Source organism: Acomys minous (genome assembly GCF_964271855.1).
Source record: "Acomys minous genome assembly, chromosome: 9".
NCBI lineage: Eukaryota > Metazoa > Chordata > Mammalia > Rodentia > Muridae > Acomys > Acomys minous.
The window spans coordinates 39,733,445-39,865,910 of record NC_140490.1 but is presented as its reverse complement, the minus strand read 5'-3'; the positions used below and the strand labels follow the sequence as shown (position 1 = coordinate 39,865,910).

General features: G+C 45.0%; 4 protein-coding genes and 2 long non-coding RNA genes across 7 annotated transcripts; 4 read left to right on the top strand and 2 right to left on the bottom strand.

The window, feature by feature from the left end:
* The first annotated feature begins 16,450 nt into the window (after nt 1–16,450).
* TMED9 (transmembrane p24 trafficking protein 9) lies at nt 16,451–20,119 on the top strand. The gene is made up of 5 exons (XM_084795832.1): nt 16,451–16,671; nt 16,828–16,928; nt 18,184–18,309; nt 18,953–19,099; nt 19,240–20,119. The coding sequence occupies exons 1-5, from the start codon at nt 16,488–16,490 to the stop codon at nt 19,387–19,389; spliced, it is 708 nt and encodes a 235-aa protein (XP_084651958.1). The 5' UTR covers nt 16,451–16,487; the 3' UTR covers nt 19,390–20,119.
* Nucleotides 20,120–21,768: 1,649 nt separating this feature from the next.
* B4GALT7 (beta-1,4-galactosyltransferase 7) lies at nt 21,769–32,238 on the top strand. 2 transcript variants are annotated; one of them, XM_084794855.1, is made up of 6 exons: nt 21,769–21,909; nt 26,278–26,637; nt 28,888–29,113; nt 29,989–30,072; nt 30,348–30,452; nt 30,862–32,238. In XM_084794855.1, exons 1-6 carry the CDS (start codon nt 21,860–21,862, stop codon nt 31,015–31,017), a joined length of 981 nt encoding a protein of 326 aa, XP_084650981.1. In that variant the 5' UTR covers nt 21,769–21,859; the 3' UTR covers nt 31,018–32,238. The 2 variants fall into 2 exon arrangements, with proteins under 2 accessions (XP_084650981.1, XP_084650982.1); XM_084794856.1 differs by lacking the exon at nt 29,989–30,072.
* Nucleotides 32,239–34,204: 1,966 nt separating this feature from the next.
* Nucleotides 34,205–39,881, bottom strand: LOC311604786. The gene is made up of 2 exons (XR_014781678.1): nt 39,559–39,881; nt 34,205–39,389 (listed from the first exon to the last, which is right to left on the bottom strand). It is a non-coding gene; the product is annotated as an uncharacterized lncRNA (long non-coding RNA).
* A 13,808-nt stretch (nt 39,882–53,689) lies between these two features.
* LOC311605362 lies at nt 53,690–59,037 on the bottom strand. The gene is made up of 3 exons (XR_014781907.1): nt 58,898–59,037; nt 54,672–54,763; nt 53,690–53,996 (listed from the first exon to the last, which is right to left on the bottom strand). It is a non-coding gene; the product is annotated as an uncharacterized lncRNA (long non-coding RNA).
* On the top strand, nt 58,806–68,746 carry CAMLG (calcium modulating ligand). The gene is made up of 4 exons (XM_084795824.1): nt 58,806–59,099; nt 61,176–61,636; nt 63,510–63,575; nt 68,172–68,746. The coding sequence occupies exons 1-4, from the start codon at nt 58,934–58,936 to the stop codon at nt 68,361–68,363; spliced, it is 885 nt and encodes a 294-aa protein (XP_084651950.1). The 5' UTR covers nt 58,806–58,933; the 3' UTR covers nt 68,364–68,746.
* Nucleotides 68,747–73,833: 5,087 nt separating this feature from the next.
* Nucleotides 73,834–128,428, top strand: DDX46 (DEAD-box helicase 46). Its single transcript, XM_084797162.1, has 23 exons — nt 73,834–74,045; nt 77,688–77,876; nt 79,586–79,729; nt 86,701–86,797; nt 88,600–88,765; nt 91,328–91,479; nt 98,712–98,825; nt 99,258–99,423; nt 99,829–99,949; nt 100,515–100,690; nt 101,550–101,671; nt 105,701–105,779; nt 107,425–107,507; nt 111,019–111,183; nt 111,614–111,776; nt 112,763–112,956; nt 118,236–118,373; nt 118,740–118,889; nt 119,709–119,882; nt 121,786–122,004; nt 122,460–122,604; nt 123,369–123,442; nt 125,712–128,428. Exons 1-23 carry the CDS (start codon nt 74,029–74,031, stop codon nt 125,757–125,759), a joined length of 3,096 nt encoding a protein of 1,031 aa, XP_084653288.1. The 5' UTR covers nt 73,834–74,028; the 3' UTR covers nt 125,760–128,428.
* Nucleotides 128,429–132,466: the final 4,038 nt, after the last annotated feature.

Sequence of the window (132,466 nt, the reverse complement as noted above, 5' to 3'; positions counted from 1 at the left end):
TCTTCCAGCAAGACTCTGCCTCCTCAAGTCTCCACAGTCTTGGAAAGTAGTGCCACCAGCTGAAAGCCAAGCTTTCGTTTTCTTCACACTGTAACACACAGTCTTCCTCTGTGTGGTGCAGTGGTCCAGGAAATCTCAGAGAGAGCCTCAGAAAATTTTTCAAAAAGGAAGTCTACAAGACTGAAATAAAGGCGGGGCGGTGGTGGCGCATTCCTTTCATCGCAGCACTAGGGAGGCAGAGGCAGGTGGATCTCTGTGAGTTTGAGGCCAACCTGGTCTACAAAGTGAGTCTAGGACAGTCAAGGCTACACAGAGAGACCTTGTCTCCAAAAAAAAAAAAAAAGGCTGAAATAAAGAAGCACAGGTTCCTGGGCCTTAGGTAATGGTTTGTTTAGCTCACTAATCAAAGACTTGGAAGGAAAAAGTCTGAAGAGTTAGAGACAGGAAGTTGTGAGGACAAATGCAGATAGGCTTTCCAGGATAGCTTCAGAGCACATGGTTGTTTGTATCTCAGACATTTATCAAAGAAACTTCTTCACATTAAAAAAAATGTATATGTATCTGCATGTGCCTGCCTGTTTGTATGCGTACCACATGCATGCAAATGGCCCAGAAGCCAGAACAGGACACCAGACCCCTTGGAACTGAAGTTACAAGTGGATGTGAGCCACCCGCTGTGTGCGCTGGGAACTGAACCTGTGTCCTCTGCAGGAGCAGCAAGTCCTCTTATCTGTTGAGCTGCCTCTTTAACTCAAGGAGGTAATTATATATACGGTTTTGTTTTGTTTTAGATGGGCTCTCGCTATGTAGTCCTGGAACTCACTATTAGACCAAGCTGGCCTCAAGCAGAGATACCTGCCTCCTTCTGCCTCCAGTGTGCTGAGATTACAGGTGTGCCCCACCATGACCAACTCAAAAGAAACACATTATCTGTCTGTCTCTCTCTTTTGTTTTTTGTTTTTGTTTTTTTTTGGGGGGGGTGTTGTTGTTTTTGTTTGTTTTTGAGACAGGGTTTCTCTGTGTAGCCTTGGCTGTCCTGGGCTCACTTTGTAGACCAGGCCGGGCTCAAACTCATTTCAATCCGCCTGCCTCTGCCTCCCGAGTGCTGGGATTAAAGGAGTACGTAAAGGAAACTTTTGGCAGGCACCATAAGCTGTCCGATTCCCCCATCCACATCATCTGTTGCCTAATGGGTCCATGACACACATGGCCCCAGTATGGGTTGTCTCCCAAGCTGACCAGTCTACTGTCTGCTGAGCAAATATGCGTCTCTGGGAACTAGCATGAATCTGTGTGGAACCTTACTTTAGGAGATCAGCCAGTTAACTTCTTGGAGGAGGAGGATTATTGTCTATGCATTAGTCAGTGTTTGATAACTGCTATACCAAATAGGACTCAAATGTCAAAGGTTCAACACCTTACTTTTTTGTTCATGTGTTGGAGGAGGGTCTTGTGTATTGTGTCTTCAGATGCTGATTTCAGTGCCCTGAGATCTGGGTACCACCCATGTGATATAAGGAATGTTCCCCAATTATCCCTGATTGGCTAATAAAAACGTTGAAACCTATGACTGGGCAGAAGAGAGGTAGGCGGAGTTTAGGCCCCTGGGCTTGGTGTCGAGAGACCAAGAGGATGTGGGAGCAGGATCAGAAGATGGAGAAAGGGGGCGTGGTCTGATGGAGCAGGTCCTGCCCAGAAAGACGACTTATTGGCAAGTAACTTGAGTTGTGTAGCTGAGAGATAGAAGTAGCTTAGAGAGTTGATACCTGCCCGATTCCACTGCTTTAAGCTTATAAAAATAAATCATTTGTGTCGAATATTTTGGAAGCTAGCAAAGTTAAAGAAAACTGTACCTTTATGAATTACTCTCTTACATTCATGCCACACAGTAGCTGAATAAGAGTATGTTCATGAGGTCATTCAAGTCTTCTGCCTCCTGGCTCTGCTTCTCCTAGGTTCTCAAAGTCCTCCTCAGTCCACTAGAAGCCGGGAAGGGAGACTTAGGGAGGGCTGCATGGGTCACGGTAGCGAGCTACACAGAGGACTGGCTGACTAGATACCCGTTTCAGTCACGTGCTGTTGATGAGGATTCTTGCTCCACTGCATTTCCTCTTGTTAGGCAATAGCTAATCTGCGCTCAGTCTCTACAGAATGTTTTGTGCTTTGTACAGAACATAGAGTATAGTTCACACAGTACCTGGTGGTGGTGGCAGTGCATGGCTTTAATCCCAGCACTCAGGAGGTAGAGACAGGTGGATCTTCAAGTTGGAGGCCAGCCTGGTCTGCAGGGTGAGTTTCAGGATAGCCAGGGCTACACAGAGAAACCCTGTCTCAAAAAAACTAAAAAAGGCCAGGCGTGGTGACGCACGCCTTTAATCTCAGCACTGGGGAGGCAGAGGCAAGAGGATCACTGTGAGTTGGAAGCCAGCCTGGTCTACAAAGTGAGTCTAGGACAGCCAAGGCTACATAGAGAAACTCTATCTCAAAACAAACAAACAAACAAACAAAAACTTAAAAAAAAAAAAAAGGAGCTGGGGAGAAGGTCCTGTGACACAGTACACATTTTGCTCTGTCTGGCTTCTCTCCCTTAGCACAGTGTGATAGTTCATTATCCAACAGCCCTCCGTGTGTGGAAGCACCACTGTACGTTATGTGTTCACTGTGAATGAGCACTTATGATAGACATTTCCCTCTATATTACATTAGCATCTTATACTGATCTGAGAATTTGAAAGAAAATATATTTAAAGTATGTGCAGCCGGGCGTGGTGGCGCACGCCTTTAATCCCAGCACTCGAGAGGCAGAGGCAGGCGGATTGCTATGAGTTCAAGGCCAGCCTTGTCTACAAAGTGAGTCCAGGACAGCCACGGCTACACAGAGAGACCCTGTCTCAAAAAACTAAAAACAAACAAACAAACAAACAAACAAAAACAAAACCAAAGTATGTGCATATGTATATGCATATATGCAAATATATTATGAGAATCACATCTTTTGTAACTGTTTAAAAATTGTGTGTGTGTGTGTGTGTCTACACGTTAAATTAGAAGTGAATAAAGGGGGCTGGGCGTAGTGGCACACGCCTTTAATCCCAGCACTCAGGAGGCAGAGGCAGGCGGATCGATGTGAGTTTGAGGCCAGCCTGGTCTACAAAGAGAGTCCAGGACAGCCAGAGCTGTTACACAGAGAAACCCTATCTCAAAAACAAACAAACAAACAAACAAAAAGTGACTAAAGGTGGGAAGCCAGCCTGGTCAACAAAGTGAGTTCCAGGACAACCAGGGCTATTACAGAGGGAAACTTTGTCTCAAAAACCAAAAACAGAACAAAACAAACAAACAAACAAAAAAGTGAAAGTGGGCACAGTTGCTTCTGCATATAATCCTGTTATGGATTATTGAGCCTAAAGCATATTAATAAATCTAATAGGTCTTTGTGTCACTTATTTGTGAGCTAGAACCGGTGATTAGAAACACACACACACACACACACACACACACACACACACACATACACACATACACACGCACGCGCCAGGCGTGGTGGCGCATGCCTTTAATCCCAGCACTCAGGAGGCAGAGGCAGGTGGATTGCTTCAAGTTTGAGGCCAGCCTGGTCTTCAGAGCGAGTTCCAGGACAGCCAAGGCTACACAGAGAAACTCTGACTGGAAAAACCAAAAGAAAGAAAGAAAGAGAAAACCCCAAAACCAAATAAACCAACAAAAACCAAATAAATATCTTCAATGTGTATTGGCATGGATGTGAGTGATTTCAGGCTTCTGATACGTACTGAAGTCGAGTGACTTGCTGGGAATACACTGAGTAGCCACTGGGCTCTCAGCCTCGGCAGAGTATTGACAGCTGCTGTTAGAATACAAGATCCGTCTAGATTCGGTCCATCTGTTCTGTTCCTCTGGAGCAGCGGCTCTCAGCCTTCCTAACCCTGCAGCAACCATAAAATTATTTCATTTCTACCTCATAACTGTAATGTTACGAATCATAATGTAAACATCTGACGTGCAGATGGTGTTAAGACCACCCCAGTGAAAGGGTCTTTTGACCACCAAAGGGATTGTGCCTCACAGGTTGACAACTGCTGCTCTAGAGAAGCGTGCCGGATGCGGGATGTGATACCTAGAAAAGCAGAATTTAAGGATGAGTTTTCCTAATGGCTTGGTAGTATCTGGAGCCGGGTCTCCACCTAGGCTACACCCACCTTCCTAGTCGCGTGGAGAAGGATGGTATGCCACGGAGTGAGCTGCTTCATGAGTTATGCAAGATAAGCCAGGCCTGGGGGCTCACACATCTAATGCCAGCCCTCTGGAGGTAAAGGCAGGTAAACCTGTGTGTTTGGGGCAGCCTGGTCTACATAGTAAGTTCCAGGCCATAGACTTGCAAAGTGAGACACTGTCTCAAAAGAAAATTAGTCAAGATAAATGCATTGGGTACTCTTGATTCACTCTTTGTGAGAAGCAAGGAGTTTAGTGACTTTATAAAACTTGAATATTTCTGCACAGTTAAAGAATACAATGTTCCTTCTCCCATCTCCGGGGGGAACATAAATAATCTAACAGATTCTGAGTGTTCAGGAGCGAACATACATTACAAGTTCAAATCCCAGCAGTGTGGTGGGAGGCGATTAAAGGGTAAAGAATGGGACCTGTAACTTGGGATGGGGATGTTTGAGAGGGACCCTGAGAGGCTGAGAGGCTGACCTATCAGTTCTGTTGAGTTTAGTGTTTAAGTGGACGAGTGTTTTGTCTGCATGGATGCCCACAGAGGCCAGAAAGAGGTTTTATGTCAGTGTTGTAGGTTCCACTGCATGATTTATTGATGGATGGAAGAAAAAGAGATGCTGCAGTTTGAATTTAGGCTTCTCAGCAGAGGGAGATCAGCCTCTGAAGGATGAACTCTGACAGCCTGCTGCAAGCTCTTCTTATCAGTGCTCAAGAGGCACCTTTAGCAAGTCAGTTTCCGCATACCAAAACATCTTATCTCATCTGGGGATTGTCACCTCAGCAATTCTCAGCCACTCCCTGGTTTTCCAGGCCTGTCTGGGGACTAAGTTAAGCAAAGGCCCTGAGACTCCTACAGAAGAACAACCCCATAAAATCTCAGATAACAGTCACTGACAAGAGGCTATTCAAAGCTTAGGTGCCTTCACTCTGGATTCAGGCCAGATAATTCTGCTAGTGTTGGATTCTCCTGGAGCTGCTTTTCAGCTTTTATCTAAACTATTTTACATCTCAAGCTGACCCCAGACTCACCCGTGTCCTCCTCTGTCATAGAGTGCTAGAATTATAGGGATGCCCCACACCTACCCCTGTTCTAAAGATCTACTTTTTAAAAGTCTGGATTTCTCAGTTTTTTTCCCTTTGAAAACATTGTGTAGCAATTTAAAGCTGTCCCCAACAACTATCAATGCTGTACAACTACCTGTGCCCAACATGTATTAAAAAGCCCTACCCCAGGAGCTGTGGAGACAGTGGTCTAGAGCACTCGCGGCTCTTGCAGAGGACCTACTTTGGGTCCTGGCACTCCCGTGAAGCTCATAACCATCAGTAACTCCAGGTCCAGGGGGTCCAGTGCACTCCTCTGGGCTCTGTGGGCACCAGGCACTCATATGGTATCCAGACATATATGTGGGCAAAATACACATTGAAAATGAATAAACCTTTAAAAAAAAAAAAAACCTGACCAAAAGTAAGAAAATAGGTGAACACCACTTCTCAATCAGGCAGATAATCTGGAGAAGCAGGGTCTAGCTATGTTGTCTGACTGGCCTTAAACTCCTACCTCAAATCATCGTCCTGCCCAGCCTCTTGAGTAGCGTGGACTACATGTGCTTACCATTACTCCTTGCAGCCAGGCGTGGTGGCGCACACCTTTAACCCCAGCACTCGGGAGGCAGCGGCAGGCAGATTGCTGTGAGTTTGAGGCCAGCCTGGTCTACAAAGCAAGTCCAAGCCCAGGACAGCCAAGGCTACACAAAGAAACCCTGTGGTGAAAAACTAGCCTAGTATCTGATATGGCCATGAGTCTAATTGACTAACCATTAACCTGTATGATTTAATCATCTTAAACAGTTTGTAATAACTGGAAGTAAACCTTGCAGTTTTAAATTAGTTGTAAAGGTCCAGTACCTTATACCAGAGTTGAAATATACACTATAAAAAATAACTTCAAGGGGCTGGAGAGATGGCTCAGTAGTTAAGAGCACTGTCTGTTCTTCCAAAGGACTTGGGTTCAATTCCTAGCCACCACATGGCAGCTCACAACTGTCTGTAATACCAGTTCCAATGGCAACACCCTCACACTAAAATAAAATTAAATAAAAAAAATTTTTTTTAAACTTTAAATTTTGTATCAATTGATGACCTCCATTTTGGAGTTTGCTAAAACTGGACAAAAACTCCCCTAATGCTCACAGTTTAGTTATGGTTAGACAGACAATTACCAAAGATATGAGAGATCAAAATGCCCAATGCTATGGCTATCAAAGGTCAGGTCATTACCTAAAGGACTGTAGACAGGCAGTTCCTAAGGATAATTTTCCTTTATCTAATGATAATCCAGGAAGGAAGTTTTTTGGGTTATGTGAAAGATGTGGAAGGAATGGACACAGGGTTTATGAATGTAGATACTCAAGGCAATTCCTTACTGTTGGAAAATTAAGGGGCTTTGTTTGGGCCAGCCTGGTCTACAAAGTGAGTCAAGGACAGCCAAGGCTACACAGAGAGACCCAAACCAAAAAAGAAAGAAAGAAAGAAAGAAAAAGTAGAGCCTGAGAGAACAAACAGCGCTGCTCAAAACTTAACTAAACCATTTAACAGAGCAGCTCCTATAGATAAAACAAGAGATTATGAAGATACAATATATATATAAATGATAAAAGACCAAAGTTAAAATTACAAGTAGATGGAGTTGAGATTGAAGGCTTAGTTGATACAAGAGCAGATATAACAATAATTTCACAGAATTCCTGGAATCCAGTTTGGCCACTGCAAAAGGTATCTACTCCTAGATCCAACTCCTAGGAATTGGGACACTGTCTCAGGTAAAGCAAAGTCTAAAATAGATTAAATGTATAGGACCAGAAGGTCAGATGTGAAAATTAAAGCCGTATGTGGCAGATATAGCCATGAATTTATAGAAGAGGTCTAATGCAATAGTGGGGAGCACAGATTAGCACTTCTCCAGCTTCAGGCACAAACTATAAAGTAGGAGATGTTCCTGATGAACATATTAAAAATATTATAGCTGGGCAGTGGTGGTGCACGCCTTTAATCCTAGCACTTGGGAGGCAGAGGCAGGCAGATCTCTGAGTTGGAAGCCAGCCTAGTCTACAGAGTGAGTTCCTGGACAGCCAAGGCTACACAGAGAAACTCTGTCTCGAAAAACAAAAACAAAAAAGAAATGTTATCAAACACAGTTACAGACTGTTCAAGCTATCCATAAACAGGACACAGCAGAGATTGCCTCTCCAAATTTATGAGGAGGGCCACTGCTAATAGAGTGCCAACTGCCCTATCACTACAATGCTTAATAGGTCTGTACTCAGGAGGCAGAGGCAGGTGGATCACTGTGAGTTTGAAGCCAACCTGGTCTGCAATGGGAGTACCAGGACTGCCAAGGCTACACAGAGAGACCCTGTCTTCAAAACAAAGAAAACAAACAACAACATTTGGAAAATGGAGGATGCTGAAAGAGCCGAGAGGAATCAATAAAGTCATTTAGCCTATGGCTTCCTTACAACCTGGAATCCCTTTAAACTCTTTTGCTACCTAAGATATGGCCTGTTATAATGATTGATTTAAAAGATTGATTTAAGAGATTTTTCTCAATATGCTTTGAGGAATGAGAGGGAAAAGTTTGCTTTCACTGTGCCCTTGTTTGGTCATGCTGTGCCAACTAAGACATCACTGGAAGGTCTTGCCACAAGGACCCACCTTGTGTCAATATTTTGTACAACAGCCATCAGAATAATTGATAAATGCCAGGCATGGTGGTGCACACCTGTAGTGCCAGCACTCTGGGAGGCAAAGGCAGGCAGATTACTGTGAGTTCCAGGCGAGCCTGGTCTCCAAAGCAAGTCCAGGAGAGCCAAGGCTACACAGAGAAACCCTGACTTGAAAAAAAACAAAAACAAAGCTGGACATGGTGGCTCTTGCTAGGAGGCAGAGGTAGGTGGATGTGAGTTCGAGGCCAGCCTGGTCTACAAAGCAGGACCAGGACAGCCAAGGCTACACAAAGAAACTCTGTTTCAAAAAACCAAAAGAAAGAAAGAAAAGAAAAACAAACAAAAAATTCATAAACAGTTTCTGCCACAATGTTGGGGGTCAGTCTTGTGCACTGTGTAGTCAGATGCTGATTTCTGTGCCCTGAGATCTGGTTGTAGTCCGGACATGGCATGGGCATTGTCATTTCTTTCCCTCCTTCCTTCCTTCTTTCTTTCTCCCCCCCCCCCCACAGGCTTGGGCTTGACTCACATGAATCTGCCTGTTTCTGCCTCCTGAGTGCTGGGATTAAAGGCGTGAGCCACCACAGGGGCCGGGTATTGTCATTTCTATGAAGACTCTCCTGTATCAATGCTGTGTAAACATTACTTCCCTATTATCTCTGCTTAATAAAGAAACTGAGAGCTAATGACTGGGCAGAGGAGACAGAGAGGCGGAACTTCTGGTCCCAGTCTTGGAATCTCTGGTAGGGACCATGAGGTAGAGGAGGAGGAAGAAGAAGGAGAGAAAGGGGACGGCCATGGGCAGCTTGTGATGAAGGCTGACGGAACAGTCTGATGGAACAGAAGCAACCCAGGTTGAGAGCAATATGGCGAGTAACTCAGGGAATGTGGCTGGAAAATAGCAAGACTAGCATACACGGGTTAGAATAGAATTAATATGTTCCCAGCTCTAGTGTATTAAAGCTTGATGAATAAATGTAATAAGTCTCTGTGTCGTTATTTGGGGCTATAGCAGTGACTAGAAATGACCCTCCATATCTCTACAAATGGCCCCCCCATGGGGCATATAACCCAAACGTAGACAGAAGTCCAAGCATAGGGCCTGAGAAAGCTAGGATAGCCAGTCAAGAAAACCTTACAAAAGGAGCTGCTTTAGAGTATCTATTGAGCAGCCGCAGCCCCCCCCCTTTTTTTTTTTGGTTTTGGTTTTGGTTTTGGTTTCAAGGCAGGGTTTCTCTGTGTAGCCTTGGCTGTCCTGGACTCACTTTGTAGACCAGGCTGGCCTCGAACTCACAGCGATACGCCTGCCTCTGCCTCCCAAATGCTGGGATTACAGGCGTGAGCCACCACGCCCGGCTCAGCCGCAGCAACTTAAGAGGCTCTGCTGTACAGTGGAACAATTAAATAGCCGTGAGCAAACTCGACTGGAAGTTTCAGAGCTACACCATAATTTCTCTATGAAGCGCTGACCACATCATGGGCCTAGCAACTTCATGTAGCTGGGAACAGAGTTTAAAATTGTGGGCCAGTCCTGTTCTGTGGGGCTTGGGACATTGCACTGCAAGAGGGCTCAGAGAGGCTTTGTATGCTGATGCTGCAGCCCAAGGCCAACACAAGCAGCAGCAAGTGGCAGATGACAGGAGCACTTCCCAGATCTGAAAAGCCAGCTTCCTGATGTGAGTCTGGGGTCCTCATCGAGGTTCACTAAAGTGCTTTATGGCTCAAACAGCCACTCAGCCCAGCAGGGCAAAGGGCTCATCTGCACAGTCGTGCTGGCCCAGTCCAGCATGGCTGGGATATGTGACTGGGGACAACAGTGGGTAACGACTGGATCAGCTGAGGTCACCCACACCCCTAACCTTGGCACAAGGCTATGCCCTTGAAAGACAGGGGCGGGGCCATTCATAGCTCAGAACAGCAGAGAGAGACAGAACACACAAAAGAAACTTCTAGACTGAAATGTTTTCTTTCTTTTTTTGGTTTTTCGAGACAGGGTCTCTCTGTGTAGCTTTGGCCATCCTGGACTCACTTTGTAGACCAGGCTGGCCTCGAACTCACAGAGTGCTGGGATTAAAGGCGCGCGCCACCACGCCCAGCTCGACCGAAATGTTTTCTAAGGTACGTAGATACTAAAGAAAATAAACACACTAAACACAGAAGTAATAGAGGTGCTTGCTTTGGCAGCACATAGACTAGATTGGAACAATACAGAGGAGACTAGGAAGGCCCCTGCGCAAGGACAACATGCCAATTTGTTAAGCATTCTATATTTTTGCCCAGATAACAGGGTCGACTAACCTAGGTCCACGGGAGGGTTACAGAGACTGAAACACCAACCAAAGACTGTGCATGGGCTGGGCCAACACCCCGCCATATATGTAGCTGAAGGGACACTTGATCATCATGTGTGTCCCCTAGCTAGTGGAGCTGGGGCTGTCTCTGACACGGCCTCTGCTGCCTGCTTTTGGATCAGTTTCCCATAATTATGCGGCCATGTCTGGTCTCAGTGGAAGAGGATGCATTTGGTCCTGAGGCATCTTGATGGGTGGGGGCGGGGGTGTTGGTACAGGGGTGGCTCCTCTTTTCTGAGGAGAAGGGGGGATCAATGGGGAAAGAGGCAGGAGGGGCGAACCAGGAGGAGAGAGAGAGGGGACTGCAATCAGGATGTAAAGTGAATGAATAAATAAATATGTATTTTTTGAGACAAGGTTTCTCTGTATAGCCTTGGCTGTCCTGGACTCACTTTGTAGAGCAGGCTGGCCTTGAACTCACAGCGATCCACCTGTCTCTGCCTCCCGAGTGCTGACATTAAAGGTGTGCACCACCACGCCTGGCTAAATTAAAAAAATTTTTTTAAAGTAATACAGAGTTTAAAATAATAAAGTCTCTATAAAAAGGAGAAAATGGCCAGGTGGTGGTGATGCACTCCTTTAATCCCAACACTCGGGAGGCAGAGGCAGGCGGATCTCTGTGAGTTCCAGGCCAGCCTGGTCTACAAAGGCTGTGAGTCCAGGACAGCCAAAGCGACACAGAGAAACCCTATCTCGAAAAACCAAAATTAGAGAGGTTAAAAAGAAAAGTATTTTCCATGCTAAAAAGTGGACAACTGTATAAAGAGGGCACATGGGCCCCATATAATTTTGTTTTGACTGTCAGTATAGAAATAATTTCATGTTCAATAAAGATTATGATTTTACATATCCTCTTTAAGAGAGATCAAAAGAAAAAGATTGAAAAATTAAATGCTAGAATAGAGGCCACAGAACAGAGATTTGATGATTCTTTTTATCAGAATAAAAATATTCAGAGGAATGCAATCTGGAACATACAGCAACAGCAAAAAAGTAGTTCCATGTGAGAGAAATCCACAAAGGTATAAGTAAGTCACAGAATGGCAGCTCATAGAAATTCTAGATAAAAAAGCTTCAGCTGTAAACTATCCTAATCAGACTATATATTATATTTATATTGCTAAGGATCAATTACTAGATAAAGGTCTATATACTGAATTAAAAATACAGATTCTGTTTAATAATGTTATCTTGGAGAAATGTCATACAATACCTTCCATGTTTCATTTTACAGAGTTTGGAAAACTAAAAACTGTGCACCATGTCACAGATTCCTATTCAGAATCCCAATGGGCTTTTGTCTTGAATTCTGAAAAAACATGGTCTGAGATTGCACATTTATTAGAGATTATGATTGTCTTAGAAATGCCTTTACAGCCAGGCAGTGGTGGCACACGCCTTTAATCCCAGCACTCGGGAGGCAGAGGGAGGTGGATCTCTGTGAGTTCAAGGCCAGCCTGGTCTACAAAGCGGGTCCAGGACAGCCAAGGCTACACAGAGAAACCCTGTCTAGAAAAGCAGAAAGAAAGAAAGAAAGAAAGAAAGAAAGAAGAAAGAAATGGAGCCGGGCGTGGTGGCGCATGCCTTTAATCCTAGCACTCGGGAGGCAGAGGCAGGTGGATCACTGTGAGTTCAAGGCCAGCCTGGTCTACAAAGCGGGTCCAGGACAGCCAAGGCTACACAGAGAAACCCTGTCTCGAAAAAAAAAAAAAAAAAAAAAAAAGAAATGCCTTTACAGATGGAAACTGATGATGCTTCAATGTATGTATACATTAAAATATAACAATATTTTAGGCATTATAGCATAGAAAATGTTACAGCTATATCTTACAATCTTATAGGACAAACAATTTTGGTCAACTATAGCAGAACTTTGTAGAAAATGCTCATAGAACAGAACGGGAATATGTGATATCCCAGAGATAGATTAAAGAATGCTTTATTGACTTTAAATGTTTTAAATGTCAATGAAACAAGTAGCATAGCTGCTAAAAAACAAATAAACAAAAACAACACAGCAGCAACAACAACAAAAAACCCACTGGATTTTAGAAAGGACTGTTGAATTAGATCAGTCTCTCTATATATATCCAAACCTCAGAATGGAAGGCAGGAACAGTGTTGCATTGGGTAAGAGGCTTTATATTTGTGTCAAGAAAAACTATGGGCTATATCTAGACTGATAAAAATTAGATGTGATGGGGACCCCCATGAAGGTCTTGGTTGCAGACAGGAAGAAAGAAATCAAGAAAACAAACAAAACAGGTAACATAATTTGCTGATTGCTCTGCATGTGAACAGCCCTGAGACTGGCTGAGGTCTCCAGCTAAGACCTCAATATTGCTTGGCCAATAAATCTTATTGGCTACAGAGTCCTCAGGACTTATTATGCCATCTTTTCATATGGTATAGATAAAAATTTATATCACACTTTGGCTATACAATCTGGACTGGCTCATAAAGAAAAACAGATACCTTTCACCAAGCAGAGAATCATCCTTAGATAATTGTGCGTACTGCACATTCCATTTATGTGCTTGTGCAAAAATGTATATTGCTTATGAAAGTTTGTATGTTTACAGAAAAAAAAAAAGACCAGATACCAGTGAAGTTGAAGCAGCCCTGACAAGAGTCATTATGAAAGATGCTGAGATGCTGAGACATATATATTACAGCACTTTACTTGATTCGCCCTCACAGACTGCTTTAATAGCTGCTTCCCCAAAACTCTGAATCCAGAAAAAAATTCTATATGGCTAGGCAGATCATGAAGCTTCGCAGACTGTTCCACTCGGGACTTCAAATAAGCCTTGCCCTTTCCCAGCCCACAGATACTGGGCAATAAATGATACAGCTAGCTCTCCTAAAACTAGCCCATTGTCCCAGTGTTTTGGGGGCACCCCCCAAGAATGAAATATCCCCCCCCAAAAGAACAGAAAGAACTTTAAGAGAACAATGCCCCATTTCCCAAAAGGGGTGAGTGGTTCCTTATTGTTCTATGGCTGACAGATGCTAGTCATCATTAAAAGGGGGGTGTTTACAAGTTGAATGGTCTTGGTCAGGGACGAGACAAGGTATAGGAGCTTAGACTCGGGGATTTCCTCTTTTTCATTTTCTATCCTCTATTCTCCTTTTCCTCTGATCTAACATTACAGGGAGAAACGGTGGTTACAAAATATGAGGCCAGTGATGATCCATAAGAATAACAATCCCGGGCTGGAGAGATGGCTCAGAGGTTAAGAGTACTGGCTGCTCTTCCAGAGGTCCTGAGTTCAATCCCCAGCAACCACACGGTGGCTCATAACCATCTATAATGTGATCTAGTGCCCTCTTCTGGTCTGCAGTCGTACATGCAGGCAGAGCACTGCATACATAATAAATAAATAAATCTTTTTAAAAATTCAGAATCCAAAAAAAAAAAAGAAGGCCGGGCATATGCCTTTAATCCCAGCACTCGGGAGGCAGAGGCAGGTGGATCCCTGTGAGTTCCAGGACAACGTGGTCTACAAAGAGAGTCCAGGACAGCCAAAGCTAACACAGAGAAACCCTGTCTTGAAAAAACCAAAATATAATAAAATCAAATAAAAATAAAAATACCAAAATCCAGCCGGTACTCAGTTCTCTGCTGGTACAGCAATCAACCGTTTACTAGACAGAGGCAACCTTCACACAGTGCACAAAAGTTACCCCAACAGCAGCTTCTTTCTGTAACTCAGAAATGTGTCCTCGAGGTTCATTTACATTGCAGCATGTGCCAGTAAAATTCCTTCTGTTAAAAGCTGAATAACATTTTATTGTTCTTAGAAACTGCCTTACATTTAGATAGTCGTGTACTTTTAAAAATTGTTCCTTCCGGGCGTGCTGATGCAGGCCTGTAATTCCAGCACTTTAGAAGGCAGAGGCAGGTGGATCACTGTGATTTTGAGGCCAACCTGGCCTACAAGGTGAGTCCAGGACAGCCAAGATAATGCAGAGAAACCCTGTCTTGAAAAAACTAAAGAAATAAAGTTAAATTAAAAAATTGTTCTTTGAACTTATTTTCTGTGTTTGGTGTTTTGCTTGCATGTGTGTCTGTGTACCACGCGCCCGCCTGGGGACTGAGCAGGTCAGAAGAGGGCACTAGAGACCCTGGAACTGGAGTTGGTCATGAATCACCACGTAGGTGCTTGGAACTGAACCTGCGCCCTCTCCAAGAGCAACAAGTGCCTTTACCTGAGCCACCTCTCCATCCCGTTTAGCCGTTCATTTGATTGGCAGCGTCTTAGTTACTTTTACATCTCTGTGGCCAAGTACCTAACAAGTACCTAGCATCTTAAGGGAAGCACCTTGATCACCTTTTGGGCCATAGTTCCGTAGGACGGGATCCTTTAGGACAAGGAAGGCACGGCAACAGGGACAGCTGTTGGAGCGGTGTGTCTGTGTACTCTGTAAATATTGCCTCTGTATTATTCAAATGCTGATTTCTGTGCCAGCAAAATCTGACTACAGCTTAGACTTTCTATTGTCATAAAGCATCTCTACCACTGTCGTCTTCTTCCTCCTCCTCCTCTTCCTCTTCTTCTTCTTTTTGGTTTTTCGAGACAGGGTTTCTGTGTAGCCTTGGCTGTCCTAGACTTGCTTTGTACACCAGAGGCTGGGATTAAAGGCATGCGCCACCATGCCCAGTGACAGAATGGCTTTTTAAAGGAATGCTCTAACTGTAAGTTGACCATAAGAAGTTCTTTTTTAATTTTTGGAAACAGGGTTTCTTTGTGTAGCTCTGGTTATTCTGGAACTGCTGGGGTTCAGGAATAGCCATACAAACCACTCAGACACCAATCTCAGTCAGAAATGGATGGTTTATTAAATGCACACCCCAAGACTGATTAATAGAGTCAGCAGGGCTCAGGAGCCAAACTGCAATCCCAGCTGTTTCTGAGGCTGGCATTTATTTATTTATTTATTTATTTATTTATTTGGTGTTTCGAGACAGGGTCTCTCTGTAGCCTTGGCTGTCCTGGACTCACTTTTTAGACCAGGCTGGCCTCGAACTCACAGTGATCCGCCCGCCTCTGCCTCCCAAGTGCTGGGATTAAAGGCGTGAGCCACCACGCCCGGCTTCTGAGGCTGGCTTTTAAAGGGAAAACCCACAAATAGGTGCATTTGTAACATTTTGGCTATCACCAGGTTGTGTTGTTGCATGCCTTTAATCCAAGCACTCGGGAGGCAGAGGCAAGTGGATTGCTGTGAGTTCGAGGCCAGCCTGATCTACAATGTGCGTCCAGGACAGCCAAGTCTACACAGAGAAACCCTGTCTCGAAAAAACAAAACAAAACAAAAATTAAAAACAAACAAACAAACAAAAACCCAACATTTTGGCTATCTAGACAAAGCCGTGCGTGCTCTCTTACCTTTAAGCTGATTGGATAGGTCTAATAGAGGACTTCAACAAGATGTTAGGGCAAGGAACATTAGGTCAGATGAAGGTTATGCGCTAAAATGGTAGAAATATTGCCTAAGAGAACTTGCTCTGTAGACCGGCTGGCCTCCAACTCACAAGAGATCCAGCTGCCTAAGCGAGTACTGGGATTACAGTTGTGCACCATAGCGCCAGGCTAAGGGATTCATTTTTTATAGAAGGACATAAATAAATTAACAAGATATGGACAGAAAAGGATAAGACCATGCAAATAGTAACCAAAAGAGAGCAGGCTGGCTGAAGATAAGGTTGCATGCTTATATCCCAGCACTAGGGATGCAGAGATAAGAAGATCACTACATATTTGAGTCCAGCGTGGTTTGTATAGTATGTTCCAAGTTAGGCTGGGCTACACAGCTTGCAAGATCCAGTCTCAAAACAAACAAAAGTAACGTGGGATGGGAAGAGGGAGAGTTGTATTACTACTGGGCGAAACATGTTCGAATCTTGCCTCTGCTTATATTCGTTCCGCAGGCTGACAACCATTATCAGTCATCTTGCTTTTTGGCAGAATCAAAGGAAACCTGTCCACTTTGGAGACCCCCAATTTGCGCCCTGTAGAAACCGCCCCAATCAGGTATTGCCGCGCGGAGGCGTGGAGTATCTTGGGACTTGTAGTCCGCACGGCGAAACTCGCAGTCCCGGCAGGCACTGCGGGTGGCCTCCGCTGGGCTACGTGGCTCGTCAGTCTGCGCCTGCGCAGGCAGGTGGGACAAGATGGCTGAGGAGCAAGGCGTGCGGACTGCGGGGACCCCACCCGGACTCTTGCTGGGAAGAGGCATGCGGGCCTTTCTGCTGCTGCTGTGGCTTGCAGCCCGCGGAGACGCGCTCTATTTCCACATTGGAGAGACTGAGAAGAAGTGCTTTATTGAGGAGATTCCGGACGAGACCATGGTCACCGGTGCGGGGGCGAAGGGGAGCGTTCGGGACAAGTCAGTGGTATTGGGGCAGAGGGGTGCGGACCCATCCAGGGTAGTTGGCCTGGCATTGTCCTGTCCGCCGCGAACCCGGCACCTGGTCCAGCTCTTTTCATCTTCCTTTTTCCGCCTGTCTCCAGGACATTACCGGACGCAGCTGTATGACAAACAACGGGAGGAGTACCAGCCAGCCACCCCTGGGCTAGGCATGTTCGTGGAGGTAAAAGACCCCGAGGACAAGGTGAGCTGGCCCTTCCCCGCGCCGATCCCTGCGTGAAGCAAGCTCCGGTACCTCTTTGTTAGTTTCCGTATCTGCTCGAACAAGCGACACAGTTGGTGTTGTCGGAAACCGCCGGAGTTTTTCACTAGAAACGTGGGCCACCTTTGCTGGACAGGTGTTCTCAACTTTTCAGTGCCTGCTGAATGATTTCCCCCCAGTCAGTTACCGGCCTTGAACCACACCTCTAGCCTGTGAAATGGAAGTTCACTTTTTCTAGTGATAAGTGTATTAATTGTAGTGATGACTATCAAAAAGCTGCTAATGCTCAAGCTGTTAATTAGGCCATAATTTCGTAAAACAGCACTTTACAAAAAGGAGTGCCTTTTAATTTATATATGTGTTTATTTATTGTTTTTTTGAGACGGGGTTTGTCTTGTGGTCCTGGCTGTCCTGGACTCCCTTTGTAGACCAGGATGTCCTCGAACTCACAGAGATCCGCCTGCCTCTGTCTCCCAAGTGCTGGTAAAGACGAGTGTCACCATGCTTGGCTCGACAGATAATGTTTTTAAAAGGAAAGCCAAAATAGTTTGTTGTCACTTAGCATCAAAATAGTTGTAGTATTAACTTAACCATCACCTGTCATGAAGGAGCCTGGAGAGATGGCTCAGCATCAATTAAGAGTGTTTGCTGTTCGGGTACAGAACCTGAGTACAGTTCCCGGCACCCTCATAATGCCACTCCTAGGCATGCACATGGAGCACATACATGCATGCAGGCAAAACACTCATGAAGAACTAAAAATAACTAACAGATTCAAAACAAAACAAAGCCGGGCGTGGTGGCGCACGCCTTTCATCCCAGTACTCGGGAGGCGGAGGCAGGCGGATCGCTGTGAGTTCGAGGCCAGCCTGGTCTACAAAGTGAGTCCAGGATGGCCAAGGCTACACAGAAAGACCCTGTCTCGAAAAAACGGAGAAAAAAAAAAAAAGAAAGAAAGAAAAAAAAAAGAAAAAAAACAAAACAAAACAGCACCAAGAGCAACAAAAATAACACTGAAAGACCTAGAATAAGCCCTTCCTGGGAGTGGTCAGGTACTAGCCTGATGTCAGACCCTTCAACTGCACCCCAAATAGTTCTCAGCAGTTATTTCACAAGTGCAGCTGAGTAGCTTTGGTCTTTTAGTGTTGTGCCGTGCCCAGGGCTCTTGTTGCCATCTTTTGTGGAGCTGAGAACCTTGATCTCAGCATCCCTGACTGAAGTGCCTCCCCGTCTGTAGGTCATCCTGGCTCGGCAGTACGGCTCTGAGGGCAGGTTCACGTTCACCTCCCACACCCCTGGGGAGCACCAGATCTGTCTTCACTCAAATTCCACCAAGTTCTCCCTCTTTGCTGGAGGCATGCTGGTAAGTAGATCATGTGAGACTAAAGGCTTCAGCCAGGATACCCTGGATAGGACTGGGGACTATTGGTACTGGGAGGGTGGGGCATACTGCATTTTGTGCCTTTTAAAGCCGTTGGATTTCCAGTGGACACACAGGGTATAGTGGCTGATCAATTTGTATAGCCATTCCTTAGGACCCTAGTAGTTTATTTTTTATATACTCTGTGCATATCTTGCCATATACTTTATCATCTCTAGATTACTTATAATCTCTAATGCAATGTCAGTGATATATATGACATATATACATGTATGTTTGTATATGTATATACATACATATACACATGTATCATACTGAATTGATTTAGAGAATGATCAAAAAAGTCGCCATACTCAGTACAAACATATCTTTGGAAGCCAGAATTGCAGAGAACGAACTGTCTAAGCATTGTTTCGGAGCATCAGTCCAAGCTTATTATTTTTGCTGTACGCCTGGAGCCCCATAGCAGTGCATGGGGTCTCAGTCTGTGAGTTGAATCAAAACAAAACAAAAGTCCCCCCCCCCAAAAAAAAACAAAAGAGGGTAGGGGGATCAGCCACCAGTTAGGCATTCTAAGGCAGCGGGACCGCCCGACGAGTGTCCTATCTCACATGTCCATCCCCAGAGAGTCCACCTTGACATCCAAGTGGGCGAACATGCGAACGATTACGCAGAGATTGCGGCCAAAGACAAGCTGAGTGAGCTGCAGCTGAGAGTCCGACAGCTGGTAGAGCAAGTGGAGCAGATCCAGAAGGAGCAGAACTACCAGCGGGTGAGCGCTCGGGAGGAGTGGGAAGCTGCTCAGCCTGGAGCATTATGGGAGCCCTGGGGCATCCTTGTAAGCTGGGAACCCAGCAGTTACAGCAGTCAGTCTTGGACTACTAAGACTTGCCATTTTCATTTCCCCAACAGTGGCGAGAGGAGCGTTTCAGACAAACTAGTGAGAGCACCAACCAGCGAGTGTTGTGGTGGTCCATCCTGCAGACTCTCATCCTTGTGGCCATTGGCGTCTGGCAGATGCGGCACCTCAAGAGCTTTTTCGAAGCCAAGAAGTTGGTGTAGCTGTCCCAAGCCTCACGGGCAGTTTTTTTCCAGGCTGTGGAAAATGGACCTGTAATCAATTCCTCTCTGGGAGGGGGACTGGTTTTCAGCCATAGATGTTTCTGGAGGGGAGAGGGACTGACTGCAAGCATGTCACCATTCCTCAGGCTCAGGCTGAGGAAAGTGTCTTGGCTGGCTAATGCTGGACAGGTGGTGGGACAAGCCTGCCCCACCTGCCCCTCTGGACCTTCTGCAGTAATCACTCAGGGGCTTGTGATGCCCTTGGTGTCTTAGAATCTCAGTGTTACTGATGAGGGATGCGAGGCTACTGTGTGGGGTGGGTTGTGGGAGGGAAAGGGGTGGGCCAGCGAGCTGATTTTCCTTCTGTCTTCCTTTGCTAACATGGAATTTTGAGCAGGTCAGGGTATATCAATGATGACTCCTTGCTATTCTAGAACCTTTGCTTTTTTTTTTTTTTTTTAAACCTTTGGCTTAGAACCAGCCTGCTAATCTAGGGTGTGTCTGTGTGTCAATTTAAGGATGTGGAGGGGTTGCAATGTAGGGAAGGGGCCCAGAGGTTGAGCTTAGTTTCTTACAGTTGTCCTTTCTGGGGCTTGAGCAACTGGTATCAAACCAAGCAGAGAGTTTGGTGCTGGTTAGAGAGAGCCTGCAGAGATCTAGTTACTGAGTTTATTTTCAATGAATTTGGGGTTGTTACATTGGTTTCCCAATTAAAAGAAGAAAGACCGACTTCTCCTGTGTGTGGTTACTCTCAGGGGAATGATACTACATGATCTTATGAGAGTGGAGCATCTTCCAGTGGGCACAGGGCCTCACATTCCAGGATCAGTCTCCGCCTGTGGACGTGCTCTCCATCCTTTCCATGTTTTCTTGTAGCAGGCAGATGGTGACGGGTTTGTCAAAACCATCTGATAAATTTTGGGTTGCTGGTATTTTTCTCCTAGGGGTGTATAAGGTTTTTCAAGGAATACCAAGAAATAAAGTGCCGTTCTTACCAAGCCCGCCTTTAAGATCTGGCACATCAGTCGACGTGTTGGCACCACCTTTAATCCCAGCATTTAGGAGGCAGAGGCAGGTGGATCTCTGAGTTCAAGGCCAGCCTGGTCTACAGAGCCAGTTTCAGGACAACCTGAAATCCTGTCTCGAAAAACAAAACAAAAACAAAAAAAGGTGTTGATGGACTTGATGAATTTCTGATATGGGATGTGGAGCACCAAGAGAGCCACAGGGCCGAGAAGGGTTGAGTTAAATGCGTAAGGGCTTAAGAGGGAAAAGAAAGAGTTAAGGACAATTAACTTCTCACCAGTAGTGAAGCTCTGCCTTGAAACAATGCTTGGCATCATAAACTGTGGGTGGGAAAAAAGGTTATGCAGACAAATCAATTATCTGCCTGTGCCCCAGTTCTCTCATCTTTACAATGGAATATAATACCTATTCATAAGGACTGAGTAAAAGAACAGTAGTGGAGCTGGAGAGATGGCTGCTCTTCCAGAAGACACAGGTACAATTTGCAGCAACCACATGACAGGTCACAACTCTTTAACTACAGTTTCAGCTGATGACACCCTCACACCAATGCACATAAGAGTACAGTAATAAAGAATTTAGAATAATGACAAGCACAAAGTAGGACCTAATAAGTGTTAGTATTTATTAGAATATTGAATTTTGTCTGGAAGAAGAGTAGACATCAAGTCTAGTAACTGCCTCGCTTTTCCTGGGTGGGAAGCTGCCAATGGGTGAGGGTAAGGGAGTGGTAAATCCACACAGACTGGGCAGATAGGGAGTTCAGTCTCCTATTTATTCCTTCAGTTCTCTTTATTGGGCGACAGCATTTATATAGTGCTGACTGTGTGCCAAATACTGTACCAATGGTTTACATTTCCTACAATGACCATACAGAATAAGAACTATTTATATTCACAAGTGGTGAAACGGTCACAGGAAAATTGACATAGTTGAATTATCAGAGCATTGTTTGAAGTACAATCAGTTCAGTTCCTAGGTACTATTTGGTGAGTCTACCCAACCCAGCCCTGGATCCTGAACTGGGTCTTGTGCTCCAAGAGTACTTGCTAAAGGCTGGACTGACAATGAGAATGCTGGGCTGTTTAGCCTTTCACCAGGGAAAAAGGAGGAAGAGACACCTTATCTTAGAGGTGCTCTTCTGGGGTACACATCTTGTCTGAGCTAGCCTCTTGCTTTTTTGCTGGCCTTTAATCTGAGTGAGGGGAGGGAGCTGCTTTTCTTTTGACATTCCCCGGGCACCTGTATGTAGTGAGAAGCTAGCACATTGCTCCTGGCAGCAACAGAACCTTATAGGCTGCGACTCCGGGGTGCAGCCGGCCAGGCCGGAGGGACGGACCCAGCGGACCGGGGGCGGGGCGAGGGCGGAGACGCCGCGTAGGCCGGGTCGGCCGGGCGCTGGGTCTGGGAGCTGGAGCCCCATGTCCGGCTGTGTCCACCCACGATGTTGCCCTCCCGGAGGAAAATGGCCCAGCTTCCCTGGGAGGATAGCAGGTGAGCGGCGGCGGCAGCCAGCAGGACGCGCAGCCTCTTTTCCTGGCCTCCCGCATAATCTAGGAACGCGTCTGCATTTCTGGTTGTCACCCTGAGTGTCTGTGTTTCCCTGAGGCGCGCGGGGGGGTGGGGGGGGGTGGTCACTGGTATTGTCTGCATGGCTCTCTTTTTCTACTAGGTTCCATTTTGCGTGTGTCTCTCTCGGTCTCTGCGTCTCGGTGTCTATGCCTTTCTCTCTCCGTTGAGTGTGTCTGTTTGTTCCTCCAGCTAGTCTAGCGATTCTCAACTTGTTGGTCGTGGTCCCTTGGGGTTGGATATCAGATATTTCTATTACTATTCATAACAGGAGCAAATTTACAGTTATGAAATGGCAACGAGATTTATGATGGAGAATCACCACCATATGAGAAACTATAAAAGAGGCGCAGCATTAGAAAGGCTGAGAACCACTGATCACTAGTCCCTTTCTCTCATGTGTCCTGTGATTTCCTCTCACTGATTGGTCTATGTTTTCGTGCGGGGCACAGATTCTGTTCATTTCTTACAGTGAGTCTCTCTATGTTGTGGCGCTGAGGGTCTTTATTTTTCTTCTGCCTGTCCCAGTCACATCCATCACATCCAGATCCTGCCCCTTTCCTTCATGCTTTCTCATACTTTGCGGCTGTCCCGGAAGAGCACACCAGACAGAGCTTCCTGTGTTCTCTGCCTGGTTGGCTAGCCGTTGCCTCTCTTATACCAGACACACCCATTAGTTCATTTCCTGTGCTGTAGTACTTGAGTGAGGCCTGCCTTGAGTGTTAGGTGTGAGTCTGGCTTGGGCCTGAGTTTAAGATACTTCTCACTGAAGCAGACCAGGGGAGGTGATTCCCCTGCTTAGATTTATGGGGACATTACACTGCAGACTTGAAATATGCTCCCATCCCCACTTTTCTTTCCCCAAACACACGTTAGTGGATATTTACTTAATGAGTGACCTATTTGTTAGGTGTCATAAGTACCTTGAATTTAGTGGACGCAATTTGTTTGTTTGTTTGTTTGTTTGTTTCTGGTTTGGTGTTAAAACGTGACAGTAATATAATAGAAGCCTGGTCATTGGTGGCCAGAAACCAACCACCTAATTTTTCTGACCTCAGTTTCCCATCTCTGAAATGAGGAATCAATATCTGCTTGGAAGGGCTCCTTGAGGATTACTGATGGTTATATATGGAGGAAATGGAGAAGTTCCATCTTCTGATCATTTTTCTATTATTGTGTGCTCAAAAAAAAAAAAGATTGATGACCATTCTGTGCTTTTGACACAGTGTCAAAGATCCATGCAACAAATATAGTGTAGTGTAGTAATTGGGTACTAGCTCTTGAAGGAATCTGCTTTGGTTTGAAGCATCTCTAATCAGCCTTAGGCAGTGATTATAAAAGGCAATCATCCCGTTTCTAAATTGCCCCTGAGAACCTGGTGTGGAATCAGCCCAGCCTGCAGTTGTAGGGACTGCCACCAGGTGGCACCAGCAGTATCTGTTCTCACTGCTACCATCACTTTTATTGCTAGAATTGGGACCCTTAGTGGTTTTGGCCTTTAGAGCAAAGAATGAGAGTGTCCTTGGGCACGTGACCCTAACAGAAAGGGTTTTTTGTTTTGTTTTGGTTTGGTTTTTGGTTTTTCGAGATAGGGTCTCTCTGTGTAGCTTTGGCTGTCCTGGACTCACTTTGTAGACCAGGCTGGCCTCGAACTCACAGCGATCTGCCTGCCTCTGCCTCCCAAGTGCTGGGATTAAAGGTGTGCGCCACCACGCCCGGCTTCAGAAAGGGTATGTTGAATTGAAGAAACAGCACAAGAAAGTGCATGGATCATCCAACCCATGCCTTCCTCCTCGATAATCATCATTGCTTATTCTCCCAAAGGAGGTCTGTTACTCATTGCTCATCGTCTAAGTCTCAGTCCCGCTCCCAGAAAGAGCCCAGAGTGCAAGAAAGAACCTATAAAAGTTCCAGGCCTGTCAGGCCACTTGCAGGTCTGGGTTCTACTGCTCCACAGTGGAAACCATCACCACAGGACAATGGGGGGTAAGTCAGAGACCCTGGGAGGGGAGTCCTACTGGGCAACCTCTCAGCTGCATGCGGGACCTGGGCCTGGCTTCATGGCTGCTGGCTTCCAGATGTGCAGTTGTGTCTTTAGAGAAAGGTAGGCATGGATGTGGCTCCAGTGAGCATGCTTCCCCTAACTCAATTGACAAGCTCTTCTGTCTGGCTGGGCCTGAGGCCATGGATAAGATGACATGTTCTGAAGTAGGATTGTTCAGCCCATCACACATGAGTGCTGTAAAGAGGGAAGTGCCAGGTACACTGGGAGCATCAAAGAGGGAGCATCACAGCGGGAGGATCACAGAAGGACCAGTGAGGAGCAGGACATGGATCTTAGATCTTTGGCCTTAAAAGGTTGGTAGAAAACTGCTACCCAGGCATGGTGGCACACCCCTTTGATCCCAACACTTGGGAGACAGAGGCTGGTGGATCTCTGTCAGTTTGAGGCCAGCCTGGTCTACAAAATGAGTCCAGGACAGCCAGGGAGGACTCTGTTACATGGAGAAACTCTGTCTCAAGAAACAAAAAGAAAGAAAGAAAGAAAGAAAGAAAGAAAGAAAGAAAACTGTTAAGCAGTTAAAATACAGGGATATCATGTAGGAGAAAAAGGCAGGGTGAGAGAGGGCTGGAGCAGGAAGAAATGTGTCAAGGGGAAAGGCCTTCTGTTATCAAGATGAGAGTGAATGGTTGTGAGAAACTGGAGATTTGACAAAATTCCAGACTGCTTTGTCAGAGGCTTCGGACTGTTAGACTAGGGGTTTTGGCTTCTGTCTTGCAAGCAGAGGCAGAACAGCCGTAAGATTTAAGTGAAGAGCAGACCAAGGGCCGGAAGAAAAGACAATCACTGGCGAACTAGGAGGCAGAGTCCACAGGACCTGTGACCAGTCCTTGACCCTTAGATGCTACAAAGTAGGTTCCTTTACTGGTCACTTGGGCATGGGCAGGAGAAGGGAAGAAGCCACCTTGATTCTCATATCGTTTCCTAGTGTCCTCAGAAACTTCCAGAGGCGGGCAAAGGTGAATTTCACTGTTTGTTTTTGGTTTCTTTGTCTGTTTTTGGGACAGTCTCTCTGTTTAACCCAGTTTGGCCTTGACCTCAAAAGCCACCATGGCCACCATGCAAGGATTTTCTTTTCTTTTTCTTTCTTTCTTTCTTTCTTTCTTTTTTTTTTTTGTTTTTGTTTTTGTTTTTCGAGATAGAGTCTCTCTGTTTAGCCTTGGCCATCCTGGACTCACTTTGTAGACCTCACTGGTGCCCTTCTGGGAACTCACAGCGATCCGCCTACCTCTGCCTCCCGAGTGCTGGGATTAAAGATGTGCGCCACCATGCCCAGCTTTTTTTTTTTTTCTTTTTTTTTTTCTTTTTCTCAAAACAGGGTTTCTCTGACCTAGCTGTCCTGGCCTCACTTTGTAGACCAGGCTAACCTCAAACTCACAGCTATCCACCAGCCTCTGCCTCCTGAGTGCTAGGATTAAAGGCATGTGCTACCATGCCTGGCTTCATGCAAGGTTTGGCAGCTGGATTTTGTTGTTTTGTTTCGTAATTGATAAGCTAAAGGGCAGAAGCTGAGATATTCACGGGTTGTCCGGTTTCTTACATCTTAGGCTATAGGTGCTGAGCGCAGCCCTGTCGTTCTTTGCAGCTTTCTTCATCTCTTGTCCTGAGGGCTAGCTATCCAGTGCCCTGCCCCTGTCCTCTAGACCTCACATTGGGCAGTTTTGAGCTTCCTAGACTAAATCTTGGCCGTTTTGTGTGGGGCTTAGGTCAGCACACACCCCTACTCTTGGACCTTTCTGGGCACACTAGCAGCGTGACAAAATAACATTTCTGCTGGAGTGAGTTTTCTGAGGAGTGAGTTTGGAATTTTGAATCAGTGGGTTGTATCTTTCTAAACTGGAAACCACCACCACCCCTGCATTGGCTCAGGATCTCAAGACACTGTCTTAGGGAGAAACAAATATTAAACAATGAGCCTTGCCCCTTTCCCTGAGCATTCTGACCAAAATTCCATCAGAATGTAAGAAATCACTGAAGGACTGGGGCAGCCCTGACAGCTGTGAGTGGTCTGGAGGCCCAGGGGGTTGCACAGGCTGGGCCTACAGAGGTGAGTGGACTGATCATATGTGGTAGTCGCATGAGCAAAAACATTACACATTGCTTCTGCATGAATTCCCAGGGATGTAAGGAAGGCCAGTCATTTGGGCCTAGATGTAAGGAGGCCAGAGAAGAGTCCTGAAAGGACCTCAGCTGGCCCTGTCCTCCTGACGTCATTCCCGCTCTTATCCCAGGGCCAGGTTGCTTCCTGGAGGCCTCCGCCGGAAATGCTCCATCTTCCGCCTCTTCATGGCCTTTCTCCTGTTGGTCTTCTTCTCTCTGCTCTGGCTGCAGCTCAGCTGCTCTGCAGATATGGCCCAGGTGACCAGAGGGCAAGGGCAAGAGACCTCGGGTCCTCCCCGGGCTTGCCCCCCAGAGCCGCCCCCTGAGCACTGGGAAGATGAGTCATGGGGGCCTCACCGCTTGGCGGTGCTGGTGCCCTTCCGGGAACGCTTTGAGGAGCTGCTGGTCTTTGTGCCCCACATGCACCGCTTCCTAAGCAGGAAGAAGATCCAGCACCACATCTATGTGCTCAACCAGGTGGATCATTTCAGGTGAGCGCCAGCTCCTTAGCCCGCGTGTCCCAGGGCCTCTCCTTCCCCTTGGCTCCCAGCGCTCGGTAGGCTTCGGTCTGTGCGGGGCTACTGGGAGGAGAGAGGCCCTCGTCACTGGGTGGAGTGGGAGGCTTTGGGGTGGGCCCTGATCTAATAGCTGGTTTAGAAAGATCACTGGCTGTGGAATGAGTGAATAATGACACTGAGAAGCAATGACGCAGATACCCGGAGGCGCTCTTGGCTTGGTCCTGCCATCGCCACTCACCTCCCAGCAGTGACTGGCCCAGCCCTGGCTAGGACCGCCTCTCCCTCTCTCTTACCCAAGGTCAGTGCTCTGGCCACTGGGCCCTCTCTGCATGGGATGCTCTTCCTCTTTTCCTCAGCAAGCACAGAGACCACCAAGATAACTCTCTTCCAAACAGGCAGGATGGGGAGGTGAGGTGACTCAGTAGGCAAAGGTGATGAACCCAATGGTGGCCTCGAGGTCTGACTCTCACAAGTTGTCCTTTGACCTCCACCACTCTGTAACTTACATACATTCTAAATTAATGTTTTAAAGGAGGGAAGCCAGCAATGGTGGCCACTGCCGTTAATCTCAGAGGCTGGTGGTTCTCTGAAGTTTAAGGCTAGCCTGGTGTACATATCAAATTCCAGGACAGCCAGGGCTGCATAGTGAGGTCCTGTCTCCAAAAATATAAATAAATAAATAAATAAATAAATAAATAAATAAATAAGAAGGAAAGAAAAGATCAACAATACTTTCTTGCCGGGCAGTCGTGGTGCGCGCACACACCTTTAATCCCAGCACTCAGGAGGCAGAGGCAGGCAGATCTCCTGAGTTAGAGGCCAGCCTGGTCTACAGGACTGCTGAGGTTATAGAGGAGAATTCCATTTCAAAAAACCGAAAAGAAGGTGGACATGGTGGTGTTAATCCCAGCACTCAGGAGGCAGAAGCAGGCGATTGCTGTGAGTTTGAGGCCAGCCTGGTCCACAAGGTGAGTCGAGGACAGCCAGCCAAAGCTACACAGAGAAATCCTGTCTCAAAAAAGCAAAAAAAAAAAAACCCCAAACAAAACAAAACAAAAAACCCAAAAGAGAGAAGGAAAAAAAGAAAAGGAAAGAAAGAAGAGAAAAAGAAAAGGAGAAAGATTTCTCTGTGATACCCTCCCCATTGCTATTAACCTACTTCTGTATTCCTTTCCTTTCCTTTTTTCAAGGTGTCGTGTCCCTCCCCGCCCCCCCCCTGGTTTTTGGTCTTCCCCATCAGTGGCTTCCGCTAAGCACATCCTTTTCCTTCTAATGCCCCTATTAACTTCTGGCTTTCCCCTGCCAATGGCCACCCCTGCCCTTCTCATTATCCCCCCCCCATCCCATCTCTCATCGCTCATCCTGTTTCCTAGAGCCCAGCAGTCCCCTCTCCCTGGGGAGTCCCGTTCCATCTCACCTCCTGGCATTAAGTCCCTGAGAACTCCCTAATCTGTTTTCTGATCCAGGCTTGAATATTCTGCCTTCCCTTGCTACTCTCTGAGGCAGCCGCAGCCTAACAGTATCTATTGTGGCTGAGTTCCTGACTGATGCCCCTCACACCTGCTTTCTTTCTTCTCTTCCCCATTTCAGGAAGTGGAGACTGCAGACTTCTAGTTAAGAAAGCCAAAAAGGCTTGAACTCATCTCACCTGCTCTTTGTCACAGCATCCAGCCTATCAGCAAAACACATCTGGAATCTGCCCACCTCTCACCGTTTCCTCTGCGGCCCCCCTGAGCCAGGCCACCACCACCTCTTGCCTGTCAGCTTCCATCTAGTGCCCTAGTCTCCTCTCAGTGTGCTGACCTCAGCAGTCACTCTGCTCTGTGTGGAGCCCTGTCTCCCAGCTTGCGCATGAGCATTCCCTCAGGCCTTCAAGTTCCCAGTTAGCTGTTTCCCTGCCATTCTGGCCCTCCTGACAGCCCTGATTAGAAGGGCTGCCCGCCTCCACTGCCTGTTTCCTCTTCAGTGCCCTGTTTGACTTGCTTCTTCCTATTGGAAGGTCCTTGAGAACAGGGATTTGTTTCCTGCTTCTATTTCTTCCAGCATAGTTTTGAACCGTTTCTGGCTTATAGTTGGTGTTCAGCAAGTGAGGGGACAACGCCCCCATAGTGAAATCAGTGTTGCGTGGTGACGGCGAAGTAGCTCTCATGCCCAGTGCGGGGTAGGTAGAGCTCGGCTGTGAACAAGCTCGTTCCTCTACCCAGCACCATTTCTCTTGTGTAGGTTCAACCGGGCAGCACTCATCAATGTGGGCTTCCTGGAGAGCAGCAATAGCACAGACTACATCGCCATGCACGACGTGGACCTACTCCCTCTCAACGAGGAGCTGGACTATGGCTTCCCCGAGGCTGGGCCCTTCCATGTGGCTTCCCCAGAACTCCACCCTCTCTACCACTACAAGACCTATGTGGGCGGCATCCTGCTGCTCTCAAAGCAGCACTACCAGCTGGTGAGCCCCAGCCCTCCTTACGCTACTCATTGGCTGGGGATCTTCTCCACCGCGGGTCTAGGCAGTCAGGAGGGTGGAGGAGCCTGACAAGGGACTCAGTGGCAGCCAGAGACATGTGAGGGAGCCAGGAGTGAGCACATTAGCCAGGAGAGCCCCGGTGCCAGCTGGCCCCAGGGAGCTGGAGACGTGCCAGCCTGCAGAAGCTCTCCTTTTCATCAATGGCACCAGGCTTTCCTTTCTTCTTCCATGCTTGCTTCTCTCCATCCCTCGTAGGTGAGAAGGCTGTTTACAGCCTGTAAAACATGGCCCGGTTGGCAGGAGGGGGAGCCCCCTTCCCCTTCCCAGAAGTCTAGACAGGCGTCTCAAACTAAAGCGCACTGGCTCTTGCTGGGAAACCAGGGCACAGGCTGATGAGACCAGAGTGGCTTTTGTCTGTCCTCCATGGCTGAAGCCTGTTTTGTAAATGAAGCCCCTGAGCAGATGCCGATCAGGACTGTCAAAGAGCCAGTTGTCCCTCAAACAAGGAAGGGACCTGGGCAGAGCCACCTCAGGAGAAATGTCATGGGAGGAAGGCAAAAGGCAGTAGCAGTTGGCGTTTTTGCCCTCTGAAGAGAGCTAACACTTGAGACTCCAACCACATACAAGTTAGAAGTGGTAGGGACTAAGATGTGCTGAGCCTTTCCTTCTGCCCCACATCCCCATTGCAGAAGTGAAGGGATCGGCCAGCACCCTGTATCACTCAAGCCAGTCAGGGCAGGAAGAGGAAAGGGGAGCCTGGCCGGCTGGCCTCAGGCTTGGTTCTCCTGAGCTATAGGAGACAAGTCCACCCCTGGGAGGAGGGGGCATGTGACAGACACTGCCTGTCTTTGTGTCAGTGCAACGGGATGTCCAACCGGTTCTGGGGCTGGGGCCGAGAGGATGATGAGTTCTACCGGCGCATCAAAGGAGCTGGCCTCCAGGTAAGGCTCCTTTCGCGGCTCTGCCTGGTCCTGAGGCTCCCTTTACTTGCTGCATCAAAATTCTTGGGGTTTGCAGTTGGTCCTCGTGGTTCTGATCCTGCCTTCACCCTGACTTGCAGGGCTCATGTAGCCAGGCCTGTGCTAGAGTCTCCTCTCCTATAGGATGGCTCCTAAAAGCCTCTGCCTGTGGCAGCCAGGGGGATCCCAGAGGGTAGTGGTAAGGGCCAAGACTACACGCAAGGCAGCCTGACCCCTGCGTCCTTTGTTCTCCTCAGCTTTTCCGTCCCTCAGGAATCACAACTGGCTACCAGACATTTCGTCACTTGCATGACCCAGCCTGGCGGAAGAGGGACCAGAAACGCATTGCATCTCAAAAACAGGTGCTGGCTAAGTCTCCTCAGTCGTGAGGGATAGGCAGGAGCCAATAGGCTGGATTTCACCCCAAGTTCCTCTTTGGCCCAGATGGTGCTGTCCTCCTGTGCTGGGTCCGGGTCACTCATCGGGCATTCTCCATGTGCAGCTTACTCTGTTGGGTGCCTGCTGTGTGCATCTGAGCACCGTGCACCAGCCCAGACCTCAGAGACCTTACAGGTTGGGTGGGAAGGCTTGGCTGGGGTGCCAGAACTCCTTTCTTGTAGGTGTAGTCATCTTACAGAGAAGTCTGTGTCTTCCTTAGTGTGTTGCAGGCTTGGGCACCATGTCAGCTTTGGGCTCCTCTCTTTCAATGGAGGTGTGTGAACAGCTGGCATCATGAGGTGTGAGTTCATGCTGTCCTTCTCTTCTTTCCAGGAACAATTTAAGGTGGACCGGGAGGGAGGTCTGAACACTGTGAAGTACCGGGTGGATTCCCGCACGGCGCTGGCTGTAGGAGGGGCCCCCTGCACTGTTCTCAATATCATGCTGGACTGTGACAAGACAGCCACCCCATGGTGCATATTTGGCTGAGTGCTAGACTGTAAGGAAGCCTGTGCTTCCAGACCTCAATGCTGCTCAGGCTCAGGAACCCTCAGGCCTTAGGCCCAGCTCAGAGGATGCAGACTGGCCTGAAGGAATCGACAGCCGGTCTGTGTCTTCAGCATCCTGGCCCCCAGAACCAGGCTCAAGACCCGACACAGGCAGTTAGTTCCTGGGATGCTGCTGGAAAAATTTGTCAGAGAGAGGCTGGAGGTGTGGCTCCTGACTGACCTGCTCCACCCTGCCTTCCTGCCCACCCGTGCTGAGGCCTGAGACAATGGAAAGATGGGCTAGGACACCTCAGCAGCCTGCCCGCTCAGGAAGATCAGCCTCACAAAGATGTAGTCAGAAGTCACATGGCCAGTATGATGGCAGTTGCTGCTAGGAAGCTTAGAACATCAGAAGGCAGGCCATGAGCTCCATGCAAAGGAGCGGCTGACACTAGGTGTAGCTGGTTGTCACCACGGAAGAACAGGAGCCTTGTGTCACCAGATCTCACTTTTCAAAAGAAACTAGAATGCTGGATTATAAGCAGAATTTCCCGATTTTTAAATGGTAGCAACTAACGAAAAACTTTAAAAAGCTATGGCAGGCCAAACAAAACGTTTCGTGGACCACTGAGAGGGGATGCTGCAAAAGGTGATGCTGTCACTTGTACACTGGCAAGGAACTGGATCTGGGCTGGGGCACGTTGGCAGGTGTAGATGGAAAGAAGAGCCAAAGGCACCAGCTCCTGCACTCCCCTGACCTCATGGGCAGCCCCCTCGGCTTCTGGATCTGTCTGGTTGGGCTCTGTCTCTGGCATGGTGCCCATCCTGCTTTACAAGGGAAGAAGCAGAAGGAAAGAACTGAAGAAGCAGAAGCACAGGACCTGACTGGTGTGTAGTGAGAATTCAGGAGACAAGGCTTCCCTGAGGAACAGAGCTCTGGCTGTCCTGGACTCGCTTTGTAGACCAGGCTGGCTTCAAACTCACTGAGATCCTCCTGTCTCTGCCTCTTGAGTGCCTGGCAAGTTTTGGTTTCTTTAAAAAGACACTGAGATGTAAGAAGATGTTTTCACTTTAACCCCAGGTGTGGGGATGTGAGGATGCTTCACAGCAGCTGACTGGGAACAAAGGTGTGGTTTGCCAGCTGCAGATGGTTTCTGGGATTTTGTGACATTCGGGATTCTGGGAATTTTTCAGAAGGTATATAAATGCTAGAGCCCCAATAGGTGGGGTTGGTGGTTGTTGGTCATTCAGAGGGGGTTGGTTGCAACTTGTTAGTAGTTGTGCTCTAAGAAAGAAACTAGACTCAAGAATCTCTACTCTCTCCCCCGCTATTCTTTCTCCCTTATCTAGTGATAGGGGGTGAAACAGGTTAGGGGGGGCTTCCAGCTGGAATGCAGGGTGGGTGCTGAGGAAGAGCATGGGGTTGGGGTCAGCGGAAGCCTGCTGCTAATCCCACAGCAGAGAGTGAGACACTACCACAATTTTTGGAGCCAAATTTGAAGCGAGCTTTATTAAATACTGGCCAGGTCCATTCCTGGGATTCCCAGAGAATAGCTGCAAATCACATTAGGCCGAGGCCCATAAGAAAATGATAAGAAGATACCAGATATTAGATTATATCAGGTTTATTAAATAAGCATGGGGAGAGAAGGAAAGGGGGAGAAGCACCCCAGAAAGAGACAGAGACAGAGGAAGGGGGAGAGAGAAAGGGAGTATGGGGTGAGAGAGAGGGAGGGGTGAGGTAGGTCTGTCCTTTGATATACTGGGCAGGGCCACGCCCCCATGACAGATAGGCAGTGAGTCACAGGTAGGCAGACTGAAGCAGAATTCTAACAAAGACAAAGCCCCACAAGGTTACATACTTCCCACCTTTGCCCAATCAGGGCCAAGCATAACCCTGACATACTTCCTGCCTATGTACCTTCTGCCTACATGTGATCAAGCACATCCTGTGCAGGTGGAGCCACCAGGCTTCTTTTGGGGGGTGGGGTAGGGGCTTCAAGATAAGGTTTCTGTGTAGCCTTGGCTGTCCTGGACTCACTTTGTAGACCAGCCTGGCCTTGAACTCATAGAGATCCACCTGCCTCTGCCTTCCAAGTGCTGGCATTAAAGGTGTGCGCCACCACTGCCCAGCTCAGCCAGGCTTCTTTACAGAATCAAAAATATGATGCTCATTACCCTCCACGAAGGATAGCCCCAACATTCCAGGAAGCTGTCTGTCCTTGGGCAAGTGGGGCTCATAGGTTGGAAGCATGTTTGTGTCATAGATTTATTTCTTAAGCACAGTAATTGAGATTGAAAACGTGACATTAGTCCTCACACCCAGCACCAACAAGAGTGGGAAATGAGTAGCTCTGCAGATGGGGTCCCCAAGCAAGGCCCGCCTCACATGGAGAGCAGCGGCTAGAGGGCATCTGGTGCAGTTAAGGTGGTTGGTTTAACATTGGGATGCCGACATGACGTAGAATGAACAGGCTGCATTCCAGACTAGAGAAGTAGTGTCCACAGTTGTGGCTCAAGGCTCAGGGAGTGCCTTCAGGGCTGCTGTGTGTGGTTGGGTGGACAGTGTCCTGACAACCCGAATGTAAGTTGAGAGATGTAGGCTGAGACAGTGCAAAGTTGCAGCTTCCAAAGTCTAATTTGGGCTCATTGTGATTCTAAATTGAGCCTGTCCTGGAACAGAGCCTCACACACAGCAGAGACACTAGTATGCCTGGCTGACAGCACAGAGCTGTGGAGGTGGAGAGGAGGCACTGCCTGTGAGCTCTAGATTTCTCATCTTGGAGTTCCATGGGAAATCATTTCCTTGGGAAATGATTTGTGCCTCTTGGGATTGGTGGACACAGATGTGACAGCAAACCCCCAGCTCTGCATTTACCTGGCATGTGGAAAAACCTGAGTAGGTGTGGGTCCTGCTTACCTGTACTGGAGTTGTGGAACCAGCAGAAGAAAGGTCAAGAAGATACTCTGTCCCACATTCCTCTATAGCTGCTGTCATCACCACTGTCATTGTGCTGGTAGGCACCCTGGCAGGTGCTGGTGTGGCCTCCCTCCCAATCCTGAAGAATGGAAGACTGTTGAACCCTGATGGGCCAGGGCTGGAGCAGATGACAGCCTGCCCCTGTGTCTTCCGCACCCACGTTATGCACTAGTGCTCAACTAATATCCCTGAATTGCTACTGAGGATGTAGGTAAAAATGTGCCGGGACATAGCATACCTGGCCAGTGTGAGTGTGAGCAATCACCACTTCTCTACCTGTATTCGGGTTCTCTAGAAAAACAAGCTATAGAATGAATAATATGGGTTTTATTGGAGTGGCATACAGGCTGTGGTCCAACAACGGCTGTCTCAGGACACATGGCTGGCTGGCTCAGCTGGCCTTCAGCCTATGTTGGAATTCCAAAGAAGTAGGTTCTAAGACCAGTGAAGGAATGCTGCAGCAGCAGGGTAGATGAACTTCCCCACAAGAGTGAGGGCAAACGGGCAAAAAGCGGATTCCTTCCTCCATGGCTATAGTGGGACTTTCGGACCATTCAGCTGTATAAATAATAACACAGAGGCCTTTTAATACGTTAAAGGCCTTGAGCCTTTTAGCTGGGCAGATTCCCAGCTACCATCTAGATGTGACCTGAGCAATGCTAGCACTGCAGCCCACCATGGGGTTAGCTCTACTTCTCTGCTCCTCCTGGTAACTTCGGTCCACTCACCTCCATAACCCACTGGTGAACCTCCCACCTTTACTTTCTTCTTCCAGAGTCCCGAAATTCCACCTTTCATGTCCTGCCCAGATATTGGCCATCAGCTCTTTTTTTTGGAGGTGGGGGGTTGAGACAGGGTTTTTCTGTAGCTTTTGCTGTCCTGGAACTCGCTCTGGCCATCAGCTCTTTATTATAGCCAATAGACAAGTGAAGAAGGACAAATATTTACAAAATATAAGATGGGTGATGGTCCATAGAAATAACAATACCAAGATCTGGCTCTAGGCTTTCTGTCAGCTTAGCAATCAACAATTGAATATACAGAGACACACCTTTACACAATGTACCCCAACACCTGTCTTTTATGTAGGCTACCACCAGAAGGTGTGGCCGAGATTTCGGGGGGGGGGTGGGTGGTGGGTGGGTTGTCTTCCCAGCTCAAATGATCCTGTCAAGAAAAATCTTGCTGGGTGGTGGTGATGAACACCTTTAAGCCTAGTATTCAGGAGGGAGGTGTATATCAGTTCCAGGACAGCCGTGACGACACAGAGACCCTATCCCATAAGACAACATCAAAAAGGATCCAGGTTGAACCGTAAGGCTGCGTTTCAGAAGCAATGAAGCCAGAGATGACATTGTAAAGTGGCATGGGGAAACCTGCTGGTTCTCCACTCAGGAACTGCCCATCCCTGGCCCTCACAGGATCAAATGTGCACTACAGTGCCTTTCTTGACTGAGGCTGAGGCAGGTGGATCTCTGAGAGTTCCAGGCCAGCCTGGTCTGCTTAGTAAGTTCAAGGACAACCACAGCTACATAGTGAGACCCTGTCTTAACCAGCCCCCTGTTTAAAATAATCAATTTCCTGTATATGTACATTTTTTATTCTTTGAAAATTTTGTGCATGCGTACAATGAAATACCATATACACTCCCACTTTCCCCTCCAACTCCCTCTGTATCCACAAACACTTCCCCCTCCTAACTTCGTGTCTTCTTTATCTCTTTTGTTAGTTCTTTTTAAAACTTGATTAACTCACCACATCCAATTAGTGCTGCTCATATGTGCACGTGGGGGTTGGGGGGCGTTCAATGGAGCATGGGAAACCTACCATTGTCCACGCCCTCAAGGAATGATTCTCTTCCCCAGCAGCTACCAACTACCATAAGCTGCTCAGTGTAAGGTGGGACCTGGAGATCATCGACCCTGTCTATGCGGAGGTTTTAACTGGCTTGATCTGACTGTAGGTCTTGTTCAGCTAACTACAGCTGCCGTGAGTTCACGCTAAGTGCAATGGCCATGCCATGGCCAGGAGAGGGCGTTTCACAGCACTCCTTGCCATTCTCCCGCTCTTGCAATCTTTCCACTGCCTGTTTCTCCGTGTTTCCTGAGCGTTAGCAGGGGTGGGGGAGGCTAGGGGTTATAAAAATGTCCCATTTAAGCCGGGCGTGGTGGCGCACGCCTTTAATCCCAGTACTCAGGAGGCAGAGGCAGGCAGATCGCTGTGAGTTCGAGGCCAGCCTGGTCTACAAAGTGAGTCCAGGACAGCCAAGGCTACACAGAGAAACCCTGTCTCAAAAAAAAACAAACAAACAACCCCCCCCAAAAAAAGTCCCATTTAAAGCTGAGCACTCAACCTGTTCTTCTCGGTGTTTTGACGAATCAGTTATGTGTCTCTGCACTGATTGCAGCATGCTGTAGAAAGAGGTTTCTCTGACCCAGGTTGGGAGTAGCCCAGGTCTATAGGTGTAATCATGACTATAAGGCAATATCACAATGTGGCCAATCTGCAAAATAACAACAGGTTTTGTTTGCTTGTTGGTTTTTGTCTTTTTGAGACAGGGTTTCTCTGTGCAGCCTTGGCTATCCTGGACTTGCTTTGTAAACCAGGTTGGCCACAAATTCACAAAGATCCACCTGCCCATGTCTCCACAAGTGCTAGCATTAAAGGTGTATGCCATCATACCTGAATTTAAATTTTTTTAAAAAGTATTTGTTCCTCAGTTTCTCTCTTACCTCAGCTGGCACTAAAATAATTGAGCCTCTGTTATATTTATTTAATAAGGTTCACAACACAATAACCGAGCAGTTATTGCTCTATTCTTAACCCTATAAGCTACTATGACTTCCTTTTTTTCAAAATCCCTGATATATGGGGCTGGAGGGATGGCTCAGAGGTTAGGAGTACTGGCTCCTCTTCCAAAGGTCCTGAGTACAATTCCCAGCAACCACATGGTGACTCACAACCATTTATAGTGAGATCTGGTACTGTCTTACGGTGTACAGGTGTACATGCAGGAAGAACACTTTATACCTAATAAATATTTTTTTCTTTTTTAAATCCCTGATATACTTGTTCTTTGTGGCTTTTCCTAATCCAGCTCCTCTTCTGATGTCTACTGGCATAAAGGTAACTTTATTCTCCTGACTCAATTGTCGTCTGGGAGGCTAAATGCCTCCTTCTGCTGGCCTAGGCCTAGTCCTGGAAGCTTCTAGCTTCTGTACAATCTAACCTAGGCCTAGAATGTTTTCAGCCTCTGAGACTTACTCCTTAATAAGCTCACCCTTACTTGTTCTTTCTGAGCTCCGGGCTGGCTGGTTCAACTCAGCTGCTCTGGCTCAAACACTTCTCCCAGCTGATTTATTTAATCTGGCTTTTCTTTTGGCCTGGAATTGTTCTGGTTGGCCTCAAACTAACTCAACAATCTGCTCTAATCTTCTGGCTTTTTCTCATTCTATGGCTCAGTCTGTCTTCACCTGAGTTTTCTCTCTGCAACCTGCCTCTTTATTATTGTCCTTGTAAAACTGCCTCTTAAGTAGCTTCCCTTTCCTCTCTCTTCTTGTGAGAGTTGGGCGTATCCTATTCTGTCAAATCATCTCTGGTTTGTCACCTTTTCTGTCACTCAATTAGACATCACTTTCTTTTTTTTTTTTTTAAGATTTATTTATTTTATGTATATGAGTACACTGTCTTTATGCACACCAGAAGAGAGCACCAGATCACATTACAGATGGTTATGAGCCAACATGTGGTTGCTGGGAATTGAACTCAGGACCTCTGGAAGAGCAGATAGTGATCTTAACCTCTGAGCCATCTCTCCAGCCCCTAGACATCACTTTCAAACATAGGTGCTTCCTTCTACAAACTAACTTTACCTTCTTTGGGAGTAAAGGCACGTATTACCATGCCTGAATCTAAGTTTTTCTTTATCTGATATTTGCTCTATACCAAGCTGGGTTTGAACTTGGATATGTTTGCCTGTCTCCTGTATTAAAGGCATGTTTGTATTTCAGCCAGATCACATAGACCTAGAAGGCCTTTGGATGTGTTATCTTGCCAGAATAGCCATGTTTTGAATTAACATTCCTCTACATAATCAGTCTTCACCCGTGGCTGAATCCCCTACTTGCTCTTCCAACTCCTCCCCTGGCTGGCAGGAAGTCCAGCCCCATTCTCTCCTCTGTTCAGCAATTGGCTGTAAAATGCTTTATTAGCCCCAGTGCATGCCTTTAATCCCAGCACTCAGGAGGCAGAGGCAGGTGGATCACTGTGAGTTTGAGGCCAGCCTGGTCTACAAAGTGAGTCTAGGACAGCCAAGGCTATTACACAGAAAAACCCTGTCTTGAAAAACAAAAAACAAAAAACAAAACAAAAAAACAACAACAAAAAAGAAAAACAAAAAACAAACAGACAGACAAACAAAACCCCCAAAAAGAAAAAGCTTTATTAGCATATGAGGAGACAACTGGGGAGCAGTGTTTACAAAAACATTGAGACAGAAGATTGTCAGAACAGTGATTGCAACCAGATATGGGGTACAGAAGTTAGCATGTGAATTACACAATAACCTTGTGTCTACAGGTTTTACCTTAGGGCTTATGATTTCACCAGGTATGGGTTTTGACTAAAGTTGGAAAGCAGGAATAAAATCCTCTCTTGTCTGGTGGAGAGATGGCTCAGTAGTTAAAAGTACTGGCAGTTAAGAGTACTGGCCCCTTTTCCAGAGGTCCCGAGTTCAATTCTCAGCCACCACATAGTTGTTCACAGCCATCTATACTAGGGTCTGATGCCCTCTTCTGGCATGCAGGCACACGTGCAGATAGAGCACTCATATACATAAAATAAGCAATAAATATTTAAAATCTCCTGTGATTCAGGCCTCAAATCCAATCAGGAAGTGGTTAGTTATTCCTTATCAGTCATGCCAGCATTGCACCTGTAGACACATCTTTTTAAAAATTTTACTTATTTATTTTATGTAAATGGGTGCACTATCTGCATGTACACCTGTATGCCAAAAAGAGGTCATTAGATCCCAGTATAGATGGTTGTGAGCCACCATGTGGTTGCTGGAATTGAACTCAGGACCTCTGGAAGAGCAGCCAGTGCTCTTACCCACCGAGCATCTCTACAGCCCCCGCAGACACGTCTAACCTGGCAGGCCAGTACTGTGGCATACAGGGTCCAGCACCCGCTCAGTAGCCTGCATAGCGCCTCTGGTACTGTGGACACTAGCCAGTGGGAAAGGAGCTTTGCGATGGATGTTGGAGTATGGTATGGTGCTTTGTATTTGATAATTGTTTGCCCCCCAAGATTCTTCGTAGTTTTAATTGAAAATCCTAAATCATTCTATTTTACCAATAAGGACTCGGGAGCTGGATGCTGTGGTGAAAAACCTGCTAGCTGGCCGGGCGTGGTGGCGCACGCCTTTAATCCCAGCACTTGGGAGGCAGAGGCAGGCGGATTGCTGTGAGTTCGAGGCCAACCTGGTCTACAAAGTGAGTCCAGGACAGTCAAGGCTACACAGAGAAACCCTGTCTCGAAAAACCAAAAAAAAAGAAAAACCTGCTAGCTCAGAGAGGCAGAGAAAGCCCCCAGCTGCCCTTCCTACTCAGCTCGTGTCCCGATGGAAAAGGTCCAAATTCTCAAGCTAAAAAACTCAAGGCCAGCCAGGCATGGTGGTGCATGCCTTTAATCCCAGCACTCGGGAGGCTGAGGCAGGTGGATCACTGTGAGTTCAAGGCCAGCCTGGTCTACAAAGTGAGTCCAGAATAGCCAAGGCTACACAGAGAAACTCTGTCTCGAAAAACCAAAAAAAAAAAAAAAACCCAAAAACCTCAAGGCCAAACGCTTGTCAGCTCAAAACCCAAAAAGCTGAAGGCCAAGGAGCTGAGTGTTGGCTCAGTTTATTAACAATTAAACTTTATTATACAACCCAACTAGCATATACAAGAAGGAAAAAAAGGTTAAAGGGACAGAAGATTAAAACCTCCTGGAATCCGTTCGGCAGGACGGGTCCTTAGGTGTCTCAGTCCCACGAGCTGGTCCGGTCCTTTCCTCTCTCTCCGCGCCTTCTTCTTCTTCCTCTCTACCTCTTGTTTTTCTCTCTCCCCCACCTTCCCAGTCATATGCAAAGGGCGGTCCCTTCTCCCTTCGAGGGTCAATTAGGAAAACAATAGCCACGGTGGGGTTCCTAGGTAGGCTTCCTGAATTCCAAGCCCAGGAAGGCTCCAAACAGTCTCTCACAAGGTATTCATGGTGTGCCCCAAGGATAAAGCCCGTCAAGACTGCTTCCACCTGAGACAAAGCTTAATCTTTCCCACACCTCACCCTTCTCTCTAAAAAATTAAGAACTATATACACATATATACATATATACATATACACATACTCATCAGGAATTAAGAACATAACAAAGTCCTTTTATACTTGTTAACCTAAGGGAAAGTATACCACTATCCTATTAAAGAGAGTCCTTTTCTTTCATGAGAAATTGTAATTATTAATCCACTAAAGCTTCTAGTAATACTGTGGCTATCTAGTCTTCAATCCCATCAGAGACCCAAGAAGGAAAATCTATCTAATAAAGGAAGTGCTGGCAGGCAACTTCCAAGTTGCAGAGTACAGAGAGAGCAGACTGCCTGGATAGTCACCGAATTCTCTCCTTCATTGGGGCAATCAGTCTTCAGCCTTTCGGCCCAAAACATCCAACGAACTGCTTTTGTTGGCAGGCAACTTCCAAGTTGCAGAGTACAGAGAGAGCAGACTGCCTGGATAGTCACCGAATTCTCTCCTTCATTGGGGCAATCAGTCTTTTGTCTTTTGGCCCAAAACATTTAACGAACTGCTTTTTGAAGCAGGAAATCTGACGGTTTGGTCCATCTATTTTCTTTAAAGCTGGACAGTCATCTTTCCAGCATCATTGTTGATCGTTGTAGACAGTTAGCCTGTTATCAGCCGTAGAGATAAGAGCAGTAGCAGAGCAGTTTTTTTGTCTAGTGACCATTTTGTCACCAGCGTCTCTTGAAGCCCCCATCTTCAATGATGCAAATGGAGAGGCGGCCAGGAGCGGATGTCTCTCTCTGTCAGGAAAGTCTTCATCATTAAATGTCATATTTTGTGGATCTCTGAAGAGTTTGAAGAGCAAATCTATCTATTTTTACAGTTATCAATCTATTCCTTTGAAGACATAGACAAGCTATTAAACAAACCTGCTCTATAACAAAGTGAGTATCTAATAGGATTTCTACGTAACTAAATACCAACTTTTATCCCCGATGATTTTAAACAGTTTTTTATAAGACATTAGTGGTACAAATAATACATCAAATAAACATTGAACAAAAAGAATGTAAATTTCTAACATACAATATACAATATTTTGTCAACATATAACATACAATACATAAGGCAAAAATGAATGGAATATACAATTTAAGTTCATATCAATGTGAAGCAAAAGTTGAAGTCTTAAATTTCCGTCAATCAAAAGTCTTAAATTTCCATCACTCTACAATACCAATGTAGAATTTTTTAAGTTAGTAGATTCAATAATCTACCTTTTATTTTACAATCCTGTATCCTCCCTTCCTTCCCCCCTTTTTTTTAATATTAAAAGGGATAGAAAGTAAGAGAGAAAGAAAGATAGAAGAAAGAAATCCCCAAATGAACTTTTATTAATTGTAAATAACCCCGTTAGGCAAAGATGAGCATTGGTAACCCACCAAAAACACACATCCCACCTACCGGGAATGGGGGCGTCGTGTTCTCAAAATTACTTGATGCTGTTTAAGAGAAAAATATTTTTTGGGTACCCAAGAAAAATAATATATTGGCCAAGCGCTGGAAAAGCTAGCTGTTTTTTGTCCAGTCCTTTTGGGATCGATCCTTTCGGCTAGCCGATTTATTGTTAATATGCATGCAATTTCTGGAAGAAGTAGTAGTGCCAGAGGCAGAAGTTCGATCTTCATAATTGTCCTGTTTTTTGCTCTGAAAGTAAGCAGACTTTATAAATCATTAGTACAGGTATGTTAGTACATATATAATTTTCAAGGGAACATCATTTGAGGCATTTTGCTCGAGGTGCCAGAGGCATGCTTTTGGGGTTAAATCACCCATGTTGCCTGCTGTCTTCAGCATTGTCCTGCTTTTTGTAAATACAGGGCTCTACCTGCATATACACCAATAGGACAGAAGAGGGCATTAGTTCTCCAAGCTGTAAGGAACAATGTCAAGCTGTTAAGAACCAGGTAGCTCTTAAGATTCACTTGTTATATGGTCAGATCTAATCTTTATAAGTTTAGTTGGTAGCCATATATTTTCACTCCCTGTGGAAACATACGCATACCCACGACCCCATCTCAAAACTACTGCAGGTTTCCATTTCATACTTTCCAAGTCCTTGAAGAATATTGGTTGCCCCAATTCTTTAGTTTTTTCTATTATCCAATGTCTCTCCGCAGCTGACGTCCCTTCATCATTCACATTAAGAAAATTTAGAGTCAACTGAAAGACCCTCCTCACGGAGTGTCCTTCGTCAGGGAGACCCTCCCCAAGAACCAGCGAAACCAAAAGTCCGGTTGCAAACGCAAGAGGCTTTATTGATTACACGGGTACCCGGGCGACACAGTCTATCGGATGACTGGCGCGCCGAGTGAAGGGGAGGAGACCCTTTTATAGGGTGGGAAGCAGGAAGCGGGGGTTACAGAAGCGAGAAGCATAGTTACAGGGTCTTGATTGGCTAACTTAATGTGGCTAGATTTAGCTCTGGTTAGGGCTTTGGAATCAGGAAATGGTTAGGCTAGCCTATTCACTGACCATACATCTTGTTTTTCCAATAACTTGGCCCCAGGGCAGTTTCCCAGAACCGCTTGTGTAGACCTTGTGAAATGGTGGGTGACCATGAACCTTGTGGCGTCTGCGAGCCTTGTGACATGGTGGTATTTTTCCAGTCTGACTGAGCCTTTCAGGTGACCTCCCTTAACCATTGTACAAGCCTTACAAAATAGAATCATTTACAAAATAGCAAGCCTTGACTAAACAACATTTAGAAATGGGGTCTTTCATTCCCCTCTTTTTCTATGAACTAGAATGGAATCTTTCATTCTATTTCAGTTTTCATTTCCTGCTTTAGGCGATGGTATTGTTGGGTGAGGACCATCGCCTGGATTATGGATAACCTATCTTTCATGAATTAGACTAATCTGTTGAGGATGCAGGGTCCAAATAGGAGAATCAAGAGTATAATAATGATTGGTCCCAGCAGGGAGGAGATTAGGGTGGTAAACCAGGGGGACCCATTAAACCATCTCTCGTACCATGACTGGCCTGACTCAAAGAGACGCTGTCTCTGCTTTAGTCTCTCTCTTAATTTGCTCATACTATCTCTGACTAGCCCAGTATGATCCGCATAGAAACAACATTCCTCTTTCAGAGCTGCACAGAGTCCACCTTCTTGAAGGAACAGAATGTCCAGTCCTCTCCTGTTCTGGAGGACCACCTCAGAGAGTGAGGTTAATGATTTTTCTAGGGCCGATATAGATTCTTCTAATGTCACAAGATCGGTGTGCATGGCCTGCTGGAGCTGTCTGAACTGGTATGTTTCAGCTAGGGCGGTGGCTCCTGTTCCTATTCCTGCAGCTATTCCTCCCACGGTGAGACCGCCTAACAACAAGGCTAGGGTGAGGGAGACAGGTTCTCTGGGATGTCTGGTCATTCCTTTATAATGAGAGTATATATAACTAGGGTGATGGTAGGTAACCCTGGGCCAGACTTCGACCAGAACACAGAAGTCACTGGTTTGGGTAAGCACTGTGGCTGACACACAGGGGGTTAGTCCCGAGTTGCAGGCCCATTGAGTCCCAGTAGGCCCGGTGAGCCAATATTTGCCGGGATAGATCGTGAGGGTTTTGTTGCATAGGGCCTGATGGGAGTGGGGCACTTTTTTTAAGCAGAGCCCTTTTCCCGGAGAGTGCTGCCAAGCAAGCGGCTTTATCAGCCATCCTGTTTCCCTCTGCCTCCAGGGAAGTTCCTTTCTGGTGCCCGGGGCAGTGTATGATGCTGAGTTCACGGGGCAAGTGTAGGGCTTTTAGCAGGGCCAGTATCTCAGTCTTATTTTTAATTTCTTTGCCCTCCGAGGTCAGTAGGCCCCTCCTCCGGTAAATTTTTCCATGGATATGGGCTGTGGCAAAGGCATACCTGCTGTCGGTGTATACGTTGAGGCGTTTACCGCTGGCCAGCTACAGTGCTTTGGTCAGAGCTATCAGCTCGGCACGCTGGGCTGATGTCCCCGGGGGGAGAGGGCTGGACCAAATTTCATCCTTGGTGGTTGTTACGGCGGCTCCTGCTCGCCGTTCTCCATTTTCCAGGAAACTGCTGCCGTCCGTAAACCAGGTGCAGTCAGCATTCCGGAGGGGCTGGTCGGTTAGATCAGGGCGGGTCCCGTGAGTCTCAGCCAGTATTCTCCTGCGTATTGAAGTCCCATTTAGGGCGTTCTAAGGGAAAAGCGCTATTAATCTCGTTGAGCAGCTGGGTTGGCTGCCCGTTCTCTCCTGGGACATTTTTCCGTGTCTCTTGAATGACTCGCTGGTATTTTTCGGTGGTCAGGAGCGTCTGCAGGAGTTGCTGGCAGTCGTCCCAGGTAGGCTGGTGAGTCACTAAAATAGACTCGATCAAGGAAGTAAGTCTAGTGGGATCCTTAGAAAAAGGAGGGTTATTATTTTTCCAGTTGTAGAGGTCTGAGGCAGAGAAAGGCCAATATTGAATTTGTCCTCCATTGCCTGCTCGCAAGGGAAAAGCCTGGGAGGTGGCGTCCGGGGTTTGTTCCCGGCGGTTCCGCAAGCGGCCCGCCACAGGGGAGGAAGCTGCTGCTTGGGATTGGGGAGGTGCCTCCGGAGCGGCGGGAGGTGCAGCACCCGCCGGGGGCTGAGGGCCCTGGTAAGGTGGAGGGAGTGGTTAGGTGGTGAGGAAAGGAAAGGCTTAACCCAAGGGGGTGGGTCGCGGACCAGAGTCTCCCAAGTAATGATGTATGGGACTTGGTCAGGGTGGCCATGAGGGCCTGGGTCCATCACCTTTGCCTTAACCTGTAAAATGAGAGTCAGGTTAAAAGAGCCCTCCGGTGGCCAGTTAACATTGAAGGTTGGCCATTCGGAGGCACAGAACGTTTGCCATCGGTCCTTACGGACCTCCACAGATTGGTTGTGTGCGATGGTCCGGACTTCCCTGAAATGTTTAAGGGTTAAGGTCAGCGGGGTGGTAACTGTCTGGCCCATGTCTGCAGAGAAAGGGAGTGTACACAGAGTGACAAGAAAGATTAACAACAAACCAAAAGAGATAGATCGCGCTGCGCGGTGCCGGCACCAAAATGAAAGTAAACCAATTGGAGACTGCGTTGGGGTTCCGGTTTCCCCGTCTCCCAGACGAGGAGCGTATCCGTTGACCAGGGGCGAAGCCCCAACCAAGCCGAGTCGGATCGTCCTCTCAGATGGGTCCTAAGGACCCCGGATACCCCCGTGGGACGTCTCCCAGGGGTGTGGAGGAGAAGTCCGAGTTCGTCAACTCCTTCTAGCCTCCACCAGATACTAATGACCCAATTGAGTCTCAGAGTAGCACAGAGATGGAGGACAACCAGGAGACAAACAAGACACACAATACCCACAATGCCAGCAGCAGAGAACTTACCTCCCGATTTTGGGTCGGTGGTCCCTGGGCGGGGGTCTCAATCCCGGACGAGCCCCCAAATGAAAGACCCTCCTCACGGAGTGTCCTTCGTCAGGGAGACCCTCCCCAAGAACCAGCGAAACCAAAAGTCCGGTTGCAAACGCAAGAGGCTTTATTGATTACACGGGTACCCGGGCGACACAGTCTATCGGATGACTGGCGCGCCGAGTGAAGGGGAGGAGACCCTTTTATAGGGTGGGAAGCAGGAAGCGGGGGTTACAGAAGCGAGAAGCATAGTTACAGGGTCTTGATTGGCTAACTTAATGTGGCTAGATTTAGCTCTGGTTAGGGCTTTGGAATCAGGAAATGGTTAGGCTAGCCTATTCACTGACCATACATCTTGTTTTTCCAATAACTTGGCCCCAGGGCAGTTTCCCAGAACCGCTTGTGTAGACCTTGTGAAATGGTGGGTGACCATGAACCTTGTGGCGTCTGCGAGCCTTGTGACATGGTGGTATTTTTCCAGTCTGACTGAGCCTTTCAGGTGACCTCCCTTAACCATTGTACAAGCCTTACAAAATAGAATCATTTACAAAATAGCAAGCCTTGACTAAACAACATTTAGAAATGGGGTCTTTCACAACAAAGCATTATTTAATCGATCCCTGGGTGTCTTTACCCTTCCCTTTTGTTTAATAAGCATTTCTTTTAAGGTACGATTAGCTCTTTCCACAACTGCTTGTCCTGTGGGATTGTGAGGTATACCAGTAACATGTTTTATATTATAATACATAAAAAAGTTTTTCATCTTAAGGGACACATATGCAGGAGCATTGTCAGTCTTAATTTGTGCAGGTATTCCCATAAATGCCATTATTTCTAGTAAATGAGTAATCACACAGTCAGCCCTTTCAGAACTTAAGGCAGTTGCCCATTGAAAACCTGAATAGGTATCAATGGTATGATGCACATATCTCATTTTTCCAAATTCTGTAAAATGAAACACGTCCATCTGCCAAATTTTATTCCTTTTGTTACTTCTAGGGTTAATTCCAGCAGGTAATGGTAGTTGACTATATAAGGAACATGTAGGACATTTATTAATTATTTCTCTAGCTTGTTGTCAAGTGATAGAAAATCTTTTCTTCAACCCCTTACCATTGACATGATGTTTTTCGTGAAATTTGGAGGCTTCGAATACATTACTTATCAATAATTTGTCGATCTCTTCATTTCCTTGTGCCAATGGACCTGGTAAACCTGTATGGGATCGAATATGAGTAATATACAAGGGATAATTTCTGCTTCTGATGACCTGTTGCAGCTCTATAAATAAAGTAGTCAATTCTGTGTTATCAGGAGTAAATTCAGCAGTTTCTATATGCAAAACAACCTTTTCAGCATATTGAGAGTCAGTAATTATATTAAGGGGTTCAGGAAAATCTAACAAAACCATAAGGATAGCATATAATTCTGATTTTTGAACTGATGTAAAGGGGCTTTTAATCACGTTGGTCATTTTCTCAGACTTATAACCAGCCATACCTGATTTATTTGCATCAGTGAAAAAGGTGGGTGCCCCTGAGATTGGTGACCTCTTTACAATACTTGGAAGGATCCAATTAGTTCTTTTTATAAACTGTATACGTTTGCTTTTTGGGTATCTATTGTTAATGTCTCCCAAATAATTACTACAAGCTTTTTGCCAATCTTCATTAATTACCCATAGTGACATAATCTCAGAATCAGTAAGAGGCACTACAATTTCCGCCGGGTCCATCCCTGACAGTTGACGTAACCTTATTCTTCCCTTTGTAATCAATTCAGAAATTTTCTCTATATATGTTTTCAATTTTTTGCTTTGTTTATTTGGCAGGAATATCCATTCTATAATCCGGTCTTCCCTTTGCATGAGAAGCCCAGTAGGAGAATGTTTTGAAGGCAAAATAACCAAAATGCAACCAAGTTCAGGATCAATTCTATCCACATATGCCTTTTGAAGTTTTTGTTCCACCAGAATTAACTCCTTTTCTGCTTCAGCAGTTAAACACCTAGGACTGTTTAAATCCGAATCCCCTTGTAAAATCTGAAACAAGTTACTTAACTCATAGGTAGCTAACCCGATTGTAGGCCTTAACCAGGTAATATCGCCCAATAATCTCTGAAAGTCATTAAGAGTTTGTAATTGATCTCTACGGATCTGTACCTTTTGTGGTCGAATTTTTTGTTCAGTTATTTTATAGCCTAAATAGGTAATTGAATCTCCTCTTTGTATTTTTTCCACCGCAATCTGTAATCCCCAGCAAGGCAGAATTCTTTGTGCTTCCTGAAACATTTTTTCTACAATACTAGGATCAGAATCAGCTAGCAGAATATCATCCATGTAATGATATATGATAGATTGAGGAAACAGCTTACGAAGTATTTCTAAAGGTTGTTGTACAAAATACTGGCATAAAGTTGGGCTATTTAACATTCCCTGTGGAAGTACCTTCCAATGATATCTCTTTATTGGAGAATTACTGTTCAGAGTAGGTACTGAGAAAGCAAACCTTTCCCTGTCCTTCTCGTGTAGAGGTATGGTAAAAAAACAATCTTTTAAATCAATTGTAATTATATGCCAAGACCGAGGTAATAAGGAAGGCAAAGGAATTCCAGGTTGAAGCGAACCCATGGGTTGAATCACCTTGTTTATGGCCCTCAAATCTGTTATCATTCTCCAACCACCTGATTTCTTTTTTACCACAAACATAGGGGAATTTCAGGGACTGGAAGATTTTTCGATGTGTTGAGCCTCCAGTTGTTTTTGCACTAAACCGTGAAGCGCCTGTAACTTTTTTTTTGTTAAGGGCCACTGCTCTTGCCATACAGGTCTGTTTGAAATCCATTTTAGGGGCAAGGCGGTTGGTATCTCAGCAGTGGCCCCTCTTATAAATTTTGACACTCTAAACCTGAAGAATTTTGAGGTTGAACAATGGGCATAGCTGGTGGTCGCCTCTGATCACTTACATTAATCTCTTTCCTAGAAGCGCATACCAATTTACCCATTGTTTTAACCTTTTTTATCTCAGTATTTGCAGGAATAGTAATCTGAGTACCCCATTGTTGTAAAAGGTCTCTTCCCCATAGATTTATAGGAATGTTAGCCACATAGGGTTTCAGCCTCCCTATCTGCCCATCTGGTCCCACACACTCAAGCCACTGTACACTTTGTTTTATTTGAGATAACTTGTCAATTCCTACAATTTTTGTATAAACCTTCTTAAGTGGCCAAGTTTGGTTCCAAGACTTCTGGCAAATGATGGAGACGTCAGCTCCACTGTCTACCAAGCCTTCTATTTTAATACCATTCAATTGTATAATTAACTTAGGTCTCTGATCATTAATTACTGTTTGCCAGAACACACGGGTCCCTGTGCTCCCGAACGCACCAGTCCTTTTCACTGGAGCGGCTTTGCCCTTAATGTAAGGAAACAGTAGGAGTTGAGCAATCCTATCCCCGGCATCAATTTTTATCTCCTTTTTTACACATACCAAGATTTTTATTTCCCCTTTAGAATCTCCATCTATAATACCAGGATGCACAATAAAACCTTGAGACGTCAGCCCGCTTCTTCCCAGAACCAATCCTACTGTGCCTGAAGGCAAAGGTCCAAAAACACCAGTATTTAATTTGTAACATTCAACCTGAGGAGTTAGGGTAAGAGACATATTTGAAGCCAGATCCAAGGCTGCACTGCCTTCAGTAGCATGCATTAGATCGCTAACACTCAGTTCCCGTTTTCCTGCGGGTTTGTCACTTCCTGACTGGCCAAAGGAATTCGGTTGGCATTGTTTACGGGGGCCCGAGCCGATGGCCCCCTCCTGTCGTTTTTCGTTGGCAAGATATTGCCTTGCACATTTCGCTTAGATTGACAATCCCGAGCCCAGTGTTTCCCTTTTCCACAGCGACTACAGTACCCTGGGAGTCTTGGTACCTCATTACCATTATAACCAGAACCCCCCTGTTTTTTTTTATGAGTTACGTTTTTTCCTGGGTTAGTGCGCCTTCTATTTCTACAGTTTCTTTGCACATGACCGATTTGACCGCAATTAAAGCACCGAGTATTATGATATCTGGGCTCTCTGACTAAAGCTTGTTCCACAATATTATTCTGATATTTTTGAGAGTTGATATTAACTGTCTCCTTTACCCAGTCATCTAATGGAGCGCCTCTTTCCTTTAACGGTCTAAGCACCTTCTTACATTCAGCATTTGCATTTTCATAAGCCATGATAAGTTTTAATGCCTTTTTGTTATCAGAATCTGGCATCGCCTTATCCATAGCAGATCCTAATCTCTGCAAAAATTCTGTAAAGGGCTCCAGAGGTCCTTGGAACACCTTAGTAAAAGAAATAGTTGTTTTCCCAGGTTCCTCTACCAGCTCCCAAGCTCTCAAGGCTGCCTTACGACATTGTTCAATCACTCTATCGTTAGCTTGAATTTGTTCTCTCATGTTAGTATATGGTCCATCACCAAGTAACTGATCTCTATTAATATTTATTCCCTGTGCGATATTTTTTTGTTCTATTTTTATAGCCTCTGTTCGCCACCATGATAACCACTGTAACTGTTGTGCTGCTTCCAATACCGCTGAAACTAAATTTTTTCAATCTTGGGGAACAAGTCTATTCTGATAGGCCCAGCTGTTTAACGTTTGTTTAACGAAGTTAGAATGCATACCATATCTGATGATGGATTCCTTAAAATGTTTTAAATCCATCATGTCTACAGGACACCAGGCTATTTCGTCATGACCCTCAGCACCATTTGGCTCGATTACATGTCTTACAGTGACTGGAAAAGCTGAAGGTGCCTGGGTGACTGTGGAAGTATCCTCCACTGGTACATTTACTTCCAAAGACCTTTTGGTCGGTCTGGCTTCCTTTGCCTTTGGTTTCTGACCTTCTCTACCCTTTTTAACCAAAGGTGCCTTCTGCTTTTCCAGCCCTTCCACTTTTCTCTGTATTTTGTCTATTTGTTCAGTCAAGTCAGTAATTCTTTCCAAAAGGATAGAGCTTATTGACTCTTCCTGATTTTTTTGGCTTTCCGGTCTCTCTATTTTCTGTCCTTCATCACTACCAAATGTCAAAAATTCTATCCGTTTTTCCATCTCTTCATTTTTATACCTCAGCCTTTCTATCTGTCCAGTCAAATCTGCAATCTTTTCCAAAAGGATAGAACTTACTGACCCTTCCGGCTTTTTTATGCCATTAGCCTGTCTTCTAATCCTTTTAAGCATGAAATATTGTAATAAAAGGACAATGAGAAAACAAAGAATTCCCTCTAAGTATAATGCAGGAAAGAGTTTTGCAACAGCAGTTGCAATTTTGCCAATACCCTGAAACAACATTTCTATCCCGTGGAATACTGAATCTTCCCTCATATCATTAGGGATTGTGGAACCCATCGGGCCCCACGTTGGGCGCCAGATGTTGGCTCAGTTTATTAACAATTAAACTTTATTATACAACCCAACTAGCATATACAAGAAGGAAAAAAAGGTTAAAGGGACAGAAGATTAAAACCTCCTGGAATCCGTTCGGCAGGACGGGTCCTTAGGTGTCTCAGTCCCACGAGCTGGTCCGGTCCTTTCCTCTCTCTCCGCGCCTTCTTCTTCTTCCTCTCTACCTCTTGTTTTTCTCTCTCCCCCACCTTCCCAGTCATATGCAAAGGGCGGTCCCTTCTCCCTTCGAGGGTCAATTAGGAAAACAATAGCCACGGTGGGGTTCCTAGGTAGGCTTCCTGAATTCCAAGCCCAGGAAGGCTCCAAACAGTCTCTCACAAGGTATTCATGGTGTGCCCCAAGGATAAAGCCCGTCAAGACTGCTTCCACCTGAGACAAAGCTTAATCTTTCCCACAGCTGAGGAGCTCAAGAGCAAACCGCCAAGAGCCAGAGCTAAAGCCCCTTCTACTGCTAGGGGTTGTCTTAAATACCCCTCAACTCAAAGTCCCTCTTATTCTTTAACCCTTTCAGCTGGTTTCTTGCTCTGCCTCTTGACCTAGGGTTAACTTTATTTATTTATTATTTTGTTTTTTCAAGACAGGGTTTCTTTGTGTAGCCTTGGCTGTCCTGGACTTGCTTTGTAGACCAGGCTGGCCTTGAAGTCACAGGGATCCGCCTGCTGCTGCCTCCACCCCCACCCCCCACCCCTGAGTGCTGGGATCACAGGCTCACAGTGAAGTCAGCCCCTCAGTGTCCTTGCTCATCGTTCTCTTCAATTATGTGACAGTGGACCTGGGAGCCACTGACTCAACCCCTAGTTCTCTAGGCTAAGAACATCTGAACCAAGAAACTGACGCCATCTCTCTCAGAGAGGCCTCGAACACTGTGCCAGATTTTAAAACAGCTTTATGGAGCTGGGCGTGGTGGTGCACACCTTTATTTATTTTTTATTTTTTTGGTTTTTCGAGACGAGGGTTCTCTGTGTAGCCCTGGCTATCCTGGACTCACTTTGTAGACCAGGCTGGCCTTGAACTCACAGCAATCCGCCTGCCTCTGCCTCCTGAGTGCTGGGATTAAAGGCGAGCACCACCATGCCCGGCCGGTGCACACCTTTAATCCCAGTGCTTGGGAGGCAGAGGCAGGTGGGTTGCTGTGAGTTCGAGGCTAGCCTGATCTACAAAGAGAGTTCCAGGATAGCCAGGGCTACACAGAGAACCCTCGTCTCCAAAAACAAACAAACAAACAAGCTTTACGGAGGTATAATTGATACCATGTTTTACAGCCAGTGGCTGATTGGTTGGTTTGTTTTATTTATTGATTTTTTTTGTTTTGTTTTTTGAGACAGGATTTCTTTTCTTTTTAAGATTTATCTATTTAGGGGGCTAGAGAGATGGCTCAGAGGTTAAGGACACTGACTGCTTTTCCAGAGGTCCTGAGTTTAATTCCCAGAAACCACATGGTGGCTCACAACCATCTATAATGTGATCTGATGCCCTCTTCTGGCCTGCAGGTGTATATTCAGGCAGAGCACTGTAGACATAATAATAATAATAATTTTAAAAATGTATCTATTTAACCAGGCTGTGGTGATGCATGCCTTTAATTCCAGCACCTGGGATATAGAGGCAGGCAGATTGCTATACGTTTGAGGTTAGCCTGGTCTACAAAGTGAGTCCAGAATAGCCAGGGCTACACAGAGAAATAATGTCTTGAAAAACAAAACAAAATACTACAATAATAAAAAAGAGCAGCCGGGTGTGGTGGCACATGCCTGTAATCCCAGCATTCGGGAGGCAGAGACAGGTGGATTGCTGTGAGTTTGAGGCCAGCCTGGTCTACAAAGTAAGTCTAGGACAGACACAGAGAAACCCTGTCTCGAAAAACCAAAAACCAAAAAATAAAAAAAACCAAACCAAACAACCAAAACAAAACAAAATCAAGAAACAAACAAAAGAAAAGAAAAGAAAAGAAAGAAAGAGCTTGGTCTCTTTCTACCTCTTCCTCTGTCTCTGTCTCTCTCTGGGGTACCCCTCCCCGCTCTCTCTTTCCCCATGTTCATTTAATAAACCTTATATATTCTAATATATGGCATCTGGTACCTTATTAAACATAAAATTGGTGCCGTGAAACTCTGAAACAAAATCCAGAGGACCATTCCATTGTCTAAATCTGAATTTCTTTCTCTACTTCTCTACGTCCTGCTCTCCCACTTCCCGCACTTGCCAGGAGCCACCTGTGAGGAAGGCTTCAAAAAAAAAGAAAGAAAGAAAGAAAGAGAAAAAAGAAAGCAGCAGGGCACGGTAGCATACACTGTCATCCCAGCACTCTGGGAGGCAGAGGCAGGTGGAGCTCTCTGAGTTGGAGGTCATCCTGGTCATCAAGGCTTGTCCACAACTGCCAAGGTTACACAGAGAAACTCTGTCTCAGAAAAACAAACAAACAAACAAATGAACTGTAAGAGGAGCCTGGATAGAAAGAGATGGCTCAACCGTAAAGAGTACATGTTGTCCTTTCAGGGGACTAGAATTCAGTTCCTAACACCCACATCATGTTAGTGCAAAACCATTTATAATTTAATTAATTTATGTATTTTACGTGTGAATGTGCTATCTCATAGATATACAAGCATGCCTTCAGGCCAGAAGAGGCCATCAGATCCATTATAGATGGCTGTGAGCCACCAAATGCTTGCGGGGAGTTGAACTTCGGACTGCTGGAGGGGCAGCCAGTGCTCTTAACCGCTGAGCCATCTCTCCAGCCTCCCATTTATACATTTATAACTGCAGTTCCGGAGTCCTCTTCTGGCCTCTGCAAAAACTGCATTCATGTGATGAACATACATACACACAGGTAAGTACCTAAAAAAAAGAAAAGAAAGGAAAAAGCTGAGAGCCAGGCGTGGTGGCACAAACCTTTAGTCTCAGCACTTGGGAGGCAGAGGCAGGCGGATTGCTATGAGTACCGGGCCAGCCTGGTCTACAAAGCTAGTCCAGGACAGCGAAGGCTACACAGAGACACCCTGTCTTGGGGGCTTGGGGAGCTGAATGAGCATGCCCAGGAAAAGGAGTTGTTTGTTTGTTTTGAGGCAGGATTTCTCTGCGTATCCCTGGCTGTCCTCAAACTCATTCTAGAGACCAGGCTGGCCTTGAACTCAGAGAGTGATATTTCCAAAAACTTTCCCCATACCATATTCATTTCATATCAACCAAAACAATGTGGTGATTTGGGTAGTAGTGACCCCCACAGGCTCATATACTTGAGTGCTTAGTCACTAAGGACTGGCACTACTTGAGAAGAGTTAGGAGTGTGGCACTTGTTGGAAGTGCACAGGTGGGGTTTTGAGGTTTCAAAAGCCCATGCTAGGCTCTCCCCCCCCCCCACTCCCTCTCCCCCTCACCCCCCTCCGTGTGTGTCTCTCTTTCTTCCTCTTTCCCCCCTCCCCCCCACCCCTCAGATCAGGATGTAAGATCTGAGCTAAGGTTCCAGCACCGTGTGTGCTGTCATGCTCCTCAGCAGGATGGTCATGGACTCACCATTTGAAAGTCTAAGCAAGGCCCAAGTTAAAAAGCTTCTTTTATAAGAGTTGTCTTGGTCATGGTGTCTCCTCACAGCAGTAGAACAGTGGCTAAAACAATAGGATTGGCCTTTTAGTTTTTTTTTTTTGAAGCACAATGTACTTGTACACAAATATCAGTTACTCTTTGTCCAAATAGGAAAAGGAGGCATGGGCCCAAATAGCAGCATTTCAATTTGCTTCTGTTTTTTGTTTTGTTTTGAGTCAGACCTGGGACAAGTAGCTCAGGTATCTATTTAACATATCAAAGCAGAGCTGGCTCCAGGTTCTCCCAGCATCCCTCAGTCTCTACCTGTTGCAAAGACAAGCTGCCATACCTTTCCCTGTGCCATGAACTCCCCATGCCCCAGAGGCTCTTCCCTATAGAATCCAGACATTTTGTGCTCTCCTCTCTCTCTGTCTGTCTCTGCAGTTCTCTCTTCTGTTAAAGGAAGTTTGTTATTTTTTTAAAAAAAAGATTAGCCAGGCGTGGTGGCGCACACCTTTAATCCCAGCACTCGGGAGGCAGAGGTAGGCGGATCGCTGTGAGTTCGAGGCCAGCCTGGTCTACAAAGCGAGTCCAGGACAGCCAAGGCTACACAGAGAAACCCTGTCTCAAAAAACAAAAACAAAACAAAACAAAAAGATTTATTTATTATGTACACAGTGCTCTGCCTGTATGTACATCTGGATGCCAGAAGAGGGCATCAGATCACATTATAGATGGTTGTGAGCCACCATGTAGTTGCTGGGAATTGAACTCAGGACCTCTGGAAGAGCAAAGCACTCAGTGCTCTTAACCACTGAGCCATCTCTCTAGCCCCAGAGGAAGTTTTAATTATGTTGTAGGAAAGGTTTTTCCTCCTGGCCTTAAGCTTCCAGAATAACGACTCGTGAGACTCAAGGTAATTGTTTATAAATACCCAGGTCATATAACTAGACTCTTCTCTGATAGCTCATAACTTAAAATAATCTTTAAATGCCATATTATGTAAGTCTCTGAGTTTTGAAGACCATCTATCTATACACATTTACATAGTGCATAATCATTGTCTATCTATAATATATCTGAATACACAAACTTTGCTTGTTTCTGGCTATTCACTATCTGTTTAACATAGGATGTATATTTCTATGATAAACTAGACTGGGGACAAAGACCGGGTACAGTCCTAAGAGTAGAGGCCCCAATGCCTCTACCCTTCCCCACCCCCTCAGTGCCACTACTCTTTTTTTTTTTCCCAAGACAGGATTTCTCTGTGCAGCCTTGGCTGTCCTGGACTTATTCTGTAGACCAGGCTGGCCTCAAACTCACAGAGAACGGCCTACATCTGCCTTCCAAGTGTGCCACCATGCCTGGCACCTCTACTTTTAAACTGAATGACAAAATTATACTGCCCGAACACCTTCAAACTAATCCGATTACTCAGGCTTGACTCCTTCCTTGGGTTTTTCATCGGCATCGTAGGCTTTAGGGAGTCTCCTCAGCTGGTGCTTCACAAAAAGAGGTACCAAGTCTACACTGAAGAAGTGCACAAGCAGCCAAAACATCCAACTCAAAAACATTTCCATTGCCTCCCAAAGATCTGCCATGCCCACACAGTCAGCCCTGCTCAGCAGAGCTGTAGACATCACTCAAGTCAAGTCAAGCCGGTGTGTGCTAATATGCTTGCATTTTCTGGATGTCTCCTAGAAAGATTTTTAGCTTGTTGTGGTTCATTCATGAATGTTTGTGCCAATTTGGTTCCAAGCAAGTGACATAATTAAAATCATATGGATACATATGGTCATAAACATTAACATTCTTATGACTTTCAGATTTTTAAAAATTTATTTTATTTCATGTGTTTTGCCTGCATGTTTGTCTGTGTTGGGTCCCCTGGAACTGGAGTTCACAGCTGTGAACAGCCATGTGTTGCTGGGAACTGAACCCTGATCCTTTGAAAGAACTCTTAACTGCAAAGCTATTTCTCCAGCCCATATACTTCAGATTTATCACTTATTGTGTTTGTTTTTTTGGTTGTTGTTGATTTCTAAAAATTACTTATTACTGATTTTGTGTATATGGTGCATTGCCTGCAGCAGCCAGGAGAGAGCATTAGGTCCTGTGGAAATGGGTTACAGCCAATTGTGACCTGCCATGTGGGTATGGGGAACAGAACCTTAGGTACTCTGGAAGAACTGCCAGTGCTCAACAGTTGAGCCATCTTTCCAGGCCCATTGACCGTTGAGACAATGCCTCACCACACACCCCTGGCTGGCGTAGAATTCACTAAGCAGACCACACTGGCAGGAACTCACGGATATGCCTCGTTTGTCTTCCTGTTGCTGGCTTTAAAAAGCTTTTGAAACCTCATCTCTCTAGCCCAATTATCTGCTTTTGGTCAGGTGTATACTCCCAGACATGAATTTCCTGTTGGTTCCAATTATTCATTTTTCTGTTTAAACTGTCTCATCTTTGTGTAGTAGGAGCCAGTTAGGTTCCTTGGTTATTATTTCATAACTGTCTTGCATGTTGATATGACAAGCCAGCCAATCTAATAAAAGGTCTTTTAGATAGCAAGAAAATTGAGTTAAACAGTATGTTCTGTTTTGACTTTTGAGGTGTGTGTGTGTTAAATTTAATCTTTTATTTTTATCCTAGCTTAAAGAGACAGAGTCACACTGCAGAATCTGCTATGAAAAAAAGACAAAGCTGGGCGTGGTGGCGCACACCTTTAATCCCAGCACTCGGGAGGCAGAGGCAGGCGGATCACTGTGAGTTCGAGGCCAGCCTGGTCTACAAAGCGAGTCCAGGACAGCCAAGGCTACACAGAGAAACCCTGTCTCAAAAAACAAAACAAAACAAAACAAAACAAAACAAAAAGGACAAGCCCCGCCCTGCAGCCTCCATTTTCCTTCCTAATATGAGTGTAAAATGAGCCTCCTTACTGCCATTTTACCCTTCAGGCAGGGGGTTAGCTCTCATTCATTTATTTATTTATTTATTTATTTACTTATGTGCACTGTTATGAAGGTGTCAGAGTCATAGGATCTGGAGTTACAGACAGTTGTGAGCTGCCATGTGGGTGCTGGGAATTGAACCTGGGTCCTCTAGAAGAACAGACAGTGCTCTTAACTGCTGAGCCATCTCTCCAGCCCTTAGCTCTCTTTTTGTAGGAAAACACAGAAGGCACTGGGTGGAGAGCTGCACTTTATTCAAAGGGCCAGAGAGCTGAGAACTCGGAGAGTTAGAATTCTTTAAAAAAAAAAAGTTTTAACACTCCATGTCAAACTAGCAGGTTTTTTGTTTGTTTGTTTTCGAGATAGGGTTTCTCTGTGTAGCTTTGGCTACTCTGGACTTGTTTTTGTAGACCAAGCTGGCCTCACACTCCAGAGTGTGGACGGCGTGTCACACCACGGCAGGCTCCAAACTAGCAGTTTTACAAGGAATGGCACAGTTAATTTTAATTGCTAAAGCTTGCACTTCCCGAAATACTAAATCTGGTTAATCTTAACGGGTTTTAACTCTTTGGATTTCAGCTCTCCACCACCGAGCAGGAGAGGAAACTCGGAACAAACAGGTTATTAACAATGTATGTAGAAGAAACTACTAGTGTATACTGCAGGATCCTTTCTATAATATAATACAAACATCAAAGTCCCCCTCTACAAGGACATTTAATTAACTGGGCTGCACGTGAGAAGACTAAGGAGAAGGGGATTAGGGAGTGTTGGCAAGTTAGAGACAGGGACAGGGAAGTGACTGGGAAAATCCAGCCGAAGCGCTGTAAAGAACTAGCCCCACCACGACCACCATCAAATCACAGCGCCCCGTTCCCGGAAAGCGTCGCACTCGCAGTTACGTATCCAAGGAGCAAAGACACGTGAAGACCGCTAACAAGCTCCAGCCGCTGCAACCTCCATTTTCTTTCCTGGCAGAGAATAAAATGGCCTTGTTCCTCACTGGCATTTCACCCATCAGTAGGACGTCGGTCTCTTCACCTTCGAGAGCACCTGTGAGGTAGCCTGGTGCTGAGGAACAAGAGCCCTGCGAGCCAACCTAGGAAGGGAGAAACTTTGAGCCCGGGCTGCCCTCACTGAACATGGCGGCAGAGCCTCGTGCAGGCCGTCAGCGCATGCTCACTCCTCAGTACCGCCCCTTAGGGGCGGAACTATGGTGGGAGTGGGACGGAGCTCTGCGGCCCTGCCTTAAGTCATTCTTACCTTTGGCTTCACCCTGCTCCTGATTGTAGAACAAGCATGGAGCCGGTTACTGTGGCCCCCGACGGCGAGGACAGGCCCGCAGCCCCCTCCGGCATGTCGGCCTCTCAGCGTCGAGCAGAGCTGCGGAGGAGAAAGCTGCTCATGAACTCTGAGCAGCGCATCAACCGGATCATGGGCTTTCACAGGCCTGGCAGCGGCGCGGGTGAGAGCCTGGGTTTCCCGTCTCCCGCCCACCCCCTTTGAATCTTCAAGATCCTCCCCCCCCTACTCCCACCCCTTCAGCTCGCAAAGCTTTGGACCCCACAATGCACTCTGACCGTGCTCTGTCCTCGCCCCTTAGGTGGCGACCCATGTTATAACGTCACTCAATCCCAGGACGTTCCTTGTTGCTTCCTATTGGATCCTCGCCCCGAGATTGTCTCCACCCTGGCCACAGAGCCTTCGTTCCTGAGTCTCCGTGTCCTGTTATCTGGGACAGCTCCTTTAGTCCTTATTCCTCGCCTTTCTTGAAGGCTGCGTACTTTATCCCCAGACTTACCGTCCCACTGCACCCCCAGGGAGATGGTTTTCATATACGCTCCAAATGCTTTTCCTTCCAGTTCCTCCCCTGACGTCTGCCTTTTGCCTTTTGCTTTGTAACTTTTGTCTACCCACATCAGTTTGTCATTACTCAAATACTGGCTAGTCCGTCCTTTGTGGATCGGGGACCCGTATAGTCATATCTTGGTGGCTGGGGTTAGTGCCTTCAACATTGTCACTTATGATTCTTCTAGAAGGGGTGGATATATATGAGTGATCATTCTTTATAGATTGTCCCTAAGGATGAGATTTCCTTTCATTAGTTGAGAGTGCACCACTCATTTCAATAACTGCATTTACCCTAAAGGAAGCTCATCGCTCTTGCAAAGTTGTGTCCAGTCCATTGCTTTCTTGAACACAGTTGCATATAACTCTGCTCGACTTCTCTAAGTTCCTATTGGAGTGTTTCCATCAGTCACTGTTTGCAAGCTTGGTAGAACTCAGATTTCTGCGAGGCATTAAACTTCGAGACAGTACAAATGGGAGTTGCATTTTCAAACCGTCTAAAACAGTACAAGGAACATTTTCTGTAGTGCTCGATCTTAAGACATCTTTAAAGGACTGGTGTTTGTCTCTCTTAAATCATTTTATTTTTCTACTCTTTTTTAAAAAGATTTATTTATTATTTATTACATATACAGTGCACATTAGATCACATTATAGATGGTTGTGAGGCACCATGTGGTTGCTGGGAATTGAACTCAGGACCTCTGGAAGAGCAGTCAGTGCTCTTAACCACTGAGCCATCTCTCCAGCCCCTCTTTTTCTACTCTTTTGCTTTGCAAATTTGCTCATTTTTAGAGTCCTTTCTATAAAAATTAGAACAGCATCCTAAAAGTGCCTGCTCATGGCTGCCCAGGGACAGCATCCGTGGTTGTAGGCATGCCACACCCTGTGCACACAGCGTTCCCTGGACTCAGTAATGTAACTGTGAAATAGAAACCTTAAGAAACTTTAATGATTTTATGTTCTTATCAGTATCAGTTAGTGCAAGAAATTCAGTCATATCTCTGGGTGTTTTGTCTGTGAAAGAGTTGTTCTTTATTCTTGGCGTCATCCCTTACTCTCTTTGCTTGTTTGCTTCCCAGGTGTATTTTCTGTCCTCAGGTTTGACTACGTTCCTTGCCAGAGTTCTTTTCTGGGGTGGTGTATTTTTAAAGGTGAAGAGGAAGGAGCTAGTTTTGTTTTCTGCAGTCAGTGTGTATTTTGATTCAGAGACCAAGTTCTAGCAGTGTATTTTTGGTTTTTTGTTTTTTCTAAAGATTTATTTATTTATTTATTTATTTATTTATTTTTGGTTTTTCGAGACAGGGTCTCTCTGTTTTAGCCTTGGCTGTCCTAGACTCACTTTGTAGACCAGGCTGGCTTTGAACTCACAGCGATCCGCCTGCCTCTGCCTCCCAAGTGCTGGGATTAAAGGCGTGTGCCACCACCGACCGGCGATTTATTTATTATTTATACAGTATTCTGCCGGCATGTGTGCCTGCCTGCCACAGGAAGGCACTGGATCTCAGTACAGATGATGGGGAGCCACCGTGTGCTTGCTGGGAATTGAACTCTGGACCTTTGGAAGAGCTGATGGTGCTCTTAACCTCTGAGCCATCTCTTCATCTGGAACAGTGTATCTTTAAGTATTAGTGGTTGGTGTTTGTGAGTGTGTGTAATACACAAGGCTTTAATGTTTTTTTTTTTTCCGCAGAAGAAGAAAATCAAACAAAATCAAAGCCGCAGGACAGTGACAAACTGAACTCCTTCAGCGTTCCTTCGGTTTCAAAGAGGGTAGTGCTCGGCGATACCGTCAGTGGAGGAGCAACCGACCAGCCCTGCGGTGTGGCTGAAGTAAAGGGGACCCAGCTTGGGGACAAACTGGACTCATTCATTAAATCTCCAGAGTGCAGTGGTAGCGAGGGTGTTGAGCTCCGGCAGCGCGGCCGGAGTGACCTGACAGCGGACGCGGCCCCGAGGGCTTCGCGCCACAGCCTGGAACAGTACCTCTCCAGGTTTGAAGAAGCGATGAAGCTGCGCAAACAGCTTATCAGCGAGAAGCCGAGCCAGGAGGACGGAAGCGCAGCAGAAGAATTTGACTCTTTCCGAATATTTCGATTGCTGGGGTGTGCTCTTCTTGCTCTTGGCGTCAGAGCGTTTGTTTGCAAGTATTTGGTAAGGCAAGAGCTGCAAGTTAGCGACTAGGAAAAGACTAGGAAAAATGTAAGGTGAAGTGTAATAATGGGGATTACTTGCCAGCGTCAGCAGACCTATGGACCATTTGGAAGTGTATTATAAATCCTCTTATTCCTGCTACAGAACGGGAGCCTCTTAAGAGTAATTATTACTATCCGTCTACGCGCTGGCTACCATTTTACGTGCTCGTCTCACGTTGGCTCATGAACTATGTCTGCTTTTTCGAGACAGGGTCTCTCTGTGTAGCCTTGATTGTCCTGGACTCACTTTGTAGACCAGGCTGGCCTTGAACTCACAGCGTTCAGCCTGCCTCTGCCTCCCAAGTGCCGGCATTAAAGGCGTGAGCCCCCACCCCTGGCTATGAACTATATGTCAATTGAACCCAGAAGGACTCAGATTAATTTACTTACCCAAGATCACAGTAACTGACAGGTGGGGTGAAACCCACTTAAGTAGAATCTGTCAATAGGTTTGGTTGTCTCCCCGATGATAAATTGTTACCATAGCAATGATCAGCAGGGCTTTTACGATCTGAGCCGGGGGCGCCTCTTGTCAAAGGGTTCTGTGCTGCTGTGTGTTAAAGGCTGTTGTTTTTTTAAAAATAGATTTGTTTATCGTATGGGTATGAGTGTTTTGCATGTATACTTTGTATTGTTGGGTAACTGCAGAGGCAGAAGAAGGTGACAGAGCTCTGTGGAACCAGGGTTACAGGTGGTTGTGAGCCACCGTGTGGGCCTTGGGAACAGAACCCAGGTTTTCTGCAAGAGCAGTAAGGGCTCTTTCCCACTGAGCCGTCTCTCCAGCCCCTATGCCTCTTTTTTTTTTTCTTTTGTTTTGTTTTGGAGACAGGGTCTCTCTGTGTTAGTCTTTGCTGTCCTGGACTCACTTTGTAGACCAGGCTGGCCTCGAACTCACAGCGATCCACCTGCCTCTGCCTCCTGAGTGCTGGGATTAAAAGTGTGCGCCAACGCACAGGGTTCCCAGGCCTCATCTTCATTTGAGGATTTTTGGTTTTTTGCTTTTCTGGTTTTTTTCACTATCAGATACTCAGTTGTTTGCTTCTTGCTTCTGCCATACAACAGTGTTCGGTTTTTTTGTCCCCTTGATAACCTTTCACATCTTAGAAATAATTATGTAAATTAAGTGCCAATTTGATATTTTTCGCTTTGTGGAATATGTCAGACTGCCAAACTATTTTAAGAATAGCCCATCATTTGAGAGCCAAGCTGGATCTGTCAACTCTGCCCTGAACTCTGAGGACATGTGGCTTGTCTCTGAGTGCTAGGCTTTTTTTTGTGGGGTTCCCCCCCCCCCCCCCGCCCAAGACAGGGTTTCTCTGTGTAGCCTTGGCTGTCCTGGACTCACTTTGTAGACCAGGCTGGCCTCAAACTCACAGCAGTCTACCTGCCTCTGCCTCCCAAGTGTTGGGATTACAAGCGTGCGCCACCAAGCCTGGCTGAATTTGTCAGTCTCCTCTAGGGGAGGGAGATGTTACTGCACCACTAAATATCTAAAAGATAAGTTGTCCCCCAAAGGGGTTGCAACCCATGGTCAGAGAACTGTTGCTCTACAGAGACAGACCTTATCTCATACAAAGAAAACACATTTTTGTATGAGGGAACACATTTGGGGAGGGGCGCGCAGACAGGATTACATGGCTTGGGCGCGTTGATGGTTAGATAATCAGCCGTCCAGTTCCTCACTCTTCCACAGAAACAAGAATACTTCAAGTCGCTGCACTCAGCAGCCTCCTGTAATGTTTCGCTTGGAACTTACAGCCTTTGTTATGTTAACTTACTGTGCTGTGGATGATTCTGTTGGAAACACTTAACTTTATTTTCTGTCTTCACAGTCTATATTCGCTCCATTTCTTACTTTGCAACTTGCGTACATGGGACTATACAAATACTTCCCCAAGGTAAATTTAAGTCTCTTCTTAGTTACACTGTATGTACATTGACTCATGATTAAGTAATTGTCTACAATTTAATCTATCGGTGTGTGTGTGTGCACTTGTGTGTGTATGTAGGATATGTGAGTGTGGACGTGTTCTGTGTAGGTTGTGTGAACATGGATGTGCACTTGTGTGTGTATGTAGGATGTGTGAGTGTGGACGTGCACTTTGTGTGTGTGTGTGTGTGTGTGTGTGTGTGTGTGTGTGTAGGTTGTGTGAACATGGATGTGCACTTGTGTGTGTATGTAGGATGTGTGAGTGTGGGTGTGCACTTGTGTGTGTGTGTGTAGGATGTGTGAGTATGGGTGTGCACTTGTGTGTGTGTATAGGATGTGTGAGTGTGGGTGTGCACTTGTGTGTGTGTGTAGGATGTGTGAGTGTGGGTGTGCACTTGTGTGTGTGTATAGGATGTGTGAGTGTGGGTGTGCACTTGTGTGTGTGTATAGGATGTGTGAGTGTGGGTGTGCACTTGTGTGTGTGTGTAGGATGTGTGAGTGTGGGTGTGCACTTGTGTGTGTATAGGATGTGTGAGTGTGGGTGTGCACTTGTGTGTGTGTATAGGATGTGTGAGTGTGGGTGTGCACTTGTGTGTGTGTGTAGGATGTGTGAGTGTGGGTGTGCACTTGTGTGTGTATAGGATGTGTGAGTGTGGGTGTGCACTTGTGTGTGTGTGTGTGTGCACTTGTGTGTGTGTGTAGGATGTGTGAGTGTGGGTGTGCACTTGCGTGTGTGTGTAGGATGTGTGAGCATGGACGTGTTCTTTGTGTGTGTGTGTAGGTTGTGTGAGTGTGGGTGTGCACTTGCGTGTGTGTGTAGGATGTGTAAACATGGACGTGTTCTTTGTGTGTGTGTAGGTTGTGTGAACATGGATGTGCACTTGTGTGTGTATGTAGGATATGTGACTGTGGACATGCGTTTGTGTGTGTGTGTGTGTGTGTGTGTGTGTGTGTGTGTGTGTGTGTGTAGGATGTGAGTGTGGACAAGCTTTGGGAGAACTTTTAGGAGCTGGTTCTCTGTTGTCTTGGCTTCCAGGGGTCACACAGTAAACGCTTTACCTGCTGAGACTTCTTGATGGCTCATTACTAACTCATTTTAAGACCTTAAGGCCAAGCCGGGCGGTGGTGGTGCACACCTTTAATCCCAGCACTCGGGAGGCAGAGGCAGGCGGATCGCTGTGAGTTCGAGGCCAGCCTGATCTACAAAGCAAGTCCAGGACAGCCAAGGCTACACAGAGAAACCATGTCTCAAGACAAACAAACAAAAGACCTTAAGGGCTGGGAAGGCAGCTTAGTGGCTAACAACACATGCTGCTCCTGAGGACCCAGGCTTGATTCTCAACACCCACATCAGGTAGTTTGCAATTGCCTGTGATTCCAGCTCCAGTGGGATCCAACTCATTTGGCCACTGTGGGTACCTGCACTTACCAACACAGATACACATACACATAGTTAAAAATAAGTAGTTTTTTAATTGAAAAAAAGTCCTGAGCCGTGGGGTGGGGTGAGGGTGGGGTGGCTCACACCTGTAATCTCAGCACTCGGGAGGCAGAGGCTGAAAGATCGCTGTGAGTTTGAGGCCAGCCTGGTCTACAAAGTGAGTCTAGGACAGCCAAGGCTACACAGAGAAACCCTGTCTCAAGAAACAAAAAAGAAAAATGTCCTAAGAACCCAACTAGAACACTTGATGTGAGTTATTGCTGCAGGGCTAGGGCCAGCAAGACGGGTGGGCATGTAAAGTCAGCTCCCAAGGAGCCTGGCTTCAGTTGGATTGGAGGACTCACACCGGGGAGCAGAGAGTGGCCCGTGCAAGGTGCCCTTCACACTCACACCGGGGAGGAGCAGAGAGTGGCCCGTGCAAGGTGCCCTTCACACTCATACACAAATAGCTAGGCAGTCAATACACGTAATGAAAACATTGAGTGTGCTTTACCTGCCAGGGCTGATCTTCAGATTCATTGGGAAATTTAATAATTACATCTGTTGGTAAGAAATTAACTTTTAAACCAGGGACAGTGGTGCCCACCTGTAAACCCAGCACTCAGGAGGCAGAGGCAGGCAGATCTCTGTGAATTTGAGATTTGGGGTTAGCCTGGTCTACAAAGTAGATCCAGGCCTACACAGAGAAACTCTGTCTTGAAAAACTGAAAAAAAAAAAAAAAAGGGCTGGAGAGATGGCTCAGAGGTTAAGAGCACTGCCTGCTCTTCCAGAGGTCCTGAGTTCAGTTCCTGGCAACCACATGGTGGCTCACAACCATCTATAGTGAGATGTGGTGCCTTCTTCTGGTGTGCAGGCATGCATGTAGGCAGAATACTGTTTAAATAATAAATAAATCTTAAAAAATTATGTATGGGATGTGTGTGTGGTGTGTGTGGTGTGTTTGTATGTGTGTGCTCATCACACAAGCAAGCGAGTGATTGTGCCAGAACAGGGCATCATGTTCTAGAAGTAGAATTATTGCACGTGTGAGATGCCCCGTGTGCCTTCTGCTAACTGAGCTCTGCAAGAGCCGTAAAGGCTCCTCAACACTGGGCCGTTTTTTGTAACACAATACTGCGCTGAACAGTATTTATTGTTTTAATATTTGTTTCTTTATTTAACTCTGTTGATAGAGAATCTTTGTTTTTCTGTTTGTTTTTTGGTTTTTTTTGGTTATTTTGGTTTTGGTTTTTCGAGACAGGGTTTCTCTGTGTAGCCTTGACTGCCCTGGACTCGCTTTTGTAGACCAGGCTGGCCTCAGACTTACAGTGATCTGCCTGCCTTTGCCTCCTAAGTGCTGGGATTAAAGGCGTGCGCCACCATCGCCCAGCTGGGAACCTTTGTTATCTCTGTACTTGGTGTATTATGACTAAAGCAGCTAAGAATATTCTTTTTTTTCCCCTCCTCCTCCTCCTTCTTTTTCTTTTTTTTTTTTTTCAGTTTTTCGAGACAAGGTTTCTCTGTGTAGCCTTGGCTGTCCTGGACTCACTTTGTAGACCAGGCTGGCCTCGAACTCACAGCGATCTGCCTGCCTCTTTTTTGGTTTTCTGAGACAGGGATTCTCTGTGTGTTCCTGCTTGTCCCGGAACTAACTCTATAAGCTAGCCCAGAACTCAGATTCTCCTGCCTCTGCCTCCCACGTTCTGGGATTAAAGATAGGTGCCACCCCACCAGGCAAGAATATGAGTTTTTTTTTTTTTTTGTGGACCTAAGTTTTCATTTGTATTAGTTGACTATATAGCTTTTTATATATTTAAAATTGCTGAGGCATCAATGGGTATTTAGTGATAGTAAATAAAAATTTAAAGCTCATCTTTGAATCCCTTTTAAAACTGAGGCTAGGAATGTAACACCAGTTCCAGGGCATCTACTGTCCTGGCGTCTGTGGGCATCAGGCGTGCATGTGGTAGGTCAATATACATGTAGGCAAAACACCCATATATATAAACTAAATAGCTTTACAGAAGTGAGCCTAGTGTCGGGACAGTCAGCCCTGGTGGTGAGGTGTCTCTCTGGCATGCGTGAAGCTCTGCGTTTGAGCCTCAGCAGCACACGAGTCCAGGCACGGCGGCTCATGCCTGTGATCTGAGCCCCTGGGACGGGCAGGAAGAAGGATCGATAAGTCTTAGGTATCTAGCCAGTCTGAGGCCAGTCTGGGGTCATGAGACTCTGCCTCAAGAACCTAGCTAACTATTTTTAAATGACACCAGAAGCTTAGTGAATGGATGTCTCTTTCCCTGAGAAGTCTGCCGAGCTGCGCAGTGACGTCCATCACATGAGCAGCAGGCTCTGCTTCTTTCACAGCTGTCAGGGTCCTGCATGAGGTCCCCGTGGTTTTGTTTGCAGTGACCCACTCTGCAGTACAGCTAGATTCTTCTGCTTCTGGCTTTCGTTGTCATGAGACAGGCTTAGATGGACTTCCCCTCTGCCTCTGCCAAGCTCCTGCTCATCTGTGAGGGCTGGTCATCTCTACTCTGACGGCCTTCCGCCTGTGGTTTTGTACTCGGTGATGTGCTGGGCATCGAACCTCTCCATCCCTTATGTTTTAGTTACACGAGACACCAGGGCAGTCTCAGTGCCATTTGAATCCCACGTTATCATTTCATTCATGTGGTGATTCATGTGGTGGGTACTTGCAGCCTGACAAGTGAGATGTTTCTGTTTCTTGCCTTGTGCTGTTACATGTCTCCAAAGTTGTTACTTTAGTCTTGCTTCCAAAATAACATAGTCAATTAAATAGTTAGGGTCTCTCTACAGGGCCCTGGTTGTCCTGGAACTCATTGCACTGGCCTTGAACTCACAGAGATCTGCCTGCCTCTGCCTCCTGAACGCTGGCATTATAGGTGTGCACCACCATGCCTGGGAAAAAAGACAGTTAGAAAAATAGCCGGGGACTGTGTTGCCTGCTGTTGCCTGGTGATTCTCTGATTTACCTAGTCGGTGTGCAGTATATGTTAGCATGTTGCTGTTCTGACACTCCATTAGCAGTTGCGGTGAGGAGGGACAGCTGCCTCAGTCATGTTTATACAGAGCACATGTAGTCTGCCGGGAGTGTACGGTTAACTTTTTTCTTCTCCGCACAGGGCGAAAAGAAGGTAAAGACCACAGTTCTGACGGCTGCGCTGTTGCTCTCTGGAATCCCTGCCGAGGTGATAAACCGCTCCATGGATACCTATAGCAAAATGGGCGAGGTCTTCACAGACCTCTGTGTCTACTTTTTCACTTTCATTTTTTGTCATGAACTGCTCAATTACTGGGGTCCTGAAGTACCCTGAAACCTGAACAACTCAAGTTTACAAAGTGGAAGCAATTTCTCTTCTACATTGCAGTGTCTCTAGAGGGGGCAAGAAATTCTCTTACTTTACAGGAAACCAAGTTATTACTTTCCCTAGTTTAAAAGGATTGAGTTTGTATCAGTGCTGGTGTGAGTATTCGAATAGAGTAACAGGCCGTTAATGATTTCCCTTATTTAATTAGGAAGCCAGTCTCATGCCGCTCTCTAACTTGTGAGTTTTGTAATCCCCTGTGGGACTGCGCTAGCACTTGGAAGGGAGGAGATAAACGTGTTCTCAGCCTGCCCAAAGGACTATACCTTGTATTTGTGTCATTCTGTCCTGAGAAATGGAGCCATCCTAAAAATAAAGTGAATGAAATTGAACTGTCTTCTTATTTTTGGTTTTTCAAGGTAGGGTTTCCTTGGGTAACCCTGAGTTTCCTGGAGCTCACTCTGACCAGGCTGGCCTTGAACTCACAGAGATCCTCCTGCCTCTTGTAGTTCTTGGATTAAAGGCGTGTGTCACCACTGCCCGGCTGAATTGTCTAAAAGTAAGTCTGCACATTTTAGTTTTAAAAATTTTAACACAAAGCCTGAAACAGGTAGCCGGTGTTTTCCTTTCCTGAGTAATGTACAAATTAAAGGAAGAAATGGTGAAAGGTCGCACATGTGGGTGGCAATGACAGAATGCTTTAATCTCTGACATCTTGAGTGGTGTTGGGGAATTATATGAGTGAATACAAAAGGTATTTATTTTAAAAAAAAAATGGTGGTGGTGCACACCTGTAGTCCCAACACTTGGGGAGGCAGAGGCAGGCAGATCTCTGTGAGTTCGAGGCCGGCCTGGTTTACAAAGTAGTCCAGGGCAGCCAAGGCTACACAGAGATACACTGTCTCAAAAAACCTAAAGAAAGAGCCCATATTGTGTGCATCTTATATTAATCTCTGTTTTGTTTATAGTTATCCATTTTTATTTTATGTGTATGACTGTCCTACTTGCATATTTGCCTCTGGACCGTGTGCGTATCTAATACTTGCAAAGGCCAGAAAATGCTGTTGTGATCTTTTGTCTTGTCTTGCTGTGTTGCAACCAAACTCAGGCCTTGTGCACACTAGCTTAGTGGTTTGACATTAAACTACATGTCCAAGTATTTTTTTAAGATTGTTTTTAGTGGATTTATTAATTTTATTTTGTGTGTTTTATCTGCATGTCTGTATTGCACCATATGTGTACTTGGTGCCTGTGGAGGTAAAAAGAGGGCATTGGATTTCCTGAAACTATAGTTAAGAACGAGTATGAGGGGCTGGAGAGATGGCTCAGAGGCTAAGAACACTGTCTGTTTTTCCAAAGGTCCTGAGTTCAATTCCCAAGCAACCACATGGTGGCTCACAACCATCTGCAATGAGATCTGGTGCCCTCTGCTGGCTTGCAGGCACACATGCAGGCAGAATATTGTATAGATAATAATTACAAAAAAAAAAAAAAAAGAATGGTTGTGAACCACCATATTTAATGGGAATTGAACCCAGGCCCTCTGCAAGAGCAACAGGTGCTTTTAACCCCCGGGCCATCCTTTCAGCTCCTAGAATAGAATAGAAATGTTAAAGTGAGATCAGAGTAATTTAGGCAAGCAGTACAATAGCAGAAACACTTTAAGAAAAAGATATTTTATTTATTGCATATGAGTGCTTTATCTGCAGAAGAGGGTATCAGATCACATTATAGATGGTTGTGAGCCACCATGTGGTTGCGGGGAAATGAACTCAGGACCTCTGGAAGAGCAGGCGGCGCTCTTAACCACTGAGCCATCTCTCTAGCTCAGAAACACTCTTAACTACATTAGTGATCATATTAGTGGCTTTTCTGTTGATGTAATAAAACACCATGACTAATGTAACTTATGAGAGAGTTTATTGTTTTTTATTTTATTTCCTTTAAAATTTTTTGTTAGTCTTTCAAGACAGAGTTTCTTTGTGTAGCCCTGGATGTCCTGGAACTTGATCTGGAGACCAGCCTGGCCTTAAACTCACAAAGATCTGCCTGCCTCTGCCTCCCAAGTTCTAGGATTAAAAGTGTGGGCCACCTTAACCTAACCTCAAGTGCAATTCTTTTGTATTTTTAATTTTTTTTGGTTTTTGAGACAGGGTTTCTCTGTGTTAGCCTTGGCTGTCCTGGACTCGCTCTGTAGACCAGTCTGGCCTCGAACTCAGTGATCCGCCTGCCTCTGCCTCCTGAGTGCTGGGATTAAAGGCATGTGCCACCACCACGCCTGGCTTTCAAGTGCAAGTCTAAGCAGTATTGTAGGTGTGTTCATTTCAGAAGTGAAAGACCATTGTTTTCATCCCCATCTACAAGGCCCCATCCTCCAGTTTCATGACTGCAAATACTTTGGATTCTCCACTCTTGCTCATGTTTGTTCTCTGAAGTCCAGATTGCAGAAGCTTTTATTCCCCAGCTGTTGTCTTCTGGAGGTCTAGTGGGCATCTTAAACATTCCTTGACTGAAACAGAACTTCCATTTTTGTCCTCCCTTAGATCTGCTGCTGCTCCTATGCCCTTCTCACCGCTTGCCACAGTCCACAAGAGCACTTTCCCAGATCGTGCCCTGTCCTCCCTGCAGCTTATATAGGTTGATAGTCAGCCAGCTCATGTTCTGCATGAATGCTCTGATCATTCTCAGCTTCCTGTGGTTAAGACACTACTAGCCAGGCTGGAGAGATGGCTCAGAGGTTAAGAGCACTGCCTGCTGTTCTAAAGGTTGTGAGTTCAACTCCCAGCAACCATATGGTGGCTCACAACCATCTATAATGAGCTATGGTGCCCTCTTCTGGCCTGCGGAAGTACATGCAGGCAAAACACTGTATACTTAATAAACAAATCTTAAAAAGAAAAAAAAAGACACTACTAGCCTTAGGGCCTGCTTTCTGTCCTCCCCTTTCTTGAGACACGTTTACATCCTGTTTTCTAAGCTGGCCTCTGACTTTTGGCCGTAAGTGATCCTTCTGCCTGCACCTCCCAAGGGGCTGAGGCTGGGATCGCATAGGGTCTATTTTCCCATTCATACTGTGTCTGTCTGTGCCCAAGCAACTTGTGCTTCTGAAACTTGCAGCTTCTCTGACCACTCATGACGTTAGTGTAGGTGCTCACAAGGTTAAGATCTGGCACGGAATGGCAGACCTCACTGTCTCTGTGCCTTTAGAGTGCTGCTCACAACTTCCCAGGTGGGCTGCAGCCTGTAGGTAAAAGGCCAAGAAACTCAGCTTGGAATCTTAGTCCTTCATTTAATTGTTACAAAAGGCTTGCTGGCTGTAGGATGGTCCCGCAGGTAAGGGCACTTCCTACCAAGCCTACAGATCTGTGGTTGATCACTGGGACCCGCAATGATGGAAGAAGTGAGTTGACTCCAGCACGTTTTTCTGCCCTCCACATGTGCTGTGACATAAGTGTATGCACACTCACGGCACACAGGGGCATGTGCACTTAGAATAACATACAGAAGCTGATTGCTGTGCTGAGATTGAATATAAGGCTTCAGACACACAAGGCAAGTGCTCTGCTGTTGAATAGTAATAGCCAATTGCATGTTTTAAAGAAGTCAGGTAATAGAGGTAACATTCATTACAGTGAAACACACCAATTTAAAACACACAGTTTACTGGATTGTAGCAAATGTACGTATCTGTATAACCAAGACAGTGTAAGAAAGTAAAATAGTATAAATAGCATATATATGTATACGCGTGTGTGTATATATATATATACACATATGTGTGTATATACATATACATATACACACACATATATGTCTGGACTGGCATTGTAGACCAAGCTGGCCTCCCAGAGCGCAGTGATTAAAGGCATGAGCCAACCACGCCCAGCCTGTTTTTGATTTTTAAAAAATAGTTGTTTGCCAGGTGCGGTGGTACAAGCTTGTAATCCCAGCCCTCGAGGAGGTAGAGGCAGGTGGATCTCTGTGATTTTGAGGCCACCTGGGATCTACAAAGTAAGTCCAAGACAGCCAAAAGCTACAAAGAAAAACCCTGTCTTAGGCCGGGTGTGGTGGCGCACGCCTTTAATCCCAGCACTCGGGAGGCAGAGGCAGGCGGATAGCTGTGAGTTCGAGGCCAGCCTGGTCTACAAAAGCGAGTCCAGGACAGTCAAGGCTACACAGAGAAACCCTGTCTCAAAAAACAAAAAAAAAAAAAAAACAAAAAAAAAACAAAAAAAAAAAAAAAAGAAAAGAAAAAAGAAAAACCCTGTCTTGAAAAACAAAAAACTAAAAAAGATTTGTTTAGAGGTTTCCTGAACTGGGCTAGATTGATTTGCATAAAAATAGGATTTATTCGCAAGGATGACACAGTTACCTTCCTTTTCAGCAGTCATTAAGGAAGACCATGGTTGGCAGGGAGTTTTTTTGATTTTGAAGAGTTATACCAAGGTCAGGTCTCCCTTAATCTGATTTGTCAATCGCCGGTCCTGTACCTGTTGGAGCCCTCATTTGGAGGGTGTATGTGGATTCTTTGTTCTGATATAGGGGGAAGTGGGGTAATTAAACATTTAAATGACAGAGTGAAAATGTGAGGAGGATAATAAGCAGAGGAGTGATCCAGTGGAAGAGCCAGAGCAGGAGAGAGGCCCGTGATTAAATTTTTGTCTGGTCCCTTTGTGTTTGGGCTGCATCTCTGGAGTGGTTTGCTTTGGACCATGCGGTTTGTTTTGTTTTGTTTTTCCAGGTCTTAACTTTTTAAAAAAAATATTTTTATTATTTAATTAATTTATTCATATTACAACTCAATTGTTATGCATTTTTGTTTTTTTTCTTCTAAAGCTCCCAGTATAGACAGTGTTAAGAATGATTATAATCCTTAGCTCATTTTAGTTCTCTTCGCCAATTTTCAGTCTTCACATCTCTTCAGTGTGACTCTCCCTGTGGTTTTAGTAACTTCCTCTACTAGACTGAGCACCCAAGATCTGGCATACACATGAAGAAATAAGTGAATGTATAAATAAGTACAGGGCTGGAGAGATGTCTCAGAAGTTAAGAGCACTGACTGCTACTCCAGAGGTCCTGAGTTCAACTCCCAGCAACCACATGGTGGCTCACAACCATCTATGATGAGATCTGATGCCTTTTTCTGGCCAGCAGGTGTACATGCAAAATAAATAAATAAATCTTAAAAAAAAGAAAAAAAAAGTTCAAAGCATGTAAGGAGGTGGTTGTAGCATCTAATGCGATTACGGGAAGCAAACACACTCCCTGGGACAGCCGCAGGCTGCGTAGGGTTCCTGGTGGTTTCTGCAGCTAAGACACTAGGCAGGGTTGATCTGGCAGAAGCTCCACTCCACTGGAATAACAGTTCCTAGGGTTGCGCGGGAAAACCGGCCAGAGCCTCTCTAACGCAGCCCACGCCGCGCGGCCTCCAACCGGTGGGAGGCGCTGTGCGGAAGTAACCGCTTCCTTCCGCCTGCTTCCTCCTTCCGCGCCCGGCGCCGGCACATCCTGTTTTCGTTGGCCGCGCTCTGATGGCGGTCACTGCTGGAGCTCTGGTCGCTTGGTAGGACCGGTCCTTGCTGGCACTGTGAGGGCTTGGTGCCTCCCCTCTTTGTCCTCTTTCACAGGCCCGCGCATCGTCCCCAAGGGCGCAGGCCTTCTGGTGGCCGGCAGCATGGGCCGGGAGTCTCGGTGAGTCTGCGGGCGAGCCGCTTCTTGGGCTCGGAGAGGAGCGGGTGGAGACGGCGGCGCCGGCGAGCCGGCCCCACGTGTGGTCCCTGGGCCGCCGGTGCCCGGGGCTGCGAGGATGCGCTGCTGGGGGCCGGGCCGCAGATTCCTCGGTGCTCGCTGTAGCCGGGTCGAGCTCTGAGCGGGAACAGCCCTTCGCATCTCATCCCGCCCCTTCACGGAGCCAGCAGCCTCATCCCACTCGGTCATCCCTGACCCGGGCTCTCACTCCCTTTCCGCTTCGCCTTTGCAACATTGCTTGGGGCTACTTTAGTTTACTTTCGTGCGCGCGTGGTGTCCTAAGTCTTTTAAAAGGAGGATGTGGGCCGGCTTTTTTTTTTTTTTAAATCGCACCTGCAGTATGTGCACGACTGGGTTTTACTGAGTTGCAAGAAACACCTGTTTCATGGATATGTTCTTCGTAGATAGATTCCGTATTACTTTGTTACGTGCTTCTTATCTTTTTGAAACTTTAACGCGGGCTAATCATATGGTGTCTTCCAAACTTTAGGATGTGGGTAACAGGTTCAGTACCTTGAGGTATTGTCAAAGTCATCACCATAACCGTCTTGAAAGATTACTGATAAGTTTCTAGCCAGTCGCAAAGATACTATTGTCCAGTGTCTAGGGAGAGTAATGCTAACAGCACTTTATTGGCTTATAACTTAGGTTCAGGGACATGAGCTAAGTGTGCGTGGAGCATCTTGAAATCTTGCAAATATAAAAAGCTCGTCGCACCATCTGGATAAAGGCATTGATGTATCACCTTGACCCAGTCAGGTCATGTGACAATTTTTTTTTTTTACTTGGAGACAGTGTTTCTCTGTGTACCCTTGGCCTTCCTAGACTCACTTTGTAGACCAGGCTGGCCTTGATCCTCCTGCCTCTGCCTCCCGAGTGCTAGGATTAAAAGCGCGATCCATCACCCGGTGGCATATGTGACAATCTTTCAAATCGCCCAGAGGCATTGCTCTTCCTCTGACTACCCAGACTGGAGATCTGGACTCGATGTTTCACTCATTCTCCCGCTCATTAATCCCTTCTCGTTAGATTCTGCCCTATTTCCACATTCCCAATCTCTTTGGCCCTTATCGTGTCTTTGCCAGACAGCTTCAAACTGATTTCCTCCCCGAAATACCCTTCTTGATACCTTGCCTCGATAATCACTAAGGTTTGTATGCTGGAATCAGAGTGACACTTCAGAAATAACGTGAAGGCCTTGCCATCCTCTGACGTCGTTTCTGTCGGATCCTGTTACTTTAAAGAGGAAACGGGAACTCCTCAGACCTTTCACAGGAGGCCTGTTCCAGCCGCTTACCTTGATACTGTCATCTTTCTCCCGTGCTTGGCTCTTGCTCTTGGTTTCTTCAGGAACAGTGAGAGTCTCAGAGGTGAGAAAGAGCAGGGTATTTGAGAAACAGCCCCAAAACTCAGTTCGCGTGCATACGGGGCTTTCACAGAAGACTGAGGAGAGCTCGAAGAAGGTAGACTCCGCTGAAAGGGCTCAGAAAGGGAGTGGCTTGTTGACTGCAAGTAACTGGCAACCTCCAGTGGCGGTGACGAAAGCTGCTGTGAATTGATCTCAGGGCCTCATGTGTGCCAAACGTGTGCTGGACCACAGCTTCTCCGCCCGCCCACTCCCAGCACGGCCTGTGCTAGTGTTCTAGGCTTTCGTGGTTTTGTTTCATTGCGGATCTTGACATTTCTCAGCACCTTCCTTGCTGTTTCTCACCTCAGCTGACACTGCCTCTTAACCTGGATGGTTGCCTCCTTTGTTGTTTTAGTTAGTATAAACAGGATCTTGTAGTCAAGGCCAGCTTTGAACTGCTGGTCATCCTGCCTTCATCTCCAAATGCTGGCACCACATCTGAGTAATACTTTAAAAGTAGTCATGAGGCTATGCCACTATTTTGTTTAAAACTCTCCCAATAACTTTCTCTGTTTTTATAATTTACTATAAGAATATTTGTGGTGCTAGAGAGGTGGCTCTGGTTGAAAGCACTGGCTGTTCTTCCAAAGGACCGAAGTTCAATTCCTAGCACCCACATGGCTCACGGCTGTCTGCAACTCCAGTTCCAGGGGAGTCAATGCCCTCTTCTGGTCCCATAGGCACCTGTACATTTGGGATACACATACGTGTACTCAGGCACATACATACACACACACATGAGTGAACTAGTTAAAAGTATTCATTTAGAGGTGGGAACATGTTGGTCTTAAACTGCTTGATAGAAGTGACCTCTCCTCAGTTTTAGCTGGCACTAGAGGAAATTTTCATCTTTCTCAGAGTAAAAGACATAGTCATTGTGAGCGCCTGGGAGGTCTCCATATTTGACCGTTTTGTTATTTCTCTGTTCTTGTCTCATGGCACTCTGAGTTTTTTTCTTAGAGACAGTTTCACTGTGTAGTCCGTGCTGGCCTGGAACTCAGACCTGCCTGCTTCTGAGTCCTGACTGCTGGGGCTCAGGTGTGTGCCACACATCGGCTGTCGTGTCTCACTTGTCTAACTGTCTTCCTTGCTGTTCCTTCACGTGACAGCCAAGATTCCTTCCTGTGAGTTCACTTGTGCCTTGTGCCCGGAAAGTCTCCCCTGTATGTCTACATGGCTCCTGCTTATATCTCCTTCAGAGGCCTCTAAAACGCCACTGCACTAGCCAGGGCTGGGCTACTTGTCTGGTATTTATTCTGAGCAGGTTGTCTCCAATCCAGTACTCGACACAAGGTCATTTGTGTCTTCATTTGCCTGTCATTTCCTTCGCCACAGTGCAAGCGGTCTCCTGGGGGAATGGCCAGTGCTTTTAACCGCTGAGCGCCAGTTCCACACCTTTTGACAGGGTTTTACTTCCTGTTCTAGTTTGGCCTCAAAACCATGGTGATCCTCCTGCCTCAGCCTCCCAAGTGCTGCGCACAAGTCACCATGCGTGGCTCCTTGCTTCCCTTTCCAGTCTTTGTCCGTACAAGAGTTCATTTTCTCCTCATAGGTAAAACATCTTTTCTGGTTTTGCTGAGTTTCTTTTTTTTTTTTTTTTTTTTTCCGAGACAAGGTCTCTCTGTGTTAGCCTTGGCTGTCCTGGACTCACTTTGTAGACCAGGCTGGCCTCAAACTCACAGCAATCCGCCTGCCTCTGCCTCCCGAGTGCTGGGATTACAGGAGGCGGGGCTCCTGAGTTTCTTTTTTGCTTTTTTCGATACAGTGTTTCTCTGTGTAGCCTTGGCTGTCCTGGACTCACTTTGTAGACCAGGCTGGCCTCGAACTCACAGCGATCTGCCTGCCTTTGCCTCTGGAGTGCTGGGATTACAGGTGTGTGCCACCACAGCCCGGCACTGACTTTCTCGTTTCTTTTATTTTATTTTTTGGTTTTTTGAGACAGGGTTTCTCCATGTAACCTTGACTGTCCTGGACTCATTTTGTAGACCAGGCTGGTTTGAACTCACAGTGATCCTCCTGCCTCTGCCTCTGGAGTGCTGGGATTACAGGTGTGCGCCACCTCAGTCCAGTGCTAAGTTTCTTTTTTAAACACAGAAATAAATACATGGGCTTTGCTACGCTTCATCTTTTGATGTATTTGTTTTCTAAGTGTAATCTCTAGCTTGATTCTGCCCTAGTCACTACCGCAAACGCTCAGCATCACGAGGACGGTCTGGGAGCCGCTCGAGGAGCCGCTCACCTTCTGACAAGAGAAGTAAACGTGGAGACGACAGACGTTCCCGGAGCAGAGATCGAGATAGAAGGAGAGAGAGGTCTCGGAGTAGGGACAAAAGAAGATCTCGGTCAAGAGATCGGAAACGCCTGAGGTAAGATTTTTCATCTCTGAGACACCAGTGACGTTGGGCCCTCCTAACTGGGCACATTGGGTTTCTCCAAATCTGTGTCCTGCTCTGGGAATTAGCGGCCCATTTGGGGTCCCCTGCTTTCCCCCCATTGTTTAGTTAGACACAGGACTTGTCTATTAGGGACTGGAGAGATGACTCAGAGGTTAAAAGCACTGGCTGCTCTTCCTGAGGTCCTTAGTTCAATTCCCAGCAACCACATGATGGCTCACAATATAATCTACAATGAGATTTGATCCCCTCTTTTGGCCTGTAGGTGTACATGCAGGCAGAGCACTGTATACATAATAATAAATAAATCTAAAAAAGGAAAATACTGTTACACAGTATTTTTAAGCTTGGGAACTTTAGGTTGTATTTTCTCAAGAGATAAAAGTAAGATAGTACGTTTTGTTTGTGGAAGTTGATTTGATTCTGCCAGAGGGGGCTGACCATTATGGTAAGAGTAGTCACTAAAGCAGACACTGGGAAGGAGCCAGGAAGGCCTTCTTTGCTGTTTTAAGCTACTTTAATGACTGTTCTTAGTTCTAATCTGAAAAACTCTCAACCTTTTTACTTTACATTTTCTTATATATTTATTGACACTAGTTTCACTAGTTACAACCTTCCTCAGAGTGAAAATGTCTTTAAAAGCAATTTTCTTAATGTACTCAGTTTTTTTTTAAATTAACATAGAAAAGCAAGAGGGTTTAAGTTATGATTTTATCTTAAGAGGTTGGAAGTGAAAATACTGTGGTATTTATACCTGGTACTCCAGAAAAGCAGTTACTCATGACAGTATAGAGAGGGCAGACTAATTCACTTTTACATTTTGTGTCCCACAGATAATTTCTCACAGTGAAAAACCAATTTACTTAACAAATAACAAATTTACAACCCTCCCAACCCCCTCCCTGAGGGTTTCTTTGTGTAGCCTTGGCTTTCCTGGAACTTCATCAGTAGACCAGGCTGGCTTTGAACTCAACAGAGATCCATCCTCCTACCTCTGCAACCCCCACCTGGTGCTTTGACATTTTTTTATGTGAGATTTTTAGGTCAAGGATTTTGAGACTGGGTGTGGTTGTACCTTTAATCCCAGCACCCAGGAGTCAGAGGCAAGTGAATCTCCTGTGTTCCAAGCCAGTGAAAAAGGTGTGAATTCTCCACATTTTCTAGGTGAGGAAACTGGTATCCACGAAGTTGGGGCTGTGCCCTTTCTCATGTGGTACCTAGCAGCTCACGGGAAGCAGTGCTGCCTCTGAGTCTTCAGAGTACGGTCTTTGAGCACAGGGTCTGCGTGTCTCCTTTAGCCTCAACACCCCACCTCCATCCACGCTGCTGGGACTAGGAGCTTGCATAGCTCAGCAAGTGCTCAGGGCTCAGCTGCAGCCCTGGCTGTGGGCTTTTATGCTGCAGACAGTAGATTTTAAATATGTTATACAGTTAGCAAACATCATTGTAGAACTAGCACCCTCATGTTTCCAGTGACTGTTGTAGGAGCTGGCTTCACTTGTTTCCTACCTAGCTGATTTGTTAGCTGATTGAGAACTCTGCCTCAAAAAAACAAACAAAACAAAAGAACTCTGCCTCAGTAATGATCATAGTTTTAAGAACCTTTTTTCACTTTGGGACAGGCATAATCTGAAATAAAAACTCTCTTTGGCCACAAAATAAAAGAAGACTCTCCCTTTCAGGCGTTCGAGAAGCAGAGAGCGCGACAGAAGCCGAGAGCGAAGACGATCTCGGAGCCGAGAGAGGAGGCGCTCACGGAGCAGGAGCCGTGGCCGCAGATCCCGCTCCTCCAGTCCTGGCAGCAAGAGCAAGAAGGCTGAGAACAGGTAACGCCGTCCCTGGACAGCCCGAGGCACACTTCCCGTCCCGTGTCCCCTTCTTTCTTTAAATTCATCCTTGGCAGCAGTGACAGAATTGGCAGAGTTGTTACTTATTAGGTTAGGGGACTTAGGCTTGGCTTCTTTTGCTGGGGCAGTGATGACTAGTGAAGTAGGCCAGCCCTCTGCATTCAGGCGCATTCCGGCCTCAGCGTCTTTTGAGATTATTTTCTCAGATGGTTAAGATATTTGTTGACAGCTTCTTAAAGATTTCTTCTTACTGATTTATGCATACCTGTGTAGGAGTGTGTGCATGAGTGTAGGTGCCAGTGGATGCAGGAGGCCTCAGATCGTGTGGGAACTAGAGTTGCAAGTGGGTGTGAGCCCCCTGCTGGGCGGGGACGAGCTGGGAACCGAATCCTTTGCAAGAGCAGTAAGTGAGCCAGCTCTCCAGCCCCACAAGTAACTTTCATGCTATTCCTTGTTGAATTGCTGTTTGGAAAGTGTGGCCTTTGCTTGGCTGTGTTAATTGTGTATGTTGTGTATGTGTTGCTGGTACCACTTCGTTGAAAGCCTCTTGTTGGTTCAGTGTGCTCGCTCTTCCTAGTCTCCTACCACCTGTTACCACACCTCACTGAAACCGCGAGCGTGCACATGCCGACTCTTACCCGGCTCTCTTCCTGTTTTATTTACTTGTTGGCAGCTCTCCCGTGTTGTTACTTTATAAGTTGTGCTTATATTTTACCAAGGGCAGTATAATACTGCTGGGATCTCCTTTTTTTTTTTTTTTTTTTTTTTTTTTTTGGTTTTTCGAGACAGGGTTTCTCTGTGTAGCCTTGGCTGACCTGGACCCACTTTGTAGACCAGGCTGGCCTCAAACTCACAGTGATCCACCTGCCTCTGCCTGCCGAGTGTTGGGACTAAAGGCGTGTGCCACCACGCCCGGCTGGGATTTTTTGAAATTAAAAATAAACCTCGTTTCTAGCCCTTGGGATGCAGTGACAGGCGAATCTCTTGAGTTTGAGGTCAGCCTGAGCTACAGAGTGAATTCTAGGACAGCCAGGGCTCTTCAGAGAAAATCTGAAAAGAATAGGGAAAGGAAAAGAAAGTGAAATGGAAGAGTACATATTGCTGAACTTTATCTCTTTATGTGTATGGGTGTTTTCCCTGCATGTATGTCTGTGTACCCTGTGCATGCCTGGTGGCTGTGGATTCAGTAGAAGGTATAGGATCCTCTAAAAAAGGAGCCTCAGACAGTTGTGAGTGGCCATGTTGGCACCAGGACAAAGCCACAGCCATGGAGGAGCAATTGGTGCTTTCAGCCACTGAGCCATCTCTCTAGCCCTTTGTGTTTCTTAACCTTGGTTGTAGAAATGTGGATATCCATTTTATAATTACTTCAAATTAATATTCCATTCACTTGTCCTAGTGTTTTATTTATTGAGACAGGATCTTGCTATGCAGTTGCTGCCAATGTTAAGTATTTCACTTAGGGCTGGAGAGATGGCTCAGAGGTCAAGAGCACTGGCTGCTCTAACAGAGATTGTGAGTTCAATTCCCAGCAACCACATGGTGGCTCACAACCATCTATAATGTGATCTGATGCCCTCTTCTGGCCTGCAGGTATATGTGCAAGCAGAGTACTGTGTACATAATAATAAATAAATCTTAAATAACAAAAAACAAAAACAAAACAGTATTTCACCTAACATTTTATCTTTCTGAATGAGGCCACTGCTGAAATGCTCGTTACTGTTTTATCACCTGTGTGTGCATCTGAGATTCCTTTGTTTTTTCACTTCACATGACTAGAGCCCTGCGTTCTTTGTTTGCCATCATTGATCCTTGCCGCTGGTCAGTTTTGCTGCTGAACAATGTTCTGTGGTGTCACCATATATGGCATACTGTACCATTGACCTGGTGTGTGGCTAGGCTTTGAGGGCCTAGTGTAGTTAGAATTTGAGAATTTTAGTTTCTTTTAAAATGCAGAAATTTTGCTTTTTGGCTGCGACAGCCATCTTCCTGTAACTCTCCAAAATGACAAACCCAAAGGGAAAGAGGAGGGGCACTCGCTACATGTTCTCTATACATTGTCTACGACATCACCCAGCATGCTGTGGGCGGCATTGTGAACAAGCAGCTAAGGGGCAAGATTCTCGCCAAGAGAGTCAATGTGCACACTCTAGGAGCAGGACAGCTTCCTGAAGCGAGTGAAAGAGACCAGCCAGAAGAAGGAAGCCAAGGAAAGGGCGCCTGGGTTCAGCTGAAGCGCCAGCCTGCGCCACCCAGAGAAGCTCCCTTAGTGAGGGCTGACGGGAAGGAGCCTGAGCTGCTAGAGCCCGTTCCATACGAATTCATGGCCCAATGTACAAAAGAAATAAAGGACCTTTACTGTAAAAAAAAACAAAACAACAACAACAAACCACAGTAAAATTATAAGAATACTCTTTTGATCCCAGGTGTGGGACTGTGGGGCTGGTTTGGACTGTCTGCAGCAGCTGGCTATGATTTGCCTCAGGCTCTAACAGAAGCGCCAAAGTTTCTGCGATTGTGTCGTGTTTGGAATTCTGGGAACTTGTATATAAATGCTAGAGCCCCAGGAGGGGGGCAGGTGGTTGTTGGTTGTTCAGGGGGTCAGTTGAGGTTTGGTAGTAGTCATGCTTACAGAATAAACAAGAAATAAATCAGCGCTCATTCTCTCTTGCGGGCGCGCGCTCTCTCTCTCTCTCTCCCCCTCTCTCTCTCTCTCTCCCCCTCTCTCCCTCTCTCCTCCCTCCCTCCCTCTCTCTCTCTCTCTCTCTCTCCCCCTCTCTCCCTCTCCCCCTCTCCCCCTCTCTCTCTCCCCCTCTCTCCCTCTCTTCTCTCTCTCTCTCTCTCTCTCTCTCTCTCTCTCTCTCTCTCTCTCTCTGTCTCACCTCTCTCCTTCTTTTTCTCCTATCTGGTGATGGGGTGAAATTGGGAGGATGGACACTGACGGACAGACAGCTGGAGCTCTTTTCCCTCCTTTCTTTTTCCTGTGACTTTGGGAGAAACCCAAAACCTTGTGCTTTACGTGCAGGTGTTTTTCTCCTAAGCTATATCCTTGGCCCACGCCTTTTTGAGATGGGGTCTTGGTGTGTATCTCAGACGGGCCCTGAGTTCCTGAGCTGCTCCCGCCGCCTCCTGAATGCTGGTGACTGTTTCCGTGTGCACGCCCTAGCATACCTACACGTGAGCTTTCCTGGGAAAGAGATCTATCTGGAAGTAAGCCTGATGGGCTCAGCCACAGCTGGGCTCTAGCTAGCTGATGCCAGGTGCTTTCCAGAGTGTGTGTAGTTCCATTCTCACACCACAGTATGTGAGAATTCTCCTGTCTCACACCTTCCCAGTGTCTAAAATTGCCAGTCGAAGTTTCTGCCAGGTGGCTAGGTAAGTGACTGTAGTGTGTTCTTAATACTAAGAATTGCAAAGAAGTTCATTATGAAGAGAAGGTTCGGCACTCGGGCTGGTTGTCGGCTTCCAAGAGAGAGGCCTCCCTGTGGCTCACTGTGCGTGTCTCTGCTTGCTTTTTTTTTAAATTTTTTTTTTACGTTCGAGACTGGGTTTCTCTGTGTAGCCTTGGCTGTCCTGGACTCACTTTGTAGACCAGCCTGGCCTTGAACTCACAGCTATCTGCCTGCTTCTGCCTCCCAAGTGCTGGGATTAAAAGCGTGAGGCACCACCGCTTGGCCCTTCTGCTTGCATTTTTATTGGCCGTATGGGTTTCTATTCTGAGGTATATGTTCATAGCTTACAAAATTTTTGTTATTATTTTAAGTTTTATTTTTTTATATATACAGAGTTTGCCTGCCTGCCTGTATGTGCACCACATGTGTGCCTTGTGCTGAGGTCTGAAGAGGGTGTCAGATCCTCTGTGATTGTAGCTACACATCTTGATGACCCTGAGCCTTGGTTTTTTGTTTTTGTTTTTGTTTTTTTGAGACAGGGTTTCTCTGTGTTGGGGATTAAAGGCATGCACCACCATGGCTGGCACCCTGGAGCCTTGTTTTGTCACGTTTTTCTTTTAAAAATTTCGTTTATAGGGATTTGTTGTTGTTTTTGTGTTTTACTTGATAGTTGTTGAGTACTTTTTGTCCAGAAGGCTTGGGATGAGAAAGGTTTTCAGTTTCAAGCGTCCGTATTTTGTTATTTATATATGTATAATGGGAGATGTCTTGAAGGACGCCCGTGTCTAACCACAGGATTCATTTTATGAGCATCTTATACACATCTAACCTGGAAGTAGAGTTTCTGTGGCTGGTTGATTTCTGTGCTGCTGGGGATTGACCCAGTGCTATGCACAGCTGAGCAGGTGCCTTCCCACTAAGCTACCCCCTGCCCCCCCTTCTATATTTTTTAGTGTGTATGTATGACTGCAACCTGGTGTGTGCAGTTTAGATGTGAAATTTTCTACTTGAGGTGTCAAGTACACATAGAGTTTCAGTTTTTGCGGTTTTCTTTTTTTTAAAAAATGTGTGTTTGTTTGTTTGTTTATTATGTATACAGTGCTTTGCCTGCACGGCAGAAGAGGGCATTAGATCACATTATAGATGGTTGTGAGCCACCATGTGGTTACTGGGAATTGAACTCAGGACCTCTGGAAGAACAATCAGTTCTCTTAACCTCTGAGCTGTCTCTCCAGCTCCATTTTGGGGCTTTCAATTTGTACTTGTTATAAATAGCAATTTTACAAATTAAGAATAAGCCTGATTTTGGGCATGGTGGTGTATGTCTTTAATCTCAGCATTCAGGAGGCAGAGGCACTCTGAATTTGAGGTGAGCCTGGTCTACTAAGTTAGTTCCAGAACTGAAAGGGCTACACAGAGAAATCCTGTTTCAAAAAAACAAAAACCAAAAACATACCAGGGCTGGAGAGATGGCTCAGAGGCTACAAGCACTGTTTGTTCTTCCTAAGGTCCTGAGTTCAATTCCCAGCAACCACATGGTGGCTCACAACCATCTATAATGTGCTCTGATGCCCTCTGCTGGCCTGCAGGTGAGCATTCAGGTAGAATACTGTATTTAAAAAAATCTTTAAAAAACAAACAAACCGGCAACCCCAAACAACAACCCAACCCCTGTTCATGGTTTTTAACTTAGCAGACATGAATAAAAGGATATTTTAGCTGGGCGTGGTGGCGCATGCCTTTAATCTGAGCACTTGGGAGGCAGAGGCAGCCAGATCCCTGTGAGTTGGAGGCCAGCCTGGTCTACAAAGTGAGTCCAGGACAGCCAAGGGTACATAGAGAAACCCTGTCTCTGGGGGAGGAAAAAAAAAAAAGGATATTTTATAAACTGATTATAGGATTTAGAAATGGGGCTAGGACCAGGCATGGTGGCACAGGCCTTTAATCTCAGCACTCGGGAGGCAGAGGCAGGTGGATTACTGTGAATTGGAGGCTAGCCTAGTCTACAAAGTTAGTCTGGGACAGCCAAAGTTACACAGAGAAACCCTGTCCAAAAAAAAAAAAACAAACAAACAAACCAAGAAAGAAAGAAATGGGACTGCGAGAGATAGCCCACTGGGTAGAGTATATGGGGACTTAGCTCAAACCCAAGAACCCAGCTAATAAATGCAGGGCATAGTGTGCACTTGTAAGTAATCCAATACTGTGGAGGAGACAAGTTTATCTTTTCCAGCCAGCCCAGTCCAAATCAGCAAGCTCCAGGCCAGCTCCTAAGGAATTCTACCTCAGATTGTCCTTTGGACTCTACATGCATGCATGCATACACACAAACACACATGCACCTACATACTCATACCAAAGAACAAAATCTGAAAAACAAGATAGGAGGACTACCACTCCGTGCCACTCCTATAAAGACACAGTGTAAAGTTTCAGTCTCAGAAAGTCTCTAGGGACTGTGTAGAGGCGGACAAATGGATCAGTGAAAGGACACAAAGAGCCCATGGCAGATGCATACAGAAACCGTTTGGTAAATGTCAAGTTACATTGCAGTGAGGGGAGAAAAGGTCCTAAAGATAAATGGTGCAGTTTGAGGCCAGCCTCATCTACAGAGCAAGTTCCAGGATAGCCAGGGCTACACAGAAAAGTCCTGTCTTAAAAAAACAAAAAGAGAGATAAATGGTGCTAGAGACATTTGTTGCTCTATACTAAAAAGTGAGACTACTTTCACAGAAACCAGCCTTGGGCAGAACAAAGAGCAAATTAAATGGCAAAAAAATTAAAAATTTCCTGGTAAATTTTTTTGTTTGTTTTTTTAGACAGAGTCTCTCTGTGTAGCCTTGACTCTCCTGGACTCGCTTCGTAGACCAGGCTGGCCTCAAACTCACAGAGATCCTCCTGCCTCTGCCTCCCATGTTCTGAGATTAAAGGCGTGTGCTACCACATCCTGTTGCCCATTGTGATCTTAAATATTACTACATATATGATTTACTAAAAATTTTCTATCCTGTCTAAATTTTTTTTTTTTTTGTTTTTTCGAGACAGGGTCTCTCTGTAGCCCTGGCTGTCCTGGACTCACTTTGTAGACCAGGCTGGCCTTGAACTCACAGTGATCCACCCGCCTCTGCCTCCTGAGTGCTGGGATTAAAGGCATGTCCTGTCTAAATTTTGTAATTGCTTTTCTCAGACAAATTTCCAAATGTTTCATATTGCTGGTTATAAAATACTTACTTTTCTCATATGTTAAGGTATTTATTATTGAATATGATTGATAATGTATTAGTTATTGGAAAAATAAAATGAAATCCAAGTCTATTAAATAGTCTGAAAGTGGGTATCATAAGACTTCAGGGTGGTCAGTGATGATGTTGCTGCTGAGGCTTAAGCTCACCTTGATCCCTGGTTCTAAGTGTAGGGGAAACCTGACCTCTGCAAGTTGTTCCCTGACCTCCACATTCATTGTCACAACACGTTACTAAACAGTGTAATAAAGTGAAGAAGAAATGATTCTTGCATTTCCAAGTGGTTTTATCTTACTCTCTTGTTCTTTGGTAGGTCTAGGTCCAAAGAGAAAGCAGAAGGTGGGGACAGTTCTAAAGAGAAGAAAAAAGACAAAGATGACAAGGAAGATGAGAAAGAGAAGGATGCTGGGGTACGTATAGCTGGCAGCAGTTCTGTAATGACAGTCTTGTTTCCACAACACAATTCTTTCTTTTTATTTATTTTTTTGTTTGTTTGTTTTTGTTTTTGTTTTTTTGAGACAGGGTCTCTCTGTGTAGCTTTGGCTATCCTGGACTTGCTTTGTAGCCCAAGCTGGGCTTGAACTCACAGTGATCCGCCTGCCTCTGCCTCCCAAGTGCTAGTATTAAAGGCGTGTACCACCATGCCTGGCCAGAGTTCTTTCTTAATGATACTCTTCATTTTTAAGTAACCGATAACAATAATGTAAAATAAACCAGAAGATAAATCTTCAAGAATATTTCTGAGAAATGTTGCATATTTATATTTTAATTGTTTTTACTTAGAAAATGTCATCAGTCTATATTTACAGTATCAGGTTGACCTAAAGAGTATATATAAATTTAGACTTAATAATCTAGGCATAGCTGGGCATGGTGGCCCAGGTCTGTAATCCCAATACTCGGAGACAGAGGCAGGTGGATCTCTATGAGTTAGAGGGCTCACAAAGTGAATCCAGGAAACCTGTCTTGAAAAAAAAAAAAAAGAAGAATGTAGGCACAATAGGATCAGCAGAGTGGTTGAGCGGGAAAACAATTGTCACAGAAGCCTGGTGGTCTATGATTAAAATGAGGGGCCCATGCGCAGGTGGGAAGAGAGGGTGAACTTCATGTTTTCTCTGACTGTTTCACTCATGCTGTGCACGTTTGCCCACACAGACATGCACTTGTAAGCAAAAGCAAAAAGGGCCCAGGCACACAACAATGTAGTTTTTCTTGCATCCTTGCTAACATGGGGATGTCAACATTTATTCTCATTAACATAATAGGATGTACTTGATAATTATATGAGTGTTCTTGTTATATTTTGTATTATGTGTCTAGGTGTTTTGCCTGTGTGTCTGTATGTCCACTTCCGTGCCTGGTTCTACTTGCAGAGGCCAGTTAGAATATGGTGCCAGATCCTCTGGCGTTGGAGTTACAGATGGCTGTGAGCCACTGAGTGGGTGCTGGGGGCCAAACTCTAGTCCTTTGGAGGAGCAGCCAGTGTCCTTTACCTCTGAGCCACCTTTCTAGCTCAGTCCTTTGCCTTTCTTTATTGAAGGGCTTCTTCCTATGACTTTCTCCTTTCTCTCTTTTGCTCCTGCCATTCCTCACCGCGTCTCTTTTCTTGCTGTATATAGCTTAGGCTGGCCTGGAACTACCCTTGCCCCTGGGGTTACAGGTGCTAGTGACCAGGTCTGGCTTTGTGATTCCATTACTGCATTTATTTTTGTGGGGGTTACACACATGGTACACCATGGCACAAGTGTGAGGGTCAGTCTAACCTTCAAGTGAATTCTCTGCTTCCCCCATGTTGCAGATTCAGGATTAAGCTCAAATTGTCAGGCTTGGCAGCAAGTGCCTGTATCTACTGAGGCATCCTTTGCTTTTCCTTTTTTCCTATTCTCTCTCTCTCTCTTTTTTTTTTTTATGGAGACATGGTTTCTCTGTGTACCCTTGGCTGCACTGGACTCACTTTGTAGACCAGGCTGGCCTCGAACTCATAGAGATCCACCTGCGCCTCTGCTTCCCGAGTGCTGGGATTATAGGCGTGCGCCACCACCTGCCTGGTGCTTGTCATATAATTATAAACATGGATGATTACTACATCTTGTTTGTGTTTAGAAATTCATACACACATCCATTTTTATTTTATACTTTGGAGAATGTATTAAAAATCTCATGTGGCGTACACTTGCTAATTCTGATTTTTTTCCCTCTTTCTCTCCTCAAGAACTTTGACCAGAATAAGCTGGAGGAAGAAATGAGAAAACGAAAAGAAAGAGTTGAGAAATGGCGAGAAGAGCAGCGTAAAAAGGCCATGGAAAACATAGGGGAGCTGAAAAAGGAAATTGAAGAAATGAAGCAAGGGAAAAAATGGAGTTTAGAAGATGATGACGGTATGTTTGGGATGTGGGTGATGCTTTTTTAAGTTGTGGAAAATATGAACAATGTTGTATTTACATTTTAGCCTTTTGTCCATATCCTCTGTCAGGCTGAAGGTCAGAGCCAGGGCCCTGTTCATGCTTACCCTACGCCCTAGCACTGACCTATGTCCTTTGCGTTCAGCGTTGTATAGCCACCACCACTGTTCATTTCCAGAGCCCTTTTGTCATCCCAGTAGAAACTATCCGTTAAAGGTCTCACCACCCTGTCACCCAACACCTCGTGCTGTGTGCTGCTTTCTGTCTCTGAGAATTTGCCCATGTTCCTCATAGTGCAGTCATACTATTGCTGTTTTCTTGTGGATGGCTGTCCTGGAACTTGCTCTGTAGACCAAGCTAGCCTCGAACTCACAATGATTTGCCTGCCTCTGCCTCCAAAGTCCTGGGATTAAGGAGGTGTGCCACTATACCTGGAATTATTTTGTTTTCCTGCTTAAGATAGAGTTGCTCTTTGTGGGCCAGGTTCCTCTTTCTAACCTAAGTAGGCCTTGAGTTTGTGATTCTCCTAGGTCAGCCTCCCAAACCCTGGGATTTTGGCTTGTGCTCCTGTGCCCAGTTTACACTACGCTTTGTCCATCTATTCACTTGCTATTAGACATCAGAAGGTTCGCTGGATTCATACTAAGAGTCTTAGAGTTTAGATACAGGGTCTTGCTGTGTTGCCTGTGTTGGCCTGGAGCCTCTGCACTCAAGTGCTCCTTCTCTCAGCCCCGTGAGCAGCTGGGCCTGTAAGTGTAAGCCCCTGTGCCTGGCCGCATGGAGACTTTTAAATGCTTCCTCAGTGGATGCTAACATTACTTTTGTTTGCTTTTTTCGAGATAGGGTTTCTCTGTGTATTGTTGGCTGTCCTGGACTTGCTCTGTAGACCAGGCGGGCCTCCAACTCACAGCAGTCTACTTGCCTCTGCCTCCCTAGTGCTGGGATCGAAGGCATGTGCCACCACACCCAACAAAAATTTCATTTGTGGAATTGCATCAATAAGAATCACTGATTTGACTTCAGAGCGCCCAGTTATATTCACTTACGGGTTTAGTAGATGGCGCTAATGTAATTCCTGCCAGTCCAGCTGTTAAATGAGGGTTCGCCCTGTCTAGACCTCCAGCTCCAGCGGATCCAGCCCCCCTTCCGATACTACAGCACTAAGGCATGCGCACTACATGTTTATCCTTAAAATGATAAATACACCTCTAACTTTCTGTAATCTAGGAGAGAACCGTTCTCCCAGCTTGCTTTTGTGGTTCTGCGGCTTGGATCCAGGCTCAGCATCTGCTGTCAGAGCACTGTTCACTGTGCTGTACCCCAGCCCATTTCTTTTCTGATTCTGACTCTTGGAGTTTTAGTAAAGTGGAAAATGGAGCTTTGGTTTATTTTCTGTGAACGTTCCAAACACATAGTTTCTGTTATAAGTGGTCACACTGGGAAGAGGAGAGTTCCTTGAGGTAAGAATGTCACTGAGAGCCGGGCGTGGTGGCGCATGCCTTAAATCCCAGCACTTGGGAGGCAGAGGCAGGTGGATCGCTGTGAGTTCGAGACCAGCTTGGTTTGGTTTACAAAGCAAGTCCAGGACAGCCAAGGCTACATAAAGAGACCCTGTCCCGCCCCCCCCCCCAAAAAAAAAGTTACCCAGGGACCGGGTACAGTAAAGTTCTTTGCTGTACATGCGTGAGGACCGGACTTGAGTTTCATTCCTTGAACTCGTGTGGAAAAAGCATAGTGGAGTCTACGTAGCCCAGCGTTGGGGATGTAGAGAGAGAGCACATCCTATGAGTCAGTGCCCAGCCTGCCTAGCCTTGGTGCTGAGTTCCAGCCCAAGTGACAGAGACTTTGTCTCAAAAACTAAGGTGGCTGGCACCTGAAGAAGGACAGACTGAGTTGGCCTGTGGTACATGTGCACACAGTGGAGAGCGAGAGAAACAGATGTCATTTCAGCAGGGAAAGTGTTGGGTATAAAACCAGTGGGGCGTTTGGGGAGGAGGTGGGTGTGAATTTTTTGGGTATGGGGTTGGAAAGTCTGGCTAGCACCTAATACATACTAGAAAAGCCACTTTACTGCTGAGCTGTATGTGTTCCCAGTTCTAGAGATACATTTAAGCATAAGGCATCTTTTACCTCTTTTCAGCTACTTTACTAGTTTTGCTTACTTTATGTAACAGTAATACACGTGTTTTAAAAAACGTAAGACCTTCCAGGTGTGAGCACGTGAACTGCACAAGGAGTGAACTTTAACCCAGGAAGAGGGATGATTGCACAGTGGGAGAAAAGTGATGGAAGTAACAATGGATGTGGCGTGTCTCTCCAAAAATAATTGTAAACTTAATGTGTGTGCAGTGCATTCACATGCTTACACATACACAAGCAGAGGGCAGCTGCTAGGAGCTACTTCTCTTTCCACAGGGGATGTGGGAATGACCTCAGGAAGTCAGGCCTATGCAGCAGGTGCTTTTTACCCTCAGGCATCTGCCTGGCCCGCCTGTGCACTGCCTTTTCATACAAAGGAAATACGTTGTGTTATCCTAGATGATGAAGATGATCCTGCCGAGGCTGAAAAGGAAGGGAATGAAATGGAGGGCGAGGAGCTGGATCCGTTAGATGCCTACATGGAGGAAGTGAAAGAAGAAGTGAAGAAGTTTAACATGAGGAGTGTGAAGGGCGGTGCAGGGAACGAGAAGGTATGTGGGGAGCTGCGCTCGGCACTGTGGCGTCGCGCTGTTTTCCAGCAGGGTTAAGAACTTGGTGAGGTTTCTATGTGAAGTAAAGCTGGGCGGTGGTGGCGCACACTTTTAATCCCAACAGTTGAGAGGCAGAGGCAGGCGGATCTCTGTGAGTTCGAGGCCAGCCTGGTTTACAAAGTGAGTCCAGGACAGCCAAGGCTACACAGAGAAACCCTGTCTTGAAAAACAAAACAAAAGAAAAATGGAAAAAAAAAAAACTTTTCAAAGAGTTAAAACCTAGGCCCTAAGATAGGTGTAGTGGGGCTTGCCTTTAATCCCAGCACTTAGGAAGGCAGAGGCAGGCAGATTGCTGTGAGTTTGAAGTCAGCCTGGTCTATAAAGTGAGTCCAGGACAGCCAAGGCTACACAGAAACCTTTCCACAAAAAACCAACTGAACAATCCCCTACCCCCTGAAAAAAAGAAAAAAAACCCTGGACTCTGTGGTGGCGCACAGCTTTAATTCCAGCACTTGGGAGGCAGAGGCAGGTGGATCTCTATGAGTTCCAGGCCAGCCTGTCCTGCATAGTGAGTTCCAGGCCAGTCAGAACTCCATAGAGAGGCCCTGTCTCAAAAAACGAAACAAAACAACCAACCAAAAAAGAGGCTGTAGTAGTAAATTTAAAAAAAAAAAAATGTAATAATGTTTACATCCTATAATTATTTCGGCAGTATTTTCTAACCTACTATTATAAACAACAAAGACAGACAGTTTTATTTTAGGATAAGCCTCATTTTACCTGGGGCTGGGCAGATATCAACCCTGTAAACTGTCCTTACCACTTCCCAGCCCCCATCCTGGGCCATCTCTTTAATCCTTCCCATCTGGGCTTCTTCCCGTCCACAGTCCCTAAACACCTGCTAATGTTCTTCACCGGGGCTGCTTTCCTCCATCGTCCATCCAGCCATGCACTTCTCTCTACATTATTCCATCATGGCGGCTCTGCCTCCCTCCTGGTTCCTCCTCCTGTGCCTCCCTTCTACCCAAGCTCCTTCTCTCTCCAAACCCTGTGAACCTTCACTCCGTCCCTTTCTTCTGCCCTGCCTAGGTAGGTGTAGGCCTTTTATTCAGCCAGTCATGGAGGCAAGGTCACATAGCAGTACTTGGTATGTGAGCATCTGCTCATAAAAGACCACAAGCAGGCCTTGGGGAGCAACGTAGTTAACAATCAAACACAAAGCACCAGACTATGCTGTTACAATTCATTCATTTTCTCTCTCTCTCTCTCTCAAGTCTATTTTTTTTAAAAGTAAAGCCTATGTAACAGCATAGAGTAAGAACAATTATAAAAACCAATAGGTAAGACTTACATACATAATGTCTAGTCAAAAGGTATTTGGTAACCTTAAAGAAAATATTATCCTATCTTGATGAGTTTAAAGTTTTGTACCTAAGGGGGCTGGAGAGATGGCTCAGCAGTTAAGAGCACTGTCTCCTCTTCCTGAGGTTCTGAGTTCAATTCCCAGCAACCACATGGTGTCCTTACAACCATCTATACCCTCTGATGCTCTCTTCTGGCATGTAGGTGTACATACAGATAGAGCACTCAGATACACAAAAAAAAAAATCTTTTTTTTTTTTTAATTGTCCTGAGTTTAGGTTTCTGGGGGTGCCTGAGTAGTACTTTTATTTATTATTATGTATACAGTGCTTTGCCTGCACGTACACCTGCAGGCTAGAAGAGGGTATCAGATTACATTATAGATGGTTGTGAGCCACCATGTGCTTGCTGGGAATTGAACTCAGGACCTCGAGAGGAGCAGTCAGTGTCCTTAACCTCTGAGTCATCTCTCCAGCCCAGTAAATAAAATCTTAAAAAAAAATGTTTTGTACCTAAATTATTTCTATCATAACTTATACTTATCAATCTATCTAGACCTTAAAACAGCTCAACTCCTGTATAACTAAGCTTATTGTAAAGCTGTATCTAGTCTTCAACCCATCAGAAATGTGAGAAGGATTAAAATTAATTAACTGAGTAAACAGGAAGTGTAGGCTAGCTGCTTTCAAAATAAAAAATAAATATAACAGAGACAATTTGCTGCCTAGATAGTGACCAGAAACGTTTTATAATGTTGGAGCATCCTCTCTAGCCTTCTGGCGCAGTATATCTGACAGAGCTTTGCAGTTGACTTCCCCTACTCCAACTTTACCCATTTTTGACAAATTCTGTCAGAGAGGGGATAGGGCATTTCTTTGCCCAGTGGCTAGCTTGTCATATCTGCAGCCATTTCCTAATGGAGGTTCTTTGATGCACATCATGGTCTTTGAGGTACACTGGGGTGATGCAAGGAACTGATGTCTCGTTGTCAAAGAGTCCTTAAATTAATAAGAGATCCTTAAATGCCATCTGCTGTGGGTCTCTGAGGCTTTTGATGACCACCTATTTAACTGTGCATATAATCATTATTTATCTATATATCTGAACAAGCAAAATATTGTTTACCTTTAGTTATTAACTATTTGTTTAACTTATTAAGAATAATCTTGTGATAATCTAGACAAATAACTGACAAGACTGAGGTTGATTAACTATTAACTTGTATTATTTAATTATGCTAAACAGCCTGCAATAGCAGTTTTAAAAGTAATGGAAGTAAACCTTGTATTCTAAATGAGTTATATGGATATAGTACCTCATACCAGAGTATTGTGTGGTGTTTGTGTGTGTGTGTGTGTGTGTGTGAGAGAGAGAGTGTGTGTGTGTGTGTGTGTGTGTGAGAGAGAGAGAGAGAGAGAGAGAGAGAGAGAGAGAATGAGAGAGAGAGAGAAATATGACCTTAAATTTGAATTCTATACCAGTGTATCAAAATAAACTTATTTTTGCATCAGTATATAAATTTCTATACCAATGAATTTTAAAAAAAAAACAACCTTATTTGAGAATGACAAAGTTTTAAGTTGACGAGTAGATTCACTAATCTACCTTTTGTCCTATCATTTCTATATTCCCTCTTCCTTCTTTTCACCCCCTTACCTAAGAAGGAATGAAAGAGAAAAGAAAAGGAAAGAGAAATTCCTGAGGATAAATTTTTTGGGTTTTGTTTTGTTTTTTTCTGAGATAGGGTTGCTCTGGGTAGCCTTGACTCCCTTTGTAGACCACAGCGATTAAACTCACAGAGATCTGCCTGCCTCTGCCTCCCGAGTGCTGGGATTAACGGTGTGCACCACCATGCCTGGCTGAGGCTAAGTTTTTATCTTTTTTCCCTCTGATTAAGAGCAGTGATAACTTGTAACCAACTCCCTAAATCCCTATCCCATAGAAGAACCAAAATGTATCCCTCCTACCTTCAGGTATGGACATCGTTCTTCTCAGGGCCACTTCTTGCTGATTTGGGGCATAGGAATCCTATTTGGGGTCCCAAAGGAAACTGGGAAAAATATGGTTAAGCAAGCTAGCAACAACATTTGTGGTCCAGTCTGTAAATGTTGAGAATTTTCAGGCTTAATAGAAGTCTTGTTTGTGCTGGAGAGATGGCTCAGAGGTTAAGAGCACTGGCTGCTCTTTCAGAAGTCCTGAGTTCAATTCCCAGCAACCACATGACGACTCACAACCATCTCTAGTGAGATCTAGTGCCCTCTTCTGGTGTGCAAACATATATGCAGGCAAAACACTATATATTTAATAAATAAATAAATCTTTAAAAAAAAAAAACAAGTCTTGTTTGGAACAGCCTGAAATGCTGAATCAGTTGAGACCAGCAGCTTTCTTTGAAGTTGTCCTGGGAGCTGGCTCTGATGAGGAACAGCAACCGCAACAGCTGGGGCTGGAACGTACAGGATGCTGGAGCAGGTGTGTCAGTGTCACAGTGTGCTAGAGGATGATTCTTGTTAGGTTTGATCCAGCGTCACCAGTGTCAGTTCTTTTGTTCTAAAAATGTATCATTTCTCAAAAGTAATATATAGTTGTAAAATAGTAAACACACGAGATGTTCATGATGCACAGATTAAGGCTGTTCTTTGCTCTTTGTATGAGCAGAAGAAATATATCTGTAAATCTTCATTCCTGCCATATGAAGGATGGTATGTAATAATAAGTCATGGGGAAAGCTGGGCATGGTGGTACAAACCTGTAATCCCAGCTCTTGGGAGGTAGAGGCAGGGGAATCACTGTGAGTTCAAGGCCAGCCTGGTCTACAGAGTCACAATCATTTTCATGTTGAAATCAAAACATGACTATAGATCGAAATATCCTTTGGGCCCCTGGGCACCTGTTGAGAACTGCCACCTGTCCTTCACAAAAGCGCCTCATGTCTAAAGGGATAAGCTGGTCCCAGAGCATCAGAAAAGTCATTGCCTTTTAAAATCAACTTCAAACTCCTTTTTACCTTTAGTGTTTAAGCATACCGCAGGGATCTTGTGTCTGGATTTCTATATTTGCTGTGGCTGTCTTAGTCCTGCCCTTTTTCCATATGGAATGGGCAGTTTTGCCTTTGTGTTTTGGGACCTAACTTAGGCTGGCATGTATTTTGTTGTTCTGTATTGTCCTCTGTGGTTTTTTTTTTTTCCACCAGGCATGACCACCACCTGTCCCCTGTGATAGCACCTCACATTTAAAGGGATAAGTTGGCCGTCCAGAGCAGGGTGACACCTCACCTCAGTCAGCATTTAATAGCTTTTGGCTGAGGGAGTCATGTAGCTTGCGATCATCTTCCAGCCTAGTTTTGGCTCCTCTATTGATTAACAGAATATCCCTCTTAGGCCAAAATGCCAATTGGCACCAGAACGTGGGAGCCCTGCTTTCTAAGGAGATTAGCTGGCCTTTTAGGACAGTGTAACTTCATCTTACATAAACCTAAGATTGATGTGTATTCATCCTCCAGATGAGTAAGGACATTATTATTCAATATTAAACACTTAAGAGCTGGGTGTGGTGACGCACACCTTTAATCCCAGCACTCGGGAGACATAGGCAGGCAGCAGGCAGATTGCAGTGGGTTTGAGGCCAGCCTGGTTTACAAAGTGAGTCTAGCATTGCCAGGGCAACACAGAGAAACCCTGTCTTGAACACTCCCCCCGCCCCCAGCAAAAAAAAAGAAAAAACTTAGATGGTAGCTTTAAGAAAAAATTTGTCTTTTTGAATCCTAGACTGTCTTTGTAAGCTCCTTAGCCTGGTTATGCTTTTACAGGAGGCTATAGGCATAAGGTTACTACTATGTAGTTTAAATTCTGGTTTCTGTCTAAATGTTGAGTAAATATTGTCCCCCTGATATGCCAGTAAAGCAGCTCAAGCCAATCAATGGGCTAGGGAGAGAATAGGGCGGGACTTCCTGCTAGCCTGGGGAGGAGGAGTTAGGAGAAGCAGAAGCAGGGGATTCAGCCATGGGTAGACATCCAAGGAAGATCAGGAGGAAGGATCTGGAGCTGAGGAAAGCTACAAAGTGCAAGTATTGCTGGGATGTTTGTTGGGAGTAAGACAAAATAACAGAGACTTAAGAACAGATTGTGGGGCTGGAATATGGCACTGACTGCTCCTCCAGAGATCCTGAGTTCAATTCCCAGCAACCACATGGTGGCTCACAACCATTTATAATGTGATGTGATGCCCTCTTCTGGCCTGCAGCACACATGCAGGCAAAGCCCTGTATACATAATAATAAATAAATCTTTAAAAAAAAAAAAAAGAACATTGTGCTGGGAAGCGTTGTATTATAAGAGTCTCAATTATTTGTATAATAGCTGGGTTAAGAAATAAACTAAGGCCGGGAGTGGTGGCACACGCCTTTAATTCCAGCACTTGGGAAGCAGAGGCAGGTAGATTGATGTGAGTCTGAGGCCAGCCTGGTCTACAGAGTGAGTCCAGGACAGCCAAGGCTACACAGAGAAACCCTGTCTCGGGGGATGGATAAATAAATAAATAAGTAAGCAAGCTGAGAGGAACAAACACTGTTTTATAAAAATAACTTAAACAGGAGCCTGTATTAAATTCTTTTCATTACATTCATTTCCTGTGTGTATATGTTTATGTGTGAATATGAGCATGTGCATACTACAGTGTGCCTGGGAGCGGGAGTTTCAGAGGACAGCTTGCAAGCAAGCACAGATATGCCTCTTTTGATTGGCAGCAAGTACCATCACCCGCTGAGCCATCTGCCTGGTCCAAAGAGTACAGTATCTTAAGTTAAGAAAGCCGTCCCAGAAATAGCCATGACTCGGCATGTGAGAGCATTGACTGTTCTTTCAGAGGGCCCAGGTTTGATTCCCAGTATCCATACGGTCGCTCACAATCATTTGTAAGTCCAGTTTCAGGGATTCGCATGCCCTCTGCTGGCATTGGCAGGTACCACCACCTGCATGTGGTCTATAGATACAGGCAGGTGTACACATAAATTAATAACATTTAAAAATAAGATGCCATTTTTTCCCTGTGGCTGAAGAGTACTTGAAAGAAAAGAAAGCAATAAAAATGTCATTTAGAGTAGGGCTTGGTGGCACATGCCTTTAATCCCAGCACTTAGGAGGTAAAGGCAGGTGGATCTTATGAGTTTGAGGCTAGTCTAGCCTACAAAGAGAGTTCAGGACAGCCATGAATACACAGACAAACTAGGAACAAACAAAACCAAAAAAAAAAAATTGTTTTAAAAAAAGTCATTTAAGACATCAAACAAATAAGGACCTCAGTCTGTTTTATTGATTTATTTAAGCTCTTCAGAACAATGCTGGATTGTCTAGTGAGTGAAAAGCCATTCAGTAGAATTTTAAAAGTATGAAATGATGAGAAATGAACCTCTGTTTGTAGTGAAGTCTAAGGTTGGAACTGCAGAGATGTCTCAGTGGTGACGCACACTGGCTGCTATTGCATAGGACCTAGGTTCATGTCTCAGTACCCACACGGTGTCTCACAACGAAGTGTGACTGTAGAGCACTGTAGAAACTGTCTCAGACACATACGTAGCACCAAATACCATACACATAAAAAAGTACATTTAAAACGTTGTTATGTAAGCTTACATACTCTGCAGTTGGCTCTGTGCATGTGAGCATATCTGAAGTGTCATGTAGTCCCATGAAAAGGTCACACAAATAAAAAACGCTTGTCCCTTGGTGTTCTTCAAACTTAAGTCATGTTAGTTTGAGTTGCAAATTGTGGGATTGAACATTGTTTTGTATCAAGTGTCCACATATTTTAAAACGTATTTTATTTTTTGTATTACTTTTGCAAAACATTTTAGTACTTCTTTTTTATTTTAGAAGTCTGGGCCAACAGTCACAAAAGTTGTTACTGTGGTCACAACCAAGAAAGCAATAGTAGATTCTGACAAGAAGAAAGGGGAGCTGATGGAGAACGACCAGGACGCCATGGAGGTGAGGCTGTGCTCACTGTGCTCTGCTTTGTGCTCTCCTCTGAGGAGCGGGTATCGCAAAGGTCACACAGACGGCTGTGGGGGAAATCTTGCTACTCTCAGCACTGTGGTAGTAGTAGAACTGTCTGGAGTTGGAGAATATTCTGGTACTGTTGGTCCTTTGCTGTCTCCTGCTTTCTCATTCCCTCCTCTCTACTTGCTGCCATGGCACTCCTTCCATTTACCTGTGCAGTCTGACTAACTGATGACGACATGAGGAGATGTCTCTTACAATTAAAACTTTGAATAAAGGAAACACTTAAGTTGTAAGGTTCCTGGGGTCCATGGTGCTGAGTGGTTCCCAGGAGAGTGGAGCGCTTTGACCACCAGGACTGTTGTTTTCTGGAAAGGGAAACGAATAATGCACTTTCCCTTTTGTTTCCAAAAATTCAAGTACTCTTCAGAGGAGGAAGAAGTTGATCTTCAGACAGCCCTCACAGGCTACCAGACAAAACAGAGGAAACTTCTAGAACCAGTTGATCATGGAAAAATTGAATATGAGCCATTCAGAAAAAATTTTTATGTTGAAGTTCCAGAATTGGCAAAAATGTCTCAAGAGGGTAAGATGCTTCTGCCCATTGTTTACTCCCTTATGGTGACTTCAGAGGGATTTAGTCACATGGTTGATGTTCTGAGAGTACTGTTCATCTCAGATTGAAATAAAATGTTTCCGCTGGCCTGTTTGTAAGCAAGACAGTTGGTCAGTCATTTGTTACTCTGTTGCAATTGAAGAAAATGTGAAAACCAAAGTATTGACATCTGGGCACATCCCATTTTCCTTAACTTATCAGCAGTGACTACTTTGTCTCTCTGAGCTTTACTGTCTCTTGTACAGCTGTGGGATTTTATTTGATATCACTTAAACATAGGTGAGGATGTTTGACCTTTGACTTCCTGGTTAATATAGGTAGATGGTACCAGCAGAGCAATGTGTATGAACTTCTAACGGGGGCTTTGTTTTCTAGAGGTGAATGTGTTTCGGCTGGAAATGGAGGGCATTACAGTAAAAGGAAAAGGTTGTCCCAAACCAATTAAATCATGGGTCCAGTGTGGAATTTCCATGAAGATACTAAATTCTCTCAAAAAGTAAGTGCGTTTTCCAGTGTCCTGCGACTCACAGTAGCCCTTTCACACAAATATCTCTCTGGATTTCAATTATAGTCATAGGTAATTTTTTAGAAATATGTTTTGTTGGTTTGTTTTGCTTTTGTTTTTGAGATGGAGTCTCTGTTTCCCTTGCTGTCCTGAAACTCACTATGTAGTAGACGAGGCTGGCCTTGAACTCACAGATGCTCTTGTCTCTGCCTCCTGAGTGATGGCATAAAGCGCACCACCACGCTGGGCCTTTAAGTGTTTTTTCATTTGTTTATTCCATGTGTTTTATTGCTTCCCTGCTTGAGCACACACACCATGCTGCAGTCTATTCCTGCCACCTGTGGGCCCCAGGTGTTGGCTGCTCGGGCCCTGGCCTGTATGTGCAAGCACTTCTCTCACTAAAGCGTCTTCCCAGTTCAGCCCTTGGCCTTTTCTGCTCTCCACTCAGTAATATTTTATCAGGTGGATATGTCACATTTAGAAGAGCTAATATCTGTGGTTCTCTGAGGGGCTTAAAGCTCATGATTTCTACATTGCTTTCTTTTTGTTTCTTAAGGCATGGCTATGAAAAGCCAACACCAATCCAAAGTCAAGCAATTCCTGCTATCATGTCTGGACGAGATTTGATTGGAATTGCCAAGACAGGAAGTGGAAAAACGATTGCCTTTCTTTTGCCCATGTTTAGACACATCATGGATCAGAGGTCACTAGAAGAAGGAGAGGGACCTATAGGTATAAGTCTTCTCATTATATGATTCTTTGATGCTGTTTGTTGTTACGTCAGAAAGTTATTAATCATGAGCATAAAGATGTCTCTGTGCGTTTCCTTTATCAATACGGCAGTTTGGGGCTGATTTCCCCTTCCCAGCAGGTGGAGTGAGAGTCCTCAGAGCTCTGGAGTGGCACCTCAGAAGTACAAAACCCAGGCTGGCACAGCTCAGGGTTAAACTGTGACCCGGCAGGTAGAGCCCTCTGCATCCATCTGTGCGTTCACGTTGAGGTGTGCTCTTGGGGCAGCATCAGTGAACCCCAGACTCAGTGTAGGAGGAGGAGGAGGAGGACCAGAACTCCAAGGAGATCCTTGGCCTCAGAAGGTGGTAGTGCCACACATGTGTCATGTAGGACTAGGTCTCCAGACTCAGATTTCTTCTCATTTTTTCAGTTACTATTTGCATAACTGAGTAGGGAAAATGACCCAGCTCTTCTCGTGCGCATACAAGGCACAGTGTGTGCTCTATCAGTGCCTCAGAATGGAGTGCCTTGGGCAGCCGCCTGTGGCTTGTGTAGCACAGTGAGTCACTTGATTCTTTGTTCTATGAGTTGCTATTGAGAACTATTTGCATTTTGTTCAAGTCTTTTTCTGAGGCTTAAGTGTGGTGTTTCATTTTCTTGTAGCATCTTAAGAATCTCTTTGTCCTTCGCCTCAGTCTCTGCCATTACTAAGCTTCTGAAACACAATTTTCAGACTTCATAAAGACGAGACAAGCTTGACCGTGAGGCATGAGCTGTTCTGCAGAGGTTAAATGTCGTGTTTTAAAGCTTCTCCTCAAGGATTTGGGTGGTTAGCCTTTTGACATATTTATCTTTTCAGCTGTCATCATGACTCCAACTCGAGAACTGGCTTTACAAATCACTAAAGAATGTAAGAAGTTTTCGAAGACCTTGGGACTCAGAGTGGTCTGTGTATATGGAGGGACAGGAATCAGTGAGCAGGTAGTTAGAACAAAACGTTCAGTCTTTCTGTCTTTCCATGTTGAGTGATTCAATGTGTTAAGAATCGATTCTTTTGTTTTAGTGTTTGAATGTAAGTGATTGCCCTTAATTTTTCTTTTTCTTTCTTTTTTTTTTTTTGTTTCATTTTTTATTTTTTTGAGACAGGGCTTCTCTGTGTCTGTGCAGCACTCCCAGAACTCAGAAAGCAGAGGCAGGGGGATCACTGCAAGTTTGAAACTAGCTTTGTATGTATAATGAGTTCTAGGCCAGCCAGGTATACATGGCAAGACCTGGCCTTATAGCCTTGGCCCCCTAAGGATGAATGATGTAATGCCCAAGCGCATACTCTGTAGAGACCAGGCATGGCGTGACTGCAGTTAATAATGCTCTTATAGATTTAACTTTTGCCAACAGTAAGACCTGAAGATTCTTCCCACAAAAGACAAAAATTGGTGTGTTAATCATTTTGCCATGTGTGTATATCAGAACACATCATTTGTGTATCTAAAATACTTTTTGTGTGTGTGCTGAGTATTATTGAACCAAGGGGCCTTTGAATGCTAGGCATAGAGCTCTGTACCGGTGAGCTACAGCCGCTGGCTCCCAGCATACATACTTTGTTGTTGTTAATTATGTCTCAGAAAGCCCAGGGGAATAAAGAAAAATAACAATGTGTCTGATACAGAAATTTGAAATTATTCTTAGCATTAGCATTTCCTCTTGCCCAAGAATGCATGTCTGTTTTTCTACTTTATACGTGAAAAATAATCAGAATGTTGAAATAAGTTGCTTAACTATGTTAATTAGAGCTAAAGTTTGCCTCAAAACCTAGTTCTGTAATTCCCAGACCAACACTTAGTTTCTCTAATGCATGCTGACCTCTTTAAAAGGTGCTAATTAATGTTAGGTTTTGGTGTTAGATTTTCATCTTTATTCTTAATGATACATAGCAAGACTTAAAAAAAAACCTTGACTGTCTTTCATTTGGCATTTTTTTCAAGACAGGGTCTCCCTATAATGTAACTCTGGCTGTCCTAGAACTTACTTTGTAGACCAGGCTAGCCTTGCGCTCACAGAGATCCTCCTCCCTCTGTCTCCCAAGTGCTGGGATTAAAGACATATACCACCATGCCTAGGAAGAAAATTATTTTAGTTCTAGTGTTGTAAGAACATGCTTTGGGAGCTGGGCGTGGTGGCACACGCCTTTAATCCCAGCACTCGGGAGGCAGAGGCAGGCGGAGCGCTGTGAGTTGGAGGCCAGCCTGGTCTACAAAGTGGGTCCAGGACAGCCAAGGCTACACAGAGAGACTCTGTCTCAGAAAAACCAAAAAAAAAAAAAAAAGAAAAAAAAAAAGAACATGCTTTGGGAATTTTCACTTTTCTGCTGTTTTAAATACTTGAACTGTTCATTTTTGCCAGTTTATTTGACCACACAACCTGTAGTAAATACATTTATAAAACCATTTTGGTGGTGGTGGTGACGACGACGACTGCTGTGGTGACGTTGGTGACGATACAGGGTAGCCCTGGCTGTCCTGGAGCGCTCTCTGTAGACCAGACTGGCCCTGTAGTCACAGAGAAAGACATGTCTCTGTCTCTCAAGTTCTGGGGTTAAAGGCTTGTGCCACCACTGCCTGGCTATAAAACAAGTTGTGTGCATTTGTTTGTGACAGGATCTTTGGTAGTCCTGGCAGAATTTGAACTTGCTGTGTAGCCATGGATAACCTTGGTTTTCTGATCTTTCTTCTCCCATCTTCCCAGTAATCCTGGGATTACAAACATGTACCACTATGCCTGGCAGCAAAACACAATTTTGGGTTTTTTGTTTGTTTGTTTTTGTCTTTGTCTTTGTCTCTCCGCCCCCCCCCCCAAGATGGTGTTTCTTTGTGTAGCTCTGCCTGGCCTAGACTCACTTTGTAGACCAGGTTGGCCTCGAACTCACAGTGATCCTCCTGCCTTTGTCTCCTGAGTGCTGGGATTACAGGCGTGCGCCACCACATCCAGCTAAAACACAACTTAAAAAGTAACAGCAACAGAAATACATTTTAGAGCCTCTGCTATGAGTGTGGGTGTGTTTTTGCCACAGGTTAGGAGCAGGTGAGGGTGAGGCCAGGGTCACCTTAGTGTTGAGATCAGAGAAGCTTCTCAGACCCCTGTCAGAGAAAAAGCAGGATGAGTGTGAAAGCGTGGGTAGAAGCAGCCTGTGTGTCCTGTGATCTCTGCCAGTACAACTTCAGTTCTGTTGGAAAGGAACTATTATCCTCTGTCTTTTTAAGTTCACTTTTTAAAATTTTCATTAATTTTTTTGAGTGTGTGTGCATGTGTGTGAACTTGCTTATATATGTTTACCCATGTGCACATGCCATACAACACATGTGTTATGGTCAGAAGACAGCTTGTAGGAATCAGTTCTCTCCTTTCACCTTGTAGGATCTGGGACTTGAACTTAGGTTGTTAGACTTGGCAGCAAGCACCTTTACCCACTGCACCATATCCTTAGTCCTGTAAAATATCTTTTTGTTGTTATTTTTTTGTTTTTGTTTGTTTGTTTTTTCGAGACAGGGTCTCTCTGTGTAGTCTTGGCTGTCCTGGACTCGTTTTGTAGACAAGGCTGGCCTTGAACTCACAGCAATTCACCTGCCTCTGCCTCCCGAGTGCTGGGATTAAAGGCTTGTGCCACCATGCCCGGCTATTGCTTTTTTTCGAGGCAGGTTTTCTCTGTGTAGCCTTGGCTGTCCTAGACTGGCTTTGTAGACCAGACTTGCCTTAAACTCAGCAATCTGCCTGCCTCTGCCTCCCTGAGTGCTAGCATTAAAGGTATGTGCCACTATGCCTGGCTATAATATACTTTGTTTGTTTGTTTGTTTTTGTTTTTGTTTTGTTTTTCAAGACAGGGTTTCTCTATGTAGCCTTGACTGTCCTGGACTCACTCTGTAGACCAGGCTGGCCTCAAACTCACAAAGATCCACCTGCCTCTGCCTCCTGAGTGCTGGGATTAAAAGCATGTGTCACCACTGCCTGGCAATATACTTTCTTAAAACACATGTAGGAAATAGTAGGCTATCTGGAAAATTTGCTGTAGAAGAAATCACTTCTGGTGGTTTCTGTAACTATAAGAGATGGTATTCAGGCCAAGACCCAGAAATCATAATTGCTTTAGGGCTGGAGAGATGGCTCAGTGCTTAAGAGCATTGTCTGCTCCTCTAGAGGACTTGGGTTTGATTTCCAGCGCCCACATGGCTACTCAAAACCATCATAATTTCAGTTTCAGTGTCCTCTTCTGGCCTTTGCAGACACTCTACTTATGTGCTACATAGACATAAGTGCTGGCAAAACACCCATATACATAAAATAAAGGAAAAAGAATGACCTAGTGCGTGCAAAGCATTACCTGGTGCATATATAAGTGTTTGTGTCAGGGCAGGCAAAAGCTACCATGCCCATAGCGCCCTTCGTTGTCGGTGCTATTGGGAAAATTCCTGGTGGTACCTGGAAAACTGATGCTGAGGTTTCCTAAATGTGGGAAGCATTGGTCTCTACTCTAGTATATACATTTTATTGCTTATTCTTTTTTTGTTGTTTGTTTGTTTGTTTGTTTTTCGAGACAGGGTCTCTCTGTGTAGCCTTGGCTGTCCTGGACCCGCTTTGTAGACCAGGCTGGCCTCCAACTCACAGCGCTCCGCCTGCCTCTGCCTCCGCCTCCCGAGTGCTGGGATTAAAGGCGTGGGCCACCACGCCCGGCTTTTATTGCTTATTCTTACCTTCCTTTCTTGGTTATCAACAATAGTTGCAAACTTAAATTTGTGAAATTCTTTACTTTCATTGGTTTCGGTTTTCTGACCTTGCGTTGTTGTCCTGCTGTTGTCTGCTGTCCGTGTCTAGCAGCCCAAGGGTCATGTGCCAGCCTCCGCCTTCTACCACTCACACTGTCTCACTTGGTAGAGCCGTGTGAGGGCCGGGTGCAGTGTTTTCACCTCTGTTTAAAAAGTAGCAATGATGATACTATAAAATTTCATCCTGTCTCATTAGATTGCTGAGCTGAAAAGAGGTGCTGAAATTATTGTTTGCACACCTGGTCGAATGATTGACATGTTAGCAGCTAACAGTGGTAAGTCACAGGTATTTTATTATTTCTTTTCTCTTTTGAACTTGCCACGTTTTGTTGAAGCAGATATGAGAAACCAACAGAGGGTTTCTGTTTCTTCTTAAAGCTGTAATATCTTAAAATGTGAGTTTTAACATATTTATTGTTAGAAGTATTAATAAGTTTTTAGCATATTAATTTCTTTTCATAACTAACTCTGTAGGACCTTATTCCTATTTAACTTGACTCATTTTGTTGTTTTATTTTCCTTACTATTATAAAGGTGGCATCATAGTCTTTTTATTACAAAATTCTCCACAGGAGCTAATATTTTATAATAATAGACAAATTAAGTTATTGCAGCTTCAAGAAATTCATCTTTTGTAAATACTGCATGTTTTTAGCTGAAATGTTATGCTTTGTTAAAATATTCCCTATCAAAACTGATACTAAACTGTTGACATTATTTAACTTCTGTGGAGAAAGGCCCTTGAGGATTTATAGACCTGGGCTTCCGAGACATTAATCGTCAGAGGTAGGTGACCTAATGCTGTTCAACACTTCGAGGCTCTTGGCGGCTGGAGATGTCAGTGTGAGCATTAGCTCTTTTTAGTTCTTGAAGAAATGGCTTTTGGAGGTTTCTGTGGCAGCGTTCAGTCTGTATGTAGCTGAGTGTTGGAATCCTAGAAGTGCATGCTTATACTCGTGTTCTGCCTGAAGCTTGGGGTAAACTCGAGTCTCCCTGAGGTGGCTTGGTGAGGCCTTGCGCTTGTGGAGCGGATGAAGGTTTGGGGATGGATGTTGACTGAATAATCATTGTTTTTTTCTCACCTTCGTATTAATTAAACCTCCAAAAATCCATCTTGATTAATTTTATCTTTTCCCTTTATTTATTCTTTTTGTTTATCTTTTAATAACTATTTTATACATATTTTTGCCAGGATCTGCAATTGATAGCAATGCTTAGTATATTGATCATTTGAGAAAAGATTTTCTCTATTTTTAGTTTTTAACTGGCTAAGGAGCTAGGACTATTTATTTAAACTAGAGGCAGCAATTAATAATTTAATGTGTATCTTTGCATAGAAAAGTATATTTATATGTAATGCACTTATTTAAAGTTTGTGTAATATAGTATTACCCAGAGATTTTGAGCAATTTCCTTTTATTGGTTTGATGTGCCCATTTTAAGGTGTTCTAACTGTATGGAAGTAGGCTGTAAAGTAAGAGAGAGGTTTTCTGCCTCTGAAGTAGTTAGCACCTGAATCTGCTTTCCACACATACGCTGTAATCTCTAATATGTTTTTTTCTAGGTGATGCTGTCAGATAATGGCTGATGTGGCTCGATGCTTCATCTCAGTCTTAGTTTTATGATGTGTTTTGGAGAGGGCTGTTTTCTGAATTTTACAGGTTCTTCAGGCCCTATGATGGTATGCAAGAGACGAGTTTGACAAAATAAAGGGCCTCATATACCCATTGTCAGAAAGTACTTGCCACTAGATTAAGACTCTAGACCAAAGTCTCTTCACTGTTTAAGAGACCTAGCTGCCCCTGTGTTTAAGTCAGGCATTTTAGTTCCCTTTACGGCTTTTTAAGTTCTTGGTTGTCATCGGGAGTTGTGACTGATAGTTAGTGGTTCTTTTTGTCTTTCTTTTTCTTCTTACCTTAGGTCGTGTCACAAATCTTCGAAGAGTGACGTATGTTGTTTTAGATGAAGCAGACAGAATGTTTGACATGGGTTTTGAACCACAGGTAATCATTACATTCTTTGTAATTTTAAAGGTTTATTCTATTTTTAATCGTGAGTGTGTGTGTGTGTGTGTGTGTGTGTGTGTTGTCTATGTATGGGTGTATGCACATTGGTGCAGGTGCCTACAGAGGCAGCAAGTGTCAGCTCCCCCTGGAGCTGGAGTGGCGGGTGGTGGTGAGTCCAGCTGGGCACTGGGATTGGACTTGGGCCTTCTCTCTTACCCTCATTAATGTTGATTTTGTAATTGCTGTGAAAATGAAATATTAGTGTGGACTTGAAATTCATACTCATTCCATGTTGCTTGGTATTGCAGTGTGCTAGCAGCATAGGGAATTGAAATGAATATTTATGTTTCAGATTAAATTCTTCCTCCCCCCACCCCCCAAGACAGGGTTTCTCTGCCTAGTTCTGGCTATCCTGGGATTCTCCCTGTAGACAGGCTGGCCTCTAACTCACAGAGATCAAAGGCATGTGCCCTCACTGCCAGGCTCAGATTAAATTCTTTAAAACTTTAGCTGGCGCGGTGGCTCATGCCTGTAATCCCAACACTATGGGAGGAAGAGGCAGGCAGAGCTCTGTAAGTTTGAGCCAGGACAGCCAGGGCTACACAGAGAAACCCTGTCTTGAAAACAAAACAACACAAAAAAACCAAAACCAAAACAAAACAAAACAACAAAAAAACCAAAACAAACCCAAAACAAAACTTAAAGCTTGTTTTTGTTCAGACATTCCCCAGCAATCAGAACACTAGTAGTGGTCAAGCTGGGTTTAGAGAACTGGTGTTAAAACTGTGGTATTTTGACTGGCTGCACACGGTGGCAAAAGCCTTCAATTCCAGTACTCTGGAGGCAGAGGTAGGATTTCTGAGATTGAGGCCAGCCTGGTCTACAGGGTGAGCTCCAGGTCACTGTGTGAAGAGACCCTGTGTCAAACGCAAAACCATGCAAACCAGTGCAAGTTGTGAGCGTGCTGTGAGGCTGTGTATGCTGCAGGGATGCATAGTGACTGTTCCCAAAGGGAACTTGAACTGAGTTTAACATGAGGAAGGGCTGAGCAAGCTTGTTGTAAGATGAAACTGGTTGCCTTGTCATTGAGGGGAGAACTGAGTAGTGTTTGTTTGCTTAATAGTCACACATTTATTTTGTGTGTGGGGTGAGGAGGCTGTTGCCCCACAGCTCAGGTGTGGGTGTCAGAGGACAACTTGCAGGAGTCAGTCCTTTTCTTCATACAGTGGAGCCCAGGGCTGAACTCAGGCAGTCAGGCGTGGTGGCAAGTTCTTTAATCTACCGAGCCAATTGTTATGTTTGTTATTACTAAAACATGTGGAAAGGAGAATTAGGAGAGTGATGGGTTTTGTGAGCTGTATTGGTTAAAAAACACAGGGTACGTAGGGCTTCAGGTGTCATGGGATAATGCTAGTTGGATATTGATACATCACCAGGACTAATAGAACTTGAGGAAGAAGGAGTGTGTATTTTGGCGTTGATGATGGCAGAGTGGAGTCATGGCAACAAGCAGCAAGTGTAGTGATAGGAGCAGGAAGCTGAGTGCTCATGTACTGGACTGCAGTCAAGAAGCAGAGAGCAGTGTAAAAGTGGCGATGTGCCTTCAGGCTCTCAAATCCCAGCTCCAGTGACACACTTCTAGCAGGTCCTTGCCTCCTGCACCTCTTCAGACACTGCTACCAACTGGGGACCAGGTAGGTGTTCAAGTGCCCAAAACTGTTTTTCATTCAAATCAAATGAAAACTGAGCTTACATCTTTCACTGAAGTAAACTGTTTAGTGACATAGATGTTAGGGCCAGGTAGTTTTCACTTTTCTATGTACTTACGCAAATAACATTGCCTTAAACTTAAAACTTCAAGAGTAGGGTCTGGAGAGATGGCTCAGAAGTTAAGGGCACTGTCTGTTCTTCCAAAGGTCCTGAGTTCAATTTCCAGCAACCACATGGTGGTGGCTCATAACCATTTATAATGTGATCTGGTGCCCTCTTCTGGTGTGAGGTGTACATGCAGGCAGAGTACTGTATATGTAATAAATATTCAAAAATAAAAAACAAACAAAAAATTCAAGGGTAAAGAACAAGCCTTTGGGGATAGGAAGGTAGTGTGGTCAACACAATACTTGCAAGAACCTGAGCTGGAGTCCCAGGATGTGTGTGTTGTCACAAAGCTGGCCCTGGTGCCTGCCACTGGAGATGGGTGACTCCCTGAGGCTCAGTGGCAAACCCACTTGGTGAGTTCCAGACTAGTGAGAGACCCTGACGAGAGGGAAAGGAAAAGGTGAATAGTGCCTGAGGAATAAAGGGCCAAACTCACAGACGGCTCACTGCTTAGTTTGCTTCTTTCATAAAACTTAACTGTTTTTAGTTGACTGAAGAAAAATATACTTATTAATAGGCGTATTTTTAACTGTTGGGAGATTTGAGCATTTGAATGAGTCAAGGGTGGTAGGGCAGTGGGCATTATCAAATCTGAGGAGAGGAGAGAAGCAGATGTAAGGGAAGCAAGCGGAGCATAAGGAAACGAGACAAGAGGGTTCGGCTCTCCTTAAAGGACATGCTTTTCCTCTGTAGATGTATTTGGCTGGGGTTGACACAATGTGAAATGAAGTTCACTGTGTTTTACATTTTAAAAGTTACATTGATTTGCATACTTACTAATTTGCTGTGTAGTGTGTATGTCATGCAAGTGTCATGGTTCATATGTAAATGTCGGAGGGACTTGTGGACATTGGTTCTTCTCTTCTACCATGTGGGTCCTGGGATCAAGTTGAGATTGTCTGACAAGTGCTCGTATTGGCTGAGTCATCTTGCCAGCCCTGTCTTTCCTTTCTTTTCTTCTTTTTTCCATTACATAGACCAGGTTGACTTCAAGCTCACAGAGTTCTGCCTGGTTTTGCCTCCAGGGTGCTTGGGTTAAAGGCTTGCTAGAATGGAACCATAAATGTATTTGGCAATTATCCGGTCATTTTTAAGGATCCCATTGTCTTGCAGAGGGCTGTAATTTGAATGCCCTGTTGAGTCGACATTAAAATAGGCTTTGGGGTTCCTTCTTTCTTTGCTCCCTCCCTCCCTCCTCGTTTCCTTCCTTCCTGTGTCCTGTGTCCTGCATGCACATGTGTGTGCATGCAGATGTGTCTGTAAATCAGGGTGGCACTGGGTGTTCTTCAAGAGCTGTACCTTGTCTTGTGATGCAAGGTCTGTCACTTGGACGCAGCCAGTAAGCCTTGGAGATCTGCCCTCCCGGGCTGGCTTACAAGTGCATGCTGTGCTTTTCACCTGGCTCTGGGCTTGAGGAACACAGGTTCTTATGCTTACTCAGCCTAGCTTGCCCTTTCTTGATAAAATGAAGCTGAGAACAGCAAATTCAGGTATAAAGTAAGTTCAGATTTTCTAAGATAATGACTTTAAAGTAACTGAAATAGTTCTCCAAAGTTTTTTTCTTTTCTGCTTAATTTGGGAATTGTATAAGTTTCTGGAGACTCAGTGTATTTATATATCATTTTTTCAGGTCATGCGCATTGTGGATAATGTTCGTCCTGACCGACAGACAGTTATGTTTTCAGCTACTTTCCCTCGAGCTATGGAGGCGTTGGCCCGCAGGATCCTGAGCAAGCCTATTGAAGTTCAGGTTGGAGGCCGGAGTGTGGTCTGCTCGGACGTGGAGCAGCAAGTGGTAGGTGCTGTGCTCAGGAGGTCGCGGGTCCTGCTCTTCAGGCTGTGTGCCTCACTTGGGTGTTGTTGTTGATAGGTCCTGTGCTCAGGAGGTCGCGGGGTCCTGCTCTTCAGGCTGTGTGCCTCACTTGGGTGTTGTTGTTGATTACTGATAAGTCGCTCGTCTGTTGCCATGGAACTCACTTAAAGCTCTTTTTAGTTTTTCCACTGGCACTGAGGGCTGACAGAAATTATACACAGCTTTCTTGTCTTTGATTCGTAGGATTCCAGGTTAAGGGACAGAGAGCTGATGACCGGTTGCTGCAGCTACAAACCTACCAGTTAGAAGTCTGCATTTGCTTAGCGCTTTAAGGTGTAGGAAGCTACAAATTTTTTGTTCTAGGACACGTTTGTGATTTTTACATAAACTTGCTACAATGTGTTGTTTTCAGATTGTGATTGAAGAAGAAAAGAAATTCTTGAAATTACTAGAGCTTTTAGGCCATTATCAGGAGTCAGGATCTGTCATCATATTTGTGGATAAGCAGGAACACGCGGATGGTCTTCTGAAGGACTTGATGAGAGCGTCTTACCCTTGCATGTCTCTTCATGGAGGTAACGTTTACTTAGCCTTTTTCTTTTTTTTAACTTTTTTGATGCTTTGTGAGTTTTACATCATGCATCTTGTCCCATTCATCTCCCCTTCCCATGGTTGCCCTAGCAACCCCCTACACACACCCCAAAACACACACCCCCCAAAACACACACACACCCCAAAACATAAAATCATCTCATCGTGGAAGCTGTAGTGACATTTATTTAACTTACCCATGACTCTGTCTTAAGTCTTTAACTTGGCAAGAGCTGTCTTGTGCTCTGAAAAATAGCATTTACTTTGTTGCCTGTAGTGAAGGTGGGAGAAATGAGAGCGCCCTGCTCTGGTTTGACAAGATCACCACACTTTATGGTGGTGCAGGCTGCTCTCTATCGCTCATCACGTAATTGCCTTAGATTGTCTCTGTCACTGTACCAGCTAGGCTTCCTGGCTCCTGAGCTGCCAGAATCTGCCTGTCCCTGCTATCCAGGACTAGATGACAGGGATAGAGATCTCCTGCCTCTGCCTCCCAAGTGCTGGGCTTAAAGGCGTGCACCACCACCGCCCAGAGTGTAGCAAATTTAGGCTTGTTTTCTGCTAAGCCAGTTTTACCTTCAAAGGCTGAGATGTAGTCTTATCTCATGGTTAATATATAATTGTGTGTTGCATTTGTCTGTAATAAAGTAGGGAATTACTTGACTTTTTAAAAGAATTATTATATGGGTATGAGTGTGTTGACTGAGTGTATGTATGTGTGCCAAATATGTCCCGTGTGCCCTTAGAGGTCAGAATAGGATTCAGAGCCCCTGGAAGTAGAGTTATTTGCAATTGTGAGCACCCAGCAAATGGGTGCTGGGAGTTGTCCTGCACCTTCTGGGACACAACCAGTGCTCTTTACCACTTAGCCATCTCTGCAGCCCTGAGTTTGTTTCCTGTGTCTGCATTTAGAACGTTCTCAGTGGAAATGGGAATTTTAAACGTGTTTGTCTTTTTAATTTACTTGCAGGTATTGATCAGTATGACAGGGACAGCATCATAAATGACTTTAAGAATGGAACCTGCAAACTTCTTGTGGCCACGTCCGTTGCCGCTCGTGGTCTAGATGTGAAACATCTAATTCTTGTAGTAAATTACAGCTGTCCCAACCATTATGAAGATTATGTGCACAGAGCTGGACGGACTGGAAGAGCAGGCAACAAGGTACGGTCTTTATAGTCATGCCTATATTAAAGCACAGGCATCTAGTTTAAGCGACAGATATGGGTTATGGTAATATTCTGAAAATCTTTAAATAGCAGAACATATTGGATGTTGTTAATCACATATACATGTGCCTTTGTGTGGTTAAAATGATCAAGTATGGGGCTGAGAGGTGGTGCTGTGGTTAAGAACACTGGCTCCTTTTGGCGGAAGACCTGTGTTATGTTTACGGCACTCACACAGCTGCTCACAACCATCTGGAACTCCAGTTCCTGGGGATCCCAATGCCGTATTCTGGCCTCTGCGAGCACCAGGCCTACACATGGTGCACAGACATACGGGAGAAACGCTCAAACATGTTTAAAGTTTAAAGTTGAGATTATCAGGGACCTCAGAGCTCTCTAGCAGGTAGAGGTAGCAGTGTTTGTGTCTCTGCAGCTTTTCTCCTCTCTGTACGTAGTGACACTTGTGTGTACTCAGGAAGTTTCGTTGCTTGTTATTTGCTCTCTTGGATTGACTGTATTCTAGTCAATATATAGTCTAAGGCTGTTGCTCAACCTTCCTAATGCTGCCATCCTTTAATATAGTCTCTCATGCTGTGGTAACCCCAAACCATAACATTATTTTCATTGCTACTTCAGAACTGTAATTTGCTACTGTTATGGATATGATGTAAATATTGGATGTGCAGGCTCTCTGGTATGTGACCCCAAATTTGTCATGAACTGCTGCTCTAAGGCCTCTCACTGTTTCATTTGGAGAGTGACATCTTACTTTATCAAGACTATCCACAAATTGTATACGTACCGCCATACACAACAAAAGCCATTCTTTTTTTTCTCTTTTGCAGTGCTGAGGGTGTGTCCCAGGACCCTAGCAAACATCTCGCCAGTGAGCTGTATTCCCAGCCAATCATTCCTTTTTAGAAAAGAAAAGATTAGTTAGTTTTTAATGCCTGTGGATATTTTCCCCGCACATATATCTGTGCATCGCGTGCACGCATTGTCCATTGAGCCCAGAAAAGGCATTGGATTCCCTAGAGCTGGAGTTAAGACAGCTAGGAGCTGCCATGTTGGTGCTAGAAATCAAACTAGGTCTTCTGGAAGAGCAGTCAGTGCTCTTAACCACTGAGTTGTCTCTCAGTCTCCCCTGCCCCTAAACCAAAAAATTTTTTGAAGGCCTGAGAATATTTTGTTGTTAGAAATATTAGTAATGATATATTAGATTTTCCCTTTGGGGGTGGGGTGGGGTTTTGAGATAGAGTTTTTCTGTTTCACAGAGCCTCGGCTGTCCTGGACTTCATTTGTCAACCAGGCTGGCCTCGAACTTACAGATATCCATGTGCCTCCGCTTCCCTGAGTGCTGGTATTACAAGTGTTTATTACTATGCCTGGCTGGCCAGCTCCTGCGTGCATGTAGTACACAGGCATACCTCAAACATACATACACATAAATGTGTGAATAAATATATTTTCTAAAAAGGTTAAAGAGAGTTGCTGCACACCTTTAATCCTAGCACTTGGAAGAAAGAGGAAGGCCTCCTCTTTGAGTTCGAAGCCAGCGTGGTCTACATAGCTAGTTCCAGGACAGTTAAGGCTACTGAGAGAAACCCTGTCTCAAAAAAACTGAAAGAGAAAAGAAAGAAGAAAAAGAGAACAAATGACAGAAAACACTATAGTATTCATGATTGTTAAGCAGTAGAACCATCAAAGCAGCATCAACAGTGACTGAATAATGAAATGGTGGCATATACACACAGAATTTTATACGGATGTAAAAAAGTATTTAAATCATGGAATTTTAGAAAATTGTACCATTCGGTTAAATGAAATATGGCAGACTCAAAAGATTAAATACCAAACATGGGTCTTAGATTTTATTTTTGATATGTGTATGCATGTGTCTGGGTGGGTGGATCATGGAATGAGAAAGAGGACAAGAAAGGGAAGAACAAAGTGAGCAGAGCACACGTGACATGAGAGCAGAAGGGTAGACCAGGCTGGCCTTGAACTCACAGTGACCCTCCTTCCTCAGCCTCTCAAGAGCTGGGATTAAAGGCATGCCCCGCTGCCACTGCCACCGCCACCACCACCCCTGGCTCCAATAAGATGTTATTAAACCAGCTGGGTGTGGTGGCACATGCCTTTAATCCCAGCACTGTGGAGGCAGAGGCAGGTAGAGCTTTATGAGTTTGAGGCCAACCTGGTCTACAAAGCAAGTCTAGGACAGCCATACAAGAGAAACCCTGTCTCAGAAAAACAAAACAAAACAAAAAAATATTATTAAACCATCATAATGAAAACCACTACTTTGTATGAAATTAAGAAAAAAATTTTCCCAGGATAAAGAGATGGCTCAGCATTTAAAAACACTTGTTGCTCTTACAGAGGACCCAGGTTTTAGTCCAGTCGCCCACATCCCTCTATAATTCCAGTTCTAGGAACTTCCGCAGGCATCAGGCATGTACATGGCATACAAACATGTGAGTAAAACATTCATACACACAGAACATAACTATCTGTGCACCACATGTATGCACTGCCTGGGGAGGCCAGAAGAGGGCGTTGGATCCCTTGGAACTGGAATTACAGGCAGTCATGAAACACCAAGGTTCCTTCAGAAGAGCAGCCAGTGCTGTAACCATTGAGCATCTCCCGGCTTCTTTCAAGCTGTTTATTTTTGTTTTGCTTTTCTTAAGGCATAGTCTCTCTCTATAGTCAGTACTGGCTTGGAACTAACGGCAAGCCTCCTGCCTGGGCTTTCTAAGCGCTGGAATTGTGTGCATGAATCACCATTCTCAGTGTTAACGTCTTAGTTTTAGGGTGTTTATATACCTAGCTTTCCATTTCTGGTTTGTTTTCTGAGTCAGAGTCTAGTGTATAGCCAGCTTAAGATGGTCTTGATTCTGCCTCTGCTTCTAAGCACTGGTATTAGAGAACGTACCTTCATGTCTGCTCCTGTTTTTAAAATATAAAAAGTGTGTTTGGATTTGATTATGCACCCAAACACATTGTTTCTGTAGTTACTTGCTTTTGAAACTATTTTGCAAAAGTGAAGTCAGTTAAGTCACCTTCCTGGGAGTCTACAAAGTGAAGCTCAGCTCTCCGGCAGCTTGTTAGTGCAGGCAGTATGAGGGCAGGGCAGGGACAAAGCAAACCGTGCCTGGGTATGGTCTTCACAGACATTCTACGCCGAATTTCAGGAGTACTTAAAGCCACCACCTTCCGTCCAGGCTCGTCTCTTCTCATCTTTAGGACGAGATAGAATAGTGCAGTAGTTTAATTTGCCTTTTCCTGCTAAGCGTGTTGAGCTGGAAAGATGGTTAAGTCAATATGGGCCTGAGTTCAGCCACCAGCACCCATGTAGAATGTTGGTGTGCAAGCACACACCTGTAATCCCCTGCCAAGGAAGCTGAGGCACGCCAGTGGGTACTTTCCTGTGACTTGCTGGCAGCCAGCCAAGCTTACCTGGCAAACTCCAGGCCAGTTGGCAACCCTGCCCCAGCTGAGGATAGATACCCAAGGTTGTCTTCTTCATCCACATATCACATGCCGTCTCTCAACATGCATATTCACATAAAAAGCAAAGAATAAAGTATATACTGGTCATCTGTTTATCGATAGGCATGTCTGAGTTTGTTGCTTTAGTTCTATCAGTTATTTGTATATCTTAGATCTTACCCCTCTTTCTGAAGGCAGAAATTTTCCTTTCATTTTTTTCTATGCATTAACATTTACTTATTTAAAATTCTTTTTTATGAATAGGTTTTCCCTTTCGCTCTTTTTTCCTTCTTTCTTTCTTTTCTTTTCTTTCTTTTCTTTTTTTTTTTTTTAGTTTTTCAAGGCAGGTTTTTCTGTGTAGCCTTGGCTATTGGCTTTCCTGGACTCACTTTGTAGATCAGGCTAGCCTCGAACTCACAGTGATCCACCTGCCTCTCTGCCTCCCAAGTGCTGGAATTATAGGCATGCACCACCAAGCCCAGCCTTTCTTTCATTTTTTTAATGATGGCTTTTAATTCTCGTTATTATTTCCTTTGCTATAAAGCAGCTTTTAATCTCATGTGATTCCATTTACCAATTTGTGGGGTCATTTCCTGTGCTGTTGGAGTCCTGTATGTACCTGTAGTAGACACATTGCTAGATTGTTATGTGTGGAGCTCAGGGAGAAGCTAGCTGTGGAGGCGGAGCTATGTCCCCCATCCAAACCCAAGCATATTTGTCGCACAGTACCCTGCGAGACCTCCTGTCTAGGAAAGGCCTGGCCTCTAAACCATAAGGGACGGGAGCAGCAAGACAGTGTAAACAAGAGCTAAAAGTAAATCACTTCCAACAGGGGGTTGATGTCTTTAGAACATAATGTAAAAAGCCTGTAGCCCATAGAAGGCAAAAGGCAAAAGGGGCTGAGAATGCGCTCTGAACTAGGAGCTGCAGCCAACTGCCCCTGCTGCCCCAGTGTCTGCTGGGAAGCTGAAGGGCTCAGTTGAATGGCGTTGTCTACCTGCTGCTACTCCTTTTGTTACTGGGACACCTTGCTGGAGGGAACATTCTCCTCCACCCTGGAATGCCACACAGCAGCGCAGGGCAGCCTCCGCAGCCCGTTTCTGGTTTGATAGTGCTACCTTTGCTTGTTCTCTCCTTTCTGATCCTCTATCATGTCTGACCTCAGATTATACAACAGAGCCAAAATAATGAACACAGCACCACAGCATTATATTGTCAAGAAAGTACGCATGCAGACAAAACATAGAAGGTCCAGAAACAAAACCACATAGCCATAACCATCTTGTTTTTCAAAGAGATGTCGGAAGTCTACACTGAGCTAAGGACAGAGATATGATGTCTAAGTAACTGTTGCTCTCACTATTGTTACTACTTTTGCTTCCTGTGAATATCAGGATTGCCTTTAGTGAATGTCATTGCAATTTTCTGGGTGTCACATTGCTAACCCTTCTTGTCAAGAGCTACTGAGGTTTTTCCACCTTGTAGAATCATCTTCAGTTTCTCCTTTTCTTTGGAGACAAGAGTCTCATAGCCTAGGAGGGCATGGAATTCACAGTGTAGCTGTCTCTACCTGTGTGCAGGATAGAACTCAATGGAATGCTTCAGTGTCTTAATGTTTTCACTGTGGAAATCTTTGCCTCCTTTTCTTGTTTTTAATGCTTCTGTGAATGGGGTATTCCTCATTTTCTTGTGTTTGTTACTGGTTTATACAAAAGGTACTGGGTTTTCTATGCTGATTTTGAATCATCTTGTCTAATCCTATTTCCTCAATTTTATTAGGGTTATGCCTACACTTTCATCACAGAAGATCAAGCTCGATATGCTGGAGACATAATTAAAGCTCTTGAATTGTCAGGGACTGCAGTGCCTCCCGACCTAGAGAAACTCTGGAGTGACTTCAAAGATCAACAGAAAGCGGCGAGTCCTTAAACTTCCCTATATGAGTTGTTAGTGTGGCTGTGTGGTGCTTTGCTCATTTATATATTTTTTGTTTGTTGTGTTTTTGTTTTTTGAGACAGGGTCTCTCTGGGTAGCCCTGGCTGTCCTAGAACTTGGATATAGACCAGGCAGGCCTTGACCTCTCAAAGATTTATCTGCCTCTGCCTACCCAGTGCACTCATTAAGGGTGTATATCTTAACATTTTTTAGATGGAAAAACCAGTGAAATTAGAATTGTCTCCTTTGCTTAAGTGTTTTTGTTCAGTTGGCATATATACTGTTACTTTGAAAATATTTAATAGTGTTTCCTCTAAAAATTAACTTTGCTAACTTTTTTCTTAAAAGGAAGGAAAAATAATTAAAAAGAGTAGTGGCTTCTCTGGCAAGGGATTCAAGTTTGATGAAACAGAACAGGCTCTAGCCAATGAGAGGAAAAAGTTACAGAAAGCCGCTCTTGGCCTGCAAGATTCAGATGATGAGGACGCTGCAGTTGATGTAAGTACCAGGGTCTCTGCCTGTGTGCGATGTAGTAGTGTATGAAAATAATCAAAGGAACCAGTTTAACTTTGTTTAGGGCAGGAATTTTCCAACCTGCCTGTTCATAGGACATTTGTTTACATATCACAGTAAACTTTATCCCAAGCTAGATTTGGCGATGCTTGACTTCCCTGTGGCTGCGCAGAGGGCTGTGGTTGAGGCCTTGAACCCCAGAGTATAATAAGGTCAGCCTGGGCAGCACAGCAAGCTGTCTCATATAGCTGCAGATAACCTCCTAAGGCACCAAGCGTGTACATACACGGCGCACATACATATAGGCAGGCAAAACACACATAAAACAAAATGCATAAATTAAAAGAAAAAGTTCAGGATGATCTTCAGCTATGCAGTGAGTTTGAGTTCAGTCTGAGCTACATACATGATATCTTGTCTTAAAAGAAAAAGAAAAATCCTCATTTTGTGAGTTGGGAGTCCTGCCTTAGGAACACACTCCATCACTCCTCCTGAGAATTGCTGGCCTTGGGCTTAGTGCGTAGTTCACTGCATCATTTGTACTGTTCTGACTTGAGCTTGCATGTCCTTGTTGACAATACTAAGTAAATCATGCAGTGTTGCACATTCTTTGTTTTCAATTTTTCCATCACAGACATAAATTTTTGAAAGAAAAGCTGGTGCATATTTTTGGTGATCCATGTGTTTGAATTTATGTAAATTGAATTCTAGCCTTTTATGGAAACATTTCTTGTTTTTGTAGACGCAACTAAATTAGTATTTCTAACGGTGTTTACTAATCCTTGATTTCCCCCTCTGGCCTAGATTGATGAACAAATCGAAAGCATGTTTAATTCAAAGAAGAGAGTAAAAGACATGGCTGCACCTGGTACATCTAGTGTGCCTGCTCCAACTGCGGGCAACGCTGAGAAGCTAGAGATTGCCAAGAGGCTGGCTCTTCGGATCAATGCTCAGAAGAACCTGGGCATCGAGTCTCAGGTATTAAGTAATTTGTTCCGAGTCTTAGTCGCTGCTCTTGTTGCTGTGGCATGGGCACCTTCAGAGTAAAGATCCAAAAATGGAAAAATGACCTTTTCTTTTTTAAAAGGCAGGGTTTTGTGTAGCCTAGGCTGGCCTTGAACTCTGTTGTAGCCAAGGATGTACCCTGGACTGCTGGACCTCCTGTCTGTACTTCCTACAAGTCAAGATTACGAATGTGTTCCCTGGCCCTGTCAGACCCTAATTTCATTCCAGAGCCTCTCCAGGAGTTAAATTGAGCACAATGAACAAGTTTTCTTAGAAATTGAGTTTTCAAGAATACACCGTGCTCAATTTAGGAAGAGCTCTCTGTGCGCCTCTTCTAGAAAAATCTGTTAGGCGTGTGATCCATGGATGGTTTATATAGAACATCCCCGGTCCAGAATGCCATGGGTGGTTGTGTGGAACAGATCAGCAGCCCTGGTCCAGAATGCTGTGGGTGGTTATGTGGAGCAGATAGATGAGCAGCCCTGGTCCAGAGTGCTGTGGGTGGTTATGTGGAGTATTCCCGGTCTAGAATCTGAAACATTTCCCTTTGGTGACCTGATAGTGAAAATGTGTGATTAAAGGCATGCCCCCCACCACACAGCAGGTTTTGGATTGTTTGTGATTAGTTCCATATATTCAAATGGTAAAGTCTTGTGCAGATATTCTAAAATTTAAAAACTTAAGCTCTGAAATGTTTCTCTCCCCAAGCATTTGGATAAGAGATCCCCAGCTTGTACTGTCGTTTTATCAAAACTGAGAAAAAACCCTTTTCTTTTCTAATCTGTTTCATTGGATGGGTTTATTGGGTATGTAAACTGTTCCCCGGCTTATGAATACCTAGTTCTCATTTAAAATAATATGTTTAAACAGTTGAGTGGTTTTTTTTCTTTAAACATGTCACATGACTTGTGATTTGGAAGAGTGTTGAGGTTGTGGGGTGGTTTTTGTTTGTTTTGGGGGATAGGGTTTTTCTGTATATCCCTGGCTGTCCTGGAGCTTGATCTAAAGACCAGGCTGGGCGTCGAACCCAGAATCCATCTGCTTCTGTCTATTGAGTGCTGGCATTAAAGGTGTGTGCTACCACTGCCTGGCTGAAGTTTTGGTTTTTTAAACATAGGGTCTCATTTGTTCACTAGCCTGCCTAGAGCTGGCAATCACTTCTTTCCTCAGCCTCCTGAGCTGAGTGTAATCATGTCTGACATTGTCTGCTTTTAAGTAAAGCTGAATTTTTATAGCATGCCCAAAGGATAGTTTGACAGTATTTTCAAGATTCTGGATAGCCGGGCATGGTGGTGCACCGTCTTTAATCCCAGCACTAGAGAGGCAGAGGCAGGCAGATCTCTCTGAGTTTGAGGCCAGCGTGGTCTACAAAGTGAGTCTAGGACAGCCAAGGTTACACAGAAGAACCCTCCCTGTCTTGAAAAACTAAAAAGAAAAAAGAAAAAAAAAAGACTGGTTCATTTACCATAATTAATTGAATGGATGGGTCATTCACTGGATCAGTGGGCAGGGGGAGGTTTGGTGATGGTGGCAGCACAAGCATTGTAATGTGGCAGAAATGCCTAGTAGTCACAATGTACGTGGATTCAGAATAACTACTCTGTAGTATGGAGAGTGAGTAGTGCTCAGTGTCTGTGGTGCAGTGATGCATGGGAGGCCCCTGAACGTCCCTTCGTTGTTTTCTTCAGGATGAGAGGTAAATGACTGTCAGTTACACACTTACATGGATAAATTGCATGCATGAGGGGCTGCATTAGAAAGACACTTTCTGTTATTAAGCCGAATTAGTGGCTCTGGGAGAATCATTTATGGTGAGGTCCTTGGTTCTGTCTCTGTCTTGAGCTGAGGTTTGACTGGAGGTCTTCTTAAACCACAGGATGTGATGCAGCAGGCCACCAATGCCATCCTCAGAGGCGGCACCATTCTGGCTCCCACGGTGTCTGCGAAAACCATTGCAGAACAGCTTGCTGAGAAGATCAATGCCAAGCTCAATTACGTGCCTTTGGAGAAGCAGGAAGAGGAGAGACAGGAGGGCGGGCAGAGCGAATCTTTCAAGAGATACGAGGAAGAATTGGAAATTAATGACTTCCCACAGGCAAGTAACAGACTTAGGGTTTCATGTGTGAGGTAGAAATGCTTCACCACCGCAGTCTCTGCTCATTTCCTTTGTCAGCACTAGAGAGAACGTAGAACTTGATACCTGCCAGGCACCTAGCACTTGAGTGCTTTAGCAGTGAGCTGGACCTGCAGCCCCTGACACAGGTTGGCTTTTTCCTGTGGAGGGGAGACGTTGACTCTCTGCTTTTTCAACTCAGGGTTCCACGCTAATTTTGTTACATCTTACTTGTTCAGGGGTGGGGCACAGTGTTAGAACACGCATTTGGAAGTCAGAGGACGGCTGGTAGGAGTTGTTTCCTTCTCCCCGCCAGGCGGGTTTCAGGGCTTGAGCTCTGGGCAGCAGAAGCCTTTATTTGTTCTCTGAGCTGTCTCACCTGCTCTGAGCTGAGCTTGGAGTTTCTGTTGTGATGTGTTCCCCACCATCTCTTTCAGACGGCAAGGTGGAAGGTCACCTCTAAGGAAGCCTTGCAGAGGATCAGTGAGTACTCGGAAGCTGCCATCACAATCAGAGGGACCTACTTTCCTCCTGGCAAAGAACCCAAAGAAGGAGAGCGGAAAATCTACTTGGCGATTGAAAGTACGCACTGTTGTTTTTGTTTGAAGCTGGAGCTTGATCAGGGTTGATGGAGAGGTAACGTGGGTCAGGATGAAGCTGACAGGAGAAGAGGTTGGAAATAAGGGACACCTGTAAGACAAGACCATGTGCTGCCAGAGGTCTGTCCTGGGAGCTCAGGAGCCATGTGAATAGAAAGCTGAAAGATCTGTTCATGGGATTTAAGTTTGAAAATTGTTCTAAAGAAAGAAAGTGTGGGGCTGGAGAGGTGCCTCAGAGGGTAAGAGCCTTGACTGTTCTTCCAGAGGTCCTGAGTTCAATTCCCAGTCCCACATGGTGGCTCACAACCATCTATAATGAGATCTTATGCCCTCTTTTGGCCTGCAGATAGATGTACATGCAGGCAGAGCACTGTATACATAATAATAAATCTTTAAAAAAGAAAGAAAGAAAGAGTAACTTTTAAGGACATACCCCTTTCTTTTCTTTATTTAAATACGGAGCACTTCATGACTTGTGTATCATCCTGTGCAGGGGTCATACCCATCTCTTCTGCATTGTTCAGAGTTGAGTGTGGGTGCTGTCCACGTGAGCACAGGATCGACATACTTCTCACATATTTGGGTCAGAGTTTAAGTTAGAAAATAAAGCAGTTGTATAGTTGGCTCTCTTGGCAGGTAGTGCACTTGCTAACAGCACTTGAAGTGCTGTGCCCTGGATCCTTAGTGTGGAGAAGCAGCTGGTGTAGTTCTTTAGTATTAACTGTGTGTTTTCCGCTGAATCATCAGGTGCCAATGAACTGGCTGTGCAGAAAGCGAAGGCAGAAATCACCAGGCTCATAAAAGAAGAACTGATCCGACTGGTGAGTGAAAAAGAAACCCTCAGGCCTTATGTGTTTTAGTGACTATTTCATTGAACTTTAATATGAACAGGCGTAGAGGTCATGATCATAAAACCTGCACTCCCAGCACTTCGGGAAGTGGAAGCAGTTAAATTAGGAGTCAAGGCCAGGCTGGCGGGCTATTTCAGACCCTGTCTCAACACAAATATATCTTTTGTTTTGTTTTTGGTTTCTCTGTGTAGCCTTCGCTGTTGTGAACTTACTTTGTAGACTAGGCTGGCAAGCTCACCGTGATCCACCTGTCTCTGCTTCTCCAAGTGCTGGGATGATGAATTTTTTAGAATAGGCGCATCACTGAAGGCCATCTCAGTATCTGGAAGTCTGGCCTACGACCTCCATGTTACTAGTCATTGCCCTCAGATACAGCCACGTTGGGACTAAATGTGGACATTAGTATTGTACGTTTTTGCCTCTGTAATGATTATATGCTGTCGACTATTTTTGTGTCAGCATTATAATGAGTGGCCAGTCTGTTGGTGTAGGTAGCAACAGTTCATTCCTTTACATACCTGTTTGCTATTTGTAAAAGTGTCTTTTATTCACCTGGTGTAATTGTCAACTTGGAAGCTTACTACCTTCGTCTTCTAGCCTAGGTCTAGTCCTGAAAGCTTCCAGCTTCCTCCATGCAATCTACCTAGACCTAGAATGTTTTCAGCCTCTGAGACTTACTGCTGAATAAACTTACCCTTACTAGTTTTTTTTGAACTCTCACGGGCTGGTTCAACTCAGCTATTCTGGCTCTAACTCCTCTCCAGGCTGACTGATTCAAACTGGCTTCGCTTAGCTTCTGACTGAATTTCTTTCCTTGGCTTCAAACTAACTCTAGCAATCCGCTCTAATCTTCTGGCTCCTGCTCATTCTCTGGCTTGTCTGTCTTCACTTATGTCTTACTTATTCTCCCTCAGCAGCCTGTCTCTGTATAACTGTCCTGGGAAAACTACTTCCTCTCTGTGTGGCTCTCCCCTCAGTAGCCTCTCTTTCCTCTCTGATTAGTCACTTTGTCTGCCTTTCAATTAGACATCACTTTCAAAATACGGGTGCTTCTTTCTACAAACTTTGTCTTCATTATTTGGGCTTAAAGGTGTGTAATAAGGGCATGCTGCTTTCCTAGAAGGTCTTTGGGTGTGATCAGAGCAGCCATGGTGCTGGATTAAAATTCCTCTGTAGCTTCCTCCTTTCAGTTTAACTCAAACTTACTTTGTAGACGGACTAGTCTGTCCTCAAATTCAGAGATCAACCTGCTTCTGCTTTGAGTGCTGGGATTAAAGGCGTGTTCCACCACCTGTCTTGTATAGTCAGTATTTTTAAGTTTAGGCAGTCACTTAATTTTGGAAAAAGAGCAGCATGTTAAAAGATAATATTTCTAAGGGCAACTGATAACATCATTGTACTGTAAATGCCACTTATGGGTTGTAACTGGCAGGTGCCTTGGATGGAGTCTGGTTGGTTATCTTATGGACAGATATATTTACAATTAAATTATTTTGGGAGATTATTTATTCATTTATTTGTTTGTGGGGTTTTTTTTTTTGGTTTGTTTGTTTTGTTTTTTTCTGGAGGCAGGGTCTCTCTGTGTAGTCCTAGTGGTTCTGGAACTCACAGAGATCCTCATGCCTCTGCCTCCTGAATCCTAGGGTTAAGTTTGTGTGCATAGCTTAAAGGGGGAAATTTAAAAAGAGGGAATATAAAACGAGAGAAAATATAGACAAGTCCTTGCAATCAAGGACTTCAAGCCAGATGTGGTGACTCATACCTGTAATTCCAGAACTTGGGAGGCCGAGGCCAGAGGATTTCATAAATTCAGGACGTACTAGTAATATAGTCTTATACAAAAGTCTTATGTGACTGTTTTACAGAAGAGTAATAGAAAAAGACTTGATGCTTGTAGTTGATAGACCTACCAGGAAAGAAGTGCTGGGTTCTTTCCTGAGGAATTCCTTTGCCTCCGTGCAGTAACAGGAGTCCCCTTTTTTGATTTCTAAGATGGGCTTTCTCTGTAACTTTTGCTGTCCTAGAATTCTCTCTAGAGAATGTTGAGATTAAAGGTCTGCACAACTACACCTGGCTAGAAGTAGCTGTTTTTGTTTTTGTTTTTTTTGGGTTTTTTTGCAGTAGCCTTTTTATTTCAGCTATCTGATAGTTTTACGAATTGTTAGAGAAAATGATCTTGAACATTTACTTTTTGTGTGTGTGCTTGTTCTAACCTTCTGTCTTTTATTTTCTATCACAGCAAAATTCATACCAACCAACAAATAAGGGACGATATAAAGTATTATAAACATCGGAGCCACTTTGTACCTGTGCTGGTCTGTGACGTTTACAATGTATTGTAAAGTAAGACTGTTAAAATTCTGTCGTGTTTATTTTTTAAATACAAGAAACCAGTGTTTATTAAAGAAGCCGCCTGTCAGTAAGTACTATGCCACACTCATCCAAACTCCATTTAGATAAGACCTATTTTCAGAGTGTGCTGTTGTGTAATGTAAACCTTAGAGGCAACCCTTGAAGTGTCTGGAGACACCGGGGCTTTGTATTGAATGTAGTAATAAAGTATCTCAGTCACTCAAGTCCACTGACCTATCCTCCTTCAATGAAATTGTGGTGTGATCATCTCCTAAGGTAAAAGTCCTTGTCACATTTTGCTGCCACCTGTTGAGCTTAAATCGTACTGGACTGAATGGAACCTATGAACTGGATCTAAGAATGATATAATAGAAGTTTACAAAATCGGCTCAGAGTTTTTTAAAATTTTATCATCAGAAATGAGTAGTAGTTGGCTTGCTAAGTAGTATACTGGGACTTTTGCATCTCTTTCTTTTAATTTCCTATTTTTGAGAGAATTGCAGTAGAGCCCGGGCTGGCCTTGAACCTGCGATGCTCCTGCTGCATCTGCCTTCGCAGTGCTTTTGCCACACTCAGCTCTCTAGTTCTTTCACTGCATTAGTGTTGCTGTTTCAGGTTCTCTCTCAGCCTCTGGCTTTGCCCAAGGACAGACTTGTCTGTCGACTTCCATTAGAGACAGTGACTGTGGCCAACCATGCTACCTATGATTCCCTTAGACATCTATAGTATGGTGCGTACAGATGCCTTAATACTTTTAATCTAATTTTCCTTCAGGGTAATTGAGTAGGTTGTGAATTTCTCCCTTTCTAAAATAAGACATGCTCTTCATGCTTGTAATCCTAACACCCTATTGGGCAGGGGCAGAAAGATCATGAATTTGAGGCCAACCTGGGCTTCCATAGTAAAGCCTCATGTCAAACAAAACAAAACAAAACAAAGCACAGGCCTTTACTCCCAGTGCTCAGGAGGCAGAGGCAAGAGGGTCGATGTGAGTTTGAGAACAGCCATGGCTACACAGAGAAATCCTGTCTTGAAAAACCAAACAAAACCAAAACAAGGTTGGGGGTATAGGTCAGTGGTAACACACTTGCTTAACCATGCCTAAGGTCTAGCACAAGTAAAAAACAAAACGTTTTTGTTAACCACTGGTTCTGAGTGTGTCAGCTTCCTGGTACCAAGCCTAGTTACCTGAGCTCAGTCCCCCACATAACAGAAAGTGCAAGTTTTTCTCTGACATTCATTTTATATGCGCACATACATAAATGTAGTAAATGGAAATAAATGACATTTCAAATAGTAGTAAAATTAAGTGCACAGAGAACCAAGAAATGCACTTCAGAACCTTTGGGGTCTAATTCTGAGTGGCTATGGTTAGATTACCTAAAATTACTTTAAAGACTCCTGATATATGAAAACTCCATATTATCATAAAAAAGCTTTATCAGGTATTAAATAAACATTCCTTAAATTAAGAGACAGAAAAGATGTTTATTGATTTAAACCAGGTATGATGACGTACACCTTTAATCCCAGCCTTCGAGAGGCAGAGGTCAGATGTTCCCTGAGCTCAAGACCAGCCTGTTCTACATAGTGAGTTTCAGGCCAGTAAGAGCTACACAGTGAGACCATGTCTTATAAAGGAGAACAAACATATATATGTGTATATTCTTGATTTAGAGGTTGTTTTTAAGTCAGAGCGTAGTATAGTTAAAGGAAATGCTTTTAAGCCTAGAGAAGTGATCCAGTTGTTAAGAGCACCTGCTGTTTTTACAGAGGACCCAGGTCCTGTTCCCAGCACCCACATAGCAGCTAAAAGTTGTCTTTAATTCTAGTGAATAAATCTAAAGAAAAAAAATGACATAGTTAATAATCATAGCTACAGAGGAATATCCTATTTGTTAAGTATAAGGTTACTTGTACTGGAAAAGTAAAATGTAACTGGTAATTTTTTTTTCCTTTTTTTTTTTTTTTTTTTTTTTAAAGATTTGTTTAGTTAGCTAACAGTGTTCTGGCCTGCACAGCAGAAGAGGGCACCAGATCTCATAGATGGTTGTGAGCCATCATATGGTTGCTGGGAATTGAACTTATGACCTTTGGAAGAGCAGTCAATGTTCTTAACTTCTGAGCCATCTCTCCAGCCCGGTAAATATTTTTAGACCTTCACATACCTAGTTACTTCACTCCAAGAAAATAGAGGAAATATATGTAATAACAATATGAAACCAAACTTTTCACTAGAATTACAGTCATCAGCACTTCTTCCTGCCTTGGTTTATCTGTTGGCCTCTCTTTACCACCCAGATGTAGTTTGTTACTTTATAGGGTCTGTGGCAGTCACACTGGTGTAATGGTGCTCCCTGGAACCCACCGGGCCCCTGAGGTTCAAAAGCTACAGCATTCGCATGTTCTGTTTGTATATCTAGCTGTGAAGAAACACTGATTGTATATTGTTCTAAAGTGAACTATTGCTCAGTACATTTTATAGTGTCAACACTGACTAATTTTTAAAGTTTGAATGATGTACAGATTTTGTTTTTTAACGCAATATCAATATTTGCTCGTGTTCTCTAAATTCCTTACAGAATAAACTTAATTTAGTCTGCATTTGTCTCAGATTATTTTTCTTTGAATGCCTTCTCTTTTGCCTTTTCTCTAATCTTTTTTTGTATTTTGTAGACATCTAAGAGATGTATTAGTGGTGGTATGGTTTTTTTGTTTTTTGTTTTTTAAGATTTATTTACTTATGCAGACAGTGCTCTGTCTGCTTGTACCCCTGCAGGCCAGAAGAGGGCACCAGATCACATTCTAGATGGTTGTGAGCCACCAGGTGGTTGCTGAGAATTGAACTCAGTATCTCTGGATGAGCACACAGTGCTCTTAACCACTGAGTCATCTCTCCAGCCTGTGTATTGTGTTTTTAAAGACAGAGTTTCACTGTGTAGCCTAAGATGATCTGGAACTTGCTTTGTATACCAGGTTGGTCTTGAACTCAGAGAGATCTACCTTCCTCTGCCTCCCAAGTGTTGGTGGCATACATAGTGTGCATCTTTGTTTTTTGTTTCTTAATTCTCTTCTACCCTGTTTATCAAATATACATTCTTTAAAAAAAGAAATTATGTTAATTTTATGCCCCCCCTTTGTTTGTTTGTTTGTTTGTTTGTTTTTTGAGACAGGGTTTCTCTGTGTATAGCCTTAGCTATCCTGGACTCGCTTCTGTAGACCACGCTGGCCTCAAACTCAGAGATCCACAGCCTTTGCCTCCCTCTCAAGTGATGGAATTACAGACATATGCCTCCACACCTGGTTTGGTTTTTTGTTTTTGTTTTTTATTTGCATGTATATCTGTGCTCCATGGATGTGCTTAGTGCCTGCAGAGGCCAGAAGAGGATTGGTTTCCCTCATACATAAAACTTAATATTGTCAACTGAAAAAAAAAAGCTTTATGAGTAGTTAAGAATTTGAAGAAACAGAAAAGTTCTTTAAGCATTCTTGATTTAGAGCAGGTGTGGTGGTACACCCTATAATCCTGCCTTCAGGAAGCCTGGGCAGGAAGGGCTCTGAGTTAGTTACCTTGCCAGCCCTAGACATTCTTTTTTTTCTTTTTTTTTCCTTTTTTAAGACAGGGTGTTTCTGTGTAGCTCTGGCTCTCCTGGAACTCTTTGGCCTTACACATTTTTTAAAAAATACATTCTTAAGCGGGGCGTAGTGGCGCACGCCTTTAATCCCAGCACTCGAGAGGCAGAGGCGGGTGGATCGCTGTGAGTTCGAGGCCAGCCTGGTCTACAAAGTGAGTCCAGGACAGCCAAGGCTAACACAGAGAGACCCTGTCTTGAAAAACCAAAAACCAAAAAAAAAAAAAAAATTATTTTTTAAAAAAGGATTCTTTTTTTTTTTTTTAATTATCTTCAGCTGAATGGCATTGGTACACATGTTTAATCCCAGAACTCAGGAGGCAGGGGCAGGCGAATCTTTTGAGTCTGAGGCCAGCCTAGTCTACAAAGTTCTAGGATAGCCTGGACTACACAGGGAAAGCGTGTCTCAAACAAAACAACACAAAAATTTTCATCTACTCTGATTATCAAATATACATTCTTTTTAATAATGTTTTATGTGAAATGTATGTGCTTTGTGCTTTTGTTGCTTTGCACGAGGCCCTGGCTTTGTTCTTCATCATCACAGAAGAGTCGAAGAAAAAGGGGGTGTGAGTGTGAAATCACAGCCACAAAGTTCCCTGCAGCTGATTTCACACACTCCTTTACAGTACTCCACATGTAACTGGCCTCGTTGGCACACATAGCCTAACTGGTTACCACAGTGCTTTTGTGACCTCTGAGTCTTCCTTTGGAACAGCACTTTCTAGATACTGAATTGGTTTTGTTGATGTCTCACACACACAACTTAATGTAATTAACTAGAGTTAATTAACTCGAATTAGTTAATTAACTAGAGTTAACTAGTAATTAACTAGAGTTTTTGTCTGTTTTAAAAGGGAAACCCACTCATGAATTGTGAAATTTATAAATGCATCCAGCTATCTCTAGGTAAAGGCTCTTTATCCCAGGCTGGACTGGGAAGACAACAGATTGATTGCTTTCTTGGTGTGGAAGTGGTTGTGGCTGCGTACAGGAGTACAGGTAGCTGAAAGGAACAACACTACTGAACAGTCTCTTCCTGTTACGTAATGTAGGACAAAGGAGGGGCCCCTTGAGGATCTCCTGAAGACTAGTGAGCCTCCCGATACTACCTACAAGGGAATCCTAACAGGCATAATATCATCTCTGTGGGAAGGCAGAACTGTTCTTGAGTCTTGTTTTGGTTTCGAGAGAGGGTTTCTCTGTGTGACAGTCCTGGCTGTCCTTGTAGGGCTAGAGCCGTGGCAGCCCACTGCCTCAGCCTTGGAGACGGCCATGGGAGCAACGCAGATTCTTGGAGCCTAGCCGAGCTAAGGGCTGTGCATCTGCCTTGCCTTCTGTGACCAAAGTGGCCCAGGGTGTTGGCAGCAGCAGCAGAGATAGCTGAAGGAGCCCATTGCCATGAGGACAGATTGGCTGCCACAGTGGAGCCTTGATCTGTCTTGTCGGCTCACAACCTCAGCAGAGAGACCATCACCTCAACAGATCAGTGGCCCATAGACACAGCACTGTCAACTCCAGATCCTCAGTTGGACTCATCCCAGATTCTGCTAATTTGAAGTGAAAAGTCTGGACAAAACCCTACCAATTCCTGAGCAGGCAAACTGACCAGTCCCTAAGCTTCCTACTAACGCTCACCAATTGCTAAACAGGAGGATCAGATCTTCCAGCAGTGCTCTCCTGTGAGACAGCCCCACCTTCCCCAATGGAGCCTTGGTTCAGAGTTTTGTTGTTGTTTTTGAGACAGAGTTGGTTCTCAACCGAGGTTTAAGACCTTTTGGAAAGCCTGTCTCAAAAAAAAAAAAATTACGATTTATAAGAGCAAAATTGCAGTTATGAAGTAGCAGGAAAACCAATTTTAAGGTTGGAGTCACCACAAGACAAGGAACTATATTAAAGGTCACAGCATTAGAAAGGTTGAGAACCACTGCTCTTTGTAGTCATGGCTGTCCTGGAGCTGGCTGTGTAGACCAGGCTGGCCTTGAACTCAGAGATCCTCCAGTTTTTACCTCCTCAGTGCTGGAATTAAAGGTGTGGTCCTCAGCCGGGTGTGGTGGCGCATGCCTTTAATCCCAGCACTCGGGAGGCAGAGGCGGGCGGATCACTGTGAGTTCGAGGCCAGCCTGGTCGACAAAGTGAGTCCAGGACAGCCAAGGCTACAGAGAGACCCTGTCTCGAAAAACCAAAATAAAATAAAATAAAATAATAAAATAAAGGTGTGGTCCTCTACAGTGTTCATCACGCCTGGCTTGTTTACTGGAGGTCTTGTAGACAGGTGACTGGTAGGGCTAATCTGTCTCCAGCTCTTCTGGAGGTGGTACTGATACAGTGCAAATCTGAGCCCTGTGCTGAATCACTTTGATGGACAGACATGACTCAAAGCCCCAGGCCAATGCAAACACCACGTTGCATTGCATAGAGACCACCTCCAAAAAGCTGAAGGTCCTTTTTCTCTGTTCAAATGGAAACTCACTTGACGCAGCAACTCCAAACACAGTGCCAGGGCCTTCCTCTCAAGTGTGACCTTTACATGCCAGTGGCCTAGTGTCCAGCCTCTAGTTACTGCTCAGAAATGGGGATGTCAGTGCCCTCAACCTAGCGTCACAGCTCCTCAGTAGCCAGAGCTTGCAATTCAGTGCCTTCCTCTCTAAGCAGGGTGGTGGTTCCCCACAGCCTCATTTCTCAGCTCTGACTCCCTGATGTCTGTAGTCTTGCTGTCCATGTCTAACCACCTGCTAGCTGCTGCTGGGCTGCCTGGGGCTGGTAGCTCCAAGTCCCCTGCACCTCCTACTAGCTAGGCTGGCTCTGCCAGCAGTCAAACCACCAGTAGGCCATGAGACCACTGAGACTAGTCTTCACTGAGGCCCCTGTGGCAGTGCAGAGCCTTGCCAGGAAGGAAGTTTGCCCAGCTGCTTCCAGAAGCACGAAGGGAGTGGTGTTGATATAGCCACGCTGTCGTTTGGCACAAGGCTCCTGTCTGACCGGATTGAAGACTGCTGCAGTGGGCGCC

Bases quoted from the DNA above. Each gene is read 5' to 3' on its own strand.
- TMED9 (XM_084795832.1), top strand. From the start codon at position 16,488: ATGGCTGAGGAGCAAGGCGTGCGGACTGCGGGGACCCCACCCGGACTC. The intron at 16,672-16,827 runs GTGCGGGGGCGA...GCCTGTCTCCAG, and splicing joins GGACGAGACCATGGTCACCG to GACATTACCGGACGCAGCTG. The intron at 16,929-18,183 runs GTGAGCTGGCCC...CCCCGTCTGTAG, and splicing joins TAAAAGACCCCGAGGACAAG to GTCATCCTGGCTCGGCAGTA.
- B4GALT7 (XM_084794855.1), top strand. From the start codon at position 21,860: ATGTTGCCCTCCCGGAGGAAAATGGCCCAGCTTCCCTGGGAGGATAGC. The intron at 21,910-26,277 runs GTGAGCGGCGGC...CTCTTATCCCAG, and splicing joins CTTCCCTGGGAGGATAGCAG to GGCCAGGTTGCTTCCTGGAG. The intron at 29,114-29,988 runs GTGAGCCCCAGC...TCTTTGTGTCAG, and splicing joins CAAAGCAGCACTACCAGCTG to TGCAACGGGATGTCCAACCG.
- CAMLG (XM_084795824.1), top strand. From the start codon at position 58,934: ATGGAGCCGGTTACTGTGGCCCCCGACGGCGAGGACAGGCCCGCAGCC. The intron at 61,637-63,509 runs GTAAGGCAAGAG...CTGTCTTCACAG, and splicing joins CGTTTGTTTGCAAGTATTTG to TCTATATTCGCTCCATTTCT. The intron at 63,576-68,171 runs GTAAATTTAAGT...TTCTCCGCACAG, and splicing joins TATACAAATACTTCCCCAAG to GGCGAAAAGAAGGTAAAGAC.
- DDX46 (XM_084797162.1), top strand. The intron at 111,777-112,762 runs GTAACGTTTACT...ATTTACTTGCAG, and splicing joins TTGCATGTCTCTTCATGGAG to GTATTGATCAGTATGACAGG. The intron at 118,890-119,708 runs GTAAGTACCAGG...CCTCTGGCCTAG, and splicing joins ATGAGGACGCTGCAGTTGAT to ATTGATGAACAAATCGAAAG.